General features: G+C 34.5%; 12 protein-coding genes, 2 long non-coding RNA genes, 1 other non-coding gene and 2 pseudogenes across 30 annotated transcripts; 10 read left to right on the top strand and 7 right to left on the bottom strand.

The window, feature by feature from the left end:
- LOC123894563 overlaps positions 1-972 on the top strand; it is a 1,558-nt pseudogene extending 586 nt beyond the window's left edge.
- A 3,935-nt stretch (positions 973-4,907) lies between these two features.
- Positions 4,908-7,136, bottom strand: LOC123881653. Of its 5 annotated transcripts, none has more exons than XR_006799562.1 (6): positions 6,558-7,136; positions 6,279-6,428; positions 6,095-6,192; positions 5,886-5,957; positions 5,168-5,333; positions 4,908-5,086 (listed from the first exon to the last, which is right to left on the bottom strand). It is a non-coding gene; the product is annotated as an uncharacterized LOC123881653 (long non-coding RNA). The 5 variants fall into 5 exon arrangements; XR_006799564.1 differs by having other exon boundaries at positions 6,325-6,428; XR_006799561.1 differs by having other exon boundaries at positions 6,329-6,428.
- A 4,883-nt stretch (positions 7,137-12,019) lies between these two features.
- On the bottom strand, positions 12,020-32,045 carry LOC123917808 (Fanconi anemia group J protein homolog). Of its 5 annotated transcripts, XR_006812563.1 has the most exons (30): positions 31,530-32,041; positions 31,364-31,439; positions 31,067-31,142; positions 30,278-30,342; positions 30,146-30,190; positions 29,962-30,062; positions 29,720-29,861; positions 29,423-29,484; positions 29,271-29,344; positions 29,109-29,179; positions 26,966-27,053; positions 26,820-26,892; positions 26,622-26,717; positions 25,717-25,825; positions 24,574-24,667; positions 24,402-24,485; positions 24,158-24,314; positions 23,727-23,923; positions 22,888-22,932; positions 22,504-22,532; positions 22,292-22,413; positions 22,142-22,189; positions 20,514-20,638; positions 20,124-20,413; positions 14,814-15,702; positions 14,578-14,649; positions 14,131-14,250; positions 14,004-14,049; positions 13,732-13,855; positions 12,860-13,646 (listed from the first exon to the last, which is right to left on the bottom strand). XR_006812563.1 is itself a non-coding variant. In XM_045969681.1 (29 exons), exons 1-28 carry the CDS (start codon positions 31,843-31,845, stop codon positions 14,032-14,034), a joined length of 3,678 nt encoding a protein of 1,225 aa, XP_045825637.1. In that variant the 5' UTR covers positions 31,846-32,045; the 3' UTR covers positions 12,020-12,388; positions 14,004-14,031. The 5 variants fall into 5 exon arrangements, 4 of the variants coding, with proteins under 4 accessions (XP_045825637.1, XP_045825625.1, XP_045825620.1 ...); XM_045969681.1 differs by lacking the exons at positions 12,860-13,646; positions 13,732-13,855 and adding an exon at positions 12,020-12,388 and having other exon boundaries at positions 31,364-31,433; positions 31,530-32,045; XM_045969669.1 differs by lacking the exons at positions 12,860-13,646; positions 13,732-13,855 and adding an exon at positions 12,020-12,388 and having other exon boundaries at positions 31,530-32,044.
- Positions 32,046-41,862: 9,817 nt separating this feature from the next.
- Positions 41,863-45,492, top strand: LOC123922929 (short-chain dehydrogenase/reductase family 42E member 1). The gene is made up of 7 exons (XM_045975588.1): positions 41,863-42,316; positions 42,421-42,561; positions 42,785-43,025; positions 43,124-43,466; positions 43,708-43,979; positions 44,053-44,249; positions 44,912-45,492. The coding sequence occupies exons 3-7, from the start codon at positions 42,836-42,838 to the stop codon at positions 45,344-45,346; spliced, it is 1,437 nt and encodes a 478-aa protein (XP_045831544.1). The 5' UTR covers positions 41,863-42,316; positions 42,421-42,561; positions 42,785-42,835; the 3' UTR covers positions 45,347-45,492.
- A 2,122-nt stretch (positions 45,493-47,614) lies between these two features.
- LOC123885128 (chlorophyll a-b binding protein 7, chloroplastic) lies at positions 47,615-52,565 on the top strand. 2 transcript variants are annotated; one of them, XM_045934393.1, is made up of 6 exons: positions 47,615-47,863; positions 47,950-48,116; positions 48,200-48,346; positions 48,458-48,590; positions 51,483-51,575; positions 52,092-52,565. In XM_045934393.1, exons 1-6 carry the CDS (start codon positions 47,861-47,863, stop codon positions 52,401-52,403), a joined length of 855 nt encoding a protein of 284 aa, XP_045790349.1. In that variant the 5' UTR covers positions 47,615-47,860; the 3' UTR covers positions 52,404-52,565. The 2 variants fall into 2 exon arrangements, with proteins under 2 accessions (XP_045790349.1, XP_045790342.1); XM_045934386.1 differs by having other exon boundaries at positions 47,615-47,870.
- Positions 52,566-57,366: 4,801 nt separating this feature from the next.
- On the bottom strand, positions 57,367-61,386 carry LOC123922343 (uncharacterized protein At1g76660). Its single transcript, XM_045975070.1, has 3 exons — positions 61,030-61,386; positions 59,430-60,615; positions 57,367-58,089 (listed from the first exon to the last, which is right to left on the bottom strand). The coding sequence occupies exons 1-3, from the start codon at positions 61,066-61,068 to the stop codon at positions 57,881-57,883; spliced, it is 1,434 nt and encodes a 477-aa protein (XP_045831026.1). The 5' UTR covers positions 61,069-61,386; the 3' UTR covers positions 57,367-57,880.
- A 4,262-nt stretch (positions 61,387-65,648) lies between these two features.
- LOC123902638 lies at positions 65,649-69,639 on the bottom strand. Its single transcript, XR_006807689.1, has 5 exons — positions 69,499-69,639; positions 69,027-69,194; positions 67,218-67,321; positions 66,943-67,015; positions 65,649-66,062 (listed from the first exon to the last, which is right to left on the bottom strand). It is a non-coding gene; the product is annotated as an uncharacterized LOC123902638 (long non-coding RNA).
- A 4,512-nt stretch (positions 69,640-74,151) lies between these two features.
- Positions 74,152-76,782, top strand: LOC123894544. The gene is made up of 2 exons (XM_045944566.1): positions 74,152-75,649; positions 75,776-76,782. Exons 1-2 carry the CDS (start codon positions 74,152-74,154, stop codon positions 76,780-76,782), a joined length of 2,505 nt encoding a protein of 834 aa, XP_045800522.1.
- On the bottom strand, positions 74,653-74,759 carry LOC123903364. Its single transcript, XR_006807941.1, has one exon. It is a non-coding gene; the product is annotated as a small nucleolar RNA R71 (small nucleolar RNA).
- A 5,419-nt stretch (positions 76,783-82,201) lies between the features above and the next one.
- On the bottom strand, positions 82,202-85,468 carry LOC123918125 (UDP-rhamnose/UDP-galactose transporter 2-like). The gene is made up of 5 exons (XM_045970093.1): positions 84,718-85,468; positions 84,372-84,556; positions 83,321-83,521; positions 83,012-83,173; positions 82,202-82,897 (listed from the first exon to the last, which is right to left on the bottom strand). Exons 1-5 carry the CDS (start codon positions 84,845-84,847, stop codon positions 82,538-82,540), a joined length of 1,038 nt encoding a protein of 345 aa, XP_045826049.1. The 5' UTR covers positions 84,848-85,468; the 3' UTR covers positions 82,202-82,537.
- Positions 85,469-92,677: 7,209 nt separating this feature from the next.
- Positions 92,678-94,241, top strand: LOC123902562 (60S ribosomal protein L13a-4-like). The gene is made up of 3 exons (XM_045952326.1): positions 92,678-93,057; positions 93,614-93,730; positions 93,834-94,241. The coding sequence occupies exons 1-3, from the start codon at positions 92,786-92,788 to the stop codon at positions 94,063-94,065; spliced, it is 621 nt and encodes a 206-aa protein (XP_045808282.1). The 5' UTR covers positions 92,678-92,785; the 3' UTR covers positions 94,066-94,241.
- A 2,853-nt stretch (positions 94,242-97,094) lies between these two features.
- Positions 97,095-100,297, top strand: LOC123924557 (annotated as a pseudogene).
- A 3,553-nt stretch (positions 100,298-103,850) lies between these two features.
- On the top strand, positions 103,851-107,527 carry LOC123923510 (probable CoA ligase CCL5). The gene is made up of 5 exons (XM_045976199.1): positions 103,851-105,761; positions 106,250-106,395; positions 106,566-106,633; positions 106,796-106,898; positions 107,231-107,527. Exons 1-5 carry the CDS (start codon positions 104,513-104,515, stop codon positions 107,342-107,344), a joined length of 1,680 nt encoding a protein of 559 aa, XP_045832155.1. The 5' UTR covers positions 103,851-104,512; the 3' UTR covers positions 107,345-107,527.
- Positions 107,528-108,507: 980 nt separating this feature from the next.
- On the top strand, positions 108,508-118,955 carry LOC123923484 (ubiquitin-like domain-containing protein CIP73). 4 transcript variants are annotated; one of them, XM_045976180.1, is made up of 18 exons: positions 108,508-108,780; positions 108,876-109,034; positions 109,123-109,240; positions 109,433-109,537; positions 109,649-109,767; positions 109,914-109,994; positions 111,458-111,625; positions 111,700-111,769; positions 111,846-111,997; positions 112,404-112,568; positions 112,657-112,728; positions 114,870-114,990; positions 115,058-115,378; positions 115,563-115,714; positions 115,802-116,029; positions 117,390-117,968; positions 118,269-118,424; positions 118,544-118,955. In XM_045976180.1, exons 2-18 carry the CDS (start codon positions 108,900-108,902, stop codon positions 118,613-118,615), a joined length of 2,814 nt encoding a protein of 937 aa, XP_045832136.1. In that variant the 5' UTR covers positions 108,508-108,780; positions 108,876-108,899; the 3' UTR covers positions 118,616-118,955. The 4 variants fall into 4 exon arrangements, with proteins under 4 accessions (XP_045832136.1, XP_045832148.1, XP_045832128.1 ...); XM_045976192.1 differs by having other exon boundaries at positions 108,515-108,780; positions 115,085-115,378; XM_045976172.1 differs by having other exon boundaries at positions 108,603-108,780; positions 115,787-116,029.
- A 3,547-nt stretch (positions 118,956-122,502) lies between these two features.
- LOC123923474 (L-ascorbate oxidase homolog) lies at positions 122,503-126,367 on the top strand. Its single transcript, XM_045976165.1, has 6 exons — positions 122,503-122,917; positions 123,022-123,131; positions 124,170-124,440; positions 124,676-124,778; positions 125,042-125,753; positions 125,853-126,367. The coding sequence occupies exons 1-6, from the start codon at positions 122,765-122,767 to the stop codon at positions 126,142-126,144; spliced, it is 1,641 nt and encodes a 546-aa protein (XP_045832121.1). The 5' UTR covers positions 122,503-122,764; the 3' UTR covers positions 126,145-126,367.
- A 402-nt stretch (positions 126,368-126,769) lies between these two features.
- Positions 126,770-132,736, top strand: LOC123907544 (tRNA pseudouridine synthase Pus10). Of its 4 annotated transcripts, none has more exons than XM_045957870.1 (17): positions 126,770-126,997; positions 127,163-127,228; positions 127,317-127,443; positions 127,553-127,866; positions 127,946-128,054; positions 128,143-128,251; positions 128,795-128,880; positions 129,174-129,245; positions 130,017-130,085; positions 130,179-130,259; positions 130,339-130,458; positions 130,546-130,620; positions 130,743-130,823; positions 131,162-131,235; positions 131,348-131,408; positions 132,102-132,157; positions 132,245-132,736. In XM_045957870.1, the coding sequence occupies exons 3-17, from the start codon at positions 127,348-127,350 to the stop codon at positions 132,324-132,326; spliced, it is 1,485 nt and encodes a 494-aa protein (XP_045813826.1). In that variant the 5' UTR covers positions 126,770-126,997; positions 127,163-127,228; positions 127,317-127,347; the 3' UTR covers positions 132,327-132,736. The 4 variants fall into 4 exon arrangements, with proteins under 4 accessions (XP_045813826.1, XP_045813834.1, XP_045813808.1 ...); XM_045957878.1 differs by having other exon boundaries at positions 126,980-126,997; positions 127,163-127,223; XM_045957852.1 differs by lacking the exon at positions 126,770-126,997 and having other exon boundaries at positions 127,082-127,223.
- Positions 132,737-133,532: 796 nt separating this feature from the next.
- LOC123907538 (prolyl endopeptidase-like) lies at positions 133,533-137,586 on the bottom strand. Its single transcript, XM_045957841.1, has 12 exons — positions 137,406-137,586; positions 137,208-137,351; positions 136,654-137,080; positions 136,473-136,549; positions 136,158-136,320; positions 135,321-135,914; positions 134,773-135,153; positions 134,576-134,651; positions 134,423-134,486; positions 134,178-134,313; positions 133,983-134,096; positions 133,533-133,895 (listed from the first exon to the last, which is right to left on the bottom strand). Exons 1-12 carry the CDS (start codon positions 137,486-137,488, stop codon positions 133,830-133,832), a joined length of 2,325 nt encoding a protein of 774 aa, XP_045813797.1. The 5' UTR covers positions 137,489-137,586; the 3' UTR covers positions 133,533-133,829.
- Positions 137,587-138,263: the final 677 nt, after the last annotated feature.

The raw sequence follows: 138,263 nt of genomic DNA, 5'->3' as shown, positions 1-138,263 counted from the left end.
TTGTTTTCTTCGCCTTTGTTGTATTTGTTATATCATATTGTCATAAAGTACTTAATTCACTCATTATACTGAATTTTTGGTTAGATAAATCTAAAAGTTATGAACTAGACTGGAGAAAGCGGTTTGATATTATCTGTGGCGTTGCTAGAGGGATCTTATATCTTCACCATGACTCACGATTAAGAATTATTCATAGAGACTTAAAGGCTAGCAATGTCTTGTTGGACATGGAATTGAACCCAAAAATTGCAGATTTTGGTATGGCTAGAATGTTTGGTGGAGATCAAATTGTAGCAACTACAAAACGTGTCGTTGGAACCTCTAGTATGTATTCAGCGTAAAAGCCTATTCCTTTCCTTGCATTATTTTTCTCGTATCTCTATCATAATTTTAGTAATCTCATTACATATATTTTTGTTTTACAGCGGTTATATGTCTCCAGAGTATGCGATGGAAGGACAATTCTCGGTGAAGTCTGATGTATACAGCTTTGGAGTTTTGCTGCTAGAGATTATTACAGGCAAAAAGAACAGCATTCAATATGAAGATTAGGAATCCACAACTTTAGTTGGACATGTTAGTATTTGCTACAAACTATACTCCAATTAATTCAAATTCACATTATAATATGTAGTCTAAATAATGTAGTAAGTTCAATTTATGTAGATATGGAATCTATGGAGAGAAGGCAAAGCCATGGAGATTATTGATGAATCATTAGGAGAGTCATTCTCTGAGCATGAAGTTGAAAGATGCATCCAAATAGGACTTTTATGTGTACAAGATTTTGCTATTGACAGACCATCTATGTCAGCTGTTGTTTCTATGTTGGGAAATGACTCAACTCTTCCTACTCCAAAACAACCAGCATTTATTTTCAAGAAAAGTAATTATGAGGGTTCAAATCCATCAACCAGTGAAGGAATTCACTCACTAAATGATGTAAGTATGACTATGATTGAAGCTCGCTAAAGGCCATGCTTATCGTATGACACTAATGTGTTGTATATGGATTAACGACGTTAAGGTTTGGTATATTATTATCAATTATATTTCCAAAGATTATCCAATTTAAAATGATAATGTAATTTTTTCAAGGAGTCCTATGACATCATTTCCAAAGATTTTCTTGCACACACAACAATCCTATGACATCAGATTTTCTTATTCCTATGACATCAATATCTTGTCATCATGATCATTGCATTCTATTCCCAAATCATCAATATCAATAATAATAAATATCAACAAATACCATATATTTTGCTAATATATTTTATTTCATTTTTTATTACTAATTACTGTATTTTTTCATATACTTGATTAAAGTACAATTTAATTTTATTATAATTAAGCCATTAGGTGTGGTCTAGTGATGAGAAATTTTGATAGTATGCTAGAGGTCATAAGTCAATCTTAACCAAAAAAATTATTATAATTTTTTTTAATTAATTAATTTTTTATATATAAAATAATTACACGGGAACAAAAAGTAGACGATCAACAAGCTACGCCGCTAATCCTTTTTGAATGGCAAAACTCAATCTTTGAAAAACTACATCTCTAGACGTATGCGTCACGACATTACAATGCATTACCTTTTGAACTCTTTTCAAAAGGTTTATAGCCACTGGTTCTAGAAACCCAAAAGTGTCGAAAGCAAACGGTATAAAAACGTGTTTATTGTCAAAACATGTTTTCTCATGTTGGCCATTTTGCTTGGTTAACTTGCTAACACAGTTTGTTACTTAACTAGCGAGCATCTCATGTATGTAAAAATTTAGGATTTTACATTGTTCGCTACTTACTTAACAAACATTCTGATTTTACACGGTTGCTTACTTGAGAAGTGAATTGTGTTCGGTTCTTTACATGTCATGCAAACACCCTCTTTACATTTTGCTTAAAACATCCGTCCCATGGTAAAATCACCAACCCCTAATCTTACAAGTGGAGAAACTCCAGTCAGTGGCGGAGCCAGAAATTTTATGGAGCCTGGGCAAAATTTAAGTCTAACAAGTTTTGTCCTAAATTAACCCCTAAAATTTTCAATTTATCTTAATTTTAAATAAAAAATCTCAATTTTACCCTAAACTAACTCCTAAAATCTTAATTTTACCCTAAACTAACTGTTAAAAATACCACAATTTTTTGTGAGAGCCTGGGCACTTGCCTAGGCTTGCCCTAATGTGGCTCCGCCCATGACTCCAGACAAATCTACACAAGCATGTTTCCAAAAAAAAAATTATTTAAAAAAAGAAATTTTCATTTTCTATTTTAAAAAAATCATTTTTTAAAATATCAATATTTGTGTCGCTTTCACATTTATTCTTAATATTTTTATTTTCTATTTTTTAAAAATATTTGTTTTACAAAAAAAATTGAAAAATAAAAAATATTAAGACTAAAGGTGAAACCAAATTATTTTAATTTATCATAAATATACCAACATCCATTTTATTTTTGTTTTTTTAATATTTTTTAATTAAATCTTATCATAATTTATTTCAATAAATTTATTATTTTCTAATATTTTTTAAATGTTTGATATATTTTATTCATTACTTTTTAGGTAACATAAATATAATTAACTTCAATAAATATATTATATCTTTTTATTTTTTGTTATATCTTATCTTAAAATCAAATGTTTAAAATTGTTTAAATTATTTGTTAATTCTTTATATTTTGGCGTTATATTCAAACAAAACAAAAAAAAATTCAATTATTACTTAAGTTAGTGATCAAACTTGAATACTTTTTATTGATAATATAATTTGAACTTAATCTAAAATTGAGAATCTTACTTTAATTTAGAAATTTAATTGTTGCAAACTTTAATTAAAGAAATTATGAAAATCACAAATTTGAATATTAGAGGACAAAACTTACATGCATTTTCATACATGCATTTCTTACTTTTCCACTCACAAAGAGGTAGTTTTTTTTATTAAAAAATAATTTTCTTTTATTTTTTCAAAATGAAAAAACACAAATAACCACCTCTTTGTGAGTAGAAAAGTAAGAAATGCATGTATGAAAATGCATGTAAGTTTTGTCCTTATTCACATTTTTTTAAGTAAATAATACACATTTTATTTTCCCTCATTTTCATGTGTTACATATGACTCTAGAAGTCATATATATCAATCACACCACCGGCCAATTACATGTAGCTCACCGCCAACGAATTATGAAGTTTAAATTAAAAATTTAATTTTAATAAAGCATACACAATTTTCTTGTTCCCATGTATTTAATATGACTTTTTGAGTCATGCCATATAAATCACCAAAATCACCTACGACCAATTATTAAATGCATAACACCATCAATATTATAATTCATTCTCCTTATTTTTATTTTTCCTGTACTACTACTTGTATAATTATTTTTCTGATTTTTTATTTCTTTTCATATTTTCTTTTGTATTTTTCTCTTTTGTTTCCTTTCATCTTTTTTGCAAACATCTATAAAATAAAAAACAATTATGCAAACTTATGAAATACATTACTACTATAAAAATAAAATTATATATCCTATAATTTTTTGCAAAACTATTAAAATAAATTTATGTTAAAACAAACAAGACCTTAGTCTCTCACACACACCTGAGAAGTGATCCAACATTAGAAAATGATCCAAGTTCCTCAAAATAACTATCTACAACCCTCGTTATTTTTCTTAAGTCATTAGTGTTAGATCGTCTGAGTTCACTATTATGTAATGATATATATATTCTATTGGTAACAATAATCTGAAAATATTTTTATTGTATAACAATAAATCTATTGATGAGGGTATAATAGGAAGATAAGGTGCAAAAATCCAATTTCTTAATTTGGTGTTACTATTTTAAATGGACACTAAAAAAAAACAGAGGGAGTAATATTTTTTGAATGTTTGAAATATTTTATTCATTACTTATTAGGTAGTATAAATATTTCAACAAACTAAATATATAAAACCAAATTTTTAAAATTGTTTAAATTAGTTGTTATTTCTTTATATTCCGGCATTACATTCAAACAAAACAAAAAACAAAAGCAAACTTATAGAGTACATTGCTATTACAAAAACAAAAGTATATGGCCCCGTTTGGCCAGGCTTATTTTCTACTTTTATAATTCTCTTTAAACGAATTAGATAAATAAAAAATTATGTTCGATCCTATTTCTCTTTGCTTAAAAATTTTAGTAATTCACTCGTAATGTATTAAGAACGCGTAATGTAGTGGTTCACTCGTAATGTAGTGATTCACAAACACTATCAATATGTTTGTTTTGTGAATCTCTCCCCTTATTAGTAAAGTGATTTTGTGAATTTGTCCCCTTAGTGTGTTTGTTTTATTAATTTTACTGAGCCTTTTTTTTCTCTCTTTTTGAAGTTGTTCGGAAATGGTCTTACAAGTTTCATTTCAACACATGTTTAAGAAGAGGTCCACGGCACATAATACTTAAAGAAGCACCATACACCAGTAGCCAAAGAGAATATGCTAGAAAATAAAAATGAAACCAAAGAGAACATATATAACATAGTAATGGTGCATTTTACTTGATATCAACAATAAACCATAGTAAAACTTTTGCTTTCAACAAGTTGGAATGTTAGAAAGGAAACTTTTGCCAAAGAGAATATGCTAGAAAATAAAAACGAAAGTTGGAATGTTTAGAAAGGAAAATTTTGCTTTCAACAATGAACCATAGTAAAACTTCACTTTTCAGCATTGTTGCTACAAGATGCACCCTTTTCAGCTTGGTTGCTAGAAGAGGCACCCTTTTCAGCATCCTTTTTGGATTCAGCAAATTTTTTCATTGCTTCAGCACCCTTACAAAATTTTTCCCATTTTGCAATTTCAATATCAAGCGAACTCATAGGAGAAGCTTTACGTTTTCTCGGAACTGTTTGCTTCCATTTTTTTCTCCTCAAGCTTAGATTCCCAAAATGGTAATCTTTCCTCAGCTTTGGCTGCTGCTTCTTCAACAAGAATACTTTGTTTTGCAATATCTACCCATTCCTTACGTTCAGCCTCTGACAACCTATTAAAAGCACTCATTGCCTTGCCTTGGCAACCCTTTTTGGATCTCTAAGATAAAAAAGTAAGAAAATAAATAAACAATTGTTTGTGATAGAATAAAAAAAACAGAAAAATTAATTAAAAACGTACATGAACAGCTCATACGAACAAGTTACTAGTGCAAAATATTCCTGGCCTTCGAGGGACTTCTCTTCTTTCAATTGTTCCTCATTAAATGTATCTCTACATCTAATACAGATTCCTCTTTCATAACAGCATTCGCCAGAATGTGGTTGTTTGATCTTAGGATCAAAACCTACAAGTTAAGTAAAAAAAGAAGATTCAGAGAAAAAGAAGCTAGAATTCCTCATTAAATGTATCTCTAAATGTATCACAAATTCCTCTTTCACAACAGCATTTTGATCTTAAAATCAAAACCTACAAGTTAAATAAAATAAGCAAAAAAAGAAGATTCAAAGAAAAAAAAAGCTAGGTTTCAAAGAAGTTTGTTACTTACTAGTGCCAACAAACTTCAACACCATTTTTCTAAGTTTAGTTTCTTGAATTAAAACTGATCTGTTTCTTGAAGATGATTGTGATCTATTTCTTGAAGACTGTTAGAATAAAAGTTCAGTAATTTTCAATCCTTACTAGTTGTATTAATAGAAGGGAACTAGTTGTATTAGTTAGTTAGTTAGTTTATAGTTGTTTAGTTAGTCAGTTAATTAGTTAGTACCTAGTTAGTTAGTTAATTAGTTAGTTTATTGTTGGTTAGTTAGTTAATTAGTTTGTTAAAACACACAAACCTAGAAATTATTAACTTATGGAAGTAAAATTAGTTGCAAATAGACAAAGAAGTAAAACTCACCATACGACATGCCATACTTTGGCCGCGTCTGTATGAAAACCCTATAACATGCACTAGCTTCCTGAGGCATCCCTATACAGTTGAATTGATCAAAGACATGTCAATCATAATCATAAAAAGGAACAAACTTCAGTAATAGAGAACTATCAACTATGTTAAATAAAATATTTACTGAGGTTTACAATACTTAGGAGAAAGGGGGAAATTACCTCACGAACAACCACCATAGATTGTGTCATATTAGCTAGCAGCTTTTGAAACCTCAAAAAGAACATTCACAGTAACATATTCCTTTATTAGCTGTGCACTGAAAGAAAGAAAAACTCACTATTAATCAAGGAAAAGATATATTCTGAAATCAAATAGCCAAGGACAAGATTAAATGGCGATCACATAGTATATTTAGGAAAACCAAGTGATGTGTTAAGCAAACGATTACAAACTTGTCGGCGTCAATGCTAAGTAGTAGTAGTTTGCCTTGTCGTCTCTTGCAATTACCAACATTATCTTTCTTCCACTAATACATTTAAAAGGTTATAGGACCTGAAAAGGTTAAATAAAATGAGTTATTGAAAGAGCACCTTGACTATTAAACTAACAAAACAATGCCACAAATACAGAGACTATTACACACCAATTATACATAAAATAAAATTCAAACAAAAACAAAACCTTTATCCGTGGGCCAGATATTGAGGAAGGTTGAGATTGGTTGTCTGCCTACACCACATCAAAGGAAAACAACAGGTTGAGGTTTTGGAAAGGAGTAGTATTGTAAACTACAAAGTATCTTCACTATCTTGTAATTTCAGCAATTACAGAATCCATGCTAATAGGGTTCAGTGTTCACGTCACCATTTTCAATCTCCGGAATTGAGCTTTCAATGGCGGAGGAAGAGGATGAGGAAGTCACATATACGGTCAAAATCACAGTCACACTCACCATTCCTCCTCCTCCACAAACACAACAACCTACTACTGTGAATGGTGATGAAGTGGCACGAGCTATGGATGGAGGGGCCGAGATTATATTATTAAGCGACGAGGATGATGGTTCGGTTAAAGGTGACGTGGTAGTAATAGAAGATTCTGATAGTGATCGAGAAAAACAAGATATGAATATTGGCACCGAAACGGCTTCGTTGAAGGACGATGAAGGTTCGATTGAAGGTGATGACGTGGCAGTCGGAGATAATGTGCCGTTGAAGGGTGATAATGTGACACAAGCTATAAATGCTGTAACCGAAACAGCGTCGTGTTATGGATAATCTATATGATATAAACTTTCAATCCAACGGTAAATTTTGTAAAATTCGTATTCGTTATAATATAAATCAATACTTGTGCATGTTAGACTTGACCTATTTATTACTAATAATTAATTAATTTGTACCTTGGGAGAAGATTTAGTGAGGATGATTTTACGCTGAAGATCAAGAAGATGAGTGAGACCAAGACGACGAGCGAGTAACTTATTATGATAACGCTCAAACTCATTCAGTATTGATATATCATGTTGTATTTGTTGTTGTTGTTGTTCTTCTTCTTCTTCTTTCTTTGATACCACTATACTATGTTGTTGTTGTTGTTCTTCTTCTTCTTCTTTCTTTGATCCCACCACTATACTATGTTGTTGTTTTTCTTCTTTTTTGTTTTTCTGAACCTCAAAACAACCTTGAATGTGTGACCTGACTGACCTTCGGGTCCTCTTATTATCTGGTGTGGCCGATATCAAGAAACAAAACTGATACCAAAAGTAAAATGTGAAACTCCATTGATGGAGAAAAAGTAAGCTCAAGCTTGAAGCTTGAAGATAGAAAAGAAAGAGAATAAAGAGTAATTCAGAGTTTTGATTGATTAATTGATGATGATTACAAGTGTTATGAACTATATATAGATGAGATAGCTTCTAACAAACCTCTAAATAACTCATCTAAGTTACAAACTGCATAACTAACTCATTGCTTGTGATACAAGTTAACTAACCAACTAATACAATTGATTGACTAGCTAATATTAATCAATCTATACTTTGTCACACCCCCTGAGGCCTGAATATGTTGTGAAGGTCAAGCTTGGAGAAAAGTCTATGAAAATTTGCTGGATGTAGAGCTTTGGTTAAAATATCTGCTATTTGATTGTAACCTGAGGTAGGTAATAATTTCATGAGTCCTCCTTGTAGCTTCTCTCGAACAATATGACAGTCTATGTCTAGATGCTTTGTGCGTTCATGGAACACAGGGTTTGAGGCAATGTGCAAAGCACTCTGACTATCACAGTAAAGTGCATGTAGCTTGTCTGTTGTGACTTGCAAATCTCTTAGTAAGTAACTCAGCCATTGCAATTCACATGTGGCAGATGCTAAAGCCCGATATTCAGCCTCAGATGATGATTTTGACACTGTCAACTGTTTCTTGGATTTCCAACATTTCAGTGATTGTCCAATGAAAAAACAATAGCCTGTGATTGATCTTCTGTTGTCAATGCAGCCTCCCCAATCAGCATCACTAAACCCCAGTAGTTGGATTGATGAATTTCTAGGGAAAAACAAACCAGTACCAGGATTTCCTTTGAGATATTTTAACACTTTGTGAGCAGCTTTGAAATGTATTGAGGTTGGAGCATCAAGAAACTGACTCAATTGTTGGACAGGGAAAGCTATATCAGGCCTTGTGGAAGTGAGGTATAATAATTTTCCAACCAATACTCTATACTCAGTGATGTCATGATGAGGTTCACTGTCAACATGATGTAGTCTATTACTTGGATCCATGGGAATGCTAGATGGCTTGCATCCCAAGGTACTTGTTTCAGTTAACAATTCCAAGCAATATTTCCTTTGGCACAGTGTGATCCCTTCCTGGGAGTGAGCCACTTCTAATCCCAGAAAGAATTTTAGTATCCCTATGTCTTTAATGCCAAAGGTATTGTGCAATTGTGACTTAGTGGTGACAATTTCTTCCAAACAGTTACCAGTGAGCACTATGTCATCAACATACACAAGCAGGGCAGTGAAACTAGATGAGGTGGACTTGGTAAATAAGGTAGGGTCAGATGTCATTTGAGCATATCCAATGGTGATGAGAAACTGTGATAATTTTTCATACCATTTCCTACTAGCTTGTCTTAGGCCATATAAGGATTTCTTTAATTTGCAGACTTGATTATTAGAAGCACCTTCCAACCCTTGTGGTATTTTCATGTATACATCTTCTTCCAAATCTCCATGAAGAAAGGCATTGTCTACATCCAATTGATGTATGTGCCAATTTTTGATTGAAGCAATAGCCAACACAGTTCTAATTGTGGTCATCTTGGCTACAGGTGAGAAGGTTTGAAAGAAATCAACACCTTCCACTTGATTTTACCCTTTAGCAACTAATCGTGCCTTGTATCTATCTATACTCCCATTTGCCTTTCTTTTGAGTTTATACACCCATTTGCTTCCAATAGGTTTAGCACCATCTGGTAAATTGACAATAATCCAAGTGTTGTTTTTAGCCAATGCATTCAGCTCATTGTTCATTGCTTGAATCCAAGATTTATTGATTGGATAGGGGAAAATGGTTTCTTCAAATATGACATTTCTGGAAATGATGTTCTCATGGTTATGAAGGTATAAGCAAACAAAACCTTAACGGGTGAGTTTAGCTTCGAAGTAATACTGCTGATAGTGGACTTCATTCCTGGATTGGTATCCCCCAGAGTAGGCTTTAGGCTGAACTGGGTTAACAACTCTTGTGTGTTATTTACTTTACTGTTTGTATTGTTTTATGTTATTTGCTCTGTTTATAGACAAGTGTTGGCGCACCGGTAACAACATCTGTCTACAACAGACAAGTGTTGATACACCTTGATCAACACCTGTCCACTGTGTGCCAGGAATTTCACTATATGCTGTCGTAGCCAAGTTTCACTTTTTCAAAATAGTTGCGACATTGAAAACGCGTTTTTTGAATCGTGATTCTTTTTCTAATAAAATGGCATCGGCAAGTCGGAATGCTACGAAATTTTGTAGATCCTCTCTATCTATTTTGGTAGTACTCTATGAAAAGAAAAAGAGCATAAAATCTATTCCTATATGCCACCGGAGCCAAGTTTCACTTTTTCGAAATAGTCGCGACGTTGAAGAAGCATTTTTTGAAATGTGATTTTTTTCTAATAAAATGGCATCGGCAAATCGGAATGCTACAAAATTTTGTAGACCCGCTCTATATATTTTCGTAGTACTCTATGAAAAGAAAACGAGCATAAATTCTATTCCTATATGCCGCCGTAGCCAAGTTTCACTTTTTCGAAATATTTGCGACGTTGAAAACGCATTATTTGACTGGTGATTTTTTTCTAATAAAATGGCATCGGCAAGTCGAAATGTTATGAAATTTTGTAGACCTGCTCTATGTATTTTGGTAACACTCTATGAAAAGAAAAAGAACATAATTTCTATTCCAATATGCCGCCGTAGCCAAGTTTCACTTTTTCGAAATAGTCTCGATGTTGAAGATGCGTTTTTTGAATCATGATTTTTTTTCTAATAAAATGGCATCGGCAAGTCGGAATGCTAAGAAATTTTGTAGGCCCGCTCTATATATTTTGGTAGTATTCTGAAAAGAAAAAAAAAACATAAATTCCATTCTTATATGCCGCCGTAGTCAAGTTTCACTTTTTCAAAATAGTCGTGACGTTGAAAACGCGTTTTTTGAATCGTGATTTTTTTCTAATAAAATGGCATTGACAAATCGGAATGCTACGAAATTTTGTAGACCCGCTCTATGTATTTTGGTAGTACTCTATGAAAAGAAAAGAGCATAAATTCTATTCCTACATGCCGCCATAGCCAAGTTTCACTTTTTCGAAATAGTCGCGACGTTGAAGATGCGTTTATTGAATCGTGATTTTTTTCTAATAAAATGGCATCGGCAAGTCAGAATGCTACGAAATTTTGTAGACCCACTCTATGTATTTTGGTAACGGCTCTGGCAAATCGGAATGCTAGAAAATTTTGTAGACTCGCTCTATGTATTTTTATAGTACTCTATGCTAAAAATGGCGCAAAAATTCTATTCCTACGCCGGTGTAGCCAAGTTGAATTTTCAGTTTTTTTACTAGTCCCGACATTTAACGCGTTCGTCAAGTAAAAACAATAAAAAACGGAACTGGCAAGTCGGAATGCTACGAAAATTTGTAGACCCGCTCTATGTATTTTTATAGTACTCTATGCAAAAAATGGCGCGAAAATTCTATTCCTACGCTGGTGTAGCCAAACATCGACAGAGTTTTGACATAGAGAAATACATTCTTACACTTTGAAAGTAAAAAACAACCACCTCCAAACATCACACCCAACCACCGTAGAGCATCAAAACACCGTCTGAGCAACCACACCGCCGGAACCCCCACTACAAATAGCACCAAAACACTGTAGGATCCACCGAAGCACACACCGACGCTAGATCCAAAGCATGTGCAACATATGACAGAAGTATACCTCCTTTAATCCTCGCCAAGTCTTCCTCTACCTCTTTGCAGTAGTAGAATCTCATTCCTAGCATCACAGACCCTCCTTAGAACGTTCAACACCCACCCTCCTTAGATTTGAAAGGGTTAGCAAATCTCACGTGAGATTAACACGTACCGCTTCTCCTTTCAAAGAAAACCACCCCATCTCTACACCAACAGCCGACAGAACCAACTACCACCCTAGAGAACCGGCAGCGCCAATCTCTTCTTTATGAAGTCTCCTCTCTTAAGTTCTCTCATTGGCAAACCTCGTCTATTCATATATATACCGAGAAGCAAATTGGTGTGTGATTTGCTTGCTGATAGATCTTTCTACTTCTTTTGAAGGAGTTATTTTATATCATGATCTTGGCCTTGGCATTATGATGCGCTAGTTACTTAAATACTACAAATCATTCCTACAAATTTTCAAGACCAGAGAGTCTGGACACTAGAACTTTAATTTATCAAAATAAAAATAAAAATTGACGTTTAATTTATCAAATTTAAATCAAGCTTACATGGAAAGCGAATATACTCGTAGGAGTGGAGTTTCATAAGTTAGGGAGGTCAGGATTATTGGAAATGCTGTACAGGTAAACTGTTACTCAACCACAAAATAACGAGTCAGTATATGTAAGTAAAATCCATGAATTTCTAAGCCACTAGGTTTGGTCTAGTGGTGAGGAGTTTGGATAATACGTTATAGGTCATGGGTTCGATCCCAGCTCATTGTAAACAAAATAAAAAATAAAAAAAATCCATGAATTTCTAGAAGAAAAAAAAGTACAGAACAGCACTATTTACAACTTGCTAGATGGACACTGCACTACATGTCTGTCATTCTGTTATCGTTGGGGTAACTTTAGGATCCTCTTCTTGTACCAACACATGTTGATACCTGGTTATCCATGTTATTGCGTGCAGTGAGCCTTATATATTGAAGCCAGGAAAAAGTATTGGAAATAAATTCCAAAATTCCGCAACACCATAAGCTCTGCATCCTGTATATGATAAAGCTAACTTAGGGCCACTTAAAGGCATCAGAGTAAAGAAATATAAGATGCAATTCTAATGGAAAACATAGGACAGTTTTGATCTGGAAAAACATTTTTTTTATTTCAATTGATGATTTTATAGAAAATTACCGTTTTTTCTCGTAAAAAAAAAAACTTTTTCTCCTTGTTTCTGTTATTAAATAGTATTTCTAAAGGAAATGCTAAAAACATATATTAATGAAAATGCAACAATATAAAATTGGACCAAACTTATGTACAATTCCATATACACAGTTCTTACTGTGCTAGATACATTGGGGAAATTATTTTTATTTAAAAACAATTTTTTTTCTTTTTTTAATTAAAAAATATAAATAACTATATTTTTGTGAGAGGAACAGGAAAACTGCATTTAAAGAAATGCATATAAATTTTGTCCTAAAACTGCATTTAAAGAAGAGTTCAGGTATGCTCCATTACCTTATTCTCAAGTTCCTTCCATTACCTTGCCCAGATAGTGACACTTGGATAAAAACTAATCAACGGTCCGGATTAAAAATTGAAAAAAGTTTTAACAACATCATTAATTTGTCTTCTTCCTTTCCTTTGTCACTCTTTCCTCTTCCTCCACAGTACAATGCTTCATTTTCCTCTCATCACCGTTTGGCCATCGTCGCCCACTCTAGCAATCCCTACGCCGCTCGCCACCGTCCTAGTGACGACATCATCCCTCTGCGTTCATTCCAGCGCCGAGCATATTTTCACGTTGCAGATCTTCCAAACAAGAACAAAATCTAATGGAAAAAAATGAAACACCTCTTCCGAAAAACGGATAGATCTTAAAACATTATAATCTTAAAATTACAGAAACTTAAGTTGCAGAATCTTAAAATTACATTTTCCCTCTTTTCTAATTCCTGTCTCAAATCGATTGCATCACCACCAAACAACAATTTCAATCAATCAATCTTCAATGACAATCTTAAGTTTCAATCAAACAATCTTCAAACTGAAAAAATGGGGAGATGGCGGCACAAAGAAGATACCACGACGGCAAGCGGCGGCGGATGTGAAAATAGCGGTGAACGGCACCGTAACAAACATAGCGAAAAACAATTTGGGGGAGAAAATTGCAAATCTAAAAAAATTGCAGAGCTTTGGCATGGTAGATTTGAGAGAAAAAGAAGATCAATAATATAAACACGGTGGCGGCGGAGCTTTGCCATGGTGGTGGCCGTCGAGTGTCAACGGTGACACTGCAAAACTGCAAACAGAGAAGAGGAAGCGTACAGAGAATAAGAGGAGTAGAGTAACCATAAAATGTTGAACCTATTGAAGTTTAATCTCACCCATTAAATTTTTTAATTGCCACATGTCATTCATCCATAAAGGAACTGGAGCAAACTGGAGGATAAAGGAATGGAGCATAACTGAACTCTTTAAAGAAATGCATAAGTTTTGTCCTATAAAATTCTGTAAAAAAAACAAAATGAAAAGTAACTTTTGTAATCATTAATGATGAAACATCCCCTCAAAACTAAACAAGTCCTTAATTACACCAGACGCATTGATGACAAAAAAATCATTCTTTAATTCAAATTTTGAGAGAATATCATCCTACCTCTGTTGTTGCCATAATTCCAATCTTGTTAGCCTCTTAGTCTTGGCTGCATCATTTAAAAATACAAATCTGAGACAAAAGAATACCCCCAACAAAAAATTGCTTAAAGCATTGTTTAAATTTTGACCTTTGATTTTTTAGACCTCCGGACTTCTGATTTCCCTGGTTGGGGAACATAAGAATATTTCTCAAGGGAATTTAAGGCAGCAACTCCACCCATGCCAGAGTCGATAATCGGCAAAAAACCCTATAGCAATTCAAAAGAGGTTAGCTATTTATATATCACAAAAATTTCAAAAGTAAAGATGAACCTTCTTGCTCTGCATTGAATATAACAATAATCACTTTATTAAATTCAATAAGATAATTCAAGGTCAATACCAAGTAGGAAATAAAAGAAGAAAACTTCGATTCAAATTACACTGCATCCAAATTTTTTAAAAAAAAAACACCCCCAGCCATAAAATTACTGTTTTTGGCATTGCACTAGAAAACAGATTGGTTATTGTCACTCAACAGCAGTTAAATATTAGCTTCATGCAAAAGAGTAACTAGCGATATGATTTAAACTTACCATTTCCTCTGAGGCACTTTTTCCTGTTTCCTCCTGGTTTTTCATTTCCAAAGAATCAACGAAAAACAATATCTGGGGAGAAGATGTTAGTAAATACTACAATTAAAATAACAGCAAATAGAAAATTTGACATAGTGGAAACAGGAAATAATAATTAATGATACAAAAAGCACAATCAGACTTTAAATTCAAGCGCAAGTTAAACAAGGTTGTCTGACATTGGTTGTAAAATTCACCTTGTCAAGTAACTGAACATTTGATGAATTGGTTGCCATGATCTGAACTCCAAGCAAATTGTTGGTATTACTGCAGAAGGGACAAAAAATTGTGCTGAATACACACCCATCTTCTGGACACCATATACCCTGTTCCTGTGTACTTTTGGGTATTCTACTGCAAATACGTTGATCAACAAATGAAAAATCAGTAACAATAACTTGTACACTCTTTTCTGTATCCGCAGTGTAAGTTTCCAGTCTCTTTTTCAAAAGGAATCTCAAGTGAACTTTTGATGATGAAATCAAAGAGCATGTAAGATATAGATGGTTCTCATGTCGTCCCAATGGGTTTTTGCAGAGTGAACAAAATAGTTGTAACCTTTTGTCTAGTAGAGGGACAGAACATGAACCAGGTATATTGTTTGTTGGTAACTGAGGAGATTGCGAGTTTAAAATTTTCCCATAACTACATTCAGTTCTATGAGTTGCCTCTCTAACTTCCAATGAGCTTTTTGTGCACCATGTAGGAGTGCTAGCACAAGATGCATCATTGTTTTCTTCTTCAATGAGGTTTACAAATGGTATGACCATGGACTTTCTTCTTTTCTGATTGTGAGAATTAACACTCAAATTCAAAGATGATTCTGTTTCTGGAATATTATTTGCAGTTACACTCTTTTCAGGAGTGACCGTCATTGATACTTTACTTCCAGTAGTTGAAGACACTGGAAAACTTGACAAGCGATCCATTGCAAATCGAGCAGAAGCCTCAATTATGGTGGAATCAGAATTGTCATTCTTAGAGTAATCGGAGCTGCCAGCATCACTGCCAATATCTAAACATGGGCTTTCCTTGACAATGGAGGTTTCATCATGCGTAAATGGCACAGATGATTCCCCAGGAAACCTGTAAGAAATCTAGAGCATTTTAGTAGATGAAAGAATAACAACTTTTTGTCCAGATGTAGCTGAAAATTAAGATACTAATTAAGGTCGGCAAACTGAAAACCACAGATATTTCCCACCCAAAACATGATAAAAAGGCATACAAGCATATGGTAAAATTCTATTTAAATTTCTACTTTTAAGATTACACTTTAACAAAATAGTTAATCCAGGTCTAAGATCAATTGGTATTGTAGTTTCTGTAATTTCTGTGTATCTAATCAGACTACAAAGGTTGTATTTATAATATATTTACAATAAATACGAATTAATGTGATTGTTAATTTCAATCCCAAGTAGCAACTAATTTGGAATTGTACAACTAAAGCATACCAACCTCCCCTCATTCCATAATCACCTCATCGAGGAATAGCCTAGATGGGTATTGGGACAAACATTTATAGTGTATTATTGTTCTAAGGGACTGTTATATAATGTATTATTGTTCTAAGGGACTTATCAACCATTGTTTCCTTTGCCACTTCCCATAAATTGTACTTAAATTGTCCTTCCATTTCTTAAATTGTACTTCAAAATCATGCCCCAAGCACTCTGCTCTACAAGGTATTTCAACTTTCTTTGGTTTGCATGAATTATGAAATGATTTCCATTAAGTATTACCTCCACTTTTGTAATGCAAGACTGACAATAAATTCCCTTTCATACACAGATTTCTTTATCAGAAAAAGCTTGGCTAATAAATGTCAAGGGAATTCCTTGTTACATTAAACCAGCTCCAAAGCCTACACCTAAAGCATCGGTTTCAATTTCAAAGGGCACCGTATTCCCAGCAGGGGTAATTCCAACACTGATTCCTTCAACGCTGCAAATGTTGTCATGGCCTCCTCCCCCCACATAAAATTCTTCTTCAACAATCGAGTCAATGGTAACACCTCTTAGGTGGTAGCTCTGTATTCGTACTACACAAATCCTTGTATTCCTAGAGCAACTCCTTCCACTTGATCCAACTCTTCTAGAGGACACAATGTTGTTAACATCCCCAATTTAACATAATAAGCTTCAACACTCCTACTTGTTTGATTTGGATAGAAGATGAATGAATCATTCTGAATATTGAATAACCATTTGTTTTTGTTTTTTGACAAAGAATAACCATTTGTTATCTTACAAGAGAAGGCATTGGATCTCTATATATATAGACTGAGTCACAGCTACCTAACTAACCAAAACAGAATGGCATTAAAGCCAACCAGCAAGTGACACCTGTCACTCCTCTAACAAACTGAAAACAAGACTACACTAACTCAAGAAAAGGAATCTAATACAGAAGGTACGTGATTATAAAACTATGCTTACAATACTAATTTCCTTCATCATAATTAGAGAGGTCATAATTCTGGATAAGAGAGGTCATGTTCTCATATTCAAACCATCTTCTCCTTCCTTCGGCAGATTGTTGTGTTCTTCCACCCTAGGTGCAAGCTTAATCATGGAGCCAAAGTTACCAATGCTGTGTAGTCTAATCACAGCCCTGACCTCTTCCAATCCATTCATGAAAGCTCCCTTTTTTCTTTTCTTTTTGTAAATCAAGGTGGCCCCTACGCACAATAAAAAGAATAATCCCACAAGATAACTGAAATTTATTTAAAGAGTTTACCTCTCCCACCAGATTTTTTCCATAAGCATCAGTCAAGGATCAAACTCCCGACCACATGCTTAAGGGCCCAAGTATCTACACCATTTGTGTCACACTGTGTTAGTCATGAAATCCCCTTCAAACGCCTCCTCTTCTGCAAAACTTAGGGGAGCAGAAATAAACTTAACATCTCTTTATATTCTTCAACCAAAATGAGTTTGTCGCAAACTCATTATCACCTCGTATCATCGTATGGAATATCAATTCTCTGACAAGCCACCCTTGAGTATCCCTAGCAGATCCCTCTTGAAGAATAGCCAGGTAATCCTTTTTGCCCGTGCCTCTCACCACTAAAATTAACTTAGTGCCTTCCCCTTAAGAATAATCGAAATTGCTAGCACATTTTCGTCATTTGGCATATGATATGATTAGTTTTTGTCAAATTTTATATTGGGTCTAACTCATCCTCACAAAACCGGCTTGTAAGGTGAGGGTTGCCCAAGCTATATAAACGTTACACAGGCCATATCTCTTAGCAATGTGGGACTAAATCCACCCCTTCACACCCAACACAATGAAGGTGTTGGAGGTTGCAATGAAGGCAACCAAATGCCGCAATTAGGCGGATGGGGGCGGACCGCAATGAAGGCGGAATATCCAACACACCCCCTCACGCTCAGGCCCAATGGGCCTGAAGCGTGGATGATGCGGGAAGCCCAACAATAGATCTAGGATAGGCTCTAGTGAGGGGGTGTGTTGGATATTCCGCCTTCATTGCGGTCCGCCCCCATCTGCCTAATTGCGGCATTTGGGTTGCCTTCATTGCAGCCTCCAACACCTTCATTGTGTTGGGTGTGAAGGGGTGGATTTAGTCCCACATTGCTAAGATATATGGCCTGTGTAGTGTTTATAAGCAAGTGGCAGTCCTCACCTTACAAGTAGGGATGGCAACGGGCGCCCATGGGTGCGGGTTTGACACTTACCAAACCCACACCCGAAATCATCACCCAAACCCAAAGGTTGTTCGGGTGGCAAAACAACACCCACGCCCACACCCATTGGGTTCGGGGTTTTTCCACCCAAACCCAAACCCGCAGCACATTTGAAAATAATTTGCAAATTTAAGAAATTAAATTCCAACATAGACTTTGAATTAAATTACAACTAAAATTAAGGTCTTCCAAGAAAATTCAAACATAGACTTTCAAAAAATTACAACATAGACTTTCAAGAAATTAAATTATAACTAAAATTTAAGGTCTTTCAAGGAAATTGAGGGAGACTATGAGGGTAATTAGGTAATTATAAAATATTTCGGGTGGGTGTATGGGTTTCGGGTGTGGGTTTGACTGATACCAAACCCACACCCATATTATCGGGTGTCACCAAAACCCAAACCCAGTCAAATCGGGTTTCGCCCGTTGACTTGGGTTTGGGTTCGGGTGGGTCTCTCGAGTTTGGGTTCGGGTGGGTCTCTCGGGTTTGGGTTTTTTTGTCATCCCTACTTACAAGCCGGTTTTGTAAGGATGAGTTAGGCCCAATATAAAATCTAATATGTTGGATATTCCGCCTTCATTGCGGTCTGCCCCCATCCGCCTAATTGCGGCATTTGGGTTGCCTTCATTGCAGCCTCCAACACCTTCATTGTGTTGGGTGTGAAGGGGTAGATTTAGTCCCACATTGCTAAGAGATATGGCTTGTGTAACGTTTATATAGTTTGGGCAACCCTCACCTTACAAGCCAGTTTTGTGATGATGAATTAGGCCCAATATAAAATTTGACATGGTATCAGAGCCTATCCTAGATCCATTTGTTGGGCTTCCCGCATCGTCCACGCTTCAGGCCCATTGGGCCCGAGCGTGAGGGGGTGTGTTGGATATTCCGCCTTCATTGCGGTCTGCCCCCATCTGCCTAATTGCGGCATTTGAGTTGCCTTCATTGCAGCCTCCAACACCTTCATTGTGTTGGGTGTGAAGGGGTGGATTTAGTCCCACATTGCTAAGAGATATGGCCTGTGTAGTGTTTATAAGCAAGTGGCAGTCCTCACCTTACAAGCTGGTTTTGTAAGGTGAGGATTGCCTCTATGAAATACCTTTATACTCTATAAATCAAGTCATGTGTGTCTTTGTCGATGAAATACGGACCTCGAATCTCCTCATATTTTGTTCTCTTCTTCCAAGATCCATACCCCAGCCCCTCGTCTGTATTGCTTCTGGCTCCATCTTCTGTCTCAACTTTTCATGTTTGTTGGTCGATTTCAGCATGGCTCTAAATTGTTTGGTTACTAACTCAGTCAGTTCCCTGCCCAATTCCTTACTCAATCCCACCGACAACTCAGGATGCCCAAGAATGCTTATACATTTACTCCTCCCTCTCCCAAAAACTCACATGATTCCTTAAGATTCTCTCTCCACTCCCATCCTCCATGTGTCCTTTGTGCTATGTTATTTCTCCCTTCTCTCCTCATTTTCTGCACCTCTTGCTCTCTCATGCCTCCTCTTTCTCTCATACACCCAAAGACCTAGAACCTTAGGCCCATTTCTCTGTTCCTTCTTTCTATTACTTATGCTGCACCCATTATTTATGGGCTTCCCATTCACAATGGGCCTATAACATGCCTATAATTTTGAAATATGAAGGCCAAAGAACACAAACTTGATAGTATAACCAAATAATGATTCTAGTCAACACTGACTCCTTAAAATAGATATGTTCAACATTAGGTTTAGTAACAAGCCATCCAATTAAAATAAAATGTTGAAAAACAAGGGGGAAAACAAGAATACCTTTCTGTCAGATTACAGCATTCTAGGTTAATATGGTCTTTGAAATTGTATGCATTACTATTCCTTTGAGCTGGTGGCCGACTTTCAGCAAGACTGTGAGAGCTTGATATGGGAATAGAGATGTTATCCTCAATAACTGATGTTTCTTTATCACCTCCATTTCTAGACTTGTTCAGTTTCTGATTTTTCTTCTTTGTAAACTTCATAATTCCATCCTTGTTTTGAACACCATCATCACCATTTAAGTCCAAATTCGTTGTGGGGTGGACTGTATTCACGCCATACCTCTCCTACAGCAAGTTAAAAACATCAATAATTCTTTTCCCCCAAGCCTAGAAGAGTAACAGGGAGGACTATATCAAGGAAAATTTAAGCCAACACATCGTGTACCTTCGCATTCTCAAAGAATGATTTTAGTCCCTCCAGTGACACATCAAAATTGTCATACACTCTCAAGGGTCTTCTTAACCACTTTGAAATAAATGCTCTATTCCTTTCTTCACAAAAGCGCTCATCTAATTCCACAATAATATTTACACCAATTATGATAAAAATGGTCCAAGAACAATATCAAATAAACCATAGCTCAAGAATATACCACACTACAAAAAAGAGAAAAGACAAGGAAACAAAATAACTTGATTCTAAACTATGTTACATGGATATGGGTACAAGATAAGTGATTTTTAGAAAAGCTAAGGTACAGGTACGTTAAAAATATACAAATGAAATATTTTCATAAGTATAACATTTAACAAAAAAAATATACAAGAAAACATGTTTCATAACTTGCTCTAACACAAATCAAAATAGAATTAGAAAATAAATATAAAATATAAAGGAAATTAGGAGAAAGATGATATTTAACTAATAGGAGTCGCAGAAATGTTATTTTGTATAGTAAAAATTTGAGAAATAAATAAAAAAAAAAAACTAATTTTATAATTTTTTTGTAGTAAGAGGTAAAGGTATGTTTATTTACTAGACTGTGGGTACGTATTAAACAAGTACCCAAATTTTTATTTTACAGATTAATTTTGGTGCGTACTCGGTACTTACCCGCAGGGACGGACCCAAGAAGGCCACTGTGTAGGCCTATGCCCCCACTTTGATGTGAATTTTTTTATACTACTATACATATATTATATTATATAACAAATAAATTAGTTGATAAATTTCATAGTAGTCCACACTCACGCCCACACACAATCACTTCAAAACTTATTTGGTTGCCCACCCAAAAATTTATGGGAGATGACTGGTTAAATAATTGTTTAGTTACTTATATTGAGAGAGATATTTTTCTTGATCTTGAAAAAGAGAAAATTATTCAATTTTATCAAAATATGGAACGTAAAGCCACTAGGTTTGGTCTAATGGTGAGGAGTTTGGGTAGTACGTTATAGGTCCTGGGTTCGATCGTTAGCTCATTGTAAACAAAAAGAAATATGGAATGTCCTAGAGAACAATTAAAATGTATTTTTTATGCTTTTGAAAATGAAATGTTATATTTATTTAATGATGCAATTTTATAATGACCCCACTACTCAAAACTTCTGGTTCCGTCCCTGCTTACCCGCGAGTATCAGGTATGGTACCGAGTACGACATGAATTTTGGAGTACCCGTGCTTCAGAGATTCTAAACCAAGAAGATGGTTTTTGAGACAGATACTTCCTGCTCTCTGGATATTCAGTATTCACCAATGGTATGGTGTCTACAAAAATCCAAAATAAACTTAAAGGAATAAGTTTTGAACAAGCTAATGGAAAGAGAAAAGTTTGAAATTTCTGTTTGGTGCTGCTGCCGGTCCTTAAACTGCAACCACCAAGATAGTATTGCATATTCTAGAAAACTTAGCTAATTCCACCTTTCTTCCCTTCCAAATTTAAAAACCAGTTTCTAAATTCGGTGTAATTATCCTGTATTTATTTATGGAAAAATATTAACTGGACAACAAAAAAAAAGAAGATAAAAGGTGGAAGAGAACTGAAATAATTGGCAGTTCAGCATGATTACCCAATAGGATGATTGCTCCATAATCAAGTCTATGCCGTATACACCGCCCTACAAAATGTAAAAGGTAACCAATATAGCTAAAATAGTAGGAAAAATAAAATCTGCTTTGGTTAGAATATGATAAATAAATAAATAAGAACCAAGTTTTACCTGCAGCTTGATTTAAAGCTCGAAATGCTTGGTGGCAGTACCACTCATTTCCTCCTAAGAGATGTTTAGATGACTTGAATGTGTCATTATACTTTTTCTTTAATGCAACTTGAATATCATTTCTGTTATAATAAATCAGGCAGTCAGAGTAATGTATTCCCACCGTAGGTCCTTATCAAGAATATTTATAAGAGAAAAGAAAGGACTCTTACATGTTTGGAAATGGGATACCAACAATAATCTGAGATTGTCAAGAACGTACAATTTTTAGTTTTAGTTAAAAATTACATTGATTATTAAAATTGGAGTGTCTATACTCTGTAATCAAAGACATTGTAGGCTAGCTACAATTTTACCACTTTACTAATTGTAATAATCGTAAGAGTTTTTTCTTTTTTTGACAAAATAATCGTAAGAGTTAACCTTTATATTTTTTAATTTTTTTTTTGGTCTAGTAGCCTAGTGGACCTTTATATTTATGTTAATAACCTGAAAATACATCTTATTTTAATCTGTTCAAGATACACCCATGGCTAAATAAGACCTGGATATCACCCTCTTCATAAAGTGAACAATAAATTTAGAAAGAAGGATACGACTACTCTAGCATTATCATCAGAGAAATCAATTCCTTCAGAAACCTGCAAGCATTATATAAAATACAATCATATAATGAGGTCATGTGCACATTTATTTTTTAAGGTATACGTTAAAAAAGAGAGAAAATGGTATAAAATGGTGAAACTGTGTCTCAACTACACAGTGGAGTCAGTATATTAACTACACAGTGGAGTCGGTATATTAAAGGCTTAAGGCAATATACAAAATATGGGGTCAGCTTATTAATCAGGATAAAAGAGACAAGATATTACAAGTCGTCATATTTTTCTGTAATACAGTGTTTGTTGAGTCATTAGGATAGAAGAATAACTCAATCCGGTCTCTTATCATATCTTGTCCATCTAGATAAATATCTATCTTGATAGGGGGGGTTGGATTAGGAACCAATAGGATTATGTTTATTTTTTGATAGATATTATGATACAAAAAACTAAGCATTGAATTTAATTTATACTGATACTAAACTTCTTATTCTGATCAAATAGGAAAATAAAACAGGATACTAATTAAAAAGCATAAAACCCAAGCCTGAGAGATATAAAAGACTCTAAGATAAGAAATTAATTCTAATGTTATGTTTGAAACTAATCTAAGATAAGAATATGATGGAATGGTTTCATGGTCCATTTTTTGGAATGGAATGGAATAGATCAAAATGAAAATACTATTTTCCACATGTATAAACTATGCCAATAACTGTAATACTGCAGCACTTCAAATTTTCTAAAGTGTGGCGAAAATCAAATTGCAAGCACAGAATTTTTAAGCAACGTCTAAAATAATAAAATAAGGGATGAGAAAAATTGTGATGCACCTTTCCTCGACAAACACCAAGTAAAGCTGCTCCTCCTTTCTTAGAATCCTGTAGGGAATCAACTGCATGGAAGTGATTTAGATCAGTTTTCTTAATCCTTCTTTTCCTTCCAGAAGCAGGTCTTTTGTCATGATGAATTGAGTCATAATAACCCTTCAATGTAAGTTCAAAATCATCTTGGCTACTCCCCTTTGGTTCTGCACACCAAGTACAAACATAATACAGATTCTTAATGCAACCCAAAACAATGTGAAGACAACAAGAACCTTTCAGATATGGATACCAAAACTAAAATAAAATCTTCTCAATTTTAATATTTGCATTTTTAAGAAAAAATGATTCCAAAAAGAAACGGCAAAGAAATAAACAGAACCTACAATCTTAAATATATTTCATAATTTACTGAGTATTAGAAGATAAGGATTACTCACCAACAAAAAGTGACTTTTCTGCATTGAGCCGAGACCATTGACCTGTTTCAGACCATCGGGTGCATAATTTTTCCATCAATTTATAACTTGGAAAGAACACAAGACATCCACCTGAAACAATCTTGAAGATTTCCTCTAAAGATCTTCCAACTGCATCCTATACCAAAACTTAAAATAAACAGATGTAGTCACCGAGGATAGAATAGTACATTAAGAATGAAAAATAGTTATCGAGCACGCATACCTGGAATGCGTATCCATCAGCAGTTTTGTAACTTGCATTCAGAGGAATATTACCAGGACCGGTGGGGATTATAGCAGGCAACACCTGTTTTAAAGAGGTTATTATTTAGCAAACGGACATTAACATAACAACAGATCATCAACTTTAAGGATAAGAGAGAAGTAGCCCAGACCTGTGAATCAATATCAATTACATGTGGAGCTTCAAGACTAGCTTCAAACTTAACTCCAAGTTCAGAAGAAAATGATGTCATCGGTGACAGTGTCCTAAAATACCCAAATCAATAAGTCAATGATACTAAAATATTGCTAGGAAAAAGAGATTTTGATAACTGAACCCACTTCCATACAATTTTTTACTCTCATGCAAAGTGTTGCAGCAGTTAAGCAAACAAATAGAAATCAGCAAAACATGACATTGATATATAATTTATTTGGTAAAACTTAAACACAAATGTTTGATGTGTCATTGCCTGGCTGGAACCTTATTCCAACAAATGATTTCACAGAACATGCCAATAGAAATCAGGCTATTTCTGCTACACGTGCATAGCACTTGGGCATAAGTACCAGCTTTATTATGGATGCTCCGAACCCCGGTGGGTTAGGTTTTTTTTACAACAGAACCACAGGGGTTATGAGCAAAGATAGGTTTAAATAACTTGCTAGTCCGTGTAATATCCATCAATTCCAGCCTTCATGCCTATAAAAACATACCTTACTGATTTTAATCCCTGCAGAGTTATTTAGTCCTCGTTTTTTATTTATTTATTGTAGTCCGTAATATTTATCCACAGCATAATTGCATACTTGTTACATGTGTTCCATATTTATTTGTCCCGAGGGGAGAATGACTAGCTCCAATATGGACAAGTATTACAGGGACCACATATTTTCCTATATTTCAGGAATTAAAACAGACCATGATTTTTAAGGACTAAACCAGAATAGGTGCATGTGGCATGGATTAAAGAGATATTTAAACCAATACAATATCATGTTAGTTTGGGGGATTTTACATAATGTTTGAGAAGGTTAACAGGTCTGGGCCATTTCCCAGCCAGCCAGGTCCACATATACCCAGGGCAGGCTACATGAATATAATTATATTCTTACATGAAACTGGACTTATTTGGCCTAAACATAATTGGCCGGTAATTAGTCTGGCCGATCAAGCTATTCTATAAAATCTGGCTGTTTAGCAGGCATGTGCCTCTAAGGAATACATGATTGGAACAAAAGTAAAAAAAATACAAAGAACTTGTGTCCTCAACATGTATACACTTGGCCCCAGAATGCAGATTCACGACACTTACCCAGAAGTCAATATGACTGATAAAGAAAGATCGGCAACATCTCTAAATACAACTTCTGGATTCAAGCACCACAGACTTAAAGTATGTGTCCAGTTTCCAAAAGCTCTTCCTGACAAAGAATCAATGAACGCTACTAATATTAATTCAGAAATATTTCAAGCAGAGACAACAGATATATACTAACCATCATTTGTCTTCACAAACTAATTACACCGATTTTTTATATCGAAGTTCAAGTCTACTTTTTCCTTTATTAACAGATTAAGTTCTGGTGACAGAATAAAGTTCTGAGTAAGTGCTTTATTATTATCAGCCTCAATATCAATACAAGAACCAAACATTATCTTAGAAATTTTGTTGGCTTGTTAAGCTTAACTTAACCCTAGCTCAATGGATGAAAATTAGCCCAGTCTTATAAGTTACTTTAGCCAAATGACCCATGTCTCTAGTTGATGTAGAATGTAAACACACTGGAGTCTGGAAATTATTTGATTCTTTATAATTTAATATTAAAAAGAACTTTTGAAATGTCTCTGTTAGAATTAAGTAAATCTATAGATATTCCTACCATTGTACAAATTCCTAGATTGATTGTTAATATTCCTTGAGTATACAACTTCCTAGGTTAGTGCTTATTCACTATGCATTCAATGTATTTACACCATTATAAATACAACTTGTGCGATCTGAGTATAGGCACAGAAATTATATAATTTTATAGGCTCTGCATAAATGTTTTATATTTGATGATTTATATTCTATCATATTTGAATTTGATATCCAAATTTTCCATTCATATAATCAAAAGGTTTTCAAACAATGTCCCATTCAGCTACATGTGGATAACAATATTGACACTTGCGGTTTTGCTTGACATTATTGATTGTTGGACTGCAACTACTTACTCTCATGTTTTCTAACACTTCGCTGAAGAGCAAGCTGGTAATCCAACATGTGAGATCCATTTTTAGAGAAGAAATAAGATAGTGATAAGAATAAGCCTGAAATGAGATTGATAATGATCATTGATAAAAACAAATACTCTGAGGTAGGTAAATAACTGAAAAATGTAATGCATGTGTTAAAAAAAAATAATCATTAACCTTCCAATGTTATCACTGACATGCCACTTAAACGCGGTGCATCCGTTTCCAAGTCTGTGGCAACTTTGATTGCCTTGATAATTAATCAAATTGTCAAATAGCATGCAAACATAATAATAATCCAACGTGTCAAACAAATGAGATACCTTAGTGGCACATTCTAGCAATATAGGGAAGCACTGCTTTGAAATATTTGCTTCTTCAAGCTCTTGTAAAGCCTTATCACCTGTCCAGCTATACATACAAACGACTCCCGTTAATAAATCCCGGATATAGCTTTTATATTATGAAGCTCTAGAGGATATATAGATTATAGATTTTTCAAATATCAATTCAAACAGAGGCAAAAAGTTTAAGTGTCTTATGTACAAAGAGCTAGCAAAAAATAAAATTAAAGTAAAGCAAACAAACTCATGATCCTTTTCGCTCATTTTTTCACTTTTCCAATTTTCATTTTCTTCTTCTTTGTTTCCAACACCACCCCTTTCTATTTTCCATCTTCGTGAGAAAAAGTATACATCTGAGCAAAGCTTTCTCCTAGTTTTACCAAGTACTCTTGGATAGGATTTTGGGATTAGGGTTGGTGCTCTAAGGAAGGAGAAGAATACCCATCCAAGGTAGTTAAAATCGAGATTTTACGTAAAATCGGAAAGGGGGAGTTAAATCGCAAATAGTATCACTAATCACAAGATTATACAAAATTCATAAAACTCAAATATATGCATATAAATTCATTTACATGCATATAAAATTGCACAAGACAAATAAAAAATTAAATCACACTTGAAATACTTTAGTAAATTTAAATTCATTAGCATGAGAGGTTGAAGCCATTTGGAAATGAAACAGAAGAAGGCTTCCTTGATGAGCAACCCTTTTGTTTATGTATATTTTGAATTTGTGTATTATGCATCTATTTGGAGTATAGAAATATCTCTATTTTGAGATGTACAAAATCTCTATATGTGTTGTCTTTGAGATTTTTTGGCTGAGAATACATGTTTGTAAACATGATTATAATTTTGGAAGTGTTGAAAATACACGGGATACTCTGTCAAAATTTTCAGTATATTATATAGTTCAAATTAAAATGTGATTCAGAATCTACTTTTATATTTGTTTGTCAAGTTTTCGTTCTTAGGCTTTCCAGACTAGAAGTATCAGTTTGTGCACCGGTCACTGCTAGAGGTTTGGGTCGTGAAAGTTAATATTACAATTTAAAATTGAAGGCAGGCATTCAAACAAAATTGTTTTAGTTAACAACTACAAATATATCATCAAAAGGAACAATACAATAACACATAAAGTAACTTCAAAATAGTGACCGAAAAAATAATGTCATGTTCCAAGCACATTTAACTTCTTGTTCCTTATTAAGAATGAAACCGATATAAAATGCAAGATATTATAATAAACATGTACCCAAAAAAGATATTATAATAAACAGTATCAACACAGGCTTATCAGAAATAAAACAAAAACAGTACCATCCCAGGATAGAAGGAGCAACAATATTGTTTCCCATAAAATTGTATGGTGGAAGAACACGGCAGGACAATCTCCTTTACCCTAAACCTTAGCATATAACTTGGCTCAATCTGATTATTTAAAGTTTCAACCAACGTATAGTTATTATATCATAATGTTATCATATCCATGTTAAAGTTTGATCAGAAAGTTAAGAAGAATAGTTTGAATTTGGACAAAAATTTATCTAATATAAATCTGAATCAGCTTCTAATTTATGGTCCCTATTATTCTGTCCTCAGTATTTTTCTTAGTGTGTGTTTGGATTCGTGGTGAAGTGTTACTTTCTCTCCTATCAAGTGATTTTGGTTAAAATCTAAACGCTTAATGACTTTAAATGAAAATTGATTTTCTCTGTAGTATATACCATGGTTTGAGTGTGAATGATAAAAAGGTAGCTTTTGTGTTAAGTTTATGTTTTATATCAAATATCAAACTTTCTTTTAGCGTAAAAACATTCAAACATAAACCAATTCACTTCAAATTCAATTTTCATATAATCAACTGTATAGTATCAATTTCACTAAAATCACATTTGTCAAACGCTCGGCCAACCTCACACCTAGTTTTATCTGATTGGATGTAATAACTAATCACATGATGAAAGACTTACACTTTACATTGTGTGTTTATATCAAGTCATACAACGCCGACTTATAATACTTGGGATCTAAAGAGTCTCGGAATACAAAATACCAAATGAATAAGTATATTTACAAAATATAAATAGAGGCATAAAGAATGATAAATCCCTTAACTTACCATGACACATAGTGCTGAAAGTCACGTTTTTCTAGTTTAGTTTTCTTCTGTTCCATCCAACTAGTAAGGCCCTGAACAGATGCAGTAATCATCAAAATATACATTGACTGAGGATAAACTTATATAGTCAAGCATTTCAAACCCAATATATATTCCAATTACCTGTGTCATTTCATAAAGGGGTTGGTAAATTGCAGTATCTGAATGAAGGAGTTGCTGGAGCTCCATTTGTAGTTCTTTTGAAAGTATGACCAACTAGTTAATATCGTTATTAAAATGACAAAAAACAAAAGCTACAAAGATTCATAACATACTGTCCAATATATCCTCTTCAATATCCACACTACCAGCATCACGACTAATGTCCTCTATATTGCTGCAAAGTGCAAACATGTAAGGTCAGTTATGTAGAGAAAAACAGATATAAGCTACTGCTGAAAAGTTTAACAACTTGTCACTGAGCTCTAGATTCGCTTGCAACAACTGATGCGGGAAAAAATAAATATGGAACTCATAAATAATTGTAAAAAGAATAAATCCAGCACCATTAAACCAGAATTCTAAAACCATCTTGTTGACTTGCAAACAAACATAAAAGGTGCACAACTTACTGAGCTTCATCAAATATCACGATGGCTCCTTTAATATCCACGTCCATTGCTCCCCGGATGACTGGATTAATGATGTAGTTATATGGACAAAATACCAACTGTGCATCATCTGACATAGAACGGGCAGCATAATAAGAGCAACCTGGAAGAGGGTATAACACAATGCTTGTAATTAACAAGAATTAACAGAAATCTTGAATAAATAAATAAAAGGCAAAAACAACAGCAGTAAAAAATCTAACCTCTCACCGATTGTCCAACTTTTACAAGATCTTCTATGTCGTGCACCTCATTGCATCCTCCTTTCTGAAGGGATGGGTGACTTTTGACTTTATGCACATTTCTGCGAAGTTTCTGATTCCAGTTACTTCAAGAATAGTGGTATAAAAATGTATAGAAAACATGTGTGGATATGAATACACTTACTTGAATTCTGAACAGCCTAATTCCTTATCTTTCAAAAGTAGTTTACTGAGAACATTTATGAAATATATCAGTACGCGTAATATAAATATATTCTCATAAAATAAAATAAATAAAAATTGAGGTAAAAGCAACCATTCTTCGTCAATGTTTTCTTTGCCACATATATTTTTATTGGTGCAGTAATGTTTTCGTGATGCCTGACAAAACAAGAGAGGAGGAAATACTTAGCTAGATCCATATCGCTTAAAGATTATGGTATTAAATATAATATATCTCTCAGTCTATGTAAATGTGACAGGTAAAACGGCATGGTAACCTTGTTGGGAAAAAAACACATAAACCCTTGCTAAATTAGAATCCTTCTTATATTAGTTGATATCTCGTCAACAATGCTATATAAATAACTTGTAATATATGATTCACAAACAAAAGAAAATAACAGATTGATATTAAATAGGAGTTTAAAAAAATAACAATGGCGGGACTCAAATCCATAGGCCTCCAATTATGGCTCCTGTAGAAGGAAGAGGAGGAACAAAGGAAGTATGGAAAATGGTGTGGATGAGTCTGTCGTACATGATTGTAAGCAGGAGGCAATGACTGGTAGTTTTCTTTCTTATTTTCTGCATTTACATTATATATTCCTTTGTTTGAAGGAGTCCAGCTCCATCCAAGAACTTGGGTATCCCTCCCTAAAAAGTTAGCTATCGAGCAGGAGGAACCAAACCACTTAAACACTCCATCAAGCATCTCATACCACTCGATGTGGAAATTGGGCACACCATAATATTAATACCCAAGTTCACATATCAAACAACGCAAGAAATTTAAAAATCCAAGGTTCGCATTCTTCAAAAACAATGCCAAATGATATCTAAATGCAATGACATCAAAGTAATGAGTCCATTCCGTTCAACCTACCAACAGAGCCATCGGCACCCTGTATGATGTTTTCCGCAATTCACGAACCAATTGAGAAATTTGTGAGTGCGTTCTCCTTGTACATGAGAAAAGGGGGAAAAAAAGAAAAATATAGTTAAGTGACAATGACTGTATTTTAAGATATAGATTCTGGAACAGTCGTCTAAGTCTAAGATAATCATCTTGATTACTTGAATTGCATGAAACAAGAAGAGCAACAAAAAATATTGAAATTCTCAACTCTTTGCCCAATAGTAATTACTAATGCCAATTTGAAAATGATAGTATAGAACTTACGAGGCATAATAAATAGTTGGAACTGCCTTTTTCTTCTGCTTCTTATTGGTGACTTCTGATTCTGGATTTTCTGATGCTGAAAAAATGGGATTATTTGGTTTGATTGAGGAAAAGTGGATATTGAAAAGGGGAAAATAAAATAAATGAGAAGGCTTGGTAACCATACCGGAAGAAAGCGAAACCTCGTCGGGAAGAAAACCTCCACCATTGGCGAGAGGATCGGCAGTTGGGTCCGGAGCAGGTTTGTAATGTTGCTGCCAAGCGAGTGTGGAACAAAGAAGCGAAAGGGATTTGCCGGTACCAGTTGGAGACTCGAGCAACGCGTGACAGTGGCCTTCTTTCTGAGCTCGGTTAAGGGTTGAGATTACTCGACCCATAAACGCAAATTGCGACCCGTACGGTTGGTAAGGAAATTCGACCGCCAGACCTCCGATGTGGTACACATTTTTAGGGTTAGGGTTTTTTGCGGTGGAGGAAAACATTTTTACTTTCTATTCAGAAAGAAAGAATGCTTGCTGTGATCAGTATCTATCACTCACTAGTCACTACCTAGTGGATGGATGTTTAGGCGGGAAACCTCGATTTTATTTTATAATAAAGCGGCAATCTTTTTGTTTTTGATATAGATAGATGACGATGAGGGATATAGGATAGATAAGCCCCTAAACTAAAGGCAGCAATTGTTGTTTGTTCACAACTTTATTTATTTATAGGAAAATGCTAAGCAGTGCCGCCGGGGTACTCTTTAAGCATCTTAAATAGTAAGTTTTTGTTAAAATTTTATAGAAATGTGCGAAGTCAACGCCTCGAAAATTGAAATGTTCCACTTTTTGAGAAAATTATTTTTTTAAATAGAATGCTTAAAGAGTGCTCCGGGAACACTTTGTTGTATTTTTAAAATCAGTTTTTACTTGCGCCAAAAAAAATTGTTTTTACTTTTTTGTCCTTTTATTAAATAAATCTTGAATTTTTTATTGTCCCCCATTGATGAGTTGTAGAATTAAGTATTTGTTTTAATTAAAAAAATTGCCGCCTAAAGTGGATATTTTTCCTCGGTTATATACTATCTGATGACGATGAGGGATATAGGATAGATAAGCCCCCTAAACTAAAGGCGATTTCATAAGGAAGAAAAGGCTCTAAGAATTTTGACGATTTCAAGACTCAAAAATTAAGGCAGCAATTGTTGTTTGCTCACAACTTTATTTATTTACTACCCGTGCGGTAGGGTGGGGTGTGCAAAAAATTTGGTTATCCTTAATCAAATTACTAACTAATCCATATTCAATTTTAGTTTGCAAAATTCATTTAAAAAAAAAAATCACACCACTCCAATAAAAAAACATCAATTATAAACCATAACCACATTTTGTAATTTGGTTTGGAATTGGTTTGAAAATTTAGGCCCAATAGTTAATTCAGGCTCAATCTTCAATTTTTTTAAATTCTTTATTATATAATAAAATAATTAATTAAAAGAGGGGTGGAGGGCCGGTGGTCAACGCCGGACCACCGGCGGCCGGTGCGGTGGCGCTCCGGCCGGTGCAGTGGTGGCCGGCAGTGGTGCTCCGGCGGCCGGCCACCACCAACCACCCATACTATTTTAATATTATTTTATTTTAAAAATCAGATTTTTAATAATTATTTTAAAAATAATTAAAAAAATCAGTTTTTAATGTTTTAAATTTTTAAAAATAATTAAAAAAATCAGTTTTTTTTTAAATAATTAAAAAATCAGTTTTTAATGTATTTAGTTTTTCAAAAATTTAGTATTTTAATTTTTTTCCTATTTATTAGTTTTTTTTTGTATTTAAAAATCAGATTTTTTAATTTTGAAAATTACTCTTTTTTTAAATAATAAAAAATATTTTTAAAACAATATAAAAAATAAGTTTTCGGCTAATTAAAAAATAATTTGGGTTTAAAAAAAATATTTTGTGGGTTGATTATAAACCAATTCAATCATAAAATTAATAAAAAATTATGTTTTTAAAATAATTAATAAATCTATTTTTTTTAATCAACTAATAAAAAAAATTAGTTTAAGTAAAAAACCTATTTAAAATTAGATCATGTGAATAACTTAAATTTTATTACAAACCGGTTATAAATTGGTTCGATCCGGTTAATAACCAAATCCAAATTAGTTTTAAAAAATAACCGGTTTGTTATTGAAATGGTTTTGGTTTAGAACCAAAACCATCAATTAGGTGTGGTGTGGTGTGGTTTCCAAACCATGCACACCCCTACCGTGCGGTACACAGGTCTGATTAGTTGTGGATATATAATGATTAAATAAGATATGATAATTCCAATAATGTAAGGTATATGGAAAAAGTTGAGTAACATTAAACAATAGTTCAACAATAATTTTGGAAAAATATATTATGTTGTATTACGGAAGACTTCCTTATAGACCACGTTCGAAGTATTAGTCGTATCTTTCACCGTCGTCATCGATGATCAATAATTTTAATCATTTTCTAGAAGTAACTATTGAAATTGCAACATACAACTAACCATGTGTAAACACTGGCGATGGAAGATATATCCCAACATGCTTTAAAGAGTCTCTAACTCTTATTAATAGTCGTCACAAAAGAAATCATTATAGGAAATTGTCGTCGTTGAGATTTAAAAGGAATTCTCACGTCAGATGGTGTTAGAGAAAATCTATGTATGAAAACCTGATCACCAATATTACTTCATGAAATAATTTTTCCTTCAAGAGCACGTTTTCTCAATCTCGTAATAATAAGTCTTGTTCCATTGCATAATCATAATTTTTTATTCAAATTCCTTAATAGCATAAATGGAACTCCAACTTTAAGTCTCAACTTGTGATTTGGACGTCCCGACGTAGAAACAGTGTTCAAAAACTCGGGAGTATGAACATCATCAACTGTTTGACCGTCTACATTTTGTATGAGTGGAGTATCATAACTCAAATATCTTTTTTCTTCACCATGAATTAAATTCATCATTTAATCATTTATTGTGTCAACTATTGAATTTTTAGGAGTTAGTAGCTCTATTTTGGAAATACGTTATATCGTTCATGTTTTGTAAAAGTTTGGGATATGTGCTTTCAACGATAGAAGCAAGAGGATCACCTGAATTTGGAATCAATAAATCTGATGGAATGTCAAGTTTTAAATCATCGTCGTTGTCATCTCCAAAACCCATTCAGAAAACAATCTTCTTTGTTCAACGTCTGCACTCGAAGCACCACCGAGAAGCCTCGTGTTTTTACTCAATGTTAAAACTTCAAAAAAAAATCCAAAGAACCGAAGAATTAATAGCAGCATGAACAACTTTTGGCCTTGTACCTTTGTGTATTACTAGTAGAATTTGTCTAAAATCTCCGACAAAAACAACAACTTTTCCACCGAAGGGAATGTGTTTATTTTTTTCATCAACAGACTTGAGATTATATTTTAAAGTTCGATCAACAGTTTCGAAACAGTTATTGTTCATCATTGGCGCTATATCCCAGATAATGAACATTGCTTTTTGTATTAATAGCGCCTAAGAACTATGGTACATGTTGAAAACTCGTCAACATTTAGAGGAATACAAAACCTTGAATGTTTTGTTCTACCGCCAAGTATAAGCAATGCAGCGATCCCTCTTGAGGCAATTGTTAAAACTATCTCACCTTTTGAGCGTAATGCGACTGACATGACCCTTCAGATAAATGTCTTCCCTGTACCGCCATAACCATAAAGAAAAACACACCAGGTTTGTTTTCGTTAACTCTTGTCATGATTGTGTCATATACTTTACGTTGCTCTGAAGTCATAGTTGACATCAATCTAACGTTCCTCAGCTAATGATTGTCTGTTATAATTCAATTCGTCGTGTATTAAACTATTTTGTATACCAAGAACTAATGATATGTCTGCTCTAGGCATTGAAGGATAATCTTTTAAACTCTTCCCACAACTACGTAACATCGTCTCAATATCAGCTAGTGCATATTGTATCCATTGATCACCGGTTAATATTAAATCTGCAATGTTAAAATCAAAATAATGAATGTAATTAGTGACATGACTATGGTTGTGTTTGGTTGCATTGCAATAAAAATTGATTTAGAATAGTTGAGTTTGATAGATTTGATTTTGGTTAAAAATGAGTTAAACAGGATTAATTTATGTTTGGATACATTAACGTAAAAATAAAGGGTATTTATAAAAATATTAATTATTTTTCCATTTTTTTTGACAAAATTATTTTTCCAATTTTAAAAAACTACAATTTAATAAACTGCATAATAAATAATTTAAAAAGTGATATAAGCAAGGTTACATGAGTAAAAAATAAACAACTAATAAGTATGGTTTTATAAAAACAGGTGAAAATATTTTATACCTGGAGCACCAAGCAAGCGTCTATGTTTGTGCAAAATGTCATCAATCAAAAGATGTGAAGTGTAACAGCCCGGGCCCCTTGAACCCCAGGGTACATGGTTCGATTCCCACGGAAGACTAAAACTCCACTAGAGAGGGGGGGTGGGGAAGATCGTGAGGTGACAGTCGGGATTGCCTACTAAATACGTAGAAAAGGGGCCCGGGCTGTTACATGAAGTACTTGTCCAAACTAATTTTGGTCTGGTCAGCTGATCTGACACCAATAATGCTGCAAACATTATCCTTAAAAAAGTCTCTGAACCCTAGTGGCTTGTCTCTTTTATTGCCTCTATATACTCCTTATCATCATCCAACAAACCCTTTGCAAAACAGGCTTTTTTGAAACTATCATATTTGAAATTATCCACTGTTTTTAATTCATCAAAAGAAGTAGGACCTTTGACGTAATTTAACAATGTCCTCAAATAAAACCTTTCACCCGCACCAGGTGGTGCAAAGTGAACTCTTCCAATTGAAAAACATCTTTTTTCTTGGAGCCCACCGATGCAAATTTTTTTTCCACACAAACTTAGTTGAGAATTGATTATATGTTAAATTTTTTGTCTCTGGAAATTTCTTGTTTGCATCCATCCATGCCAAAAAATTTGATGTGCGACTCTTTGGTTTGTTTAGAACGTCTTCAATACGCTCGTTATCTTCAAATAAAACAGTGTGCTCGTCTTCAAGATGATAATTAAGCCGCTCAACCGTAGGCTCTCTATAGTGTAAATCAAAAGAAAATATCCTTCAAGCAGCTTCACATGCCGACAAATATCTACAGTCATAATACATCTTTATTTCATCAAAACATTGTGACTTGTCAATTCCATTACCAGATGTATAGAAATTTGCTGTAACACGATCATTGTGACTTGTCACTAAATGCAAAATTGTGTCGTGTGTGAAAATCCTAATATCAATACTCGGTATCATAATTTTAATAGAAATAACATATAAAATAAAATTAAATATAAATAATTGAGAATTTAGTGTAAAAAATATTCTATTAAAAATTTGGAACTATACTAACTTCGGTTACGCAAAACTCAACGCAGTAGGTCCGACATCTAATTTGCAATTTATTAACCAACTTCTCCCAATCAGATGAGTGATTGGGATTCAAAGTATATATATATATATATATATATATATATATATATATATATAAAGTTAGCATAAAGTTTTAAAACAATATCGATGTCAGGAATAAAGATAATAAATCACAAAACAGAATGAAAGTTTATACACACCTCTGAGTAAATTAAGTCGAATTGTGGTGAAGTTGTTAACATGAGACATTGAAATGTGAAAGATGTTTTTTTTTTATAATAGATTTCAATATTGTTGAAGGTGTTATAGTATGAGAATATATATATATATATATATATATATATATATATATATATATATATATATATATATATATATATATATATATATATATATATAACTTTCCAAATCACACGTGATAATAATTTTCCAAATCTCACGTGATAATTATTCTCTAAATTTATGATCCGGTAGAAAAAAAACCATTGATCGGGAAAGACATAAAAATATTTCGTGATGAATAATATAGTCAACAATAATTTAGATATGACATACTTTTAAAATTGATGGTGCTTATCAATTATTGCACATAATTTTAATCATAATTGGTATACTTGTCATAGTGATTGAAAATATTGTCTTGCACTGAAGGGTTTGCTTGCGTATACAAACTTATAATATAAAAGATATTAGAGTCGCTTTGTTGTATTTTTAAAATCAGTTTTTACTTGAGCCAAAAAAAATTAGTTTTTACTTTTTTGTCATTTTATTAAGCAAATCTTGAGTTTTTTATTGTCCTCTATTGATTTTGTTGATCTGTCACTTCATTATTGACATAAACTTGTAATCAGACAATAAATTTTATAAAATTTGTATTCGTTAAAGTACTATTAGCTTGTAAACGTGAGATATTATAAGTTTTAATAAAGTGGGTGTGAAAAATATTTGAATATATATTATAGGAGCATTGCTAAATGGTAAGAAGAAACAGTACAAGAATTTAACTTGCGTTGTTTTCAAAAAATAAAAAACAATTTTCACTTTTTGAGGAAAGCATGACCGTGTGATGGTAGAAAATCAGTGGACCACATAATTCTTGCTTTTCGTTTGTTGCTTGTTCGTATCATCCATCATTATCCATATTATAGATCTATTTTAATTCTCAGACAACTCGATTTATTATTTTTTTTAAATCTATAAATTTAAAACAAAGTAATCATACAAATTATAATAAAGCAATACGATCTCTTAGTCTTTGGTAAGTTTGACATTTGGGGGCAAATAAGAATGGTAAGTTTTTTTAATTGTTTTTATCCCTATAAGGAAAAAAAGTTTTTTTTTTATGTCCCAAAATATAAGCAAAAGACAACTTTTTTAATCCTGAAGTTACAAAATTACCCTTAGTCATAATTCACTATTATTATTTATTAGGGTCTGTTTGACAAGCCAAAAAAGTAGTTTTTAGCTTTTGTCTTATGACTTATAAGTTAAAATACATGTTTGGTAAAAGTTTTTTCATAAAGAGCTTTTAGCTTATTTTATTGACTTTTAGCTTCTTTTTTCATAAGCTATTTCAAGTAGTTTATGAGCTTATAGCTTATACCTTTTCATTTTTTCTTCCTCTTTTACCCTTGTTATTTTAACTAAAATCCACATTTACCCTTTATAATTTGTTATCATTAGAATTTAAAATAAAATAAGTAAATATATGTTTTAATGTTGCTTCTTTTAAAATCACATGTATATAGTATGTTTTAATGTTGTCTTATTATCTATTGTCAAATATGAAGGCTAAAGCATATTATTATTTTTATCAATTCATAGCTACGTACATTACTATAATTTTTTCGAAATAATGTACCATACTATAATTAACCATTATACTATATTGTGAATATATTTTGTTGTTATTTTTTCATAAAGCATATCAACTGAAATGAAAATAATATTTTTTTAAAAAATTCAACATGTAAAAATTAGTTTAATAATAATATTTGAAAGATATATTTATTAATTAATAAACTTAAAATATTGTACAAAAAAAATAAAATAAACTTAAAATATTAAATTCTAAATATTTGAAATAGTATTAATTTGATAAATTTTTTTTATTGAATTAAATATGTCCTTTTATGTCATTTTACATTTATCAGTCAGTTGAACCGCTAATTTTACTAAACACTTCAATCAGCTTATCAGCTAAAAGCTATCAGTCATCAACCATCAACCATAAGCTATCGGCTAACTTATCAGCCAAAAGCTATTTTTGCCAAACAGAGCCTTATTTTCCCAATAAACTATTGGGTAGTTAGCTTCTTTCAATATGACTTTTTAGCTTTCATCATTCAAAAACTGATTTTTTTTTCTTCCAGTAACGATGAGTATTGATGACAAGGGTAACTTAGGAAACTCGATTGTTTGTTTTGGTAAAATTTAAAGATTCTTAATAAATGTGAAAACTTTTTTTTTTCTTATATTTCAGGGCGGAGAAAGTATTTTATTTGTATATCGGTCAAACATGATAAAGCGTGCTCTAACAAAACATGTATTGTTCAAATGTAATTATATACTCCTTCCGTACCACAATATATCTCACTTTGGGGAGGGGGTATAATTATAATTTTATATATATATATATATATATATATATATATATATATATATATATATATATATATATATATATATATATATATATATATATATATATATATATAGGGGTTTTCTAACTTAGACCCTAGTTAGGTCTAAGTTAGCAAGGTACACCTTTTCAATTGGACCAAAATACCCATTCTTTTTAATTAATTCACCAAAATACCCATTAATAGGCGCGGATCCAGTGTCGCGCGCGTACCAAAGGACCATGGTTACAGACCGTTGATTTTCATCAGACAGCCAAGATCTGATCTCATCAAGACTGTCTGATCAATCCGACAGCCCAGATCATCCTGATCCATCAGATTCCAGCGCGTGCGCCACACTGGATTACACCCTGGAGAGAGAAAAATTTGCTTTTTAAAAGTAGGACACGTGTCACACAATGGTTGGCTGGACGTGATTTTTGTTCATTTAATACTTTGAACTCAATTATTTCGTTGTAAATTAATTTTTTATTTTTTATTTTTTTATACCAAAATTCATAATTTTTTTTTTCTACAAATAGAGACTTGGTTCGTTTGATTTGGACACCGAAAAAAAAATGCAATTTTTCACTACCTTAATCTCATTTTTTGTCTACTAAATACGTTACTTGTGTGTTGTAATTTAACACGCACCACTCAACCAACTCACTGAAACCATTATACCAGGAAATTAGTAGATAATATTTTGGAACTTTTGGTATATTTTATGAAATTTTTGGAGACCTGAAACTATTTTTAGTTAATTAAATGAGATAAAACGGTAATTAAAAACTAATGTTTGCTTCTGAAACCATTTTACTGGTAGAATGGTTTCAATGAGTAATTTATTAATTGTGTTTGCTTCTGAAACCATTTATCTGGTACAATGGTTTCAGATAGTTGTAATCTGAAACCATTTTGCTGGTAGAATGGTTTCAGTAAGTTGATTATTAGTTATTTGCTTCTGAAACCATTTAACTTGTAGAATGGTTGCACATAGTTGTACTCTGAAACTATTTTACTGGTAGAATGGTTTCAGTGAGTAATTTATTAATTGTGTTTGCTTCTGAAACCATTTAGCTGGTAGAATGGTTTCAGAGATTTGTACTCTGAAACCATTTTCCTGGTAGAATGGTTTCAGTGAGTTGATGTAAGGTAGTGAAAAATGAGATTAAGGTAGTGAAAAATTGGGTTTTTTTTTCTGTGTCCAAATCAAACGAACCAAGTCTCTATTTGTAGAGAAAAAATTTTTATGATTTTTGGTATAAAAAATAAAAAAAAAAAATTAATTTACAACGAAATAATTGAGTTCAAAGTATTAAATGGAAAAAAATCACGCCCAGCCAATCAGACAGCGACACGTGTCCTGCTTTTAAAAAGTAGATTCTTCTCTCTCCAAGGTGTAATCCAGTGTGGTGCACGCGCTGGAATCTGATGGATTCGGATGATCTGGGCTGTCTGATTGATCAGACAGTCTTGATGAGATCAGATCTTGGCTGTCTGATGGAAATCAACGGCCTGTAACCATGGTCCTGCGGTACGCGCGCGACACTGGATCCGCGTCCATTGATGGTAATTTGGTTAATTAATTAAAAAGAATGGGTATTTTGGTCCAACTGAAAAGGTGCATTTTGCTAATTTAGACCCAACTGAGTCTAAATTAGCAGCCCCATATATATATATATATATATATATATATCCAGTGCCCCGGGGCCCTAGTTAAGGAACCAAAAGAAGAAATAAAATAAAAGTTGTGCATGGAAAACATCAAAATATAGACTTTTGTTGTATTGACTACACAATTTCCAAGTAAAACTTTCTAAATTTGAATCCTTAACAAGTGCCCCTGGGGCACTATTTAGCATTTGCCATATATATATATATGTATATATAATTTGTATATTGATTTTTAATTGTAGTATTTTTTAGTATTTGTTTTATCAAACCGTAGTAGTTGGTAGGATTTTTGTTGTAGTAATTGTTTTGTTGGTATTTGCAACTCACAGGCATTTTCATTAGGAATGACAATAAAACTCATACCTGCGGGTACTCGTCCAAACCATATTTGATTTGATGGGGAAAATCTGAGTTTGACTGAGTTTAAGTTCGGGTTTGAGTTTTTCCCGATTTCAAAAGATGGGGTTGAGGCGGATAATGAATACATTGATACCCACCCCGAACCTGCCCCTCTTATACTAAAAATTAAATTTAATCTCTTTTAAATTAGAAACACTTAAATAATCTATTAAATTACATTTATATATTTATTTTTTATTATTAATTTGAGTATTAAAAAAACTATTTTCTCTATTTTTTCCTTTATTTTTTTAAAAAAATATTATTGAGAGAAAATAATTTTGTACATTTAAAAAAATAAAAAATAAAATAAAATCTAAAAAATCATGTGAAAAGAGGTGTAATGAAGATATCCAAAATCCCTTGGGTATGAGTTTGGGTTTGAGTTTGGATTTGGGAGGACAAAATCCGTTGCCGCCACGTCCTATTGCTATGCCTAGCTCGCAAGGAGGTGTTATGAGTCGGACATGGTTCCCTGCATTCAAATAGTGACCGCAGGTGCCAATCACTATTTGAATCTGGATAATGAATTTTTAATCAAAGGGCATGGTGATTTGACTGCATCACTGCACCAGATAAAAATTCAATTATTTACTCTATAAATAGTAATAGTAATTGTCTCAACACCATCACTATTCACTGAGTCGCTCTCTTCTCTGAACACTGCGTTTAACGTCTTCGACCTCTCGCTCATCCGCGTTTGTCTTCAATCAAGGGGGGAATGGACGGCGCAGCAGATTGATTGGTTTGCATGACCGTCAGATTACGGTTTGGAGGGTAGATGCTCAAATCAGGTTCTTCTCTCAATTTGCTAATTTATTTACCTGTGTATCATAATAGTATAGTATTCCTAACAACTCATTTTGATTTTAGTTTTCTTGTGACTCTGTTGTTTTAGATTAAGCAAAGCTCATGTCTTAGTCTATGGAATGAAAGAAACATTAGTTTTCTTTGTTTTGAGTTCAAAGAAATACCTTACAAATCCAATCCGAAGGAAAAATATTTTAAGCTCTTGTTCTAGCTAAACACGGCTGTTGATGTAAGTACTCAAACCCAACCTTCAATTATTTCATTCTTTAATTTCACCTCTATTAGTATGATAAAAAATATTATTGTAAATCAGAATTAATTTAGTTAAAAGTAACCAGACTTACTCCCTTAAATTTGATTGGCAAGCGTATGCAAATAAGCTTAAATTGTCGATGTGGATGTTAAATGTTATGAAATTGGTGAGAAATGAGAGTCTGCGTGTGAAATTGTAGAGATAAGCTGATCATTCAAGAAGAAGAAGAAGAAGACGAAGAAGAAGAAGAATGCACTTGAGCGAGAACGAAGGAATAGAGGGGAAGACCTTTGTGGTGACGGGTGGACTCGGATTCGTAGGATCTGCTCTGTGCTTGGAACTCATAAGAAGAGGTGCTGAAGAGGTGCGAGCCTTTGACCTCCGCCAATCTTCTCCTTGGTCGCATGTTCTTAATGAGAAGGGAGTCAACTGCATACAAGGTTGGTTTGGTTTGTTGATTTTCTTCTCATTTTGGATCTGATATTAGTATTTATTTAACTGAACAAATCCTGTCTCTGTCAATCAATTTTGCAAAAAGGGGATGTTGCCTGCAAAGAGGATGTTGAAATGGCACTCCGTGGTGCTGAATGTGTATTTCACCTTGCGGCCTTTGGAATGTCAGGAAAAGAGATGCTGCAATTCGGTCGAGTTGATGAAGTCAATATAAATGGGACTTGCCATGTTCTGGACGCTTGCCTTGACCTCGGCATCAAAAGGCTTGTCTATTGTAGCACATACAACGTTGTCTTTGGAGGTCAAAAGATCCTCAATGGAAATGAGACCTTGCCTTATTTCCCAATTGACCGCCATGTTGATCCATATGGCCGCAGTAAATCAATCGCTGAACAGTTGGTACTAAAGAATAATGCCCGCCCTCTCAAGTAACTAACTCTCTTTACTTTTACTCTTCTTACTATCATTAATATTTTCTCTGCTTGCTAGAATCTAATAAGTCTCTGTCTGGGTGGGTGTTTGATATAATTTTTACTGCTTACTATCATTACTTTTACATATTATGGCTTGTTTATCTTTTGTTTCTATATTTCATATAAGCTGGTCATGTTTGATATGTATTTTAAACTTCATATCAATCTACTACATAACCTTTTTCATCCTCTCAAGGAATGACACCGGGGACCGTCTTTACACCTGTGCTGTTCGTCCAGCTGCAATCTATGGGCCGGGGGAAGACAGGCACCTTCCAAGGATCATAACCATGGCTAGGTTGGGTTTGCTTCTGTTCAGAATTGGCGAGAAAACTGTAAAGTCGGATTGGGTTTATGTGGATAACCTTGTCCTTGCTCTTATACTGGCAAGTATGGGACTTTTGGATGACAGCAATAACAAGGGAAAGCAACCTATAGCTGCTGGCCAGACATACTTTATATGTGACGGTGATGGCTCCTCTTTGTTAATGTCTCTAGTGTTCAATTTCTAGAAGCAACCACTAACTCTTCTTTTGTTCAGGTTCACCTATCAATTCTTTTGAATTCCTTCAACCTTTACTCAGGAGTTTGGATTATGAACTACCCAAAACATCTTTAGCTGTCGAACATGCTCTTGTTCTTGGGAGGATTTGCCAGGGTGTTTATACAATCTTATATCCATGGCTTAATCGGCGGTGGCTGCCTCAACCATTCATCCTTCCGAGTGAAGTACACAAGGTCAGTATTTGTCTTTCATTCTAGCTAGCTGAATAGTTGGACACTTATATGTAGGCCTAGAAATATGTTAGGCATTCTAAGGCTTTCAACGATGTCTTTGGAGGATCATATCATATGGTATTTAGAGTTCAAATCTTAGAGCTTGTTGCAGACTTGTGTTCTTGCAGTTTTTGGAAATTTCTTCATCTTGTTCACCTTTTAATTGTTTAATTCGATCCAATTCTTGTATTCAATTTGTTTTGTTGGTTTTTACATATAGCTTAAACTCAATTGAATGGTATGCTTTGCCATTTGGCTTCAAAGTTCTGACTCAAGTTGCTAGATGCACCTTCTAACTTCGTATCGTCTTGAGATGTGAGCCTACTGTCTTTTTTAAGTAAGACTTGATCTGAAAGCCTAATTCAAATTTTATTTCGTAATAAGAACTTCAAATATTACCTGTATTTTTTAAGTCATTTTGATATGTTTGTAGACCAATACATTTAAATCTTTTTTCCACCCCTATTTGTTTGCACTTCTCAACTTGTATGCTTGAAATAAATAATCCTTGGAAGTTGGAACATGTATGGATTACCTTAATACAATTGCATTCAAGAAAATCCTCCCTTTAGACGAGGATGCTAGCCGTAAACATCCTGATATGTATATTTGCTCTTTGACAGGTGGGAGTGACCCACTATTTCTCTTATCTTAAAGCCAAAGAAGAGATTGGCTATGTTCCCATGGTGACCTCGCGAGAGGGAATGGATTCTACCATATCTTACTGGAAACAGAGGAAAAGGCAAATTCTGGATGGGCCTACCATCTATACCTGGCTGTTTTGTGTCTTTGGAATGACCTCACTCTTTTGTGCTGCTTTCCTACCAGACATAGGGATTGTGTTTCTTCTCAGAGCTATATCTCTATTTGTCTTTCGGTCAACGTGGATGACAAGGCTGGTATTTTTTCTAGCGACAGCTGCACATGCCATTGAGGCCATTTATGCTTGGTACCTGGCTAAAAGCGTGGATCCTGCCAATGCAAGAAGCTGGTTTTGGCAAACATTTGCTCTGGGGTTCTTTTCATTGCGTTTTCTGTTGAAAAGAGCAAGGAAATAAGTTCTTGTACCATAGTTGATGTTAAGATATGAATTATCTTTCTCGACTCTCGTCAATTGCATGACAAATTGTACCCTCTATGATAAATTTATTAGTGTTTGTAATAAACAAAAATAATAGCTAAGTTGGTAAGAACATTGCATTAATATGTAGGGTTGATATTCGAACTTTGGACACCCCACTTATTCAGCTTAAAAAAAAAATGAAATTCTAACCACTATTTTACTTGACAAAAAAGAAAAACTTATCAAAAACAAACATGCCAAGATAAATTCATGACTACATGTTTTTCTTCTAAAAAAAGATAAATTAATAGGTAGTTGTAACAAATAGACTAAATTATATATTCTAAATTTATTTCTAAAATTAGTCTGGTTTAGTGATTGTAGTTTTAATTTAATTATCCCACCAAGTCTTGCTATTTCTTTTGCTATGTGGGCTACTTGTGTTACGAATAAGAAACAAAAGTCAGGGATGTGCTTGTTCTGGAACGCATTTATGTGCACTGTTTGGAACCGACGTAATGACTCCGTGTTCATTGGGAGGATGGCGAAGGGTCCGGTTGTATAATGGCAATGGTTCATTGGGAGGATGGCGAAGGGTCTGGTTGTATGAATGGAAATGGAGTCTGATTGATTGCATGAAAAGATGAATTGTGTGCTTTTTGTATATGAGTTATGGATGGTTTGCTGCTTTTTACATGAGCAGTAACTGGCTTTTGTTTTAGCCCTATTTCTAGCTTTTGGTTACTTTCCCCTGTGCTTATCTCTTGTATTCTTTTAGCTCTCGTAACATGCCTTATGTTATGTAGTAGTTGTTAATAAAAGTTTTGTTGCTAAAAAAAAAAAAAGACTGGTTTAGTGATTGAGGAAATAGATGAGAAAGTTTAGTGATTGAGGAAATAGATGAGAAAGTTATGAGAAAGATTTAAATTTATTTTTAGTCCTCTTGTTTTGATAAAATTGCAATTTTGATTCATCTATATTTAGTCTATAGTTTTTCTTCCCGTCCCATGTTTCTCTTTTACCCCAAAACACGTAGAAAACTTTGGTTTTTAGAATCCGGAGTTGTTTTTTTAGTGTAAAATTTGCACCCCCGTGTTTATTTTTTTTAGTGTAAACAAACAAAGACGAAAACCAAAAACTCGTGAATTTACGGGAACAAATTGATTATTTCACGTTCGAATCTAAGGCTTACGTTTTACAAAATGCAGAAGAAGAAAATAGTTTGTTATTTAAGCGTAAAATAAATTGTAAACTTGTGATGAAAATAGTGTACTAAACATATAGTGTACTAAACATGGCTAATGCTACGATGGACCACCTTTACAAGTGGTCCACCATGGACAAATGATCTACCGAATATGAATTTTACGAAATTCACTGTTGGCTTGAAAATTTATATCGTATAGATCACCCATAAATTTTTAATTTTTTTTTGAAAATCATTTGATATGTTATTGAGACACATTAAGATTAACGTTATTTAATAAACCGTTAATCTTGACGTGTCTCAATAACATATCAAATGATTTTCAATTTTTCTATGGATGATCTATATGATATAAACTTTCAATCCAACGGTAGATTTTGTAAAATTTGTATTCGTTATAATATTATTCATGACTAGCTACTAAACATATCTTAGAGCTTTCAAATTTGAGTAATTAATTGTGTCCCACATGGACACATCATTCATTTATTATTTTTTAATAAAAGTACTTAATAAGTACTAAATCCTTCCAACCCAACACTCCAAATTTATGTTAGGTGAGTTTGTTAATAAAAGAGGATACAAAAGTTTTAGTGTCGACTTTTCATAATACCAACAATACCATTTTTTAGTGGCAACAAAAATATTTTATTAACAAACTCACCTAGCATAAGACACATTTTTTTTTAGCAGCAAAAATTATTTATTAACAAACTCACCATAACATAAGACATATATATATTTTTTTACATAAGTTAGACATAGGTAGACATAGAACGGGTCTGTCTGACACGCTAATAAATTATAAAAAATATAACTTTTTTGAATTAGAGACGAAAATTACATGATTAAAACTTAAGGAAAATGCTAAATAGTAATATGGAACTTGTGTAGTGAACTTATCGAAAGTTTAAAAAATTTTATTTTCAACATAAAATTTATTTATTGTTTCCTTAACCGGAGTCCCGGAAGCACCGGTTAGCATCACCCAAAACCTAAAGAATAGAATACCAAAATTGTACTATCTAAATTTGGTGACTTCTAAGGTGAGGGAGCAACTAAAAAATAAAAAAAATAATCTAGTAGCATCTTCGGTTGGTGGCCTGGCATTTTCAATTTCATCTGGCTGATCTGGACAAGAGAGGGTCTGGCTATGGTGTCGCTTCAACCAGTGACTTGCCGTTCTTCTTCTTCTTGTTTCGTTACTGGCTCTCTTCAGTGTTGTCGCTCCCTCTCCGCAAGCTTTGCCCCAAAACCAAGAAAACATCCTCCTCCTCCTCGTCTTTTCATCTGCAAAGCCTCATGGCAAGAGGTCCCTACTCTCCGTTTTGTTCATGGTTTTTATATCCCATTCATTCTTTATAATCTTGTTGTTGATGATTGAATTGAAGCTTGCTGGAGTTTTAGTATTCTCAGCGATTCCATTCACTGCCGTCAAAGCTATAGCTAATAGTCCGCTAGGGGAGTCGCTTCAGAGGAAAATGGAAGAGACAAAGAAATTTGCTATACAAAACTCCTCTAAATTCAAGGCTGAGGCTCACAAGGCCAGGAAACAGAGGTGGTATAAAAAAAATGAATAATTTGCTCATTCATTCCTAACTCCTCCTAACTAATTAATTAAACAACATTCAATGTTTTCAGCTTTTGGTATGGAGAAGGTCGGCCTCGTTGGCTCGGTCCTATTTCATATGGCTACCCATCATATCTCATTGGGGAACTTCCCGGTGATTATGGCTTTGACATTGCTGCCCTTGCCAAGGATCCTGTGGCACTGGACAAATATTTCAAGTATCGCTCTCTTTCCCTCCCAACCCCATTATGCTTATGTCATTTATATTTTGTGGAATATTGCTGAATTTAAATACTTAACTTGTCCTTTTAACCTAATTTACGATTAAGCTTTGAGATATTGCATGCTCGCTGGGCTATGCTTGCATCTGTTGGTGCTCTCATTCCTGAGTTGCTAGACCTATTGGGAGCCTTTCACTTTGTAGAACCTGTTTGGTGGCGGGTTGGTTATTCAAAGCTCCAGGTTAGCAATCTTTTGTATCATCTTGCTTGTCAATTTGTTGAGCTTTATCATACACACGTTTGTACGATTAATAATATAATCATTCTCCATTTTCTACCGCATGAATATTAATTAGAAGGGGAAACTTGTGTTTAATTGAATGATGGTTAACAATTTCAGAAAGCTATCAATGCTCTATGACATAGCTAGGCGGCAAATGAATATTCTTATTTGGATCTTGAAAAATTTCAGTGGTTCAAAATTAATTTGTTTGATCACATTGTTGTTTTTAAGCGTTCATGGATATGGAAATTTATGACCCACACATGCAAATAAAAGTTTAATGGCATGATGGACAAGGATTTTGGTCATCTCCCCTTTTTTTAATGATTATAGGAGATAAAAATATAACACCGTAAGTCCGTAACCCATCTTTCTCATTATTACATGATGATACCCTGCTCTTAAGGAAAATGAGAATCTATATACCAAAGTACATAGCTACCAAATTTCATCAGGAAATATATGTTCTCATTACATAGATACCAAATATTACACAGAAATTAACAAAGAGAAACACTACAAGACAAGACTAACTCTCCTAGAAACTTAAGCTTTTAAATGGGGGCTCTATTGTAGGGTAGATTTATATCTTTGGCATTGTTCCTCAGCAACAGGAAACATGATTAAATTGCTAACATTTGATTATAGAAGCTTCAACATCACGTTAAAGTCATCTAATTTAAAGTTTTTAAGCTATTAGGTGGAAGCAATAGAGGCACTGCAGTCTAAAGAGATAGCCAAAATTTAGTGAGCTTTATGATTGCTTGAACTTGCTTTTCTTCAAATGTGTAATTTTCATCTCACTCTGTGACTTTATCATATAACAGTTGCTTTTTCGATAATGTTTTGGATTTTTTTTCCTGTACATAGGCAGGTGAATGATTATTATTTTGGGGGGTACTTATTTAGTTGCAATCTTCATTTTTTATCCATGATGTTAAATTCCTGTAAAATACTAAAACCTATTTTATACCAATGTCATGATATATAGCTCTAGTTATTATAGTTTTATACTTAATTTTAGGAGAGGAGAATAATTGTCATATAAGATAGACAAAAACCCTCATGGGATCAGTTGAACAAAGAATCCCTTGATTAAGGGAATAAACCTAAACTAGATCAATCCTAATAAAAGCATAATTATATATACAAGGAATACCTTAGTAGTAAATAACCAAATCGGTGCATATTTCAAGATGTCCTCATCTTATTTATTTGTAACGGTTTAGTCATTTATCTTAACCTAAAAATGAAAGGAGAAGAACATCTCCAGACTCCAGCTTTTCAACTTCTGAATCTAGCCACCATTGCAAATTGAAAAAGATTCAAAATTTTCACTACCAGCCACATAACCAGATGATTAATATCCCTAAACTCCAAAAAGATTAAAAACTGGAATAGTTTGAGGCACACCCACCAACCCAAAAGTAAAAAAGGAACGATTTTGAGGCATACCAAGCTATTTTTGGAAATGTATTCACGGCTCAGATTTTAACTCTTTAATATTCTAAAATATAAATTATTTTAACTTAAATTAGGAACCATTTGATCTTAATCAGACGACTCTGATCTTGTTGACTGCATGCAGTCATGGGTGACAACTGCACCCAATCCGGATCCACTATTTTTAGATTAAATTAAAGAGAGTCATTGCATAGAGAAACTGCTGTGAATTCCGAACCTCTTGATCAAATCCAACAATAACAAGAGTGGAACAAAAGTTCAATGACAACCAAAATTAAGCAAGCAATAATAATTCTAATAATCTAAGTGTAAGCATAAACCAACCAAACCAATAACAAGAAATGGTAAAGAGGAACCAAACACACAATACATTTGTCACCCAGTTCAGTCAAACAATGATCTACGTCTGAGTGATAGAGTAGCTAGCTCCCCGGTTCACTATTACAACAATGTTTACAAGAGATCAAATGGGATATAAGAAATTAGCTCCACAAGTTCACAAAGAACAATTCTAATCTCTACCCATTTCCCAATCTCTTTCCTTGAATAAGAGATTCAACAAAAGATGCCAAAAAAAAAATGCTCACAATTGCTCTCCAAGAGCAATACCTATTTTCTTTACTTTTCCCTCTTCACACAAGAACAAAGGTGAACAATGAATCTCACTCCCAAGGTGTTTTCCAACCTTATATCTACACCAAAAAAACACTCAATCATTGGATCCTGATCACTCAATCATTTGTAACAAATTAAGTGTCACTGTCATATCAGCGTTTTTAATGCACATCATCGTTGTTTGAATAGAATATGAAATAAAGGCTAACATTGTAAATGTTTTAAAAGATAAAAGACCTAACTGGAAAAAATAATATAATAAAAGAATAAAGTGTTACAAATAAATAAGATAAAGGACCTCGGGAGGGTTCTATACTTCTGTGTAAGGTGACATCATAGCCAACAAATGTTCAAACCCCAACTCCCAGAGAGTGCAGTTTTCTGACTGACTTTGATACTACTATCAAGCTTAAGCTACAAGGGGAGTGCTACAATATTAGGATTATTTGGTTATTATAGTACTAGCACTTAACCTAACTGTTAGATAAATAAGGATACTAAAGGTTAGTGTTTTGTTTCACATTACATCTTTCATTATATTTTTAGTTCTTACACTGAACTGTCTTTCTCTCTAGACCAATAAATCTTTTGGCACTCTCTTTTCCATTGTTGCACTTTATTAATTGAAACTAGTTGATCAATTTTTACCTACATGAGAATAAATTCACCTCAGGCTGACTTTGTATACCTTTTAGCAAGCAAATAATTAAACTGGTGAATCGTATATTGCAGTTGACACTCATTGTTTATGTGTCTTCCAATTTATGACAGGGAGATACTCTCGATTACCTTGGCATCCCAGGTCTTCACTTGGCTGGAAGCCAGGGGGTGGTTGTGATTGCTATTTGCCAAGCACTCCTTATGGTAATGCTTGTATCATCCACCTTGTCTTGTGAGCTCTGCTAACATTATTTATATCTTGTGACCTTTGTCTTCCAATATTCGAGTTTGTTTGAACCCATATGATCTTAGTGATGATGTGGCATAGCACTTTTGATTATTAGATTTTCAACTTAGTTGTATTGGATGAAGCAGACCCTTTTGATTCTACAAATGTAACATGTCTCGCTGTAGGTGTTCTCTTGAAACACCAGAATGCAACTATAAAGTTTGCAAGTTAAATTCATTTCAGTAGTTGGAGCTGCTTAACTATAAAGTTTGGGTTATAAAGAAACAACGTTTATGGTTAAGCAGCTCCAACTATTGAAATATTAAAGAAGTTACTTTACTTTCATAACCCAAATTTGTATCGGCCAAAATAAAATATTTCAGTAGCTGGAGCTGTTTAACCATGAACGTTGTTTCTTTTGGACAGTCATTTGTGTCTGCAGATGGATTGGCTACTGTTGCTACTAATTTGAGATTCTTATTATAAAACAGGTTGGACCAGAATACGCTAGATATTGTGGGATTGAGGCATTGGAGCCTCTAGGAATATATCTGCCCGGTGATATAAACTACCCTGGAGGAGCATTATTTGATCCCTTAAATCTGTCCAAAGATCCTGAAGCATTTGAAGAGCTAAAGGTGAAAGAAATAAAAAATGGACGCTTGGCAATGGTGGCTTGGTTAGGCTTCTTCATGCAAGCGGCACTGACGGGTAAAGGTCCTGTACAGAACATTATGGATCACATCTCCGATCCTTTCCACAACAACTTGCTGGGGTTACTCAATTCAATGAAATTACACTAGGATATATAAAAGTTGGATAGTCTCCAAGAAGTTTTTCTTTCCAAAATTAATATCAATATGTCTATAGTCCTAACAAATGAGAGATGTCATATTCTTTGGTTGTTCTTTCCAAAATTAATATCAATATGTCTATAGTCAATGAAATTTTTATACTTATACTTATATCCTTGATTGCTTCATTGACTGTGCATAAATTTTTTTTTCATGTATATTTTCAGTGCAGCATCAACAGATAGAGGTATCTTTGCAACGACAACTGGTAGATGTTTTGTATTAGTAAATCTTTGTTTCCAAACATATCAATTATCAATAAAAACATTCTTTCAAAAAAAAAATTATCAATAAAAACATTGATTGTTTTTAAGTCAATACTCAAGCAAGGTCCCTGCACTGTGCAAATTAGTTCCTAATTTTTTTTTCAAATTTGTCATTTAAATTTTTGAAAAATTGCAAATTGTGCAAACCTTGGCCGGCGTATTGCACAAACAATACGTTTGGGGGTGTGCGGGTGGTTGAATTTGTAGTTACTTGGGGCGATTGACAACCGCTGTGACAAGGGTAACTGTGGAGGAGAGACTTTCACAACCTCTAGCTTGCTTTTAAAAAGGAGGTTTTCACATGACAAATTAGGGAAAGAGTTAGAAACTTGTGTTGGGGGGTCTTTAAAATATAAGAAAAACCAATCATCATTTGCTAGCTTGTTTTGATCACTAAAAGAATCTAAAAATCCAAAGATAATCATCACCATCGTTCTAATCATCATAATCATCATCACTAATTTTTCATATAAATCTCATAAATTTTCTTGAATCAAATTATACCTTGCCACTCATTAGTCCCTGTGAATTCAATACTCTTAATTACGACGACATACCCGTAGACTTGTGAGCGTGTCATTTGCCATGGTTAGAGTTGATAACTAAAGTATAACTTGGGAAAGTATTTGCATTTAAGATGAAAGCAAAAAGTAACCAAAGGCCTCCCATTTATAGCAAATCAATGCTTATCCATGGGAATACTAAAAGCACAAAGGGATAATTATGATTTCATCCCTCGAGCTCCCAAAAACGTTTAATACGAAAAGACAGTTACCAAGAAGCGCGAGAAACAAGGCTCTGACGTCATCGACGGACAAACGAAGGGATAGTCTTGCAAGGGGGCTTTGCCAGCTCTTCTCTTATTAAAGCACTACACCCCATCATGGGCCTAGTGTTTGGGGGGTTATGTAATGGGCGAGTTCCTAGACTTATTGGGCTCACATCGCCCAAATGTCGAGAGGCACAATAAGCTCGACTGGCCCGCCTTCTAAGGGGATAGGGGCAGACTGGGTCTTCAGTGGTTAAGGACCCCGGATTAATAGGCCACATGAGTCGAGCATTCGGGAGCGAGCTCAACCCCCTCCTCCTATTGAGGAGGCACTTCTACCTAGTGGCTAGTTGTGGGGTGGGGTGGGGGGGGGGGGGGGGGGGGGGGGGCACGCCTATATATATATATATATGGGCTAGCAGTCACAAGGAAAGACATGTTCTACATTCCTATTATACTAAGATGTTTTCTCTCCCCACCTCCTGTGAATCTTTTATACCCCCAATATTCCAATTTTGCCATTGCAGAAAAATTCGATTTACAGAAACTAAATTTTTACTAGTGCAAATTCAGAGTAAAAAAACCGAAATTTGTTTTCAAAGCAAAAAAAAACTTTGGTTTCTACGAACCAAAATTTTTTTCAAGGGCAAAATTGAAAATTCAAGGGGAATAAAAGATTCATGGGGTGGGGAGAGAAAACATCTTATACTAAACCCTAGCTCAACATCTCTTTTTCTAAGTAATTTTACCCTAATAAGAATCAACTACTACTAATAATAATAAGCTCTAAAAATAGCTTATAAAAATACAATGTCTTTAGTAAAAACTTATAAATTAACATAAAGGTTTTTTCTAATTAACCCTCACATAAATTGAGGGTAGGTGCCCTATGATGATGTGACACCAATGAAATTCATCCACATTTATTTAAGTCAAACATAATTAATTTTTTACCATAAATTATTTTGACTACTTTTACTTTCAATTAATTATATTTTATGTATTATATTCTATGAATTTATATTTTGGACCTAATTACTTTTGATTTGTTTGCTTCTTCTTCAAATTGTATTACGTCTCAAACAACTTTCTTCTTCGCGTAAAAAAAAAAAACTTTTTTCTTATCGTCAAAAAACTTTCTTATTCTTCTTAATGCTTTCAATCTCTGCCGCAACCTCCACCACCGTCATGTTAGCATTCTATAGGGATGGCAATGGGTAGGGTATGGGTAGGGTACTATAGTACCCATCCCCATACCCGCGGATTGAAAAAATACCCGTACCCATCCCCATACCCGCGTGGGTAACAACTTTTGCCCCCGTCCCCATACCCTATGGGTATCTAGGTACCCATACCCGTACCCGTTACCCGTATTTTTACTAAAAATAAATTGACCAATTATAAAATATCATATAATTTTAATAGAATTAAAAAAATTTCAAAGATTTTAATATTGACTAATGAAAATTATAAACAAAATTATTACTAATTATGTTAAAGTTCATATTTATGTTAAATATTCACATTATTTTTATATTATGTTATAAATAAACATTTTTATTAAAAATATATAATAGTTTAGTAGAGTTGTATTGTTTTAAATTGATTTACATATATTATAATATAAATAAAATAAATAAATATATATTATGTGGGTATGGGGCGGGGTGGGTACTAAGGTACCCGTACCCGCACCCATACCCGTTCATTTTTGCGGGTAATTACTCATACCCGTGCCCGTACCCAAAATGCGGGTTTTTACCCTACCCATTGTGGGTAATTTTTGCGGGTACCCTCTGGGTATGGGTCAAATTGCCATCCCTAGCATTCTACGGCTCCTCCGCTTTTGTGTTATCCGATGTCAATCTTTATTGCAGCCTTCGCCACCGATCTACCGGATTTCTTCAAGATTCTAAAACTTGTGATTTTCAATTTCTTAGATGTTATGTTTTTTAGCGTATTTTTTCCAGTTTTTTTTCCTTATTTTTTCCTGTTATGTCATAGAATGTGATTCCTATTCATCGTCATTTTGTTTTTGTTTGCTTTGGTTGTCCATATCGGAAAAAAATTGAAAACAAAATAGTTTAGAGAAGACAAAACGAAATTAGGAAGACAAACTAATTCTTGAACTTGTTTAGAAGTAAAAATATAAATAGTTCATCTGAACTAAAAGAAAGGTCGGACCATTGTCGGAAAACATACACACGGGAGCTCGCCCGATCACAAATGCGGTCTACCTGAAATTTATCCGATCAAAATGAAAAGGTTCGACTATTATAAGAAGACGAACTAACTCTTGAACTTGTTTAGGGTTTAGGGTTTAACTATTGATCACAAGTAAAAATATAAATAGTTCATCTGAACTAAAAGAAAGGTCGGACCATTGTCACAAACCTAAACCTAATTACTTAACCTAATTTTTTTCCCCTCTTTTTTCTAAGATCGACATCATGTCAACCAACGTTAATCTATGCAATGATTTAAAGAGATTGAAAAAATAAATACTATATACTCCCTCTGTTTTAAATTACTTGTCGTTTTAGAATTTTTTTTTAAGAAAATGTATTTTTGCACTTAATTTCTTATTATACCTTATTTTAATTCACCAATAAGCTTAATTTGTTTTTTCCATGCATTTTATCTTTCCAATAAATTTAATATGTTATGTACCAATTTTTTTAAAAAACAAACATTTTTTTTTGAAAACTTAAAAAAACAAACTTTAATTTTCCAAATATATAAATCTTTTACGGTTTCGACTACTCCTAAATATTTGGAATTTACATGAGTGACTTAGATAGTTAACAATTTTTTTTTCTAAAACGACAAGTAATTTGAAACGGAGGGAGTATTTACACCGGAATAGCATAAATTATTTGTTTTGATTTTTTTTGAAGCATTATTTGATTTCATTTAATAAATGTATAAGTGGAATTGTGTATTTAAATTAGAGATATTAGTTTTTTTTTCTTTGTTGTTTTTGTTCTCTTATTATTTTTAGTTAAACTAACATTGATATATATTTATTTTTTCGGGCATATAACATTGATTTTATTTTACTAATAACATTGATATTTTAGAATAAATATATAATATTTAGAAACAAGCATTAATGATCAAATTAATTCTAATTATATTTACACATTGTCTAAAATATAATTAAAGAAAACTAGTAACATAAAATATAATTAATTGAAAATAAAAGTAGTCAAAATAATTTATGGTAAAAAATTAATTATGTTTGACTTAAATACACGTGGATGAATTTCATTGGTGCCACATCAGCATAGGGCAACTACCCTCAATTTATGTGAGGGTAGAGAAGTAGTCACCAAATAAAACATTAATTATTTGAATAAGTTATTTTGCATAAACTCAAAAATAAGTCAATCCAAACAAACTCTTAATAAGTTTTATAAGAAACAACACAATAGTTTCACATATATTTATACAATATTTTATTCTAAATAATTTTTTTGCTTTAATATAATGACGAATTTAAATATCTAATAAAAGTCAATAAACTCATACGAATGCGCGGATCTTTAGTTAATTATAGTCAATTATCTTGTGCTGTTTGACACCCATTGCATATAATGAAATGAATCCAACAAAACTCAATGCCCTGTAATTGCATTTTATTACTAGAACTAGAATGGACACCTATAAATAACCAGAGCTTGGAGAAGAGGGCTGACGCTCCCGCTACAAACACATACATGGTTAAGTGATTCTAGTGAATGCTAAAAAGCCATAGAATGAGTAATAATAATTAATATACAGATAGGACTTGATGAATAATTTTATAGTTATGAAATAGAATGGTAAAGTGATTCCACCCAGATTGGAAGGGGAAGAAAATTGGGGCAATGGAATATGATAAAATGGATGATGACATTGGTTTCCATTCCATTCCATAAATTTTTAATATCCAATGAAGCATCATTAAAATATCTCATATCACCAATCCAAACATACCCAATACACACAACACAAGTTGTATATAGTAAGTTGTTGAAATAAGTTAACGGTATCAATGGACTGTAAAGAGTAGCGGTTGCATAAGAACAGAACAAAAGCAGGAGATTCACTAGCCCTTGCTAAAGCCAAACTTCATCAACTCAAAAAAGTCAAAACATTAACTTCAACCCTGCTTGAAGAAACTAGGGACACTACATTCATGGATCAATAAGATCTGGTCAAACACGAGGGACAGGGTCGGTTATATCTAGGTTAGATCATTCCATCTATTAAACAACTCCAAGTAAAGAGTTTCCTTCCTTTCTTTCTTTCCTTCTTTTGTTGGTTTTTTTAATATAAAAGGAAACTGCAAATTAATACACATATAACAGACAATCGTGTTCAGCACTGATTAACTAAGTCATGCCAAATCATATTCCCTTTCTTTCTCGTAAGCTTCTGCCCATCTGATATTTCCTATAGTCAACCTCTGCATCGGAGCATGATAACCCCATCTGATATTTCCTACAGATTCTGGATGACCCAATTTTAGAGAATATATCTTCATCATCCACGAGAGTATGATTATCAGGTGTACTTAATCCAGAGCTGTTGCTACAATGTCCAGATGATTTATGATCTGCCATGTGCAAGAAAGAAACATATTTGCTTACAGGTAAATGTAAATAGTGTAGTATGAAAATGTTGGAGTAAAGTAGTAAAGATAGGGCATCCTGGTCAGCTTAAAACACAAATGCATACAATTACTCTAACCATTCTATGATAGGTGAGCACTCCGGTACCCTGGAGTTTAGTTGGGTACCAGTACCCCATAGGAAAAATTATTTTATATTAATTTATATTAAAATAAACTCAAATTTTGAATGAATTTTGCATATGGGGTACTGGTACCCAACCATACTGGGGTGTTGGTTTCATGGATTATAAATTTATTCCCGAGAATGTGACTTTGGGAATCTTTGATTCCTATGTTTGTTTCAAGTTTTAAAAAATTATGGTTAGGAACTTTTTATTCCTTGGAATATAAATTAAACATGACATTCCCACTTTTTATTCCTTGGAATATAAATTACACATGACATTCCAACTTTCTATTCCCATGTTAAAGGGTGGGAATCTTACATTCTCATGGGAATAAGAGGTAACCATCCATAACTTCCCACTCTGCCATTATTTTTAACTCATTTATTTTTTATATTAATATTTTAAAATGTTAATTGAATTTATTTTAAAAATGTTCCAAGGAACTTTATTTATTTACCAAACACATTGATAGGAATAATATTCCCAGTTATAATATTCCTATAATTTTAATCCCCGAAACAAACGCCCAAATAATTTACCTCTGATAATCTAGATCTAATACTTTTACGGTTTACCACCTGAATATCCAAACATGACCATATGCCTTTAAATCTGAGTCCCTCCTTTCCAAAATAGTATGCGTCATTTAAGAACAAAATTTCCCACATAAATTAAGAAAAACAATAAATAAATAAATGAATGAATGAATACATGTATCATTTTAAAATGTCCTCATTAACTACTGATTATTAAAGGTTGACATAAATGCATAGTGAGGTAATGATTTGAAACTGATGTACACAATTTAATTTGGGGATAAAATTGGAATAGATTAATTAAATTTACATTGAAAAGATATAACGACGCTTATTTTAGAAAAACAAATATATCTTTACCAAAACGACACTTATTTCGAAACAGTAGTATAGAGAAAAAAATTGTCAAAAACTTCTTCATCCATTAAAAGTAAGTACAACATACCAAGGCTCTAGTTATCGAGATTTAATAATATTGCAAACAAACAGTAATTAATTTAAAGGTGCTCTTCTCTATGGTGATTTTGTTTATTTTTAAACACAGTGATCTTTTTGTATTTCCAAGATTTCTAAAGATGTAATAAAACAAATCAAATTCAAACAAGTTTTTACAGCATACCTTCATATCCATCACATATAGGGACTTGATTCTTTGCTTGCTTGCCAACTGGACCCGGATCTAATCGAAGGCATTTTAGATTCTGCAAACCCACCTGTGTCTCCTGAGCTTTGAATCCTTTCATCAATGAAGGCTCTATGTTTTCTTCCATCATTGATTTGCCAGCAGTCAAAGGCATCATGGTAAAGGAATCATCCATTACATCAGAAATTTCCACATATTGACTAGTGGTTATAATCTCATCTGCACTGAAACCAAAGGATGCTCGGTAAGCTTCTGTTTCTTCCACATCTTGCTTAGGACTTCTAGAAGATCTACTCTGATGTCCATTTCCACCTGTAGATTGAGCATCTGAATCTTTTGAAACACTTAATCTCCCACCATTGTGAGGGAATGGAGGGTTTTGGTCTAAATAGAACTGTGCATAGGTAGCAGGGCAAAAGAAATTTGTATCTTGGAGGGATGCCCCAGTTACATCATTTGTGTCATGCCCAGAAACCCTCCCAGACCCAGTCCTCTGGTATTTTCCATTTTCGGGATACAGTGATGAATCCCACTGTGGGCGAAACTCGCGTTCAGGGAAAGAGGTTGATAGACAGTCACCATTGTTCCTTGATATTGGAGATATAAGGCTACTAGCAGGACTTCCAGGGTAGAGTGAATATGTAGTTTGAAGATCATTTGCAGTGATGTAATTACTCTTGCCATTGTTTTTGAGATTTGCTGAAGATGTTAGAAAATGAGCAAAAGGTACATCTGGGGAAGAGGGAGTTGTTACGTGAGCCAACTCTGGGGGGGGAGTGAGAGGAGCAGTAGATGGTTCCGTAGTGAAATTTGAGAAGACTGGAGGAGACACGAGTTGTGTTTCGTGAGCATATGGACCAGTTGCAAACATTGTATTTGAAGGACCGCCAGGTGAGTTTGCAGATAATGACAAGAAACAACTGGGAGATTGAGCCGTGGAAGGAATGGCAGAATGTGTGAAGGATGCTGGTGAAGAGGGTGGAGCTAAGAGAGAAGGAGCTAGACCTGTGGCTTGATTGGTCAAGCCAGTCACTTGGGGTCCATTTGGCTGACTGGCTGAACCATTATTATCAGGAATCCGGGATGCAGGTACAATGCGCTTCCCACCTTTCTGTGAACCAAAACAAGAAAATGCACCCAAACATCCTCCCCATCTCTTTCTCTGTCAATGCAAGTCAAGAAATATATAGACTTAATATAATATATATGAAAAGATTGGAAAACTACAAACTTTTAACTTCCCAAATAGAATGATAATTTGAAAGCAATTAGATCTAATACAGTCCTCTAGTGTAGTCAAAAAAACAAAACAAATACAATCCTATTGTTTCACCAATAATAATATTATGCAAAACATGAGCCCTATTTAATTTCCATACAACATCGGGGATGTGAGATCTGAGGTGAAAACAAGCAAAATTGGTGGTAGGTTATGTACTAAGTACTAGCTAGGGACCTCAGATCTAACTCAATCAAACCTTTCTGTCACTCGCATACGTACATACATAATTTAGAAATTAAATGAAAAATAAAAAATATGGATGCGTGAGATCGAGAGAGAGAGATAGATAGATACCCTTTCATGCTGAGGAAATCGATTTTGCTCGGACCCCATGGCGGGCTGTTGTTTGTTTGTTACACTCACTCACTCACTCAGCTACTGGTCTGTAACAGCTAAAGCTAGTTGGACTTAAGAAGTGTAAGATCGTTCGTTCTTTCTTTCTCGCATTTCTTCTTCATAAGCTCACACTTCATGTGTTGGTTGTGATGTGAACAGAGGAGGAGGAGGAAGGTAGTATATCAATTAATAATTAACTAGTTTAATTCATTAATTAATCCTAACCATCAATTAGAGAGAGACAAAGAAAGACAAAAGCGAAAAAGATTGAAGTGTGACCAACATAGATAGAGAAAAAGTGACACATACTGGGACAGGGGCTATACTTTTAGGTACATATATTAATACTTTTACGAAATTTATTAATTAATTAAAATAATTAAAGTTATATTTAAGATGATAATTTAAATTTATCAATGTAATATATTATTAAAAAAATTGTATATGCTGATATTTTATTATTATCAAGAAAAAAAAACATTTTAAATTTATTTTATATTTAATTAATGCATATTTTTCAATTTTAAAGCAAACATAACAATTAACTCAGCTCGTTTGGATTGACTTATTTTTTAGCTTATACGAAATAATTTATGCAAATAAATAAGCTTTTGTGTATTATTATAAGTTTTTTAAGGTAGTTTATGAGAAAATAACTTATAAAGATACAATTTTTATTGTGAAATATTATAAATTAACATAAAATTTTATTTATTTGCATATGTTATTTTCAAAACCTAAAAAATAAGCAAATTCCAAACAGGCTCAAAGTGATTTTTTTATTTATTTTAGAGTTAGATCATGGTCTTAACTTTCATCTTTATAAAAACTATTAAAAATAAAATAAAAATTGGTGTAAGGCGTAACGTAAAAAGAAATGATTAAAATATAGGATAAAATTATACTGAAGATTAAATGATTAGTGAAATTATTAAAACTAGGATAAACTTGATAGTAAGTTATTAAAATATAGGGACTTAATTGAAAGTAAACGACTAAATATAGAGACTAACTTAACAAATTGACAAAGTCAAATACCTATTTAAGATATTTACAAAGTTAGGGACCTATTTGAAAATGAATATGTTTAAAAATGTCTTACAAAGTTAGAGACCAAATTGACAATTTACTTGAATTTTCATATACGTCAAGAACTAAATTACTCGCAAGTAATAACACTATTCGATCATGCCCAAGACATGTAATTAAAAACAGAAATGATATAGGGACACAAATTTTCCAACAAATATACAACACAGAGGGGTATATTGGTCAATTTGCTCATCAAAAAACCTTCCACACGTGTGACCTTCTTTTCAGATTTTATATTTTAATTTTTTTTTTCTTGTCTCTCACACCACCAAAAGTCCAAAACACAACTGAAATTCCTTCTCAGTGGGGGGAAAATCTCAAACCCCAAAACAAGACCAAATCCCTAATCGTATATCGCACAATCCCCTTCGCCGTTCAATCACTCCTCCACAGTTCAATCTCCTCCACCGCCGTTCATTCTCCTTCACCGTTTAATCTCGAACCACAATCCGTCAAACCCTCCGCAATCGAAGAACTACAACCCCTCTGCCGTTCTCTGCATTTCCAAGGTATGGAGTAACTTCATCTCTCTACCGTTCCAATGTATTGATTGATTGCATGTTGTTTCTCTTTAGCTTGCTTTTATACTGCGTTTTCTAACTAATGGGTTAAACAAGAGATGAACTTGATGACAACACAATAATTTTTTAGTTAACTTTTTTGAAGTTCAATTTGCAATTTGTGGAATATAGTGAGGCTTAATTGAGAAATTAGGGTTAATTCCTTTTATTTGTCTTTTATATAAGGGAATAAATACACTTGTGGATACATAATAGAGGAATTCAAAATATAAATAATAGGGAAAATTACACTCACCTCCCCTGAGGTCTATTAAAGTTGGGACTGCATCAGTTCTGTTTTGAGGTTTGTTGTAGTGGTCGTTTTGGTGTTTTTCTGGCTGTTGTACTGGTTGTTGCCTTCCTGTTTTTCTGTGGCTTGGTACTGTGTTTAGATTGGGGGGTTGTGTTTTTGTATTACTGAGCTTTATGGTGTTTGTGTTTTTTGTTGGTGTGCACCAGTTTGTTGCAGCTGTGTGAGTGTGTTTTTTTCTTCTATTTGCTTGTATGTCCTATTGGTTTAGGACTTAGGCAGTTAAAGGTAGTGTTTGATTTCATTTTGCCTTTTGGTTTTGGCAATGTTGTTGGTGCCTTGGCTGCTGTGTATTCTTTTTTGCTTTATTCAGATAGGTATTGTAGTACGAACGAGTGTTCTAATAATATTGTCTTGTTTCAAAAAGAAATAACACTGCAATATTTGTGATAAATTGAATCTCATGGAAAATCAACAGAGATTAAATATGAGATCGAATTATATTTGGTCCGTAGTGAGTTAACGGTAAACTAACGGTGTTAGTAAAAAAGGGAGGTAGTTGTCTATTTGATAAGACCTTAAGGGAGGTTAGTGTAAGTTTTAAAATAAGAGTGGATGTCAGTGCCCTTTTAATAGACTTCAGGGGAGGTGCGTGTAATTTTTCCTAAATAATATAAATAACTAAAAAAATACAAATATTGATGAAGAATACTGATAATGCGCACAGTTTTTTTATGCGTAAATAGAACATTTTTAACATGCCGTATTGCGCCCTTTGTATTGCCATAATGTTGTTCTCCATTCTGATGCGAAGCAATGCTTTCTCCGTATTATCAAAATGGGGTGGATTATGTTGCCACAACTGAATAGCTCTCAATTCTGGAATTGGTGCCTCCAACTCATTTAGATCCAACTGAAGATCAATTGACCCTTGTGATCAAAATCGCCATTCCTTTCTAATTGCTTTCGTTGCTGCAATTCTATTTTGTTGGTTCTCATAGCACCAATCTAAGAACTTTAGGTTTAGGATAGCAGATCATTGAAACTGTGCCTTTTTTCAGGTCAATATTGATCTCATGCATATAACATGGTGGAAAATCATTTTACATTCCACAAGGGGTCTTTAGTTTAGCTACATAATAACAATGATTTCTAAAAATAACATGTACTTTTCCTTTGAAAATTGCAGGAGAAGCTGTGTAACTTGTAAGCAGCAATGTAGTGCAGATTGAGGCATGTGAGAAACCAAGTCGTTTCTTCTCTGGTGCATCCATTGTCTCTCCAATCTCTCTCGATTCACAACTCATCCATTCCCTTTATTGTATCCGTGTTATGTGTAGATAACTGAGGAGTTGGGGAACATATTTTGTATTTGTATCATATTGTGTGTGGGATGTAATGATGCTCACATATTTCAATTTAGAGCTAAATTGTAATTTTAAACTTTGGTGACAATGAATGCAGTGCATTAGAGGAAACTTCCCTAAGAAAGTTTAGAAGCACTCAAACATGGGAGAGTAATCCAGGTTAGAGAATTTAAATGTCCAAATGTGTTGTACTTGAGGAGACAAAAAAAGCTTACCATACATAATGAAAAAGACTGAATAATTTCCCAAAAAAAGCTTATCTACACACAACTCCCCACATCTAGATTGTGAATAATTTCAAGGAATATCACTATTTGTTCAAGAGCGGAATTGTACACGAGACACATTTCTGATTGTTTATAGATGATAAAGTTAAAATAAAGTTAAAGGTGATTTTTTTTTTCAAATTTGGAAGATTTTAATCCGGTTAACCAAAGTTGTAGCCCAACTCCCCCGTTATCTACGCACAACTCCCCACATCTAGATTGTGAATAATTTCAAGAAATATCATTATTTGTTCAAGAGTGGAATTGTACACGAGACTGGAATATCACTATTTGTTCAGATAACTGAAAAATGGGCCAAAAAAAGTGAATGATTTTCTCACCTTTGGAAGATTTTAAGATGATTACCCAAATTTGTACACCGACTCCCCAATTATCTGCACATAACTCCCCTCATCTAGATTGTGAATAATTTTAAGGAATATCACTATTTGTTCAAGAGTGGAATTGTACACGAGACACATTTCTGATTGTTTATAGATGATAAAGTTAAAATAAAGTTAAAGGTGATTTTTTTTTTCAAATTTGGAAGATTTTAATCCGGTTAACCAAAGTTGTAGCCAAACTCCCCCGTTATCTACACACAACTCCCCACATCTAGATTGTGAATAATTTTAAGGAATATCACTATTTGTTCAAGAGTGAAATTGTACACGGGACACACTTCTTATTGTTTATAGATGATAAAGTTAAAACAAAGTTAAAGGTGAATGATTTTTTCAAATTTCGGGATTTTAAGCTAGTTAACCAAATTTGTACCCCAACTCCCCGGTCATCTACAAATTCTACACATAACCCCCACATCTAGATTGTGAACTATTTGATTAAACACATTTCATTCCGTCCCAATATTGCGACAAATGTTTTAAATTCCGTCCCAATTTGGCGACAGATTCTTTATATTCCGTCCCAATTTCTATTTCATTTTAAAATATTTCTATTTCTTTTTAATTTCTATTTTTTAATAATTTTTGCACAAATTTAATTCCTTGAATAATTTAAAAAATTCATCCCAAACTAGATATTTGTTTGCAAACATCAACTTTTTCCATCATAAACATAAGTATCTCACATTACATAATATCAAAGTCATCAATACATCCAAAATGTTAACGGTTCTAATAACTTTAAGGTGGCTACATATCGTACTTTAAATAATTCTTTAAGTTCTACATTCAAAAATCATTTATATATATACTCATCAACATGTGTACCATCATTTGCATTACTTCCATGAGTAGTATTACCAATAGAAGGATTTCGTTCATTCAAATCTGTTGGATCCATATCTATATTTCCATGTTTAGCTTGCGGCAATTGTTTTATTTTGACAAGCAACTGTTGTTTGTAATCGGCTGCCTTAATAGCGGATAGATGCAGGCCAAAAAATACAACTGATGAAAGGCTCCAAGCATAGCAACAGATCAACCAAACATGCCTGAAAACCACCAGCAAAAAACAAATGCTCAAAACAGAATCACAACTGCATAGAGAAAAAATAGGCAGCATTGCATCTCATAAATCCAAAACCAAGGTCAGGCTAAAAAATGGTACGAAAACAAACCCAGAAGATACACTAGTCATCTAGCTAGACAACTCAAAATCCTTAAAAACAAAACACATTTTTCATACCAAGACACCTATAACAGTACTATACAACTTAAATTGAAGCTCCCCTCTGATTTACACACTTTGATCCTCACACTGAGTACACTATAAATTAGCTTATGGTATCTAACACATTACTACGAGTACTCCAATTCTAATCATAACACACTGGAAAACTGGACATCAACATTAACATATAATTGCATATCAACATCCAAACACTACCAGCACTAATTACACCATACTAGAAAGTCCCTATAACACAACTCAATATTTATCTACTAGTCTTATTATCGTATACATCTCACATTTAACACAACTCAATATTTTTCAGTCAACAACAGTAGAGAAGTTCCTATAAAGTCATTTGATATCCCTTATGGAACATCATTGATATTATTATGCCACAAAAGTAGTAAGTATAGTTAATAATAATAATAAAGTGACCCCTTAAATCTAGGAGTAATAATGGGAAGCACAAAAGAGAAATGAAAGTTCAACATTGGACACATTGCTACATTAAAGAGTGCAATATTCAAATAAAAAAACAAAATGATATAGTCTATGACATAAAGAGTGTCAAGGTTCCACCTATAAACCAGCTGTAGTGTACATTATGAGATGCAAAACCAGCAGTAGTGAAAGTATAAACACTGATGCATGTTAAGAATTGTGAAAATTGGGAGAACAAGAGTTACATGATGTGATACCTTAACCTTAGCTCCACAATATGTGCTCAAACTTGGGATTCATCATTCATGCTAAGTAACCTCAAGAAGCAACCTACAAATGAAAAAAGTGGCTAGAGTTAAATTCTTACAAAATGTGTCAGTCATTACAAATTAAGTTCATTGTACAAAAGTGAGACTACTCCTAAGAATATTGTCTCTAGTGCAAAACCAACCATACAGCACAACCACTAAATTCTCTCAAACAACCTATAGAGACCAGGCTACCTCTAAAACACTAGTAAAAGATATAATACCAAATATCAGGTTGGCTCCATCTTGTGTCCATTTCCATTAAAAGAAGAATTTTGAGCAGATCAAATTGCATCAAAGAAGAGCATTCCTTTGTTCACCTTGTAATCTGCGAAATTGGAAAAGTTTAATCAGATCAAAACATCTGTACACATTGAGCATAGAAACATATCAAGTAAACACCAAAAAAACAATAGCCACACTTCAACACACCAGATAGAACCCCTTAGTCAACAACAACTATATTACACATGGAAATGGGAATATATTCTAATGTGCACATATAGAGATCAATATCACATAACTATATTACATAAGTACTCTTAACTTAGACAAAAATCAAGCGAGAAAACTATCCAAGAAAGTATGGTTGAAGCCTAAGTCAATTCAAAACAAGATATTATCAATTTATAACCAATTCAAAACAAGATATTATCGATTTATCATGACAGGTATGTGGTGCAATCTAAAAGTTGCAGAAAATGATATGTCAGACACTATGGGATTTCCTTTCATTACTCTACATATTGAACTTATGAACAAGCTAATCATTGATCACATCACAAGTAATAAGTACTTCTACTATAGCTTAACCACAAATAATAAGGAACTCTACTATAGTTGAACATGCTCAAATATATTCTCAACTCTTACGACAGGTGGTGCACGCCTAATCTGACCATTTTACTCAAATACATAGAAAGGTTCTTCGACAAATAAAAACGGCGTTCAACTCGCCAAGTGATTACAAGTCTTCTTAATAATATTAATAATAATTATCAGTTATTTTCAATATTACTACAAGCTATCCTAAACTAGAAACTAATTCATACTACACCATGTCTTCAAGTTTAGTTCAATCCTTATTCTTTCTACATTTTTTTTTTATATATTTTCGCCTTATTTATTTTTCCCGAGGTCCCTAACATTTTGAAAACAACTCAATTTCCATTCCCTCTTTTTGTACACCCTTTGCCTTCCACTATCTTTTGAGCAACATGGAAATAGTCGGTTCAATTATCAAATACATCTTTGATCTATCCAAACCATTTTAATGTAGTATAACAAACACTAATCAGTCAAAATCCCAAAATCAAGTTAAAAATTGTTATTTCCATATACAATTTGCAAGATCTAATTTCATGAAAATATATTAAGCTAGTAAGAACAAAACTATCATCTATGAAGCAATTCAGGAACAAATTTTGTGGAAAAAACAAGAGTCACAGAAGCCCCTTAAACTATGATTTATACTTTATACCCTGGATCGTTTAACCCCCAATTTATACTTTAAATTGTTTGACCCTAATTCATTGTTAAAGAATGCTTACGTTAACAATGTGTTTGAGCGTGAGAAAAAGATTGCAACGAGGAGAGCGAGAGAGAGAGAAAGAGAGCAGAACGCGGCAGAAGCGATGATGGTGGCAGGCAGCGGCGGTGACGAGATGGAGCAACAAGGTGAGAGCGTGTGTTTACGTTTTTCAGAAACAAGGAAACAGGGAAGAGAGAGAGATTCACATGTGTGCAGTGTTTTAAAGAAATAAAAAATAAATAGAAATGAATGTATAAAATGGGTGTATAAATGAACAGTTAAAAAAATGTGGTATATTTGTTTTAGAACATGTGTCTGGATAACAGATATTGCAGAAAACGTTTCAGCTTATAATTTCATTACAAGCCACACACATAATCATTTCAAGTATTACACTCAAAAGCCATTATCATTTCAGCTAGCTTATAGCTTAATTTGATCAAACGTAGCCTAAATCAAATCAAGTAAATACTTGTATAGCTTTGAATTCATTTGTAAATACCTAAAATCTCATACAGGCTCCGGACCTCTGTAACGGGCACTGGGACTTCACCTTGGCTTTATAGTGATAACAGGAAATAAGCAGCAGTGCATAGGCAACAACTTTGCATATTCCACCAAATCATGCTTTCATCAACAGGTTCAATTTCTTTTTCAATTGCAACAAAAGCTTCATGTAGACATATGATCAAAACAATACATTGACATTAGGCAACTAAATCAGTTGACTACAATAGCCAAAGTTGGACACATTAAGCCCAATTTCTAGCAAAAAAAAAAAAACCATTTTTCTTCTAAATCCAACAATTCAAGCATTTTATCAAATAGCTTGTGCACAATGATGATGAATGCTCATAGATGGTGAGAATACTAAAATCATTTAACCTGAAATTTAGACCCTAGATCATTTAACCCCCAATTTATAACCTAAATCATTTCACCCTAATCCTAATTCATTTTTAAAGAATGCTTACCTTAAGGATAAACAGAGCTTCAGGTAACAAATTGCAACGAGGAGAGTGAGAAAGAGATCACATTGAAGCGAGGAGAGCGAGAGAGATCGCATACGCAGTGAGTAGAGCGAGAGACAGAACAAGACACAGACAAGAAGGTGGCAGAGTGGAGAGAGACGACTAGCGACGACTGTGGCAGCTTGAAGAGGTTACGCGGCGGAAAAAGCTAAAAGGGAAGAGGTTGTGCTCTCAGCCTCTCACCTGTGTGTGTTGTTGTTTGGTGAAGAAAGAGAAAGGGAAAAAAGTTAAAAGAAAAAATGGAAAAAGAAGAAAAATAAGTCACATGTGTGCCAGTTTGGTATACAAAATAAAAATAAAATAGAAATAGAGGTACAAAGCAATAGTATAGTATTAATGTTGTATTTTTGTTATGGATTTGTGTATACATAGCATTTCTGAATTAAAAAACATTAAGACAATATAATATTACAATATCTCAAGGCATAAAATGCATATAAGACATTAGATAGCGAAGTTGAAGAAGACATTGCTTAAAAAGGAGTTGAATAAGATCTCTCGTCAATGATGAAAATTGCTTTTTTCTCCCTCATTGTTTCCTCCAAGGCCCCCCAAAGTGACCATTTTGACCCTATAAATGCGTTTGGACTCTAGAATCCGAAATTTGTTTGTTATGGTCCATACAATCCGAAATCAGTTTAAACAAGCAATTGGCTGGTTATGCCTGCCTTGTACGTGATGTTTTGCCCAAGAAAACCTGGGTTTGGACTGTACAATCCGAACGTCCTTATTTTTAACGGTTTTGGGGTATGGAAGCCGAAACTTGTTTGATATGGACCATACAATCCGAAACCAGTTTAAACAAGCCATTGGTTGGCTATGTCTGACTTGTACATCGTTGATGATTTGCCCAGGAAAACTTGATTTTGGACTGTACAATCCGAAATGCTTTGATTTTTAAAATTTTGCATCATTTCGGATTCTACCAACCGAAAACGCTCATATTCGGTGTGTAGGATCCGAATAGAGTCTATATAGCATATATTTCAGAAGTTGCACTTTCATAACCACTTGGACACTCAATTGGGAGCTTTGGAGCTAGGGCGATTTTTTTGGCGTATCAGAGACTTGAAAGCAACATTTATTCACTCAAAGAGGGGAGCAATACTCAATCGGAGTCATACAAGAGGTAATACGCACTTTAAACTGTTAATTTTTTCAATTTTCATGGTTTTATGATCGCAGTCGCATTTGGCTCATACAATCCGAACCCATTTCGGATCCCATATGCCAAACTGGACAGCTTTTTAAAATTTTGAATTTATTGTGATAGGTAGGGTTTGTGATGGCCGAACCTCCGTTTAAAATGAAACCGAACATCGATGAACCCGACATTGCACAACCTAATGTAGTTGAACCCGCAAATATTTTGGTTAACACTGCCAATTATTTTTTTAAGTGTGAAAAGTATAAGGTCCGAGAGGAGATGATCGAATGGTGCAAAAAAGAGGCTATAAAAGCTGGATTTACTATGGTGATTGTGAAATCAGATATGGGGCATATCCTTGCAACGGCCTACAACCGTGTTGTAGTTTTATTAACTAAACATGAGATTGGTTATTGTGAAACCTATTTTCCACTGCGCGGTCGTCCACCGTTGGATCCATCTGCACGCATTATGTGTGTTGGTATGGTTCCAAACCATTTTGTGTATGTTAAATTGAAGGTTGGGTGTCCACTGCCTCCAACTTGTAAGGAATGGAAAAATCATAGGGCGCCAGAGGCTGAGACTTGGGAGGATACATTTATGGACCGGATGGTTGAGTTTGACGAACTCATGAAGAATGAAAAAGGTGACATGAAGATGGAAACAAATGAAGATGATCCTGTAGTTGTGAGAGACAAATGAAGATGGAGCCAAATGAAGACGAACTCATTTTGCTTGAATTGTTTTTAAGTTTGAACTTGTAATTTACGTTTTAGAGTTTGAAGTTGTGATTTATTTGATTATGTTTGAAGTTATCGTATGTAATGACAATGGTTATTTTTAACTTTTAATTTAGTGCAAAAGAGCAAATTCCGAACATGCATAATGTTGGCCTGTAAAACTGTAAAAAATTATGCAGAAAACTTGATTTTGGACTGTACACTCCAAACCTGTAATTTTAGTGACCATTTCGATTCGCAGGATCCAAACCTGTGATTTTCGTGACCATTTCGATTCGCAGGATCCAAACCTGTGATTTTCATGACCATTTCGGTTCGCAGAATCCGAACATAATTGGTTTTGGATTGTAGACTCCAAACCAACGTATAAGCACAATTTTCGTCCCCCCCCCCCCCCCCCCCCAAAACGTGTTCCCATCTATAATTGGCTTGTTTCGGATCCCACGAACCACACATAATATATTTCGGATCCTAGGATCCATAGCTTCCTAAACCCCCCAAATTCAAGGTTATTTTGGGATTTTGGGGGGGGGGGGTTTAAGAGGAACTTGGGGGGCGAAAAAAGCAATTTTCGTCAATGATACTTGTTCCGAATTGAGTCAAGACCCAATATATGCGGCCCAGGTGCTCTAAAGTTCAGTCCAAGTCCACTTTGCTCCGGCAGCTTTGTGTAAAAAGTTAAGGGTAATAGACACCATAATTCTCTATCACAAGTTTTCGGGATAAGTAGCATTTCCCATTCTCTATAGCCAATATTCTTCTTGCAACGCTCTTGGGATCGTTAATTCATCTCAACGGCTCTCATTTCACCACTGTGGAGCAACTATTTCCACATGAAAAACTGATACACCTAAAAATATGCTATTTATTTAGTTAATTTACTATTATATTTTATATGTTTTTATTTCGATTCCGAAGTTTTATTATATAAATAGTCACTTATTTCTCGTATTTTAAATAAACAGATAAAAAGTGTACGAGTTGAAGAAATGAGCGAAAACAGACCGAAAAGGAGCAAAAATGGACAAAAAAGGCCACACATGTGCAACCAATTGGGCCACACATGTGCAGCCCACAAAATGCTCGCCAGCCAAGCCACATTGGCGTCCGCCAACCAGGCCAAGATGGCGCCCGCCAGCTTGCACCAAGTGGCCCTCGCCACTTCCTTTTCATCATGGTCATCCATCAGATCAAACGGTCACGCGAGATTCTCACAAAGTCCCACATCGGCCAAACCGTTTTCCCCTCTCCTTGTATTTTAGTATAAATAGGCTAGTTCTCTTCACTCAAAAATATAACACTTGACTTGGAGAATTGAGAACTAGGCTTAGTACCACAAGGTTTTCTTCTCTAAAGTTGAGAGTTTAGTATTATTTTATTCTCCGTTGAGAATTTAATAAGTTTTTTTTATTTCCTGCCGTTACGCTGTTGGAGTCCGTACTCGAGATTCCTTTTGTTATTTCAGGTTCTTATTTTATTTTATGGTCTTATTTATTTCTTGTCTTTATTTTATTGCTTTTATTTTATGCTTTTAATTTTAGTTTTTATTTTTATTATGTCTATTTATTTATTTGCTTATTTTATTATTATGTCTTTATTTTTAGTTATGTCTAGCTAAATTTAGCGTTGCTAGGATGTGTAGTTAGTAGCTAATAGGGGTTCGGTAGTTAATTCGTGCTTAATAGTTTTCAACCACCAGTTTTAAATAAATACGTTTTCAAATAATTCGTCACGAGAGTGAGGATTGTTTTAAAGGCAATAAACCAACATTGACGAGAGTTGAGGTTTAGGGTCGGATAGTTAAAACTGACCGTTAGTTCTAAAGTCCGCGAGAGCTATTTAGGATTAATGAGTTTTATATTGGTTTTCAAAGGTACTTATATAGGTAAGTGAGCGCGTGAGAGCTGAGCATTTATTTTATCTAAGTATAACGCTAGTCAAGATTTGCGAGAGCTGAGATTAGTGTTTTTAAATCAAATATAATTCTTGAAAACTGGCGACTGTTTTATTTTCTTAAGCAGTTTTTAATTAAACGTTGATTATAATTCGTCACGAGAGTGAGAATTAATTAAAGTAAAAATCAATAGAGCGAGAGCGTGAGATTTCTACTAGATAGTAAAAACTGAACATTAAATCTAATTCGCAACGAGAGTTGGGGTTAGAGTTAATTAAATTATATTGTTTTTCAAAGAGTATTTTATTAGCGGGTGTGAGGACGAGAGTTAAGCACCACCTTTATAATTTATAATACTAGTCAACATTTGCGAGAGCTGAGATTGGTATTTTTAAATCAATATAGTTTCGAAAATTTAACAGTTTGTCTAGCGCGAATTAAGCATTGAACCCTCTGAAGCAACTAATAGCACGTCCTAGCAATATTTTATTTACATATTAAAAATCTAAAAAATATTTATTTCTCTTATTTTAATTATTCAATTAATCAAAACCCTTTAAATCATTAGCCTTAGATTTACAAAGTAACATTAGATAACGGTAGGTCGATTATTGGTTCTTTGGGTTCGATATCTTTTTAAAACTACACGACACGACTGTATACTTGCAGTCACGTTGCCCTCCGATCAAGTTTTTGGCGCCGTTGCCGGGGACCAATTTAGTCGATATCGTAACTCCAGTGTTACACCGTAGAGACTAAGGCAATTTTATTTTTATTTTTTATTTTTATTTTACCCTGATTAGTTCGTTTGTTGCATGCCAAGCACTCGCTCTAGAGGCGAAAGATTGGTGCAACTAGTTAGCGAACCCGAACGTCTTTTAAGACGTAGAAATTTAGAAAATCAATTAGAGATTCCTCTTCCCGATTTAGTTATGGCTGAAGCCCAACAAGAACGACCACTAAGGTCCTACGCTATTCCTTCGCAAGAAGAACCGCACAATAGCATCGCTGCCCCCGCTATTGAAGCAAATAACTTTGAGCTTAAACCTTCATTGTTGTCGGCCGTACAACAAAACCAATTCTCCGGAAACCCCACGGACGACCCCAATTTACATTTGTCCATATTCTTGCAATACGCAGATACCGTGAAGGCAAATGGTGTTTGTCCCGAAGCTATAAGACTTCGCTTATTCCCATTCTCGTTAAGAGATAAAGTTAGAGCCTGGCTCCAGTCCCTACCATCCAACTCAGTCGCAACATGGAACGAGTTGAAGAAAGTCTTTTTAGCGAGATATTTTCCGCCTAGCAAAACTGCTATGCTAAGAGCCCAAATCAATGGATTTAGACAAAGAGACAACGAATCTCTTTTCGAAGCATGGGAAAGATACAAAGAAATGATTAGTATATGTCCTCATCATGGGCTCGAAAATTGGCTAATTATCCACACCTTTTACAATGGTCTCTTGTATAATACAAGAATGACAATAGACGCCGCAGCTGGTGGCGCACTTATGGATAAACCATACAACCAAGCCTATCAGCTTATCGAGAGCATGGATCAGAACCATTATCAGTGGGGAAACGAGAGAACAACAGTAGAGAAACCTCAAACGAAAGGTGGAATGTACGAAATCAGCAACATGGACCACATCAACGCCAAGTTAGATGCCTTAACTCAAAAGATAGAGAGTCTAACCAACGCACCCAAAGCCACCGTGGCTGCAACAATACAAAATTGTGAGTTGTGCGGAGCTCAAGGTCATACTATCGCTGAATGTCGACTTCTAACCGAAGCTCCCACCGACCAAGTGAATTACACTCAAGGGAACTCTTACAACCAAAACCAGAGAAATCACCCGTACCTTTCGTACAATAGCAACAACGCTTTATATGCACTTGGCCAAGCACCTACTCCTTCGCCACCAGGATTCCAAAAACCTGCTCAAAATGTTCCTATGAAGTCAAACCTTGAATTGATGATGGAGAACTTCATAGCCGTACAAACTCAAACTAACAAGGAAGTCCTAAATCAAAACATACACACTAGTGAGCAAATTAAGCAATTAACAAGCAGGCTAGATGTCTTGACCACTCACAATAAGATGTTAGAGACACAAATTGCACAAGTGGCTCAACAACAAGCATCTACCTCTGCTCCTGCAGGCATATTTCCTGGCCAGCCTCAGCCAAACCCTAGGGGACATGTGAATGCTGTTATATTACGAAGTGGGACACAATACGATGGACCAGCTGATCCTAGAACTAAAAATCCTGCCATGCAACCCAATTCCGATAAGACAACCGAGAAGGAGAGTAAACCAAAAGAAAAGGAGGATAGTGGAGAGGAAACCAAAGAGAAAGAGAAACCTTACGTTCCTCCCCCACCATATAAACCACCCATCCTGTATCCTCAAAGATTAGTACAATCCAAAAACGTAGGGCAGTTTAAGAAATTTGTAGAGCTTCTACAAAAACTAAACATCACAATACCTTTTACGGAAGCTATCACACAAATGCCCTCGTACGCTAAGTTTCTTAAAGATATCTTAACTAATAAGAAAAAGATCGAGGAAGAAGAAACCGTTATGCTTACTGCCGAGTGTAGCTCGATACTTCAAAATAATATGCCTCCTAAGCTAAAAGACCCAGGAAGTTTTTCCATACCATGTGTCATTGGAAAACATGTCATAGATAGAGCACTATGCGATTTAGGAGCCAGTATAAGCTTAATGCCTATGCCCATATATGAAAAACTTAAGTTAGGAGAATTGAGACCAACTAAAATGTCAATACAATTCGCTGACCGTTCTGTCAAATACCCCCTAGGTATACTAGAAAACGTGCCAGTACGTATAGGTCAATTCTTTATCCCAACTGATTTTATAGTCATGGACATTAGGGAAGATTCCAATACACCCATAATTTTAGGAAGGCCATTCTTAGCAACCGCTGGTGCCATAATAGATGTGAAAAAAGGAAAGCTCACATTTGAAGTAGGTGAAGAAAAAGTTGAATTTATCTTAACACAATTCATGAACGCATCGGCCATTGAAGATAGTTGCTATATGTTAGACGTCGTCAAAGAATGTGGAAAAGAGATGGAGAAAGATAAAACCAAAAATTCTGAAATTCTAAAAACTCTCATCCCTCCGACTCATAAAAATGGTAATGACGACCTAGCTAAATGTTTAAAGAAAAGCTCTTGCTATAGACTCGACATAGCTGAATCAAATGTCGATAACACACCCTTTAAACGAGCACCTCCCGACATACTAAAAGCCCACCCAGAAAGTAATATCTTCCAAAATAAAACATCTCCGTTTGCCTCCAAGAAAAAGAAAAGAAAAAGGAAAACACCTATGAGATGGTTTGACATGTTCAAATGGAGACCTAAGGATGTTGGGCATAATTTTAAGAATGTGAGTTTGGAAGAGGCACCATACTAATTTAAAGGGTTAAGAAGTCGAGCTAACCGACGTTAAACAAAGCGCTGCATGGGAGGCAACCCATGAGTTTTCTTTAATTCTTGTTTAATTTTTCCTTTCTTTTATTTTTGTTTTTTTTTTTATGACTATCTCTGATGATCCTGTGACTAATAAAGCCCCCACGCACATTTCTCAAAATGTTGCCGCTGGTGGGGGCACCAACATCGTTCCACGTGCACACACTACACATCTTTTCTAACACTTTTGCAGGTGGATCCTCCTCATCGAGATAGCGTACCATCAATGGTGTGCTCTATGAAATACACGCTCAAAGTGCTATCCACAAGGAACGCGATTGACTCTTTTATGCGATGCACCAGCTACAAGAGGAGATGTTGGACCGAATGCAGTTCATGCAAACCCAAAAATTCTTCAAACCCAACATAAGATGCAGGGCTGTTGCCATAGGTTTTACGCTCCAATTCCACTCTTGAGTCGCAACAGTGAGGACACTGTTGGATTTAAGTTTAGGGGAGTATTCTACTATCTTTATTTATTTTTAATTTTTAGTTATTTGAATTTTTATTTCCTTTCGCATAATAAAAAAAATTGAATCTATAGTATCTTCTTTGGTTTTCTAAATTTTTCCTTTTCTTGAGCCAAATTAAAATTTTTTCCAAAGACTTAGGATAATAGCTCACTTAGAAAGTATATAGGTTAAGAAAAGAGGAGAGGCTAAGTTAAGGAAATTAGGGAATTTTACAACAAAATCGGTATTTTTCCAACACCCAGAAGTCTCCCTAGTATAGATATCAATTTGAATAACCATTGTGCCAAAATCTCCTGATTTAAATTTGTGGAATCCTTTAGTAGTTTATCTATCCAGTCGGACACCATCTATAAAGTCACACATTAAGTAGGTTTGTCGATGAATATAAGCGAATCATCTAAGCAAATTCTTAAGGTCATACTGTGGTAATACGGTTAAACCTTAAAGAAAAAAAAAAATAAGGTCATACTGTGGTAATACGGTTAAACCTTGGAAAAAAAATATATTTATATGATTGCTAATACAAAAATTTGTATCATCAAGCTAATTGCGAGTTGAAAAAGATGAATAAAGACGCTAACCGATTTTCTTACCATGTGTGTGACATAGATAAATGGTCTTAATGTGACTGTCTAGAATGAAAAAGGATGAAACAAAGGAGAAGATTTAGATTTTAGTACAACGGCATGATCCAAATTCGATATGTATAAGAGGGAGAACTTTGTGTGTCGTTGAAATACCCTTCTTGATTGTATAAAGAACCTAACAAATTAATCTTAGCCGATTTAAATTTCTGACCACGTATGAGTACTTGTGATGTTATTTTTCTCTAAGTCTGTGTGTGTGAGTTGCTTCGCATTTCAAATGTTTTCTATATGCAAGCTAAATTGCTTGAGGACAATCAATGGTTCAAGTTTAGGGGAGTTTGATACACCTAAAAATATGCTATTTATTTAGTTAATTTACTATTATATTTTATATGTTTTTATTTCGATTCCGAAGTTTTATTATATAAATAGTCACTTATTTCTCGTATTTTAAATAAACAGATAAAAAGTGTACGAGTTGAAGAAAGGAGCGAAAACGGACCGAAAAGGAGCAAAAATGGACAAAAAGGCCACACATGTGCAACCAATTGGGCCACACATGTGCAGCCCACAAAATGCTCGCCAGCCAAGCCACATTGGCGTCCGCCAACCAGGCCAAGATGGCGCCCGCCAGCTTGCACCAAGTGGCCCTCGCCACTTCCTTTTCATCATGGCCATCCATCAGATCAAACGGTCACGCGAGATTCTCACAAAGTCCCACATCGGCCAAACCGTTTTCCCCTCTCCTTGTATTTTAGTATAAATAGGCTAGTTCTCTTCACTCAAAAATATAACACTTGACTTGGAGAATTGAGAACTAGGCTTAGTACCACAAGGTTTTCTTCTCTAAAGTTGAGAGTTTAGTATTATTTTATTCTCCGTTGAGAATTTAATAAGTTTTTTTTATTTCCTGCCGTTACGCTGTCGGAGTCCGTACTCGAGATTCCTTTTGTTATTTCAGGTTCTTATTTTATTTTATGGTCTTATTTATTTCTTGTCTTTATTTTATGCTTTTAATTTTAGTTTTTATTTTTATTATGTCTATTTATTTATTTGCTTATTTTATTTTTATGTCTTTATTTTTAGTTATGTCTAGCTAAATTTAGCGTTGCTAGGATGTGTAGTTAGTAGCTAATAGGGGTTCGGTAGTTAATTCGTGCTTAATAGTTTTCAACCACCAGTTTTAAATAAATACGTTTTCAAATAATTCGTCACGAGAGTGAAGATTGTTTTAAAGGCAATAAACCAACATTGACGAGAGTTGAGGTTTAGGGTCGGATAGTTAAAACTGACCGTTAGTTCTAAAGTCCGCGAGAGCTATTTAGGATTAATGAGTTTTATATTGGTTTTCAAAGGTACTTATATAGGTAAGTGAGCGCGTGAGAGCTGAGCATTTATTTTATCTAAGTATAACGCTAGTCAAGATTTGCGAGAGCTGAGATTAGTGTTTTTAAATCAAATATAATTCTTGAAAACTGGCGACTGTTTTATTTTCTTAAGCAGTTTTTAATTAAACGTTGATTATAATTCGTCACGAGAGTGAGAATTAATTAAAGTAAAAATCAATAGAGCGAGAGCGTGAGATTTCTACTATATAGTAAAAACTGAACATTAAATCTAATTCGCAACGAGAGTTGGGGTTAGAGTTAATTAAATTATATTGTTTTTCAAAGAGTATTTTATTAGCGGGTGTGAGGACGAGAGTTAAGCACCACCTTTATAATTTATAATACTAGTCAAGATTTGCGAGAGCTGAGATTGGTATTTTTAAATCAATATAGTTTCCAAAATTTAACAGTTTGTCTAGCGCGAATTAAGCATTGAACCCTCTGAAGCAACTAATAGCACGTCCTAGCAATATTTTATTTACATATTAAAAATCTAAAAAATATTTATTTCTCTTATTTTAATTATTCAATTAATCAAAACCCTTTAAATCATTAGCCTTAGATTTACAAAGTAACATTAGATAACGGTAGGTCGATTATTGGTCCTTTGGGTTCGATATCTTTTTAAAACTACACGACACGACTGTATACTTGCAGTCACGTTGCCCTCCGATCAAAAACTCTCACTTGGGTGTCCCATTCTACCTCCAAAGATCCTTCCAAATGGCATCAACATGTTGGTAAATAAAGATAAACTTTGTTTTATTTATCGTAAAAGCATGGATAAAAAGCTGTATTATTTTATGGAGAATGTTAACTTGTGCCCTTAAGGCACATGTTAATGAAGTAAAAATAGAAATTATTAAATGCTAATTTGTGTATTTTGACTTTTGAAGCATTAAATTTCTTGTATCATTAAATGTTGAATTTCTATTTTAGTATATCTTAACATGTGCCCTAAGGGCTTAACATGTGCCTTTTATTTTTTTTTACCCTCAAGTTTCTAAGCTTGTGATTGGAACGCGAGAAAGAAAGACGAGGAGAGATGGAAGAGAGAAAAAGGAAAGAGAGGCCACACTTCTCCTGTTTGGAAGACAGAAGAAATAGAGAAGGGATACTGATTTCACGTGGGTCCCACACGTTTCTGTTTCTTCGCAAAACTGAAGAGAAAGACGAGAGAAAGCTTCACTCCTCATTTGTTTCCTTTTTTGCCCTTCTGTTCTTCTTAAACAGTGACGATATCTAACAAAATATGGAGATTAAACACTCGTTTTGATGGCTAAAATTCGTTCAAGCTGTGATCGATGACACATGCAAAAGCTAGGAACTGCCTTGCCATGTATCAGCGCCGGATCTGGGAAGTGAAGAGGTGGGTGGGGAAGTAGAATATGGATAATTACTACTTAACTACCGTCAACAAAATACGGGGCTTTAAATTGATGTGAATGTGAAATCAAAAATATATTGATGTGAATGTGGAACTTAATTGATTTCTTAAAAAGTGTTTTTTATTTCTTCTTAAATTGTTATATGTGCTTTAATTTATTTTCTGATGCATTAAAGTTGTTTTTTTTTAAGCATTAACCAGGAATTAAATTAATTTTAATATTGACATCTTGAATTTAAATAATTTAAATTAATTTAAATAATTTAAATTAATCTAACTTTTTTCTGTGAAGATTTAAATTAATCTAATTAATTAAACAGCCAGAAATTTAAATTAATTTTGATGAAATATACTATCTTTTTTTTTTAGCAATGAAATATACTACCGATTAAGGGTATTTTGGTACTTTTGGAATAATCAACAATTTTATCTTCTCTATTTCTTCTCTCATCCAATCAATATCTCAAATCTACTTTTTTCTCACTTCTTTCTCCCTTCTCTCCTATGTTGCCCAGGTGCGGGTACGGTACCGGTACCGGTACGGGGTACGTCATATTTAGAAAAACTAAGGTACGGGTACGTCCCTATAATTTTTTTTTTAAAATATAATTATATATATCAAATAATATAGTTATATTGTTAAAACAAATAATTAAACATAAAAAAATCACACCACACTATAAATGTAATTTAAATTGTTCGAAACATCAAAATATGAAATTAAAAATCAATTAGCTCAAAAAAAGTCAATAATTTCCCTCTTCATCATCACTAAAAAGAGTGACCTCTAGTTAGGTTCACCGCGAGAAAGACTAGCGATTTCAAGAATATCAACTATATATTAAATAAATCTCATTTATCTCTACGAATATCTCACATTTTTGTTGCACTTTCATTATAAGTATTAATATTTCTCTTTCTTGAGAGAAGACGAAGATTGGTATGAATAAAAACTAGATCTTCATCTCTCTTTGAATTTAGTCTATTCTTTTTCAATGAATGAGTGATTAATTCCGGCGGCTACTTTGTTATTGTTTTTTTAGCAATAGTTGCTACTTTATATTATAAACAAATAAAAAACGTAAATCTTCCTATAAAAAAAAAACTAATAATAAAAGAAAAAGAAGAAAAAAAACCATGTTTTTTTGGATTGGTGTACCACGCGCATACCACAGGTGTACCACACGTGTACCCATTGCAAAAAACAAAAAAAAAATTAGGTACGGCGTCGGTGCGTACCGGGGGAGTACCATACGCGTACAGGTACCCGGTACGTACCCGGTACCGTTACCCGGTACGTACCCGGTACCGGTACTCGGTCTAAAATGGAGTACCCATGCAACTTAGCTTCTCTCACTCTCTCTTACCTATTTCTCTCTTTACAATTTTTCTTCCAAACCAAACACACCCTAAGAGAAAGAGAAGGGGACCCCAAAAATTTAACTTGGGTTCTTGCAAATGATAGTTCTTAAGAGGAGTTCATTCATTAATCACTTCATTGATAAAAACTTTAGCTGATTCTAACACATAAAAGGACAAAATTGAGTGAATATATTGCCTTTCATCAACTTACACATTTTACACAGCAATAGCGCCCTCATATTGTTCATCTACAATCATCTACGGGCAAGCCAAATAAATAACAAACCTCAGCAACACAGTAAAGAAAAGAAGAAAAAAAATCAAAATAAAGGAACATTATATAAAATGGATTTTAGATCGTGTAAACAGATAGACACCGAGAGTTTCGCAGCAAGTAAACTAGAAAAGGAACAAATTAAATTGAAGTAGTAATCCACATTAAACTTGAGGCTAATCCTTATCGATCAATTTTAATTTTTACCATCTGTGACTGAGAGGCATCCTAACCTTTAGCCTCACCAAGTTCAATATCCTTCAACGGATTATTTTCTACCCCTTCCTTCAATAGCCTAATTTCTTCTTCTGTTAGGCTGTTTTTCGCATGGGGAAGAGTCTTCGCATTTGAGTGCTTTTCAAGCTCCACAGCCCAACTATAAATAACCATGCCAACAACCGCAAGAACCATTCCCATGATGTTCTTGAAAGTGAGCTCTGAATCAAATAGCAGCCACCCCAAAGTCAGAACACACAGTGTTTTCATGTGGCCTAAAACCTGGAAGGAAACTGCTGAGAAGCGCCCAATGCAGAGGTACTGGCTTACATTGCAAAACACAGCTAGGGTGCATGAAAGAAGAATGAATAACTGCAGAGATTTACAAAAGACACTAAATAAACAATCCAACACTATATGTAATATTTAACGACAAATACAAAGCAAAATTATCTAGATTCAACATAGAAAAGGGTGATCACTTACAATGGCACCAGAAGACATCTTAAAGTTGGTTATCAACTTGCCACTGAGATAGTAATCAACAAATGGACCAAGAATAATGAGAGAGAGAGCTTGAATAGGAGCAGTCTTACTCAGCAGTTCAAAAGATCCAATTGAATATTTCTTTTGTAGAGAACCAATTGACTGTCATAACAAAGGGAAAAAATATTAGGTATAGCAAGGAATCAATCATACAAAAAGCATGACAAGAGAAAATGAAATCTCAATAAAAATTGAAATAAATTCCATATTGCCCACGTGGTGGAACACAAACATTATATAAACACTTACAATTTGCTGTAAAGATGATGATACAACTGCTAGACTGGCACACACGAAACCCTTGAGGTTAACATTTACATCAGTTACAGTGCAAACACCAACACCAATAACCACAACCATGACTGACATTTTTACTTCCCTTGAGTAGTGTTTGCTGTGAAGGATCCACTCCATCACACAAACCACTGGAATCATGCTTAGTTTTGATATCTGTTCACATAAACAATGAGAAATTGAACAACTTAAAACCGGAGGAAATGAAGATTCAAAGTGAAAAATACGAGAATAGGCTTCATTTAAAAATTAGAGCACATGGGAGGAAACAGCTGAGCCTTGGTGATGGGGAGTCAGACAACAGTAAGCAAAGTGCTGCAAATCTCAAGATTTAAATATTGAGATGTAATTATAATAACTAATGCATATGTTTCTGAAAGGAAGGGTTTAGCACAATTTGAAATTATTACAAAATGAGGATGATTGTAATCTGGCTAGTGATTGCAAAATATTTCTGGAGCAGAGCACACATTAACAAAATGCCTACATAGTACATAGGTTTTCACACTTGAAGATGTAAGTTTATACTAGAATAAACTTTTGGATGTCAGCAATAGTATTCCTTACACCTAACCGTAAGTATATTTAAGGCACTAATACTGTGAGGATTGACATTATTACCGATAATAGTTAGTTGCAAAAGTGAAACAGAAAGGCATATGATTATGAACTCGAAACATCTCATTGTAGCTCTTCAAGTTCAAACAACCAGATAGTTATGTTGAAATAATGAAATCATATAAAAACACCACAGGACAATCAATTCAAAGCTTCAATATGGAATTGTTGTCACAATATTTGGGCAGGGTTTTAGAAATGAATCAACGCAGTGCAACAACTAAGCATTGTAAAAGAGCTAGGGTTGGTTGGATAGCCGATTCAATACATGCTATTGGGCTTTACCAAGGGGCGAATGAATGCATAATTATAAGAAAGAAAATAGATCAATAAAGACACACACACACACAGACGGTTGAACTTAATGTAAAAGGATAGAAAAGCTTACTTGGTAGAATCCAACAGAATTGAGCATGAGGCTGAAGTTCATCCCTGTGATAGATATATTTGCAACTGCTGAGAACCAAATAAGCTCCCACATAGGTACGTGCTTTGAAGCAGAATAACCGGTAGCATTTGACACCAGACCCACCAGAGCAGTTACAGCAAAGTGGAACCCAGTCAACGTAGTTGCTGGTAAATATGAATAAGATTAATAAGATTTACATGAATTATGGTCCGAATTAAAGAAACAATAATGTAAATCAAGTAAAATATGGATATGGAAATTTGGATCTGGGTGCAGATCCAGATGATACGCAAGAGATCTGATTGAAACAGAAGAGAGGACTGACCGAAGGTGAAAGCATAGCCGTTGTTGGACATGAGCTGCTTATTAGCCATGATAATTCCAACGGAGCTTACGACGTTCATACCCCATGCTCCAAAGTTAGATATTGGCGAAGTTTTCTTTTCGCTCTCCATCTTCTATTTATCGACGGATACCAGATCTGAGAAGTAGACAGTCGAGAGAGAGAGAGATATAAAGATCACAATTGTCTCTCTCTGTCGACTGGGAAAAGAAAGAGAATGGAAAAAAGAAGACTGAAAGCAAAGAATAAAGGAAGTGAGGGAGGGAGGGAGGAGCTTTTGCTTTGCCCGATTTAAAACTATCCTCCCACAACACTTTCCTGTATCTTTCCCTTACAATTCACATTAATCTCTCCTTCTGCGTCTTCTTCCTTCACCTCTCCAAATCTGTAATATTTTCTCTTTTATATTTTACTGAGGAGGAGGAACCAAAGTTGCTTCACACTCGCACCGCTGGAACCAGGAGGGAATCTTACGCCAAATATTCCTCTCAACCGTGATTTATGTTTGGTCACCCAAAAATATGAAATCAAATCAAATGGAAATTAAAAGATGACAAAAATCACATGGATGTCTAATTGGACCTGTTTGGATTAATTTTTGGAAAATTTAATTTGATTTTGTTAAGTTTATGATATTTTTTAAAAATAAAACCGAACCAATTTAATTGGTTTGGTTCAGTTTGGTACGGATACTTTAATGAATTTGCAACACTTTTTTTTTCTTTCAATTTATGCTATGTTATTATTTGTTTTTTTATATATATTCACTGCTACTATTTTTTCAATCCACGTAATATTTGATGTAATCAACTATCATTGTTCATAAAAGATAAGACAATGACGTGATTCTCAAACTAGGAGGAACATTAGGTGAAGAACAAATAAACTATATAGTACGAAACAAAATTTAAAGCAAATGGGTTAATGAATTAAAATATAAAGAACAAATTTTCAAGATGTAACAAATTTTCAAACGTGTTGTGGTGCCATGGTCGGTTCGTTAGGTCTGGGGAGGAGTTCCATGTGGCGAATGTTTATGCGCCGTGCGATTCACGGGCCAAGCAGGCCTTGTGGGATTCGCTTTCTTTGAAAATTCAGGCCTTGGGAAGATCCAGGGTGTGTGTTTGCGGGGATTTTAACGCTGTCAGGAGCGCTGATGAACGTCGTTCGGTCAGAGGCGGGAATAGCTCCTTGGATCTTGTTCCTTTCAACCGTTTTATCGATGACAATACCTTGATTGATTTACCACTGTGTGGACGAAAGTTCACTTGGTTTAAATGGGACGGGCGTTCTATGAGTCGCTTGGATAGATTCTTGCTTTCTGGGGAATGGTGCTTGACTTGGCCTAACTGTACACAAGTAGCTCGGATGAGAGGACTTTCTGATCATTGTCCCTTGGTTCTGGCAGCGGATGAGGAGGATTGGGGACCCCGTCCCACGAGGATGTTGAAGTGTTGGAGCGATGTCCCTGGATATAAACTGTTTGTGCGCGAAAGGTGGAACTCTTTTCAGTTTGACGGTTGGGGGGGTTATGTGTTAAAAGAAAAACTTAAAGGGATTAAGACAGCCTTGAAAGAGTGGCATATGACTCACACTCAGAATATACCTAGTCGGATTGCGGCTTTGAAGGATCAACTTGCAACGTTTGATGAGAAGGGGGGGGGGAAGCGGTCTTATCTGATTCGGAGTTAGCGGAGTTTCATGGTGTGACGTCGGATATACATTCGCTTTCCCGGTTGAATGCTAGTATCTGTTGGCAGCAGTCTCGCTCGCGGTGGCTTAAGGAAGGGGATGCTAATACTAAGTATTTCCACTCTGTTCTTGCGGGCCGACGGAGGGGTAATGCTATTTCGACCCTGCAGGTGGATAGCGCCGTTGTGGAGGGTGTGGTCCCTATTAGGAACGCGGTCGTGTCTCACTTTGCGGCCCACTTCAAGGCTGTTAATGTGGAACGACCTGGGATAGAAAATCTTAATTTTAAACGGCTGCAGGTGGCGGAGGTGAGCAGTTTGATCAAGCCTTTCTCTTTGGACGAGGTAAAGGCTGCGGTGTGGGACTGTGACAGTTATAAAAGTCCGGGCCCAGATGGGATCAATTTTGGCTTTATCAAGGATTTCTGGGCTGAGATGCAAGGGGACATTATGCGTTTTATCTCGGAGTTTCACCGTAATGGTAGATTGACTAAGGGTTTAAATGCCACTTTTATTGCATTGATACCCAAAGTTGATAGTCCCCAAAGATTGAATGACTTTCGGCCTATATCGCTTGTGGGCAGCCTTTATAAGATTTTGGCCAAGGTTTTAGCGAATTGATTGCGTCTTGTGATGGGAAGTGTGATTGCTGCATCTCAGACGGCTTTTGTGCAGGGTCGCCAGATCCTTGATGGCATTTTGGTTGCGAACGAGGTTGTGGATGAGGCCCGTAAGACCAAGAAGGGGCTACTTCTCTTTAAGGTTGATTTTGAGAAGGCTTATGATTCGGTTGACTGGGGTTACTTGGACGCTGTTATGGGGAGAATGGGTTTTCCGACCCTTTGGAGGAAGTGGATTAAAGAATGTGTGTGTACGGCAACAGCTTCCGTTTTAGTCAATGGTAGTCCGACTGATGAGTTCCCTCTCGAAAGGGGATTACGGCAGGGGGATCCGTTATCCCCTTTTCTTTTCCTATTGGCGGCAGAGGGTCTTAATGTATTGATGGAGGCCATGTTGGTGAGCAACCTGTTTACGGGGTACAGTGTTGGTGAGCTATCACCGACGACGGTGTCGCACCTTCAGTTTGCCGATGATACGTTGTTGATGGGGACTAAAAGTTGGGCGAATGTTCGTGCTTTGCGGGCTGTCCTTGTGCTGTTCGAGTCTATGTCGGGTTTGCGGGTTAACTTTCACAAAAGTATGCTGGTTGGGGTTAACATCCCTGATTCTTGGTTAGGTGAGGCGGCGTCTGCTCTGTGTTGTAAAGTGGGAAAGATTCCTTTTCTTTATTTGGGCCTTCCTATAGGGGGTGATCCGAGGCGTTTAGGTTTTTGGGAACCGGTTTTGGATCGTTTAAAGAATCGTCTATCAGGATGGAGGAGTCGCTTTCTTTCTTTTGGTGGTCGTCTAGTTCTGCTTAAATCTGTATTGCTCTCTCTGCCTGTCTATGCTCTTTCCTTCTTTAAAGCTCCCTCAGGTACTATCTCTTCTATAGAATCTATTTTGATTAATTTTTTTTGGGGGGGAAGTGAGGATTTTAGGAAAATATCTTGGATTAACTGGAAATCTATTTGCTTACGAAAGGAGTATGGGGGTTTGGGGGTTAGGCAGTTGAGGGAGTTTAACCTAGCCCTGTTAGGTAAGTGGTGCTGGAGGATGCTAGTGGATAGAGAGGGTTTATGGTTTCGAGTGTTGGCAGGTCGTTATGGGGTTGAGAGAGGCAGACTGTGTGAGGGTGGAGTGCGTGGGTCTACGTGGTGGAGGGAGTTGGCGCGTATTCGGGGTGGAGGTGGTGAGGTAGAGGGAGGGTGGTTCAGAGAGCATGTGTTGAGAAAGGTGGGGGATGGGTCTGACACTTTTTTCTGGACTGATCCCTGGGTGGATGGGACCTCTTTGCGGGAGCGGTTTGGGCGGTTGTTTGACTTGGCAGAAAACAAATCGGCGTCTGTGGCCGAGATGTTTATGCAGGGTTGGGGGGCTGGAGGGGAGGCGTGGGTGTGGCGGCGTCGGTTGTGGGCTTGGGAGGAGGAGATGTTGGGTGAGTGTCAGTCTTTACTTCTTACCGTCTCCTTGCAGGATCATGTTTTAGATAGGTGGCAGTGGCAGTCAGATTTGGACGATGTTTATACTGTTCGTGGTGCATATCAGCTTTTGACGACACAGGATGCGGCTACTTTGGATGCTGCGTCAGGTCTCATTTGGCACCGACAGGTTCCTTTGAAGGTTTCCATTTGTGCTTGGCGTCTCTTGCGGGACAGGTTACCTACCAAAGCAAATCTGGTTACTAGAGGGATTTTATCTGCGGAGGATCATCAGTGTGTCTCTGGTTGCGAAGAGGTTGAGTCGGCTCAACACTTGTTCCTCTCTTGCAGCACTTTTGGCGCTCTTTGGTCTCTTGTTAGCTCCTGGATTGGCTCTTCTTTGGTGATTGCTCAGACTCCTTCCGATCATTTTGTTCAGTTCACGGATTCAGCAGGCGGTTCTCGAGCACGACGTTCTTTTATGCAGCTCATATGGCTTGCGGTTGTGTGGGTTGTGTGGACCGAAAGAAACTACAGATTGTTTAGAGGTTCATCAAACTCAGTGCATCACATGTTGGACAAGATCAAGACTTTTTCATTTAGGTGGTTGAAAGCGACGAGTAGTACTTTAGCTTTGAACTGCCATAGCTGGTGGTCTAGTCCTATGCTTTGTTTGGGCCTTGTTTAGTTTCTTATGGTCATGTATCTTGAATCTTTGTAACCTTACTTAGTCTTTTCTGGCACATCTTGTGCTGGGAGGACGATTGGTCCATTTTAAATATATATATATCTCATTTTGGTTTATTAAAAAAAAAAAGATGTAACGAATAAATAGAAACATCATGTTCAATTTACATATTTTTATATGTTGTAGAGTAAAGACTCAATTAAGTCCATCACTAATGGACTAGTATAAAAACACCATTAAATTAAATCGAACAGTTTAAATTTTCCAAAATAAAAATGAGAGCATTTATAGATTCTCACACTCGATTTCTTTTTTTTCTGCCTCTCCCCCATTGTGCTACTGTGTCATGCTTCAATGGTGAAATTTTACAAGTACATTTGAATTCAAATTTTGTTGATACCGAGACATCTAAAGGGTCCATTACATTTTTTTATTTTTGAAGCAACGGTCCATTACACCTAAACATCCAATTTTTGGACATTTTTTTGAAGCCGGTGAAAAACAACAATATTTCAAAGAGTGGTCGAGAAAAAGAAGAATGGTCAAATTCAATATTACGTGATTCTCAATCTTCTTTCTCACCCCACCCAATTCTCTTAAAAAGTATCCCTAGAGCATGATGGTCGAAGAATCAAGATCCATATTTTAGTCTCGAAGAAAAAAAAATTCTTTAAGGAGAAAAAATGGATTAGGTACTGATTTCTTTAAGGTTCAATTTATATCTAAAGATTAAATTATACGAAGTGCTTCTTTGCCGGATGCAAAAGATGAGAGGAGAGAACAGGAAGTTGTCATGTGCCACAATTTAGCATCCAATCTATTTTAGTGATAACTTTTTTCTACAAACTAAAAATCCAAGAATCATGAAATCTCTACCTCTGACAATTGCAAATGATAGGAACATCATGGTTGATAGACAGAAGAAACAAAAAAGAAAAACAATAAGAGGTTGAAAACATAAGGCATCGGGGAAGAACGTGAATGAGATTGATGAGAGAATATAATAAATAGCCTTAAAAGTGAGATAAGAAATACTAAATGTCCACATTAAGAGTTTGATGAATAACTAGAACTTTCGACCCGTGCACGCACGGGTCTATTAAAAGGTATATATGAAAAATTGGAGTAATATTAACCGTAAATTTGGATAAATTTTTATACAACGGAAATTATGATATATTATGAAATATTTCCTTATAAACTACAATAGAAATTTTATTTGCATCTTCACTGTATTTGTCGATAATCAGAATCTTTAATCATTCTCTAGAAGTAACTATTGAAGTTGCAACATACAACTGACCATGTGAAAACATCGGCGACGAAAGATATATCTTAACATGTTTAACAAACTGTTTTTACTCTTTATTTTAAATTTTGATTAAATATTAAAAGTTTACATTGTGATCTTAAATTGAATTATGATTTTTTTGGCATAAAAGAATAGTGGCAACGAAGAAAAAAAATGATACATGTTTTGTAAAAAAAATTTAAAAAAATTGAGTAAATATTTTATTGTAATCGGACGTGTAAAAATTATATACACAATTCATCATATCCCAATTTTTTTTATAATTGGTTTTTGGTTAGTTTATGTTAGCAAACTTTTTTTTTTTGGGAATTGATGGTGCTTAATTGTCGTATGAAATGTTTCATATGAAAATTGATGGTGCTTAACACTTTGTGAACATAATTTTAATCACAACTGGTCTACTTGTCATAGTGGTTGGAGTGTTGTATTATAATATTGTAATGAATGGTTACGGGTTCGAATTCTAGTCAAGACAAAATTGTATTTTTTTAATTGTTTACACGTGAAGGTGTTATAGTATTAGAATATATATATATATATATATATAACTTTCCAAATCTCACATGATAATTATTCTCTAAAGACATAAAAATATTTCGTGATGAATAATATAGTCAACAATAATTTTGATATGATATACTTTTAAAATTGACGGTGCTTATCAATTGTTGCACATATTTTTAATCACAATTGGTATATTTGTCATAGTAGTTGGAAATATTGCCTTGCACTGAAGGGTTGCGGGTTCGAATCCTAGTCAAGACAAAATTATATTATTTTTTAATAAAAATTGCAAGATAAAACGGAGGGAAAACAAATTAGGGTTTAGGGTTTGCTTGCGTATACAAGCTTATAATATAAAAGATTAGGGGCCTGAAGATTAAGTGAAATGAACGATTAAGATTTGGTGTCAACGTTTAGTTTGACATTTGATGTTAACGGGTCCTAATTCTTAGGCTCTGTTTGGATTGATGGAATATAATGAAATGGAGAGGAGCGAAATAGATGGGAGTGGAATGAGATGGAGCGGAATAGAATAAATCTTCCATTCCGTTGTTTGGATATTTTAGAAAGGAGATGAACAAAATTGAAGGTAAGTGATGATATGAGATGAAATTCATTCCATCCTATTCCATTCCATTCCATCATTATTTTTAAAATCCAAACAATAAAACATTATTCTATTCAATCCCGCTCAGTTCTATTCCATTATATTCTATCAATTCAAATAGAGCTTTAATTAAAATATTACTTCCCACTTAAAAAATACTCAATATAAATAAAAATAATTTTTTTTCTTACTTAATTTCAAAATAAATACATATGAAAATTTATTCATATGAATGTATGTGTATTTTTCTTCCCACGAATATATTAGTTTTCTTCGAAATTACTTTCGAAAATTGAATTAACTTTTTTTTTTCTCTATAATGACAATCAATCAAAATTGATTGGTTATTATTCATTTTGAGTTTCATCTATACCTATATATAAAGAGGATACAAAAAATTTTAGTATGGATTTTTCATGATACCTTTAACTTTTTTATGTCTGTTTTTTTTAGTAGCAAATTTTTTTTATCAACAAACTCATAATAATATAAGACATTTTTTTTTACATAAGTTTGCATAATACACACAGACTGACGCGGAACGCGCCTGTCTGACCGCTAGTTAAATATAAATCGAATCACCAATTTAGTGTTTGAAAGTGTGATGCTTGTCTCATTCATTCAGCTAAAGACATATCAAAGTTCCAAACACATTTATAGGCATCTTTTTTAGACATAAGTAATGGACCTTATTAGTGCACATTCAGTTCTTTTAGTGTTTCTTCATTCATAGTATACATTTTGTCTCCACAAAATACGATTTCAATCTTCAAAACATCGTTCCCTCGATCTTAAATTAAGCGCAATTTTTTTAATATCCCTTGAAAGAACTTGACTTTTCGTGCTTGATACTGATTTTTTTTATCACCGTTCTCTTTTACGATGGCGGCAAAACGACGAGGCTCAACAACACAACGGGAGGGTTTTTGTTTCAATCTTTGAAAGGCGCGGCGGCGGTTTGGAAGTCTTTATTCTAATTTGAATTTGAACTTGAAAACTTTGTAGTTGTGTGCAGTGCACTATCACTTTGTTTACGTAAAAAAAATAAAAAAATAAAAGAAAAAGCATGTTGGGCTAATAATGAAAAGAAAAAGTTTATATTGGGCTTAGGCTTACACAGAATATAAGAAAGAGCCCAAAATTACAAACTTCTTCTCTTCGTCTCTTATATACTCACGAAACCCTAATTATCTCCGGAGAAGAACCAAGCTGCCGGGAAGAGCGAAAATGGTGTCTGGATCTGGAGTATGCGCAAAGAGAGTGGTGATCGACGGCCGTCACCACATGCTCGGCCGACTTGCATCTATTGTAGCAAAGGAGCTTCTCAATGGTCAGAAGGTGGTTGTTGTTAGATGTGAAGAAATTAGCATCTCCGGTGGACTCGTTAGACAGAAGATGAAATACATGCGTTTCCTTCGTAAGCGTATGAACACTCAACCTTCTCATGGTCCTATTCACTTTCGTGCACCTTCAAAGATCTTTTGGCGCACTCTTCGTGGGTTAGTCATTAGCTTAATCACTCTATATTTCTGTTAATTAATCGCATTTTGTATATTACATTGTAATAGGTTTTGGTTATTTGGTTTAATTTGATAGAGTTTTATGAAATTGATTCTAGAAGTGTAGAGTTGATTTTGACATCTAGAATTGATTCTAACTTGATTTTGTGTCTAGAATTTATTCTAAGAATATAGAATTTAGAGATTTTGATTCTAGAATTGGTTTTTTAGACTCAAATTTATTGTTCTACACACTTTTACATGAACGTTTCAGCATTGAATCCATTTCATACAATGTAGGCCACAACAGAACCAAACATACACGTGTTATTGAGTATTCTGTTATGTTTTGGATGGTTTTTCAAAAGTTTTATGTGGTTACGTATAATGTCTTCTTTGGAGGGTTTTTGAAGTGATTATTAAATTTAGGATGAATTGTTTTGAAGTTGAATATCTTTGTTTCTTTTATAGAATTGTGAACTTGTTATTATTAGAAAGTGGTGTAGTTGAGTGTTATGTTTAGGAGGTTACTGAGAAGTATTTTGTGTTTATGTAGAATGATTCCACATAAGACCAAGCGTGGAGAAGCTGCACTTGCTAGATTGAAGGTTTATGAGGGAATTCCTCCTCCATATGACAAGATCAAGAGGATGGTTGTTCCTGATGCTCTTAAGTAAGTTCCATTTGTATTATTTGATTTACAGTTTTTGATTTTTGTTGTTGAATTCAAATGTTTTTATATTGAATTTGAATATTGAACGAGTGAATGAAATTAGGGTGTTGAGGCTTCAAAAGGGACACAAATACTGCTTGCTTGGTCAATTGTCATCAGAGGTTGGATGGAACTACAATGACACCATCAAGGAGCTGGAGAAGAAGAGGAAGGAACGTGCACATTTGGCTTATGAGAAGAAGAAGCTGCTTACTAAGTTGAGGGCTAAAGCAGAGAAGATTGTAGACGACAAACTTGCTCCACAGCTCGAAATCCTTGCTCCTGTTAAGTACTGAATATTGCTAGAAATTTAAAGTTTTGATTTTGTAGCCCAAACTTGAACTCCATTTAAATCTTGGAAGTTTGTGCTTTACTCTCTAATAGTGTTTCCCCTTTGGTGTAACATGAAATATGTTGATCTGTCTGTGTTAAGACCATGCTATATAAAGATTTGTTTTAGTTGTTCGATTAATGTTGCTAAGAAGAATGCTAATATCACACTCTTAAACACACTCATTTAACACACTCCAATAATATGAGGCCATGTCACCCCATTTTTTATTCTTTTACTCTCTTGATTACCTGTTACCGGATGCATTGGAAAACAATTTTATTTATTTATTTTTTATTATTTGGTCTTTTAACCATTCATCTTCTCCAGTTACCCTCCCTCTCACCATACTGCAAATTCACTACAATTTTCTTCCCAAGTTGCAAAGAAGAACAAATTACCTGCAAGATACAAGACGACGACAAAAACAAAAACCAAAACAACTTGTCCCCAACATAACATGTAGAAATCCAAATCTTTTGTTTATATAGAAATCGATTATATTAAATCACTAATGAAAAGTTTAGATTAAGGTTTTTATGCGTTTTGTTCCAAATTTAGAGATATCGGTTAAATATTCAATTTGTGAATCCTTATCCACAATACCCAAATTTATCTTGATGTGAAAATTCTTAACTTAGTTTGATGTTGAGAAAAATAATCCTTCACCATATCAGATCTATCTTTACGTAAGAATGATGAGTAAAAAATTAAGTTAAGGTTGGTGTTGAAATTGAAAAGGTGAAGAAGATGGGTTGTTTACAAATGGTGCGCGCGTGTGTGTGTGAAGCTGAGAGCAAATCATGAGAAAATTATAAACTTTATGTTGGAGGTCATCGCAGATCTAGGTAGAGACCCAATGAGTCTTGGAGAAGATGAGGGATGCACTTAGATTCTAAATAAAAAAATATTAATTTTTTTTAAAGTGGTGTTGTCTTTCAAATTTGCAACCGGTTAACAGATCAAAGAATAAAAAATAGATGTGACGTGACTTAATGTCATAGGAGTGTGTTAAAAGGGTGTGTTTGAAAGTGTGTCATTAGCATTGCTCATGTTGCTAATGAGAGACTGAATATTGTGCATTCGAGATGGACATAATAGACATATGAGACGAGACAGTTAAATTCTCTTGTATATTATCTGCTCTTTTTGTCTTCACCTATTTGGTTTCTATGTAATTCATTAATAAATCTTAGTAAAATTTTGAACCATACATGTGGTTCTACTTGGTTTAATTTCCATGTAATTCAAGCAATTGGGCAAAAAATACAAGCTTGAGTTCTTTTTGGGATTTTTTAACGTAGACATGAAGTTGTGTACAAGTTGCACGTGTATCTTGGGATTTATACTTGTTTATCGTTCTCATTTTCAAATTTAATATTGTCTTTAATTGTTGAAGTGAATATTGTTTGATTCTTAGAGTTCAAATGAACATTAGTTACACTTTGCTTACTCCCAGTGTTGCTGTATTCTCAAATGTAAACACAAGTTTTAAGGGGATGTCAATCAGTTAGTTTATGTCCCAAGAGACTACATAGAATGTGATAAGAATGCTTGCTAATGAAAGTTATGTGTCATATCACTTTAATAAATGCTTAAAGATCCAAAATGAATGAAGCTCCAAAATTTTGACTATAGGCTTATTTGGTTAAAGAGCTTAAATAAATGCTATTTAGCCATTATTTTTGTGCATAGATAAGCCTTTGTCATATTTATCTTTTTAAAATATAATGTTAAATTGTATATGCTTTTTTTGAAGCAATGTTAAATTGCTATATATAACTTATACATTTGTTTCTTGACAAAAAAAATAAAATAAAATTATACGCTAGTTTCAATTGCTATTTTGGGTAGTTTATGTAAATAAACAGACAACAACTTATAGATAATATATATTATAATAGGATCAAATGACACAAACTAGTTTGATATCAAATGTTACACCTCTCAATAACGTTTTAAGCGATATAAATTTTATAAAATCTACTGTTAGATTGAAAGTTTATATCATATAGATCATTTGTGTAAAACTTCAGACAAATCCAAAATGATTTGATATGCTATTGCGACGCATAAAAATTAACAACATATAAAAAAAGACGTAAACCGTTAATTTTGATGTCATTTGATAAAATCTATATCAGTTAAAACGTTATCGAGAGGTGTAACATTTGGTGTCAAACTAGTTGGTGTCATTTGATCCTGACCCATATTATAAGTTATTTTTTAAGATTGCCGTACATTAAAAGTTACACCGCACCGATAATAAAATAATGGCTAAATTGCATTTTTGGCTTCTATTTTTTACAAACTTGTGATTTTGGTCTCCTTTGCAAAACATTACTACCCCATTAATTTTCACAAAGTCAACGCATATGTGGACAGTGACTCACTTATCATATTGGTATATATGTCAAGACATGTTGATATTCACATCCGAGTCCACGAATCCGCTGAATTAATGTAAGAATATGTCTAATATTAATGTAATCTTTATTATCATATCGACTAACACCCTTCAAATTCCTCTCAACTTGACTTGAAGATGTTACTACCATCTCTTTTGCTAAAGAAAAAAGTGATTAACATAGAGTATTATTTAGCTCCAATTTGTGGCTTCAAGATTACGCACGTTTGAGACTTGAAAATGTGAAACCAAACATACACTTAGACTATATAACGACAGAGGTAAGTTATCATTGTTGTCTTAGCTCCCATTAACCTCATCAAACTAGACAAAAAAAAATGATTGAAAAAATTCGATGCCTGCAAATATATTTGATCCATATACTACTTCAGTTTTTTTGCCAATACTTCGGTTTTAAATATAAACAAAAATTAACTTTTTAAGTTTATTAAATAAAGCATGTATCTAAGTTTGTTTGGTTCAAAAAAAATAAAATAAAACATGTATTTGAACCATTTTATAGTCAAATATATATATTTTATTCAATAAACTTAACAAATACTAGTATTTTGCTTATATTTTGTGGGAGAATTTGATCTCTAGATCTCAAATCCTTATCCATATCCTTACCTCAACCACCATTCAACTATTCTATAGCAACTAACTATATCACTAATAATCCATATCTCCCCTTTCTTGATGACGTGATTTTTCTATAGAATATATGGGATTTCAGTCCTTTATGATCCAGATCCAAACAAAAGTGGCCACATCCGAGGTTTTAAAAACACGCAAGGTTAATACAAGTCAAAAACAAGTTCAATTCCAAACCATATACGTAATCGATATGATTTGGAAATAAAGTAACAAAACCAGCGCTTCAAAGGCTAACCTAGCTACTGTAAAGTATTGATTGTGAAGAAATAGAAGGATGACGAAAGGAGAAGGGAACGACCAAGTAGTGGAGGAGGGAAGAGAGATAATACCCCTGCTCACTCCATACAAGATGGGAAACTTTAATCTATCTCACAGGTAATATATATAATGATTCTTGAGTACATATACATCTATCTCACAGGTGATATATATAATGGTTCTTGTCTTAAGAGTGATTTTATTTTATGTTTGATTTAATTAATTAATAATACAGGATAGTGTTACCTCCGTTAACGCGAACAAGATCTTACAACTTTGTCCCTCAGCCTCATGCTGCTCTCTATTATTCTCAAAGAGCAACCAAGGGTGGCTTCTTGATTGGGGAAGCCTCTGGTGTGTCTCACACAGCACAAGGGTAAGTATTTATTCTTTATAAGCGGAGCACCTAATAGAGATATACTTCTATTCTAACTCAGTTTCTAATTAATAACAGTATTCCTTCTTTATTTTATCTATTTGTAGAAATATCAATTTGCAGCCCCACAATAATTGAATCTTTTAAGAAGTGGCACTAGTACTAAGAAACACAACATGCCCCCATTCAACTCTTTGGCGGTGTATCTAAGAATACGTACTCTCTAGTTTTTAGTATAAGAAATTTTTACCTTTAAAATTATTGAATGATTGATATATTTGATTAACTTTTTAATCAAATAAATAGATTATTTCATTAATTTTAAAAGTATTTTTTTTCTTTCTTATATTAAGGACTAAATTAATTAAAGTGAGTACAATAAAGTGAATTTGTGATCCATTCATAAATAAATAAGGTGACCCCAATTTTTATGCTAGTAACCAATGTTAAGATAAGGTTTTAATCTATGTTGCATGGGTACTCATTTTAATCACCTCCACAACCTCAAAAAATGACGATGATGATTTAAACAAAAAGATGAAGTCATTTTTATCCTTCCAAATAAATCATAAAACGAAATGTCAAACCAACAAAAGACCCTACCACCTATGAAACACAGCACAAAAAATTTCTAGCATCACAAAATCAAATCACCCAAAAAGAGTCAAGCAAACCACAAATCACCTATAGACTTCATACTAAATAGAAGCGTCAAACGAGCACTTATAAAAAAGACAAGCTTCAAAGACTCCTTGCACCACACACACCTAGCCTCATCTTCCGGATCAAACAAACCGGGAAGTGATGAGTTCCTTCTAGTTGGGGGCGACCCAGGAGCATTTGCCAAAAAAAAACTATCACCTTAAATGGTGCATAACTCTCCCACAATTTTTCTAACCACTTATCCTTTCCCTCCCTCTAAACTTGTTGAAGGATTCTCTCTTACCTAAAAAATTATATGTTTAAAATTGAGTTAGTTATTTGTTTTTCTATTGTACTCTATAACTAATATTACATTCTCCACTCTCAATTCCATATTTTTTATTTTACATTTATAATCATTATACAAATATTTGATAAAATAAGGCTTAATTATAATTTTTGTGTCCTCCTATTTTCACCGATTCATAGAATTTATCCCTCCATTTTAAAATCACTCATTGTGGTTCTTTCCTCCGATTTTTTTACTAAAAAAAATGACGTGACATATTTTAAATGACATGTCATATATACAATATGAAAATAATATTTTGGGGTTTTATGTGGATGACTGAATGAAAGGTACCCAAATACGCCTGGCATTTGGACAAGGGAACAAGTAGAGGCATGGAAACCGATTGTAAGTAGTGTTCATGAAAAAGGGGCCATATTTTTCTGTCAACTTTGGCATGCCGGAAGAGTATCCAACTATGGTATGTATGTATGTATGCATCTTTATCCCATTATTACTTTCGAGGATGTAATTAATGTAAACTAACAAATTATATTATTACTTGATGATACATGATACATATTGCAGGATATCAGCCTGAAGGTAAACCCCCAATATCATGCACAAACAAGTCTCTTCGGAAAGATATCTATCTTCAATAATGATGCTACAACTGATAAATACCCACCTCCTCGTCGTCTAAGAACAAATGAAATCCCCTTGATTGTCAATGATTTCAAAATTGCTGCAGAAAATGCCATGGAAGCAGGTTTTGATGGAGTAGAGATACACGGAGGTAATGACTACTTGTTGGATCAATTCTTAAAGGATAAAGTGAACGACAGAGATGACGAGTATGGAGGTAGCTTAGAGAATCGTTGTCGCTTCCCACTTGAAGTGATTAAGGCAATAGCTGATGAGATCGGAGCTGACAAGGTTGGTGTAAGATTGTCCCCTTTCGCCGATTATAATGATTGTAAGGACTCTGATCCTCAAGTATTGGGTACTTATATGGCTGAATCATTGAATCAATTGGGAATTTTGTACTGTCATATGATCGAGCCTAGGATGGTCACACAATTTAATAAGTCTGACACCACCAAATGGTCATTGATGCCTATTAGGGAGGTCTTTAAAGGGACATTTATTGTTGCTGGAGGTTATGATAGGAATGAAGGGAATTGCGCTATAGCAGGTGGTGCTGCCGATTTAGTGGCTTATGGACGCCTCTTTTTGGCAAATCCAGACCTCCCTAAAAGATTTGAGTTGAATGTGGATGAGTTCAACCACCCTGACCCGGCCACCTTTTATACGCATCACCCTGTCCATGGATATACTGATTATCCATTTCTCCAAACTACTATCTAGTATATATTAATTGTTTTACTTTTTAGCATGTATTTATAGACTTCAAGTGGAGGGGTAGCAGTTGCATGAAGTATATCCGAGCTATTCCGAGCCTTCATATAAAGTGATTTTAATCTTGCAAAAATCATAAAAGGTGAATTTTGTATGTTATAATAAAATTCCCTTATATTCTAATAAATGAAATTGCATATATGCTGAAACAAAATTACCAAAAGAGAATATATAGTAATAGAAGAACACGCTTCATTGATATTCATACATCGGTTAATAATGAAAATCTTAGAGGTCTGAATTCTAAACATTTGAAATGTGATAAAATATGACCACGTAGATGTACATATTTATTGGCGATATTCTTAAAAAATAAAAACTCATAACCTTTATATTTTTATGTCTTAAGTGGCTTAATTAATATCATATAGTACATATTTACTTTGTGTCATTTTATTTTTGCTCAAATAACTTGGTGGCTAGAAAATTCACCTAAAATGAATAAATTGAGTGTCCCGGGTTCGAACCCGGACTCCTGCACATATAATGCGATATCCCTACCAACCGAGCTCAGCTCACGGAAACTACTTTATGTTATTTTAATCAATCTGGTATTAGGTAAATCATTTGTGCAATTATGTACCAAAAAAAAAAATCATTTGTGCAATTATAATTTTTTTGAAAACCATTTAAACCCAAGAGATGACATTAATATTTTGAACATTTTTTTATCGACCCACAAACTGTGTTTATATATTAAAATTTAACCCCGTTGATTAGGCTGTTTAGAAAGTGTAAAGATCAATCTAAGAATAGAAGAATGATATCACGCTTTGTAGGACTTGAACCTACGACATTGAGTTTTGGAGAACCGCGTTCTACCAAACTGAACTAAGAGCGTTTTCTTAGTATTTTATTTGGGTACTCACACTAATTCAAAAATTTAAAACAAAAATAATATAATCACATCAATCAACATCATTTTATTTCTTTTCTCATCATTTTTATTTGTTTTGTGAGTACGCTTAACAACTCATATTTATATCTATGGCTATCAAAGAATTTCCACCGTAACAATGGTAAAGGCCTAAAGGGGCATAGGAGAAGAGACACTTTAGAATAGAAGAAGACTCTACCGTCCACCGCACGCATTACCATTGACCATTGTAGTGCGAGCGACCACCGTTCAATGGACCAATCCTCCAACAGTCAAAATTCCAGCACCCCCACGTTTATGTCATGTATGTAGCTAGACTAACTAAAAGTACAATTAAAGTTATGGTCCATGTTAAGATATACCAAAATAGAAATTCAACATTTAATGATACAAGAAATTTAATGCTTCAAAAGTTAAAATACACAAATTAACATTTAATAATTTCTATTTTTGCTTCCTTAACATGTGCCTTAAGGGCACAAGTTAACATTCTACTTAAAGTTATAGTATAAAAAAAGAGTACAATAAAGTTGAATAATTATTTGGGTCTTATTACGATATTGCTGCAGAGTGCCTACTTAAGGAAAAAAATTATTTATTCAAAAAGTTAAATATTATAGTTTTATGATTTTAATTTTCATATAAATTTAATAAAAATTTATTATTTAACGTCTTAAAGTATGTCTTGAGAACACTCGTTAACATTTGCTTTATTTTATCGGTGTTTTTGGGACATTTACGAAACATGCTAAATATGAAATTTAATAATAGAAAAATAAATTTTTATAACTTAAGATTAAAAACAATTGTGTTTGGACGTCGAGAGAAATAGAAAAGAAAGAAATAGGAAAGAGAGAATTATAAAAGAGAGAAATAACAAAGAAATAAAGTAGAAATTGCATGTTGTTTGGATGAATAGAAATACAAAAGAAGGAAGTGGCAAAATTAATTTTTACCTTTTTAATAAGTTTAAAAATAAAAGAACATAAGTTATGTGTATATATTTTATTGTCATTATTTTAAATTTTAGTGATTCCTTATTTTATTTTTTTGTCTAGTAGCTTAGTAGCTAGAAAGTGATTTATAATATTTTATAGGGTTAAATAAGTTTTTTGTCTATGCAAAATTACTAAATTTAATTTTTCATATTTATAAAACAAATATCATGTTTTTATCCCTACTAAATTTTTATGCATGAAATATATATTTTTTTTTTTTTGGTAAAATGCATGAAATATTAGTCATGTTGTTAAGTTGATGTGTATTTATAATTATTTGGTAAATATTTATAGAGAGCACTATAAAATGTTTGTCCAATTGTACCCAACAAAAAAAATAATATTTGTCCAAAAATATATATGGTGCTCAAAATTTGATTTTAGGTCAAAAATATGTTACTTTTATCTTGATATTTTGATTTAGAAAATTCATAATTTATTAATTTTATTTTAAAAAATACTAAAATTTTGTAAATGAACTCTAAAAAAAAAGTTTTGTAAATGAACTTTTTATATTTTTCTTTTCGGTTTTTTCTTCTGTACCCTCACATAAATTGAGGGCATATGCCCTATGCTGATGTGGCACCAATGAAATTCATCCACATGTATTTAAGTCAAACATAATTAATTTTTTACCACAAAGTAATTTTGACTATTTTTATTTTAAAATTAATTACATTTTAGGTATTATATTTTATGAATTTACATTTTGATCCTAATTGCTTCTAATTTGTTTGCTTCTTCTTCCAATAGTTTTACGGTATCTAACGCAACTTTCTTATGCGCATAAAAAACTTTCAATTCATCCAATCGTTTGCTTCTTCTTCTTCCAATCGTTTATACTCGTTTTTAAACTTTCTAATTTGTTTGCTTCTTCTTCTTCCAATCGTTTATACTCATTTTTTACCACTCTGATTTCACTTTCAAGCTTTAGATTCGTTCTTTGTATGGAACCTTCAAGCTTTAGATTCGTTCTCTGATTTCACCTTCATTCATTCAAGCTTCTCCTCAGATTCGTTCAACCTTCAGCTTCGATCTTCAAAATCCAGGTCCAGTTTCTCATTTGTTTATTGTTAAATTATTTAGTGTTTTTGAAATTTTAGTATGATTTTGAAATTTGGTAATTAGGTTTTTGAAATTTCAATATTCGTTCAACCTTTAATCAAGCTTCAACCAAGCTTTCCATGTTTGAAATGTGTATATCAAAATGAATATGAAGTGAATGTTTGAAATTAAGTTTTCACAGTTTTTTAAGCGTGTAAACATGACTCTGAGTTGAGAAGAATTTGATTGATGATTGTTGACTAATAAGGAATATAATTCAATAATTATTACCATATTATTGATGATTCAAATGAATTCAATAATTATTAATAAATAAAAAAGATTTGTTTTGCCTTTTTAGAAAAGGAAATAGAGACTAGATACATGTGGATGAATTTTATTGGTGTCACATCAGCATAGGGCATATGCCCTCAATTTATGTGAGGGTAGAGAAGTAGTCACATTTTCTTAATTAAAATAAAAATAGAAGAAAAAATCTCTCATCACTTTAACTCATCACCGTCACTAGTCATTGTCAACACAACAATTTGACTCATCACCGTCATCGACTTGATATATCTATTGTTGCATCTTCGTTGTTGTTATTGTTGCGCATGCCCATCATTTTTGTTGTCTCAAATGTCCTTGTCTTTGTCGCTATTCTCATCGTCGTTCTCGTCTTCATTGTTATTCATTATTGAATCTAATCTAATCCAATTGGATATAAGCCAAAAAGCAACAAATAATTCCTACTATATAATTCAAGATTGGTAATTGAAATATAATCGCACTTCCTATGTTTTTGACAGCACTATCCAATAACACACGATTGGAGAGTAACTAGAGTTTGAAATTCCACCACTTGGGAGAAGTAAAGCAAACGTCAATTGACTTTGCAAAAACCAAATTTCCCAAAACAAATCAAGCAGATAAGAGGAGAAAAAGCCACACTTTTGCGGTGGCGTCACACCATATGGAGAGTGAATTTGTGAGGCGTGAACCGAAAGGAGGGTTTTCCAAATTGTCACCAAAAATGGAAAATCGAAGTTGCCTGTCAGAACGAAGGGAGACGACGTAGTTGCAGGTAAGAGAGACGATGGGGAGTTTAGTGATAGTTGAGGCAACGACGACGCTTTAGCCGGAGGGATTTTGTTGCGTCATTTAATGAAGTAAGAGATGAAGCTCTAGGGTTATATTGGACATTTTGGATGAAATAGAATAGAAAGTGGGGATGCCAGCTCATCCCGGGATTTGCAAGAAGATTGCACCGTGCCTTTCAGCATTTTCCTTTATTTATTCTTTCACTCCTTTGATAATGAAGGAATTGTTATGAAATAGGAGTATGGCATAAATAGAGAGTATTTAGATGGTACAAAAAAAAAAATCAACTAACACAAGAGAGGAGAGTAAAGAAAGAAAACAGAGAGAGAGAGAGAGAGATTGAGATGGAGCTCGAGAATAGTAGAAGAATGATTGATCCAAGAAGTGGGTTCTGCAGCTCCAATTCAATCTTCTATAGTAAGAGAAAACCCCTTCCACTCCCTCCAAACCATTCCTTAGATGCCACTACTTTCATCTCCTCCCGCCCCCATCATGGCCGCATCGCCTTCATCGACGCCTCCACCGGCCGTCAACTCACTTACCCACAACTCTGGCGAGCAGTAGACGCAGTCACCTCCTCTCTCTCCAACATGGGAATCCGTAAGGGTGACGTCATCCTCCTCCTCTCTCCCAACTCCATATACTTCCCTGTGGTGTGTCTCTCCGTCATCTCCCTCGGCGCCATCATCACCACCACCAATCCCCTCAACACAACACGCGAAATTGCAAAGCAGATCGCAGATTCTAAACCCGTCCTTGCCTTCACAACCCCTCCACTCGTTTCAAAAATCACAGGAGGAGGAGGAGCATCATCGCCCTCACTCCCAATTATTCTCATGGAAACCGATGGACACTACTCATCAAACACACTGGAGGAAATGATGAAAAAAGAACCCGATTCGAGTAGGGTGATGGAGCGAGTCAACCAGGACGACACTGCTACTCTACTCTACTCATCTGGAACGACCGGGCCAAGCAAAGGAGTAGTATCTTCGCAAAGAAACCTCATAGCGCTGGTTCAAATCGTATTGGCTAGGTTCAGCCAATACGAAGAAGAAGAAGAAGAAGAGCAGGGCCAGGGACAAACATTCATATGCACTGTTCCAATGTTTCATATATACGGTCTTGCAGTGTTCGCTCTGGGGGTACTGGCTTTGGGTTCAACCACAGTTGTTCTCTCCAAGTTCGAAATGCACGATATGCTTTTATCCATTGAGAAATTCAAAGCATCTTATCTGCCACTTGTGCCTCCCATACTGGTGGCTATGCTGAACAACGCGGATATAATTAAGAGCAAGTACGATCTGAGTTCCCTTCAGGCAGTGCTCTGTGGAGGGGCTCCTCTGAGCAAAGAGGTTACGGAAGGGTTTATTGAAAAGTACCCTGACGTTACTATATTTCAGGGTTATGGTCTGACGGAATCATCTGGAGTTGGGAGTTCCACTGAATCTTTGGAAGAGACTCGTAAGTATGGCACGGCTGGGCTTGTTTCTGCTTCTACGGAGGCTATGATTGTTGACACTGAAACTGCTCAACCTTTGCCGGTTAATCGGACCGGTGAGCTTTGGCTCAGGGGTCCCACCATTATGAAAGGTTGGTCCGTCACTTGGTGCGCTCATCTTCTTTTTCTTTTTAATTCCACTGCCTCTCACATGTGTTTTGTTTTGTTTCTAATTAATTAGTAATCAATCAATAATTTGACATATAAACTACTAGTATTCATTTTGGAAATCCAGATGGATCCACGAGTTTATAATATTCTACTAGTAATTTATCATTATTATTTGGTTTATTTTTAATTAAAATATTATCCACGAGGTTATAATATTCTACTAGTAATTTATCATTATTGTTTGGCGATTCAGAGTTGTTTCGTTTGAGAATGAGAACATGTGTTCTTTTGGAATTTAATATTAATACTACTCTCTTGACTATACTAGATTAGATTAGATTAGATGAACACTTTCTAAAATACTAACTACTACTATACCACTAGTATTAGATATAACCTCACTCACTTAATTGTCAGTTCTATGTATGCTAACTGCTAACTAATCATGAATGTTGGTTGATGATGGCAGGTTATTTCAGTAACGAAGAGGCAACTACATCAACCCTTACTTCAGAGGGTTGGTTAAAAACAGGGGATATTTGCTATATTGATACAGATGGATTCTTATTTGTTGTGGATCGCTTGAAAGAGCTCATTAAATACAAGGGATATCAGGTTATCTTACTATATAATATATCCACAATGTAGCCACCCACTGCACTGCATGCATGCTGCTTATTCAACTAAATAACTCCAACATATGTTAATGTTTACTCACACACAATTAGGACAAGAACATAAATATTGTCAAATCTCATGGAAGTTATTTTTTTTAAATGTTACAGGTCCCTCCAGCAGAACTAGAGGCTTTGTTGCTGACTCATCCTTCTGTTTTAGATGCTGCTGTAATACCGTAAGCGTTGCATTTACCAAAGATTATTATATTATGAATTAGTATCTTGATTTGTATTTTTGTCTTGTCTGCTTTAATGTAAAAAAAAAAATGATGTGAAAGGAGAAAAACCAGTCCTAATTCCTAGTCAAGTCCTTTGAATGTTTTGTATGTATATATCAGGTATCCAGATAAAGAGGCAGGGCAATATCCAATGGCATATGTGGTAAGGAAGACCGGAAGTAATCTTTCAGAAAGCCAAGTTATGGATTTTGTTGCAGAGCAGGTTTGTTTGTTTCAACACTTCTCAACAATCACACTTTTTTTTTCTTTCTTCATTTGATGCCTGGGTTATGACTTATGAGTTCAATAAATGTTTACCAAGTAATGATCACATTTGGAACATTTTAGATGATAAAAAAGAAGTGAGAAAGTATTTTTCGCTACCGTCCTGTTTCATTTACAACTCCACTAGTTTACATTAAACATATACTTATGGGATATAAACAAAAAAAAACATATACTTATGGGATGCTTTCAATAAATGTTTTTTTTTTTTGACGAAATCAATAAATGTTATTAGCCAAGAAACGTTAACATGGTTTGTATTATATACAGGTGGCTCCGTACAAAAGAATTCGAAAAGTGGCATTCATATCTTCCGTACCTAAAAATCCATCTGGTAAAATTCTTCGAAAGGATCTCATCAAACTTGCAACGTCGAAACTTTGAACATTTGAGCTTTCAAATGATATGTTTCATACTTGATTTTGTTAGACGTCGAATGCTTTCAACCTTCTGTTTGTTTGGCTACAAAGCTGTCTATTACATTTGTAAATACCAACAATATTTTTGTGTGCTTCCTAATCCTCTTATGGAGAATAAAAATGCTGTGGTTTTGATTGCTATGAAAAATTATAATCTAGACAATGATATACTGTATTTGTTATCATTAAATAGAAGAATTTTTACTAAATATGCTCGTTCAGCCTAACTTATTTTTAGCTTCTCTTTACTATAATGTTTGACTTCCATTTTAGAAATGTAATAAAAATTTAAGGAAAATACTAAAAAGTACCTCCGTGCACTCTTTAAGTATTTTAAACAGTAAGTTTTTGTTAGAATTTTATAAACATGTGTAAAGTTAATGCATTGGAAATTAAAATATACCACATTTTAAATAAATTATTTCATTAAGTTTAGTAACTAATTAGCCATTCACAAGTCGAGATAAAACTTACAATGGCTACATTTTTGTTTTAAAGTGTAATATTTACATTATTCACACGATAATTACTATTATTATTATTATTATTATTTAATTTTTTTATACAAGAAAACCGTTAAACTAAATTACAACAGAACTCTACGATTGAAATAAACTCCAGTCTCGCCATAAAAGATTTGTGCAACCTGGTAAAGGACTATATAACTATTAAAAACATGTATACCTGTGAGTAATATCAAAGTGTGACCCGCAAGCCAGCTTGCAACCTGGTTAGCCTGCCTATATGCGTGCTGATCTTGGAAAGAAATCTCTCACTCTTGCATCTTAAGGCAATCGATAGGGGAAATAATAGAAGCACACAAGGGTGATTGTCCGGACAACCCTTCACAATAAGGTCTACATCGACCGTAAAGTCTGACTCCAAAATAACTTTACGATATCCTTTATCTACGTAGCAAAACTAAATGATTAATGTGATACATGAAGAATTTGTTTGTACTACGAATTAGTTGAATTTATCTTAGAATCAAGATTCAATATCCTCTCTATTAATTAAATTAAATATAAAAGAAACGAAGAACTCTATGCATGGGAGATAAATCCATATTAACGAGTTTACCTTTTTCTCTTTATCCTCGTATATAAAATTAAACGGATCTTGTGGCGTGGGAAGTAGTGGGGAGGGAGGGGACAAGTAGAAATTTTGTTGGACATTAGTGAATGGGCCGGATAGGCAGTGAGCCTAATGTAATTCGACAATGACTGACTTGTAGATGACTCTATGCCCTAACGAAAAAAGAAGAACAAAATTATTAAATTAAATTAATAATAACGAGTCAGATAAGAAAATTTAACCTTTGATTTTTTGGAAATGATCATCATCGTTTCATCGGCTCTTCCTTGATTGATTCACATCCATAATCGCTTATTGGCAACAAAGGTGAGAGCTTCTCTTCTGCTCATTTGATTTCCCAAAAACACTCTAGAATCTTCCAAACGCAGATCTTTTATTTAAATAATACTACTCTCTCGCAGACACTTTTGCACCTCAAACACACCATGGCGTCTCAATCTTCTTCAAACGAAGGCGGCCCTAGTACCCTCAATGTTTCATCAGATTCTTCAGATTCAACTGTTCACCTAAATGTCAAGACTCTTGATTCCCGAATCTACACCTTTCAAGTTCACAAAAATGTCTGCTATAATCTCCAATCCGCTCTTTCTTTGTGTTTTTTGTTTTTTTTTTTACTCCTTTTGCTGATGCTCTTTTTAATTATTTCAGATGCCCGTTTCGCAGTTCAAAGAGAAAATTGCAAATGAAATAGGTGTTCCAGTTAGTCAGCAACGACTAATATTTAGAGGAAAAGTCTTAAAGGATGAACATGTTCTTTCTGAGTATCGTATCCTTCAAATTCTACAATTTTATTAGTTTTAAGATCATCTGTGCTATCTTCTCTTTATTCAACATTACTTATTATTGGCTTTTAAATACGTGAACAGAATTCTATGACATGGAGTAGAGTAATTGTTTGAAATCATATTGTGCCACTAATCTATATTTGTTTTACAACATAATCCTTATCCACTGTAAGATTTTGAGAATGGGCATACATTGCATTTAGTTGAAAGACAGCCAAATCAGTCACAGACTCCTGGTACAGGCTCTGGTGAGACAACTAGCACAACCAGTAACCGAGGTATAACTTTAGCTATTCATAGTCCCCAGTTTCCCCCATCCATTGAGGGATTTAAGGATTTTTCATAGATCAAGTTTGTATTGTGCTAATCGTAAATTTTATCATTAAAAGGAAACGATGTTGGATCAGGAGCTCCTCGTAACCGTGTTGGGCAAATTTCGCACAGTGTGGTTCTTGGGACTTTTAATGTGGGGGAACAGGGTGAAGGCATTTCTCAAGACCTTACTCGGGTTTGTTACTGTATTCCTTGCATCTATCTTGAGTATCTAATTTAATACTTATTTATGCTTTCTATTAAGCTATTTTTTTTCTTTTCATATGGGCGTTGCGTTGGTGATAATGTTTTGCTTTGTTTATTGCCATATTATGATTCCAGGTTATTGGGGCAGTTTTGAATTCTTTTGCGAACGGGGGCCAGAACACAATTAATGTTCCTAATTCCACACAAAATTCTTCAGTTAGTATTACTTTTCGCTTGGAAAAAAATGATTTATTGCCATTTGTGTGATTTATTGGGATGTGAATGCACATAAAATTTTCTTATACGCGAAATATTTATCACTCTGAATTAAATTCACAGCAGTCTATGATTTTAATCTATGCGTTTAGATTATCCTTGAAAGTGCATGCTAATTGTTGTTTAGGTTCCTTGATTCCTTCTACTCGTCCTATCAATTTTATTTGCTTAGATTATGAATCAATCACATCACTTGTTGCGATATCTATTTAAGCTAGTATGCGTTTCCTAGTGTAAAAACGTTTCATCAATTGTCGTAATAGTGCTAAATTGCAAGTGTCCAATAAATGATTATTTATCTACTTTTGGCATATCTTTTCCCCCTTTTTGGTAAAATGAATAAATCTTTTTTTTTTTGGTAAAATGTTCGTGTCCTCACGGCGTCGTCACCACCCATAACCCCTTTTTGTTCGGAAGGTTGCTGGGGAGTCATGAAACCCATTTCGGGTCTGTTCACCACCGCCTGCATCGCCGCGGTGGTTGTTTGTCCCTTCTACTTCATTTGCGTCAGAGGTTTGCTGGTGCAGGTGAGCTTCTTTCATGGGTGGAGTTGATTTTATTAAATCTAATTCAAAGTGTTTGTTTAGAGGCACAACAAATTGGACGGGGTTTCAGTTTGGTCTGTTTGTGTTGTTGACTAAATCCGTCAGTTGTTTTCCGGCGGATTGAAAAGGTATCATTTCGTGCTGCCACTCGTTGTATCTCTGATTGTTTCCAGATTTGTTGAAATCGGCAGGGTTTAAGGGTTAGGGTTCTGCGTCGGTGCTGCTTTTAAATCGGTATCAGTCTTTGTGTTTGATTTCAGACTGATTCGATATCCTCGTTATTCTCTATGTTTGATGTTGGATTGTTTGGCTCGAAAGAGTCATTTTGCTTGCTGCTGGGAGTTGTTGGTTCTTGGACCTGTTCCCTGCTGACGGTTGGTCCATATGCCAGTCATAAGACCTCTTGGTTAGTGCTTCCACTGTTCATGCATTATCTTTTTTTGCAACTTGGTTTCGCACTCGTAAGCGGGTGTGTTGGGTTGTGCTAGTGATGGTTGTTCATTTGTTTGGATGATCCAGGGGCTGGATCCACTAGTGTTGATTTAAATGGTATTTATTACCGTTTGGGTTGAATTACACTTTTCGTGTGGTCTTAATAGGTCAGGTCTTGTCCCCCTGTTTTTGTACTCTTTTATATCTAATTTCTGTTTGCCAAAAAAAATCATTATTTTTCTTATCATTTTTATAATGATGTGATTAATTCCTTTTATTTGCTATCATTAGTTTAATTGCGAAATAGATTCTGTGCAGCACAAAGATTGTCCTCTTGTGTTGGTAAATGTTGTTTGTATACGGCAATATATGTCATTTGAACCAAGTTTGTGTGCACCTTAACCGGGGTTGAATCCATCATGTTAGGCTCCAGCAGGGAATGAAACTGAAGGAAATCAAGCTGAAAATCAAAGCCTAGCCGGAAATCAGGCACCATCTGGACAGGCATTTTCTGGTCAAGCATTCCAATCACGGCCTCATGTTGTTCAGATTCCTATGGCTGCAGGAGCTATACCTGTTCCTTCTTTCAATGCAGTAGGAACATCCTCTTAATTTTACTACTTTAAATTTAATGCATTTTATATCATTTAACTCTCCCATCTTTTCAGCCAATTCCTGATTCACTGAGCACGCTGTCTGAGTTCATAAATCGCATGGAACATACACTTTCACAAAATGGTAATGATGTGTTGAAACTGCTGCCCTTTTATCTAGAATTGAAAGGGAACTGAAATATTTATATTTGCTTTTGCAGGTTATGGGCCAAATGTATCTTCAACTAACCTTGGAGATCAACAAGCTGAATTGCCTTCCAATACACAAGGGTTGCCGACACTTGAAGCACTGACCACTGTATTGCATCGTGCAGAACAGTTGCTTAGTGGTCAAGCTGTTTCTGCGCTATCTGTAATTAACACATCCCATTTATATATGAACATTTTTCACTATCTGCTATATCATTGAGTATTTGTTGTTGCAGTATAAATTTTACTGGAAACTGGCAAGAAGTCTTGTGTATTTAAAACTATTGTCAGTTAAAGATAAAAAGTATATGATGGATGTAGTTTTTGAATACTGTCTTGTTGGTTAAAATTTCTAATCCATCCCTGATATGTGTTAGTACTTGGTGCAATGATACATAAATCTGATAGAATTCGAGTCTAAAACAAAAGTGCTTCTGTTTATTTAACACAAAAATGTTATCATGATGAAGTGCATTTTAATTGTATGGATTTGTTAATGTCAACTAGTCTCGATATTTCCATCCTTTATTTTTATCTGATTCTGTTTTACTTGTAATTTGTGACTCTAGCATATTGCAGGGCGCATGGAGCGAGAGGGAACTTCTGCTGATCTAGGTATAAGGGGTCAAATACAGTCAGAGTCAGCACAGATAGGAATTGCTATGCAGCATTTGGGTGCACTTCTACTTGAACTAGGCCGAACTATGTTAACACTGCGAATGGGACGGTCTCCTGTATGTTTTAATTATTTTCATTTGTGATTTTGTTTGCTTTATTTTGTCAAAATACCATTCATAATATTGATCATATTTCAAATTTCAGGCAGAATCTGTTGTTAATGCTGGACCAGCAGTTTATATTTCTCCATCAGGGCCGAATCCTATAATGGCGCAGGTTTGTCATTTTATATATACTCCTAATATCATTATCTGGCGATTCACTTAAGTTGATAAAGACATGCAATAAACTGTGCAGAGTTGGTATTTTAAAACTGGAAACTATAAATAATTAACTTGCTTCAACATCAAATTGATTGTTGATAAAGGATTGAAGATGGAAATAAAGTCAGTTAATAACCATTTTTTGTTTCAATGCCCTCCCTGTCCTAGTTGTACAGTTTGATGAAAGCTTAATTGTACAACACAGTCTTTGAAAATTTTGACCTGAACTAGACTCTTTAACTGTATACATATTATACTGCATACTTGGGATTTCATACCTTTGGGAACAATATAAGCTATAAGTCTGACAATATGCAAGGAAAAATAGTTGATATTCTCAATCTCAATCATGTTAAACTTATGATCTCTGTCAAGTTTGTTCAATAGATTGTTCTTAAAGAAGGGGTTTTAAGAATGAGTAAAATTTGTTATGAATCTATTTGAATGTTTTTTGCGTATGGCTAACTTACTGCTGTATGATACATCAAAGAACGAGAAGTCAGATATCTTTTTGAGACTAAAATGAACTTCTGTAAGAAAAAAGAAGTGAAGAATTTGGGTAATATATTAAGAAAGCAGGCTAGACAAGAGACAAGACAGGGAAGTTGAAAAATAAATAATCAATAATGCAGTATAATATGTTGTAAAAAGGAATGCTTCAGTTCTCTGATATGTTGTACATGAAGTGTACTTTAATATTGTGTAGAGGAACCAGCTTTGTTAGTTCAGCTAACTATTGAGTACCACATGTTGCTTATGAAATGCTATCCACATAATTATATATATGAAGAGTAAACTGTCATTTAGCCTATCAATATCAAAGATATTGGTGATATGCCTTTGTTCCTCTAAATATAATTGACGCCAATCTAGTCCATCAATCACTGAAAGTGGCATCAGTTTATCCTTGCAGTCTTAGATATATAATCAATTCACTCTCTAAATTAGAAGCCCCATTATTTGTGTTGTTATGGTGTGCATGTAGAAGGATGGTTTTGATGTAACTTTCTATGATTGAGGGGTTAAATCAATGGCAACTGGTTTTTGGGTTCCTGCCTGATATTTGTACTTTTGGAAACTAAAATGACTGTTTACTCATATGAATTATATACTAATTTAATTAAGCAAACTCTGACCCAACATATGAACACTCGAAATCTTTGTTGCTTTGATTTTGAAGTTGCACGCAATAGTTTTCTGGAGTCAATTATTATTCCTTTGCTGTCTCCGTTCGTGCTAGGAAACCAGAGGAAATGGAAATTTGATAGATAGAATTGGAAGAAAAGAACATTTTTTTAATACTTATAATAGGAGATTCCTCCACTAGTTTTGCCTTCTATTAAGAATTTTTCTTGTCACTCAATCTATCTTATGCATCGGATGGCTCCCTGTTTTCTTATTTGTCCTATTTTTATATGATACGCCCTTTACGTACTTAACCTCCCTAATGTTCTCTAACTTGTATCCAAACGTTACCACCCCTTAAAATTAAACCTTGTCCTTGAGGTCCAAGTGGCATGCTTCCGAAAATCTGCTTGCACGGTGCTTGTCTCTATGCATTCATTCCTTGACTTTTGTCAAAATACTTTTCCAATTTGGATTCGATTCATTGAGTGCTTAATAAATCTACTTGAGAAAATATGCATTGAAGCTAGATGCCGAACGAACACACTAACATCATACTTGCCTGGCTCACGTGTGGTCTAGAATTAGGTTATCTCTTCCTTCCTACTACAACAATTGGGGTGAGAACAAGTTCAGATTGAACCTATCCAATATTACAATGGAGACATAACTCTGTTTTGTGTGTCTCGGTAGCTGATTGTTGGTGTAGCAATTTTTAATGATCTTAATTTTGAACACCTCATTTTTGTTGTACAATCTAGATCATGGTTCACTGGGGGTTTGAGAGTTGTTATACTCAATCAATGTAAGCTCGTCATTGAAGACTGTAGCATATTTGATGATCAATTTACTGAGCTTTGTTTTTATCTTTGTGGTTTTGTTGATACTTTTTATATTCACTATTCCTGGGTATACTTTTGTTATCATTGAAGTTTAGCTAATGGTATACTGATATTGTGCTATTTTCAGCCATTTCCACTTCAGACAAGTTCCCTCTTTGGCGGTCCACTTTCTTCAACTCCTGCAACTTTAGGCACCGTTGGTGTTGGAAGTGCTCCTAGGAACGTAAACATTCACATACACGCTGCTGGTAAATAAAACTAATTGTACTAGTCCTGATGAAATATACAACATTTTTTAATATTGATTCCTTCTAGGTGCCTCTCTTGCACCAATTGTTTCAGCAATTGGCTCTAGACCAAATAATGGGGAAGGAACGAGGACTGAACACCGTAGTGAGCCTGGTTCTGGGGTTTCAGGTTCGACACGGGTTTTACCCGTTAGAAATGTTATGTCAGCAACTCTCCCATCCAACCCTTCTGGCACCGGAGCTGCTGGTAGCACACCAACTGGATTTAGTATTTCTACTTCACAGCTACCACCTGATTCAGCTCCATTATCATCTGTTTTAGCGGAAATCCATTCTCGCCTTAGAAACTCTGTTGGCAATATGCAAGGAGATAGCACAGTTCTGTCAGGTGGTTAGCAATTTATTGTTTTAATATGTATATGTATGGGTCTCCATACAATAGCATTAATATATGTGTAGTCTCAATTTGCCGTCTCTTATAGCTTAAATCTATCGTTGCCATAAAAACTTGTTTCATTATGTGTAGTCCTAGTACAATCATATTTAATTTTAAATCAATTTTCCCCAATCAGGCCAAATGCAATCAGCTAACAGGGACTTGTCTTCTGGATCTGAACCAAGACCCGCACATGTAAATGAACAGAGAGATACTGGGGAGACAAATGGATGTGGTGATGCCGGTGCATCCTCAGTTGGTCCCACTTCTGAAAGTGGAGTAGAGAAGGTATTACTTTTGTTCGCACCTGGTGATATATTTATCCTCTACAAGCATATATTTTAATTCACTAATAGTTAGTCTGAACACAACCAGCCCCAAACTGAGGCAATCAAAACCTGTAGTAATGACGAGAGAGATGTTTTGATCGACAAATTTGTTTCAAGTTCTTCCAATCAAGATTTACAAAGTTGTTCTAGTGGAGAAACAACGGTAAAATCAGAGAAAGTACAGGAGGCTCCAACTGTAAGTGAAAGACGAGATGTAACTGAACCTGCCAAAACTGCTCCTCTTGGACTGGGTGTGAGTGGTTTGGAGCGTAAGGTAAGCTTATTTTTTTTTGTTTTTGTGAATGAGAAGCTTGAATTTCCTAATTTGGTGCAACATGCTTTGCCGATGAATTTTATTGTTGGGATGGTATATGCCGGATGAGTCTTTGAATTTATTATATATGTGCTGTTTTTTTGTATGTTATAGTCCTTTATATACTTGCTGCAGTAGTTCCCTGGCCAGCCCTTCATATTTTACCCTCAAGAATACATCATATTTGTTGCAACTATGATCGGGAACAAGGGAAGAAAATAGAACACTGAATGATTGCTATAATTTAACTTTTAAGTACTTTTTGGTCCATCATACTATTTAACGGGGAAGAGAGAGATGTCTACCATAAGAAATAGGGTGGATGAAATGGTTGAATGATTGGGCTGGGATGTCATAGGAAAAAAATACCTCACGCATTAAACGAAAATTTTATCGCATGCTTGTAAGATCAATAATGTTGTATGAAACTAAGTATTGGGTGATAAAAAGTCAAGAAGAAAGTAAGCTTAATGTCATATGAAAATGATTGTTATGATAGATATGCAAAATAGGATTATAAATACAGATAAATTGGGATATCTTTCATAGTAGAAAAAATGGTGGATTCTTGTGTTTAGGTGGGGTTGAAGGAGACCAAGGAAAAGTACATGTCAAACCATTAAGATAGATTTAGAGGCGAGTAGTTTGTCTTTGGACCTGATACATGGCTAGATTTTCTGGCATCAATTGATCCATGTATCCAACCGCACGTAGTGGAAAAAGGTTTGGTGTTGGTGGTTGGGATTGTGCAATGACATGGTTGATCAGACCTTTTATGCTACTCTGCAGTTTAACCTTGAAATATATTTTTATTTACGCTTTCAAATTTTGCTAGTTAGTTGATGTAGCAATTATAACATTCTTTCAAAGGTTATTTTGGTGCAAGATAAATCATCCCTTTTGTTGCATGATCTGCATGATTGCCCTATTCCACCCTTTCTCAATAGTGGTTTGTAGGGCTTATTTTATTTTGTTGGTGACATTTATATATTTGTTTTTCTAATGTTTTTACTCCCAAGGGTGCGCAATGGGGATATTGATTGATTTATTATACGGGAACATGAAATATAAAGGACAAAAAAGTCAAAAACAAGTCATTTAGATGCAGAAGCATGTTGTAAAGAAGCTAGAAACCTTATTGAACTGCATGGAGTGTGTTGCTTAGTTTTTGTCACATTAGCGGTATAGAATTGTAAACTTGACACATTTTTGTTCATTGGCAGAGCCTTGGTGAACATGTTTTGAAACTTCTCTCGTTATTTATGAAATTTGCATGACCCCATTCTTGACTCATCCTTCATTAATGTGTGTGCCGAAACAGAAACGAACCAGACTTCAACCTCCTGTTGGTAAAGCTGCTGATGACGGATCCTCCAGTTCTTCCATCAATCGAAGTCAGGAACCAAGGACAGATAGTCAAAATATATTGCAAACACTCGCGAGTCAAGGATCTGCGGTTAATTTGATAAATGCTGACAGGCCATCATCTCAGCGACCCATACCCTCCGGTGGTAGTCAGATTGATGTGGCGGGTTTAATGTCTCAGGTTCTACATAGTCCTGCTCTGAATGGTTTGTTGGAAGGGTTTTCACAGCAAACAGGTGTCGACTCACCTGATGGCTTAAGGAACATGTTGCAGCAGTTCACTCAAAGCCCACAGATGATGAACACAGTCAATCAGATTGCCCAGCATGTTGGCAGTCAGGATATGGGGAACATGTTAACTGGAACGGGAAGAGGGCAGGGTGGTGGCGTTGATTTTTCAAGGATGTTTCAACAGATGATGCCCATTGTATCACAAGCCCTTGGAGGGGGAAATCCTCCATCATTATTCTCTGCTGCAGAACCAGAAACCCGTGCACCCTACAGGAATGAAAATTCCGATAATCAAAGTTTACAGGTTTGTATACATGTGCAAACAGAAAGGCATAGTTTATTACCGCACTTGCATGCTTTTTTATTTGAGTTGTTAAGATGAATAAAAGTTCTTTTGGCTACTTATAGATGGAAGTCCTTTTCAGCTCATACTGTTTTACTTGAAGCTTTAAGAGTGTGTGTGTGTGTGTGTGTGACATTAGCTGGTTAGGCTGTAAACCAACCTGTCTATGAAGAGCATTAATAAGATACGGCTTACTTGTTGCAAGTAAACATAAACTGCTGCTATAGTTGTTCTATTATGACTATTTCCATCTTTCTCCAGCTCGACCTTCAACCAGTGGTAGAGAGGATTGATCGCCCAAGTCCACCTAGAGATGTCTTCCGTGCTGTAGCTGAAAATGCTGTACAGCTGTCTGGTAGCGGAAGTGCTTCTGATGATCTTCTGGATGAGTTATGTTGCAATGAAAGTCTTGCCAGTGTAAGTATCCCTTTATGTGATTTTGTTTAATATGCTGATGTGCAAACTACTCTTACTCTTTTGCTTAATGGTTTGTCCACAATCACATCAATAAATAAATAAATTTCTTTGTTGTACAGGAATATATGGAGATGTTGCGATATGATGTAAATCAGCTGCTTGAAGGACGTTCGAAGAGAGACAAGTCCTAATTCAGAGTTTATGTGCATATGAATTGTTGCTTCATTGCTTCTATTTCGTTTCAAATCTTAACCCTCCAGAAAAGTGCTAGAAATGAGTTTTGGTCTGTTGTGCCCTAAATGATTATTGGTCTGGATCATGACCTCCAGATCATAGGTGAACATTTGTTATACACATGCCTGACAGGACCAGTTGTTTCTGATGTTGGAGTGAGGCGTTTATTGGCCTCCACTGTCATACTTTGATGTAATTTTGACTAGCGGACAGTGGGTGCTTTAATCAAATATTCTTGTACATCTTGTGCTTTCATGGTTTTTCGTTATGAATAACTAAATCTTATTGCACTGTGAATGCCCTTTGTTTTTGGTAGAAAATGAATGCCTTTTGTTTATTTAATGAAAATCTTTGGTTGCAACTTGCAAGGAAGCGAGATAGGAATGGCAGTGACTTTATTATTATAATCTCTCGGTAAATGATAAGGTTCGTTAACTACTAATTGGTTTATTCAAGCAGCCTAATGAAACTCTACCTGTTTCAATAGATAGAAAATGGCGGAGAAATTTGTGCAGAGACAGTATAGGGAGGAAAAATTAAGGTACTTCATATTTAAGAGTTCCGTTCCCTCAATTAGAGAGGGGAGAAGTATTTAAAGGTGAAAATTTACTCTTTTTAATCTTATATAATTATCTTTAAAATCTAATCACTTGATTTTATAAAGGAAAAGAACACCACTTCAGTTATTCATTGTCTTTTTTATTCACTTTTCTATTTGTTATATACGGCTCTAATAATCCGTAAAATGTGGATAGATGCTGGAGCGGAATGAGGTCAACGTCACATCCTCAACACTTGTTAAGTCAGTCTCTCTCTCTCTCTCTCTCTCAAGTAAAATACTTTTCTGATTTTGCTTGTCCTCTATGCAATTTTGGCTTGGTCCTTATGACGAGATAGAAACAAACCTGTATCGTATTGGAGGACTCGGGTGTATCATGCTTATCAAAAGAAACTAGGAGTGTAGATTTGCTTGTTAATTTAGACTGCGATGCAAGAATCGTCCAAAGACAAACCATTGAGCTACTATATGTTAAAAAATAGGTTAGGGGGTATATGTCGACTTATAAAAGTTCACATAAACTCAATATTAACTACGCTATATAGATATTGACAAAACAATCCATATATATTGAGTACTGTTTCAACAACATTATATACTACAAAAATATTGTCCCACTCGTCACTGCATAATTGGATGCTTGAATAGGGATGGGAGTCAATGTCGCATCTTTCTTTATACAATGAGATGGTAGTAGAAAATAGTAAGAAAATGGTTGGCGTATTGTATGCTATAAATTCGTCACATGTGAGGCCATGGCCTACCACTGGCGTCAATCAATATATAATTACAAAAACAGCATCTATCAGTGACCAAACCACAGTCGTAAAACGAAGCCATGTGATGTAGTAGACATATACACGCACGATGCAAATGTTCAGCTCATTTCATCACCCGACCACACCGACACCTACTATTTCATTTTCAATAATGGCCCGTTTAGTGCGCAGGATAGGATAGTGACATGATATGATATACAACAGGATAGTGATAGGATAGAATATCAGCAGGATAACAGTTATCCTCAGTTATCCTATCATGTGTTTGGTGCATACAGGATAACAAACATGATAGCTATTATATCATATTTTTAATACATATTTGTTCATACCAATATGATAAGATACATAACATATTTAAATGATAAAATTACCGTTGTAAAACAATTGTTATTTTTAAAAAATTATATTGTAATACTTTGAATTTTATAAATAAAAATAAAAATAAGTAATCAAATAACTTTAAATTTTAAATACAAATCATGAGAAAATAAACAAATTAAGTTTTTTATATGAATCATGATCAAATAAATAACTCAATTATACACGTTAGATAAACTAAATAAATATATGATATATCTCATATGTAAATAATAAAACTACCATTGCAAAAGAATTATATTTAAGTTGTTATTAATTTTAAACTAATATTCATATTTTGCAATTTTTTAATAATTATTTTCCTTTAAAATATTGTAATTTTAGGAGAATTTTGATTTTTTAGATTATATAAATTACAAAATTACCCTTGTGAGAAAATCACATATATATATTTTGATTTTTTTGATTTTAATTATTTTATTATTAATTTACTATCAAATTATTTTATTAATTTTCAGTTTTTTATTTTAAAATATATTTTATAGAATAAATCAATGATTTTTTTCTTATCCTATCCTGCTGGTAACCCAGCTCAAATTCAAGATAATGATTTTAACTAGAGAAACAGGATAAGATAAGCTTTAGGATTAACTTATCATATCCTGCTGTATCACCAAACACTGGATTGAGATAGGATATGATACAATTATCCTATCCTGTCTCTTATCCTGTGCACCAAACGGGCCCTAACTGTTTTATTTTTTCATTAACAATTACCGTAAGACTAAACTTATTAATTTGTTCTGTGTGTACTCAAAGTGTTAACTCTTATTTACCCGTATAACTCTTATTTACCGGTTAACCGACATCTCATACTACTTTTAAGAATTGTTGACGGTCTCAATAAAGGTCACTCATTCAAAGATTTCTTGAATTCAAGTACGTTTAACTGTGAAATTCTTTTGGATTATGCTACAAAAAATATGTATTTTGTTGATATAGACAAACCAAATTAATTCTTATAACCCTTCCTTTAACCACGTGGTCTCACACCTGCACAACCTCAGGATTCCTCTCATTTCGATGTGAATCTGATTCATTCATGTGTCCTCTTTTAACTAGAAGCTATCAAGAGTTGTTCATTTTATACATGTCTTGTGTACCAAGAATCACTCTCCACCCTTGTCAGTTGTGGGTTTTACATCTCCACCATCTTTCGCCCTGTTCATCCTGGAACCATGTCATAATTGGAGTGGTCTGCATTGATCCCGTCACATGCCCACCAGCTTCCGCCTAGTTAGTCGTCATACTGGAAGAGGTATACTTTGATACTATTTGTAACATCCTAGGCTGCTTTAAAGAATTGCCGATTATTCCTACAATCCAACACAAATTTTTTCAGTGTACTTTGTCCTCGCTCGCACAATTTATGAAAACTTTCAAGAAGATCATTAATCCAAAGAGTGCTCTAAATGAAGCATGTTTAACAATGAATGTGCTACCAAAAAGAAGATGCATCTTGTTTATATAGGTAATCCAAATTACTGTAATTCTTATAAGCCTTCTTTTAACCATGCAGTCTCATGCCTGCACAGTTCTAGGATCCATATCAATCTGATGTGAATCTGCTTCATTCATGTGTCCTCTTTGAAAACTGTCAGGAGCCGTTTATGATCTATACATACTTTATATTCTGATGACCTCTCCTTGCCCTCGCCAATCGTAGCCAACATAATTACTTAATGATAACGTTTTTTAAGATTACTTTCTAAAATATCTCTATAAATATTTACTTTATATGTTTTATTTGAAAAACTTATAAATTCTATGTCATCAAATGTAAGATTTTTTATATTTACTTTTTTATGAATAATTGATATTAAATAACTTTCAATTTGTTATACTATTTAAGTTGTGCTCTTGACCATCCTAATACATTTTTTTAAACATAAATTTAATTAAGTTAACCATTCATGTTGGTCAAATTGACTTTTGTAAAAAAAATGTTGGTCAAGTTGACAAGGATAAATTAACTTTGGTGTTAGAATTTTATGAATGAAAAAAATAGTTCTCTTCTTTAATATATACTATATATAGTGTGAAAAAGCAAAAAAAAAAAAAAAAAGAAATGGATTAGTTAGAATGGAAAGTGATATGAAGTTTCCCTGTAGTCTATTTTAATACTATAGTAGCATTTTATTTACGGCTATATATTGATACTCTCTCATTTCATACTCTATCCCGCACTCTTGTTGTCCATTTCTTCTTTCTGGCCATGTGCTTTGCGGTGCCCATTTGATTTATACATTATTATTATACATTTCCCTCTTCCCTTTTATTTATTATTAAAAAAGTCTCTTTAAGTCACCTAGGTAGCTCGTTCAGCTCAAGTTCATTCATTCTCTAGCTAGCTAGGCACTCTGCCTTTGATAAATCAAAGCTGAGAGATGGCTGCATTGAATATTAGTTACTTGGTGGTGGTGGAGTTATTGTGTGTGTTGGCCATCATCACTACTACTACTGTTGCTGAAGATCCATACAGGTTCTTCAACTGGAATGTTACATACGGCGACATTTATCCACTTGGTGCTCGCCAACAGGTCTGTTTTTTCACTTTCATCTTCGATACTAATTAACTTACTATTACGTACTACCTACCGGATCTGAATCAAATCAATGTTTTCTGTTTAATTTGTTTTTTCAGGGAATACTTATCAATGGCCAATTCCCAGGTCCTGACATTCATTCTGTTACAAATGACAATCTCATTATCAATGTCTTCAACAGCTTGGACGAGCCTTTTCTCATCTCCTGGTTCGCATTTCCTTTTTCTCCAAGCAATCATGTTATTACAAAATTTGTTTCTTTTTTATTTTTATTTTAATTAATGATGTTTCATATTCATCATATATTACATTTTGGAATGTTTGTTGAGTCACACACACCTCATGTGTTGTGTGATTGGACTTGAAACCTAACACATACAGTATGATCTTATCTCTGTTCCTTTATGCGGGCGGGGGTCATGGACGCCAGTTTCACTAACATCAATCCAGATCTGCCTGCCTTCCTCACTTGCCTTAGTCTTAAATATCATTCATACATTTTATTTTTGACATCAATAACACCCTAAGAGCAAGGCAATAATCTAGTATTTATGTTATACTGCTTCCCGTCTAAAATTTATATCAAATACGCCAACTTTTGTGACTCAATTTTCATTTATTGTATATTTGATATCACCGGAATATGACAAGATCACAATTTGATTTGGCAAAATCACAGTGGTATTATGCTATATCATCGTAATTCTGACATATTCATCGGCTTATATAAATTAAATTAACAATGTCACGGATGGAAAACCTTTTCACAAGTCATTGATATTCAATTATTAAAGTAGTAATTGGCCAGAGCTGCAAAAATCTTCTAATTGGGCCCCATTTACTTTATTAATGTTTTGCTGTTATCTGCTAGGCGCTAGCCATCAAAATGAGTTAACAGAAATTAATGATTACTGTACCTTAAGTTGTTAGTACAGTAGTAAAAAGGACCTTTACTTTTAAATTATTCCAAGTGTGATAATATACAACTGATAAGACATATAACCTTCCACTCTTCAAAGAAAAGAAGAGAAACATATAATATAACCTTCCAATTGATTCAGAAGCATCAGTTGCAAAGTTATATATTTGCTGGGGTGCAGATTAAAAATAATTTCGTGAACATTTCCACTAGCTAGGAAAAATGTGGTTATAATTGCAATAACAGTTGAAGTAATAATTAATTAATGTTTTAACAAGGACAAAAAGAATATATAATGACATATATGAAACTGGAAAACAAACACAGGAACGGAGTCCAGCAGAGAAGGAACTCATACGAAGATGGAGTGTTTGGAACAACATGTCCCATTCCCCCTGGAAAGAACTTCACATACATACTTCAAGTGAAGGATCAAATTGGTAGCTTCTACTATTTCCCATCCCTTGCATTCCACAAAGCTGCTGGTGGTTTTGGAGGCATTAGGATTCTAAGTAGGCCAAGAATTCCAGTTCCCTTTGATGATCCCGCCGGTGATTATACCGTCCTTATCGGAGATTGGTACCAGTCCAACCACACAGTAAGTAGTAGTAGTTGCTACTTTCCACACTATTTATTTTACAGAATGTGCTACTAATGGGATCTATCTATGGACCACTAACATTCATTGACTTCAACAACATGCGCCGGCATTGGGACAGCTAGGTCTGCACGTGTGTTACGTGTCGGCCAAGTGGCTCAAATATAATTCCAAATAACATTCATTCACATTCATATTGCACACCTTTTAATTTGTTTGCATTATTATGTTACAGGATTTGAAGGCCCAACTTGATAATGGTAAGAAGTTGCCTTTCCCTGATGGAATCCTTATCAATGGTCGTGGTTCTGGAGGAGCATCTTTCAATGTGGAGCAAGGTACTGCATCATTCTGTCCATTAATAATAATATCAATAATGGAAAGGCTAGAAGCTCAATACTACTTAATACTTGCTTCAATTGAATCCCATCTTACTCATATAAATAATTGTGTTTAATTTAGCTTATTCTTTACTACTAATTAAGACTAGTTTCAACATTTGTACCAAAAAAAAAAAAGAGACTAGTTTCAACATTATTATTTTTGTCATAACTAAATCAGACTCTAATATTTTTTTGCACTTGTCATTGACGTTATGCAGGAAAGACTTACAGGCTTAGAATATCAAATGTGGGGTTACAAAATTCACTCAACTTTCGCATACAAAACCACAAGTTAAAGTTGGTAGAAGTGGAAGGAACACACACCCTCCAAACCACTTACTCATCCCTTGATGTTCACGTGGGTCAATCATACTCAGTTCTAGTAACAGCAGATCAACCTGGTCAAGACTATTACATTGTTGTTTCCTCTCGATTTACCACTCCAGTACTCACCACCACCGGAGTTCTTCGCTACAGCAACTCTGCCGGCCCAGTATCAGGCCCACCCCCTGGTGGACCCACAATCCAAATTGACTGGTCTTTGAACCAGGCCCGTTCCATCAGGACAAACCTTACAGCAAGTGGACCAAGGCCAAACCCGCAAGGATCATACCATTATGGCATGATAAACACAACGAGGACAATTGTACTTTCAAGTTCAGCTGGTCAAGTCAGTGGGAAGCAAAGATATGCAATTAACAGCGTGTCTTATGTTTCCCCCGACACTCCTCTTAAGCTGGCTGACTTCTTCCAGATATCAGGTGTTTACCGTCCTGGAAGCATCTCTGATAGACCCACTGGTGGTGGTATATACACTGACACTTCTGTTCTTCAAACTGACTACAGAACATTTGTAGAGATTGTTTTCCAAAATGATGAAGACATCCTTCAGAGCTATCATCTTGATGGCTACTCTTTCTTTGTTGTTGGGTGAGTGTATATATGCTCTTCTTCCACTTGCACACATAGGTAACTTACATAATTTCATTTCAATGCTTAATAATAAAACACTTGTGTGTATTTGTGTAGTATGGATGGAGGACAATGGACAAGTGATAGCAGGAACCAGTACAATCTTAGAGATGCAGTTTCCCGTAGCACCACTCAGGTATATCCCAAGTCATGGACTGCTATATATGTTGCGCTCGACAATGTGGGAATATGGAACTTGAGGTCTGAATTTTGGGCACGACAGTACCTTGGACAACAGTTTTATATGCGTGTATATACAACATCAACCTCACTCAGAGATGAATACCCTGTTCCTAAGAATGCACTACTTTGTGGTAGAGCAGCTGGAAGACATACTCGACCCCTTTAAGTTACCAAGAAGAACTTGGAGAACAATCCCACTTAGCCTTTAGAATATGATGAAAAGCAGCTACCTTATCTGCTTCTTTTTTTGATTTTATTGTTTGGTATTTTGATTAATTTGTATTGTCCTGGTATCATGGAAATGTATGATTTGAACTATAAATGACCACAGAGGTCACATTCTTTCTTAAGCAAACACAAACAATATAATTATATTATTTCATTTGTAATTTCCTGATTTTTACTGTTATTATTACAGTTACAGAATAAAGGTAATCAGAAGTTTAGCCTTGGCAGAGCACTTTGCTGTATCATTCAATTCCATTTAGCATTTGATTGTCTCTTAACTAATTAACTGCTCTCATACTACTAGAATACAATACAATGCTCTATACATATTTTGATACATTTTAGTTTACCTATGGAGATGCAATGCAGAACTTTTTTGATACATTTTTTGTAAAGCTAACCTATCAGAAGTAACCACTCTTAAAAACATTCTTGATACTTAGGAGGCTGCCAGTGGTCAAGCAATAAAGTACCAAAAATCGGCTATTGCTTACAGTCATAACACTGATGCTAATTGCCAAGCTGCTATTACTAATCTCTTGGGATTTGTAGAATTCATGGGTAATGGGAAACATCTCGGTCTCCCCTCTATGCCGGGACAAGAAATCTATAACTCATTTTACTGGGGTACGAAGAAAAACGTTGGACGTGGAATAAACTGGTTAAGATGGACGACAGTTGGTAAAGATAATGGACGACTTAACTTCCGAGACCCAAAGGGGAACTGCTTATTAGTAATATATGAAAGTCGAACTATATATATTCCTTAAAAAAGACTATTGGAATTAAAGGTAAATTTTCTTTACGGCAACTTAAAATTTAGCCCCCCAAAGACCTTATTTGAAAGATTTTTGTAGAAGGAACAATTTTACTGGATTATATTTAATTTTGGATTAAGAGTCCCGGAAATAGAGGGGTTGTAAATACTAAATTTGTACTGATAAATTTTATTTTAGATTAATTGGAGAGTTTGGGGGGCGAAAGGGATGGTTTTCATCATCATCACATTATAGCTAGGTAAGGTAAGCTAGGTATATAGTCTAATTTTGAACTGTAATCTTGGTTTATTTATTTATTTAATTTGATTTATTTTTGTTGTTGGGGGAAAAGAAACGTAAGTTTTGCGTTTGAGTTAAGGAGAATGGAGAAATCAGAGTCGGGGCAAGTCGCAAGCGAGTTAGAAGAAGTGGTTAAGTCTCTTCCTTCCGACGCCGTCAACCACTTGTTCTCCCTCGGGGTTCGTTACTTCCTTTCCTAATTACTACTACTAACTACTTATTTGTAACTTATTATTAGGTATTTCATTTGGATTCATTGATTTGTTGGTTTTTTGAACGAACAAGCAGTTATGTGTGCGGTGCATCTTTCGTGTGTTTGGTGTGGAAGCCACCACCGTCTATGCAGCAGCATCTCCTTCACTATCACACTCCATATTCCCTTCCATTGTTGCTCAGCAACATCAACCAACAGATGATAAACAACTCTGCACCCTCTGCTTAGGGATCCTTCAGTTTAGATTTCATCGCAACGACGACAACAACAACAACGATGTCCCTCTTCTCATTTCTCAAATGGTTAAACGCGAGGGCTATCACTGTGATTCCTTTTCCCTCGAAGTTTCCATTCCTCCTATTATCCTTCACAACGATAACTATCTTCGGTAACCTTTCACTATTTTCATTACTACTCTTTTATTTTTGCTTCTTCACCTTCAACATATTTTACATGCTTGTTTGTAGCTCCTACATGAAAATCAAATATGGATCTCAACCTTGGTTTCAAGACACATGCATCTCTACAAAGGATGCCTTGAAATTTTCTCTACTGGATCCTCTTCAAAATCTCCTGGTCAGTTCATTTCTTTCGTTCAAATTCAAGTTACTACTTGATACTTTTTCAGTCTATTTCTTTTCAAATAACCATAACCCCTTTTCAGGAATGTAAATCAAGTGTGGGTTCTTTACGCATTCGTTTGACATACACTGCATCAAAAGAGGCAGACAAATTCTCTGATAATGCTGACACTTCTAAGAGAAGAAAAACAGGCATGTCTAATTGTTACATTTACTTTTCTGTTTCTTATCAAACAAACTTTGATCATCTCATTAACTTTACATTTTGGCACTTCCATTTGAGCTATTGTTTTTTCTCAGTATTATACTTTGTTTTAGAGCAAACCACAAATTCAGTTTCATGCTGAAAAGACTTCTGCATATTGTCCTGTTTTTCTTACTCAAATTGCATGTTGTGCAATTAACTAATAATTGTATTAAATGACTGTTAAAAAGAGTGTTCATTGTAAAACAAAATCTACCATTGTGCTTCATAATTTCTGTGCCTTTATCTTCTACTTATTATGTAACCATAAAAAAACCTCATCTCATTTCCCCTTATGAGTTATTATAGACCTTTTCGACTGTGCACAATGTTTATGCCACTAGACAATGTCATATGTCCAATTTGCTTTCCTCTTAACTATTACTCTGTTCCATCATACACTAAGATTGCCTTAGGTCTTTACACTGCTGGTGTAGACACTGCCAATGGTTTCGCATTTCCTTGAATTGACTATTTTGACATTTTTATAGATGAATGCAATTTAGTTGGACAAAAGTCTATCAGCAGTTCGCTAGAAAGCGAATCCTCTGATTGCTGTAAATTCTTGCTGGAAATGGTAATTCTTGATTCTCCTCCTTTGTTTCCAAACTCATGTCTTGCAAATTTTAATTACTTGTTTTACACTATGATTTGATTTTTGTCAGTATGTTTTCCGCCTATTCTATCTGTATCATAAGTCCTTTTCAATTTGTATGGGGATTGACAATGGGAATGATGTTTATTTTGATTTCATTGTAAAATCAAAAGTTCTGAGCCAATGACACGGACTCTATTTGTTCATTGTCTATTATTAAGATTATATATATCAATATATGATTCTAATGCTAATTTATTTTTCTTGTATTTTAGGCAAATGAACCTTGCCATTTTACTTACCTTTGCTGCAGAACACCTATATATTTTGGTGGAAGATACCTGAAGGTAATGGATTTGTTATTCCCCTGTTTTCCTTATTGAAGTAACATATTGCAACTCTTAACCATATCAATTTTCTTTGGTGTGGTCATATTTTACATTTTCAAGATAAAGATGGAAAATTTACCGTGGTATCATTGGCTTTATTAAGAAACAACCGCATGAAAGACCAAAATCTGGGATCTGTTATGGCGTATGTGCTCAAATGGCTGTTGTGATCTTCAATTTTCATCTATTTGGTTCTTTTTCTTACCCGGCCACTCAAGTCTGTGACTATGATCTCTCCCCCCCACCCCCCACCACCACCCCCACACACACGCGCGCGCGCGCACGGACACACACTTCTTTTATTACTACCTCTTTTTCTTAACTGGTGCTGATCTATTTGCTACTTCTCTCCTTCCTTTTTTCTCTCTCTCCCTGTTTGTGTTGTACGTTTCTATTTTGATGGAAGGTATCTGAAGGTCTGAAGAATATACTCCAACAATTCTCCTTCCAAAAGTAGCACCAATAAGCCTACATGTCCAAATGTGCTGATATGTATGTTATACATACAAACTATGTGGAGTTGTTTCCGTGTGGTACTTAATGTGACATGCAAGTTTGATTATATTGTAATTGACCAGTTGTCACAGAAAGAGATTCTCATGTATGGAATACAATTTCCATTATTTTTCTTCCAGATATGAGCATATTTCTATGACTTGCAAAGTAATGATTGACTTAGAACTTAGCTTGTGCAAATTAAAATTTATACTGATAAATTCATTCACACAGTATTCACGGAATGTGAGTCAAACACGTTGGATCATTGATGATGAAAGAATGGGGGAAGCATCAGTTGAGGTACTGTCTACTCTTGCAAATTTCTGTTGTTGAAAAATACTTCCTTTTATAGTCGATTGTGGAAGGTGACAATAATGTATGCTTACATTGTAGGAAATAATCGGTGGAAACATCCTCCAAGTATGCCAAGCTGATAGTTTCAAGTTTCATGCTGCCGGAAGAGAAGATATTGATGTACTAATATTCATGGTTTTGAAGTATTTTTTAAGTTCATTGGTAGATAGACTTATCTGATATGTAATTATTCTTCTAGGTCCGAATGCTGGGCCCAGGCAGGCCATTTCTTGTTGAGGTGCAAAATGCACGACAAGTCCCATCTGAATTGTTTGTTAAAAATATAGAGAAAAAGATAAATACCATGGAGAATAAATTGGTAATGTTGTAGTTGATTTGGTAACATTTTTATGTCAGTTAATTATTTTATGGTGAGTAAATACATAAAAACCATATGTTCATGTAGGTTAGAGTGAAAAATCTGAAACTTGTTGGCAGTCATGGCTGGGACCTTATGCGTGAAGGCGAAGCTGAGAAGCAGGTCTTGGATTTTTCTTTGTAATTTTATACTTTTATTTTACAGTCAACTACTCAACTGCAGCTTTGAGTCATTCATTGTTACATCTGAGTCATCCTTACTATTATACTCTTCAAATTGTATAGAAGCAATATGCTGCTTTAGTGTGGATTTCTCGACCTCTGACGGATGAAGATTTTCAACATGTGTCTTCAGTCAAGGATTTGGTGAGTTTTTTTGTTGTTGCATAATACTTGCTAAGTTGTTACCTAACTTGTACTTTGTAAGAAATGTTTTCCATAAACTGGCAGAATGTAGGTTATTTCGGTCCTTGCATGATTAATATAGGCCAAGTAGTGCACAAAGTTGTCAACTTTTATTATATCACATCCTGATTGTATAACTTGTACTCATTTAAGTCTTGCCGTAGCTTGAGTGCTTGACCAACGTTTGTTTTGCCTTGGCTCATGCTAACATTGGAATAATCTCTACTGGAATTTTTGCATATTAGCAGATCTTTTTGTTTTAATCTGTAACTCTGAAAATCGCTTTTTGTTTTGTGCAGAAAGTTTTGCAAAGGACCCCTATCAGGGTGCTACACCGTCGCAGTCCTTTAGAGCGTGAAAAAATCATTCATTGGTATGACTATATGTTGATACTTAATATTTTTATGCCAATCTCACAATCAAGAAGGCCAGATTCAAACCAGTAACTGAAATTTTGCCATCCCTTCTGTTTCTCAAATCATTAGGATGAAAATAGAGACAATTGCTGGAAGTTCCCAATATTTTCTTTTGCATCTATGTACACAGGTATTGTTTTATATTCCCTCGTATGTAAATGAAAATTCTCAATGACTGGGTTAATTTTAAATTAGAGCTAACACAAAGTGATGTAGTCAAATAACCGATTATCCCAAAAGCTTAAGCTATTAGGATAGAGCTACATCAATGGTTTTATATTATTTCTAACACGCCCCCTCGCGCAAGAGCCCACTTGGGCTTGAAGCGTGGATAATGCATAGGCCCGCCTACCATATGCTTAAATTCCACTTTTTAATTAGAAAGTGAGGGGAGCGGGTATCGAACTCTAGACCACTTAGTCATAGAGGCTCTGATACCAAGTCAAATAACCGATTATCCCAAAAGCTTAAGCTGTTAAGATAGAGCTATATCAATGGTTTTATATTATTCTAACAGTTTTTAACACCATTTATGTGGTAGCTGTAGCTCCAATCCAACCATAGGCCTTTACATTTGATTGGCAATGAATGGTGACAAATTTGCAGAAAACATGTAGGCTGGTACATATTTTATTTGGGCAAAAGGAATTATTATCACAATGTAATAACTGACTTCCATTTTGTCTAGACTAGTGTGGTTTGAACTAGAGGACCTAGCATGAGTTCTATTCCCCCATGTTCCAACCCAACAATAATTATTGGTTGTTATGGACAGCAAAATCTGTACTCACTAATTTGTAAAAATTCAAATACGATTGTGCAGGCCGGGACCTACATCAAGGAATTCGTTCATGGGGATCTTGGACGCACGCATCCTAGGTATGCTTTATATACCTATAATGCTACTGCCTCAACTATACATTACCATACTGGCTAATGCACTATTTATTACTTTTGGTTTTGCAGCGTTGGATCTATGTTCGGTTGTAGAGCTGAAATTTTGCAACTTGATGTGACGGACATCAAAATGGAATGTTTCCTGACTTAAAAGTATCTCATTGCCCGTGTTTGGATCCTCTACCGCAACTCCATACTGTAGTTGTAAAGGATCCAAATCCATTTTAAATTTTAGTTCTTAATAAATTATTAGATTTAGAATTGATTTTGACAGAGTTAGTTTTTTTTGTCGAGGCAAACGGTTAATGTTACTTAAAATAGATATTTGAAATGATATTCTAAAAGCGAGTTTAAAAAGTTGAATTTATTTATAATTATTTTTTGTAGTATAGAAATTAGATACACTTTACAAGTAGTACGTTAATATCAATCAATTTTCTTAAATAGGAACTATACTGCACGGTGAACAGGAAATGTGTGTTTAATCACACACACTGTGTTCATTGTAGACTTAATGTATGTTTAGATGGTAGTGAGTTTGGCGAAACAAAGTGAGACTTGTGATTATGTTGAAGCTCTAATATATATATAGCTTTTGTCAAAATCATGGTGATCAACCGTGATTTTCATAAACTCACCAATCTAGACATACACTTCAATTTTCATATTCTTTACATTTAGTCAAATCATAATATCAAATTCACGTTCTTCGTTGTTGAAAAGTGTGTCTTCCAATGAGAAAAATCTAGGCCAATTAAATGTTGAGTTTTGACTAGATGAGTTTAGAGCTAACGTGAGTCATTCTTTGAGGTCAATCCTTCTATTGGACATACAGCGACAAGACCTCATTCATATTATGCATTGGATTTAAAGCATCAAACTCTAATAGAGGTCTTGTCTCTTTAAATCCAATGCAATTCAATAGAAGGATTTTGCGGTGCTTCCCTCCGCACCACTGTTATCCAGTCAGGCGCCGGTGATTTTACGGTGGTTTGTGGGTTAGTACACGGTGGCTGCTTCTCTGTGTCCGCTTGTTCTGCCTCAGTCAGATCTATTTGTTCACTGGTTTGGTTCAACCAGCCCCGCCTCCATCGCAGTGGTGGTTCTGTTCCTTCCTTTCCAGCGGCCGTTTCTACACCTCCCTCCACCGTCGTCTTTTTCGTTGATGTGTTGTGTTGGTTGCGGTTCCTTTTATGGGATGGTGGGTCGTAGATGTGTATCCACCAATTTAGAAGGGTTGGGTTTTTGTTCTCGCCGGAGTTTCTTTGTGTGTTCGTCGTTTGGCAGCCTCATCGCCGACGGTTTTGTTAGCCGGGTGTTTTGTGTCGAGGTTTGTTCGTATGTCTTAAGAACAACATTATTACATTAATTAGCATTCATTCTTGAATATTTCAGGAGGAATCTTGTTCCATTCCAATAATACAAGGGGATATGTACATTTCATATTGCAACCTATGTAGTGTAATAATGTTATTATTGAAGAGTGATAACTTTTCTATTGTGTCGAGAAAGGGAAAACAAAAATGACTGAATATAACAAGCCTTCTTAGGCCACTGCCATGGCTGTATAGTATTCAAGAAACCACCTAATGCTGTTCCGTTATTATCAAATTGTCATGGGTGGAAAAGAAAGAAATGATATCCACCTCCAACTCTACTCAATCCAAAGAGCCTCTAACATCTTTGCCATAAAACCATACCGGTCAGCAGCTTCATCAATCTGCGGTCAATAACTTATTAGTATAACTTGCCAAGATAACAATACAACAATACTATATGGAAGCTAGAACCAAAACAAAATTATTACCGTTTTCTGTGTTGGACGACCAGCTCCATGTCCAGCTTTGCATTCAATTCGAGCAATTATTGGGTTTGTCTGGGGACTTTTATCCAGGCTAGTAACAAGGACATGCTGCATGGTCTGATAAATATTTGGAGTATAAGTTAATATTTTGCAGCTAGCAAAATAAATAAATTCAGAAATTATGGGAAGCCGGCTAACCGCTAAAAGCTTCAATGAATGCAATGGTACAACACGATCATCATGATCAGCTGTCAATAGCATTGTTGATGGGTACTGAATTGACTTGTCTGGATGTTGTTCCCATGGTCTCCGGACATTATGCAATGGTGAGTACCTAAAACAACATAGTATTATCATAAGATATCTCTCACACACACATGTCCCTTCATCACAGCCTGCAACATCACTTGTAAGCTCAATGAAGATCAGGAAACCAAACTCACTTGATTAGCCAATGAAATTCTTCCTCTTTGTCAGAACAACCAAAATCTGAGGTCCAAGCATGACCTGAATAACAAAACACCAAATCAATATACAATATCAGTATAAAAACACAACAAATTAGTACACAATACAAAGAACACATCAGAACAAACCTATAGTGAATTTGTGGAACCGCAACATGTCCATAACCCCAACATGAGCCAGTGCACACCCAAAAAGATCAGGTCTCTGTTCAAAATGGGGAGAAATAGTAAATACAGCCAGCTCAATGCAGGGGGGGCAATAAAAATCAGGAGTTAGGAAGAAAAGAACAAATGCAACTCCCAATTGAATAGAAAATGAATCAGACCTGATTAATGCAAGCGCCAACAAGAAGTCCACCATTGCTTCCACCTTCAATGCATAATTTTTTGGGTTGGGTATAACCAGTAGATACAAGGTATTCAGCTGCAGAAATGAAGTCATCAAAGCAATTTTGCTTTTTTGCAAGGGATCCTGCTTTATGCCATTCCTCTCCATATTCTCCACCACCTCGAATATTTGCTATGCAGAAAACAGAACCTAAATGTTTCGCCAGGACAATACGGCTGGCACTGAAAAATGGTGTAAGACTGATGTTAAACCCACCATATCCATATAACAAACAAGGGTGTGAACCATCTAAAATAATATCCTTTCTGGCAACAATGAACATTGGGATCTTGGTACCATCTTTACTAGGCACAAAAACCTGAAATGTATAATTTTATGTCAAAACCGAACAAAAGCAAATGAAACAACAATAAAACAAACAGATTTCAAGAGACAGCAATGGCCATACTCATACCAAAGTAATGATATTTCAAATTTTGATATACAATGAGCACGAGTGAGTGTTTTTTAGCCTTCATCATTTACCTGATTGACATGAAACTCAGAGCGGTCAAACCCAGGGACAACAATCTCACGAAAGATCTTCATGTCAGGAATCTGTGTTTCCAGGTTGTATTGATATATGATACCGGGAGTTAAAAAGCTTGTAAAGCCAATGAAAACCACACTATCTTCACGCCGTGCAGATATTTCACTAACTGTGCCTATGTCAATTGGTAATTGATGCTGCAGGGAACCTGTTTCTAAGTCTCTTACTTGCAGAACATATTTCACATCACTCAAGTAGCTCACTATCAGTTGGTTACCATTCACAGCATATGCTGACTCCAGTACATCTTTCTCAGATTCTTGGATAACATCAGTCCAAGTATTTGGTTCTTTCAAATCTACTCGGACTAGTTTATATTTTGGAGCATCTTTATTAGTTAAAAATGTAAACACAGTGTCATCATTTGCAATGGGTTGATACTTTGCATCAAAGTTATCAATAAGCTTTACAAAAGGGAGGACGGAATTTTCATTCCGAAAACCTTCCAGACCATTAGGTAGTTTGGTCAAGTCAAAGTAGTATATTTTGTTAACCGGATCACACCCTTCTTCAATAGAGAGAAGAACATACTGCAAAATCAAATAAAACAGTCAGTTTCTTAGGAAATTTGAAGTCATATACATATAAAAAGAATTTCATATTTGGTGACACTAATGCACCAGACCAATGAAAATCAAATTATTCCTGACTTACAATGTTTTGACTTTAATCTTAGGTACTACAAATACGGTGATGATCTGATATTGATATTTTGTGCTTATTCATATTGATAGTTGTAAAAATATGTGACTAAAGCAAGGAGACTATGATACCTTTCCGTCATCAGTGACGCTTGTTCCAAACATATATTTAGGGTTGTGAGGATCTCTCCAGCACAGAATATCCTGCGACTGATCGGTGCCGAGAAAATGATAATAGAGTTCATGATAAAGGTTAGCATCAGTCTCAGTCCCAGCATCAACCAGTTCCCCATCCCTATATTGTAAATAATCAAAGTAATCAATCAAGAAAAGAAAACACAACACAACATTGATATATATGACTGGCTAACTGTTATTGACAAGATCTCCACATAAATAAATTACTATAAGGAATATGAATTGTAAAAGAGAATACAAATGACTTACTTGATTGTTGGAGCGGGATAGCGGCTGTAAAAAAAACCTTTGCTATCATGTGTCCAACTAATAGAGGAAAACTTAACCTGAATGAAATTGAAAATGAAACACACTCAATTATGAATGGTTCAGTTGATTATTAACAAGTTAAAAGAGTATGTATGAGATATTATTACTGACTGAGACTGACCCAGGACAAAGTATCAGGCTGAAGAAGGTTGTGATGAAGACGCATGACCTTTATGGTGACCCAGTCACTACCACTTGAACTGAGTCCATAAGCCAAGAAGTTAGCATCTTTGGTAACAGAGTAAGTGTTGAGTGAAACGGTGCCATCATGACTGAGAAGATTGGGATCAAGCAAAACCTGTGGTTGAGCCTCGAAACCATCCTGGACATAAAGGACGCTCTGAGGTTGAAGACCGGTATTGTGGAAGTAAAAGTATGTGTTAGACCCTCTTTTGAAAGGAGCAGAATAACGAGGATGATCAAACACCTTTTTTATAGTTTCACCAAGTTTGGTTCTAAAATAATCGCATGTTTTGAGCACTGAATCCGTCAACACAACCTGTTTTTGTACAAAGTGCTTGACTTGTTCTGAATCAGGATTTTCAAGCCTAATAAAACAAAAACAAATTAAGCTTGGATGAGTCACTGAGCTGATAAATAAATAAATAAATAAATAAATAAATAAATAAATAAATAAAAGGAAGGGTATATTAATTAATATTAATACATATATACCATCGGTAAGGGTCGGGAATGTTAACACCGTGATAGTTATCAACGATGGAGTGGTCTCTGCGAGCAATGGGATATTGGATGACCTCATCATGTAAGGCAGAGAGCGAACCCATTCTTGTTGTTGTTTTTGTTCTAAGGAGGAATGTAGAAGAAGAAGAAGAAGAAGAAGAAGAAGAAGAAGAAGAAGAAGAAGAAGAAGAAGAAGAAGAGTGGGATTTGAAGAAGAAGAAGAAAGGAAGGAGGAAGCGGCAATGGCAATGGGTATATGATGACAACATCATCGCTGCTATTTATAGGGCGCTACGCTGCTGCTAAGTTTCACTTTCCATTTCAAAATTCTCTCTTTCTCTTTCCCACAAATCTATCTATCTATCCCTTTACAGTGTGAGAGAGAGTCATTATGTCGCCATTTTGTGTCATTCTGTTCTGTTTCTGTCCTCTCTTGCTTACAAACAAACAAACATCACAAGGATTCTCATTCTCATTCTCATTCTCATTTATGGCATCATCCAATTTAATTAATACCTTTAATTAATATTTACTTTTTTTTTCAAGATAATGATGATAAAATAAGAAGAAAAAAAATATACTACCTCCGTCGCAAAATAGAGAAATACTTAATTAGACACAATCATAAATTTGAGGTGTTAGACACACACTCATGGGCAAAAAAAAATTAAAGGAAAAATGCTTATAAATTATCTTACCAAACAAAATTTTACTTCTAAATTACTAGTATGGAAGGAATATTTTTTCTTCAAATTTTTAGAGTAGTAAACCCTTGATTTGGAAAGAGAGAAAAATGAGAAAAGGAAAGAAAAAAAAGGTGAATTCAAGGATGCTGATCGGCAAACTTGAGGAACATGAGGAAAAACAAATTGAGAGAATCCACTCTATTTGGTTGTGTTTCAAATCTTTCTTTGTAATTTATTTTTTTAGACGAAATCATTATTATATTCAGACACACAAAATTAGGGGTGGCAAAACGGGTCGGGTCTGGTGGACCGATCCGTTTGACGTAAAACTGAGATTTTTTGTTTGATATCTTAAGTTGGC

The sequence above is a fragment of the Trifolium pratense genome, linkage group LG1 (genome assembly GCF_020283565.1).
Source record: "Trifolium pratense cultivar HEN17-A07 linkage group LG1, ARS_RC_1.1, whole genome shotgun sequence".
Taxonomy (NCBI): Eukaryota; Viridiplantae; Streptophyta; class Magnoliopsida; order Fabales; family Fabaceae; genus Trifolium; species Trifolium pratense.
Note: the sequence above shows the minus strand (reverse complement) of the source record. Positions and strands in the feature narration are given on the sequence as shown.

What these genes read in the sequence shown, in the direction of transcription:
- LOC123923474 (XM_045976165.1), top strand. Translation starts at nt 122,765, where the DNA reads ATGGCTGCATTGAATATTAGTTACTTGGTGGTGGTGGAGTTATTGTGT. An exon ending in GAGCCTTTTCTCATCTCCTG is followed by an intron (nt 123,132 to 124,169) that starts GTTCGCATTTCC and finishes AAACAAACACAG; the next exon opens with GAACGGAGTCCAGCAGAGAA. An exon ending in ATCTTTCAATGTGGAGCAAG is followed by an intron (nt 124,779 to 125,041) that starts GTACTGCATCAT and finishes GACGTTATGCAG; the next exon opens with GAAAGACTTACAGGCTTAGA.
- LOC123922929 (XM_045975588.1), top strand. Translation starts at nt 42,836, where the DNA reads ATGCACTTGAGCGAGAACGAAGGAATAGAGGGGAAGACCTTTGTGGTG. An exon ending in GGGAGTCAACTGCATACAAG is followed by an intron (nt 43,026 to 43,123) that starts GTTGGTTTGGTT and finishes TTTTGCAAAAAG; the next exon opens with GGGATGTTGCCTGCAAAGAG. An exon ending in AATAATGCCCGCCCTCTCAA is followed by an intron (nt 43,467 to 43,707) that starts GTAACTAACTCT and finishes CATCCTCTCAAG; the next exon opens with GAATGACACCGGGGACCGTC.
- LOC123923484 (XM_045976172.1), top strand. Translation starts at nt 108,900, where the DNA reads ATGGCGTCTCAATCTTCTTCAAACGAAGGCGGCCCTAGTACCCTCAAT. An exon ending in TTTCTCAAGACCTTACTCGG is followed by an intron (nt 109,768 to 109,913) that starts GTTTGTTACTGT and finishes TTATGATTCCAG; the next exon opens with GTTATTGGGGCAGTTTTGAA. An exon ending in AAGCTGTTTCTGCGCTATCT is followed by an intron (nt 111,998 to 112,403) that starts GTAATTAACACA and finishes TTGTGACTCTAG; the next exon opens with CATATTGCAGGGCGCATGGA.
- LOC123923510 (XM_045976199.1), top strand. Translation starts at nt 104,513, where the DNA reads ATGGAGCTCGAGAATAGTAGAAGAATGATTGATCCAAGAAGTGGGTTC. An exon ending in GGGTCCCACCATTATGAAAG is followed by an intron (nt 105,762 to 106,249) that starts GTTGGTCCGTCA and finishes TGATGATGGCAG; the next exon opens with GTTATTTCAGTAACGAAGAG. An exon ending in TGGATTTTGTTGCAGAGCAG is followed by an intron (nt 106,899 to 107,230) that starts GTTTGTTTGTTT and finishes TATTATATACAG; the next exon opens with GTGGCTCCGTACAAAAGAAT.
- LOC123922343 (XM_045975070.1), bottom strand. Translation starts at nt 61,068, where the DNA reads ATGGGGTCCGAGCAAAATCGATTTCCTCAGCATGAAAGG. An exon ending in GATTTCCTCAGCATGAAAGG is followed by an intron (nt 60,616 to 61,029) that starts GTATCTATCTAT and finishes TTGCATTGACAG; the next exon opens with AGAAAGAGATGGGGAGGATG. An exon ending in TATATGTGATGGATATGAAG is followed by an intron (nt 58,090 to 59,429) that starts GTATGCTGTAAA and finishes TGCACATGGCAG; the next exon opens with ATCATAAATCATCTGGACAT.
- LOC123902562 (XM_045952326.1), top strand. Translation starts at nt 92,786, where the DNA reads ATGGTGTCTGGATCTGGAGTATGCGCAAAGAGAGTGGTGATCGACGGC. An exon ending in TTTTGGCGCACTCTTCGTGG is followed by an intron (nt 93,058 to 93,613) that starts GTTAGTCATTAG and finishes GTGTTTATGTAG; the next exon opens with AATGATTCCACATAAGACCA. An exon ending in GTTGTTCCTGATGCTCTTAA is followed by an intron (nt 93,731 to 93,833) that starts GTAAGTTCCATT and finishes GAATGAAATTAG; the next exon opens with GGTGTTGAGGCTTCAAAAGG.
- LOC123907538 (XM_045957841.1), bottom strand. Translation starts at nt 137,488, where the DNA reads ATGATGTTGTCATCATATACCCATTGCCATTGCCGCTTCCTCCTTCCT. An exon ending in ATTCCCGACCCTTACCGATG is followed by an intron (nt 137,081 to 137,207) that starts GTATATATGTAT and finishes TTGTTTTATTAG; the next exon opens with GCTTGAAAATCCTGATTCAG. An exon ending in GAATTTCATTGGCTAATCAA is followed by an intron (nt 134,314 to 134,422) that starts GTGAGTTTGGTT and finishes ATGTTGTTTTAG; the next exon opens with GTACTCACCATTGCATAATG.
- LOC123917808 (XM_045969664.1), bottom strand. Translation starts at nt 31,845, where the DNA reads ATGTTTTCCTCCACCGCAAAAAACCCTAACCCTAAAAATGTGTACCAC. An exon ending in CGAGGTTTCGCTTTCTTCCG is followed by an intron (nt 31,440 to 31,529) that starts GTATGGTTACCA and finishes CCATTTTTTCAG; the next exon opens with CATCAGAAAATCCAGAATCA. An exon ending in GGTATCCCATTTCCAAACAT is followed by an intron (nt 22,414 to 22,503) that starts GTAAGAGTCCTT and finishes TTATTATAACAG; the next exon opens with AAATGATATTCAAGTTGCAT.
- LOC123885128 (XM_045934386.1), top strand. Translation starts at nt 47,712, where the DNA reads ATGGTGTCGCTTCAACCAGTGACTTGCCGTTCTTCTTCTTCTTGTTTC. An exon ending in CACAAGGCCAGGAAACAGAG is followed by an intron (nt 48,117 to 48,199) that starts GTGGTATAAAAA and finishes CAATGTTTTCAG; the next exon opens with CTTTTGGTATGGAGAAGGTC. An exon ending in TTTGCCAAGCACTCCTTATG is followed by an intron (nt 51,576 to 52,091) that starts GTAATGCTTGTA and finishes ATTATAAAACAG; the next exon opens with GTTGGACCAGAATACGCTAG.
- LOC123894544 (XM_045944566.1), top strand. Translation starts at nt 74,152, where the DNA reads ATGCCAAGCACTCGCTCTAGAGGCGAAAGATTGGTGCAACTAGTTAGC. An exon ending in TAAGACAACCGAGAAGGAGA is followed by an intron (nt 75,650 to 75,775) that starts GTAAACCAAAAG and finishes CCAAAAACGTAG; the next exon opens with GGCAGTTTAAGAAATTTGTA.
- LOC123907544 (XM_045957870.1), top strand. Translation starts at nt 127,348, where the DNA reads ATGGAGAAATCAGAGTCGGGGCAAGTCGCAAGCGAGTTAGAAGAAGTG. An exon ending in TGGGGGAAGCATCAGTTGAG is followed by an intron (nt 130,086 to 130,178) that starts GTACTGTCTACT and finishes CTTACATTGTAG; the next exon opens with GAAATAATCGGTGGAAACAT. An exon ending in TTTTGCATCTATGTACACAG is followed by an intron (nt 131,409 to 132,101) that starts GTATTGTTTTAT and finishes ACGATTGTGCAG; the next exon opens with GCCGGGACCTACATCAAGGA.
- LOC123918125 (XM_045970093.1), bottom strand. Translation starts at nt 84,847, where the DNA reads ATGGAGAGCGAAAAGAAAACTTCGCCAATATCTAACTTTGGAGCATGG. An exon ending in CATCATCTTTACAGCAAATT is followed by an intron (nt 83,174 to 83,320) that starts GTAAGTGTTTAT and finishes TTGTTATGACAG; the next exon opens with TCAATTGGTTCTCTACAAAA. An exon ending in AGATGTCTTCTGGTGCCATT is followed by an intron (nt 82,898 to 83,011) that starts GTAAGTGATCAC and finishes AAATCTCTGCAG; the next exon opens with TTATTCATTCTTCTTTCATG.